General features: G+C 40.1%; 2 protein-coding genes across 8 annotated transcripts; both read left to right on the top strand.

The window, feature by feature from the left end:
- Positions 1–4,627: 4,627 nt before the first annotated feature.
- Positions 4,628–40,643, top strand: LOC135323049 (uncharacterized). Of its 7 annotated transcripts, none has more exons than XR_010384153.1 (8): positions 4,628–4,875; positions 10,910–11,039; positions 11,619–11,739; positions 12,163–12,296; positions 13,497–13,635; positions 14,669–14,856; positions 15,435–15,575; positions 40,484–40,643. XR_010384153.1 is itself a non-coding variant. In XM_064494387.1 (6 exons), exons 3-6 carry the CDS (start codon positions 12,260–12,262, stop codon positions 40,617–40,619), a joined length of 453 nt encoding a protein of 150 aa, XP_064350457.1. In that variant the 5' UTR covers positions 4,628–4,875; positions 10,910–11,039; positions 12,163–12,259; the 3' UTR covers positions 40,620–40,643. The 7 variants fall into 7 exon arrangements, 2 of the variants coding, with proteins under 2 accessions (XP_064350457.1, XP_064350458.1); XR_010384152.1 differs by lacking the exon at positions 40,484–40,643 and adding an exon at positions 17,551–18,175; XR_010384156.1 differs by lacking the exon at positions 14,669–14,856.
- A 1,244-nt stretch (positions 40,644–41,887) lies between these two features.
- LOC135318400 (actin, cytoplasmic 1-like) lies at positions 41,888–51,400 on the top strand. Its single transcript, XM_010983413.3, has 8 exons — positions 41,888–42,008; positions 42,908–42,969; positions 43,846–43,975; positions 44,407–44,468; positions 45,371–45,500; positions 45,921–45,958; positions 48,282–48,375; positions 50,127–51,400. The coding sequence occupies exons 1-8, from the start codon at positions 41,903–41,905 to the stop codon at positions 51,383–51,385; spliced, it is 1,881 nt and encodes a 626-aa protein (XP_010981715.3). The 5' UTR covers positions 41,888–41,902; the 3' UTR covers positions 51,386–51,400.
- The last annotated feature ends 70,496 nt before the right edge of the window (positions 51,401–121,896 follow it).

Here is a 121,896-nt window from a genome sequence, read left to right as displayed (position 1 = left end):
TCAATTATTGTGAAACAAATGTTGAGCTGTCCAGCTGTAATTGTGGATTTGTCTCTTCTGTTCTGTTTTTGCTTCCTGTATTTTGAAGTTCACTACTAACAGACATTTAAGGTTGTCCTGTCCTCTTGGTCCGTTGAGTCCTTTGTTAGTGTGGAATGTCTCTCTCCATCCTCAGTGTTTTTTGAGCTGATATTAGTGTAGTTATCCCAGCTTTCTTTTGAGTAGTGTTTTTGTGGGATGTCTTTTTTCCTTCCTTGTACTTTTAACCTGTCTCTCTGTTGAATCTGTGTCTGTATGTGTGTAGACAGCATGGAGTGTTTGGTCTTGTTTTTGTTGTTGTTGCTGCTGTTTGATCCAGTCTGCCCATCTCTGCCTTTTATTTGGAGATTTTTTTTTAAAAAAGACCATTTTATATAATACAATTATGATTTGTTTGGATTTCAAGCTGCCCTTAGTGTGACTAGTTTTCTGTTTGTCCTGTGTGTTCTTTGTGTCCTTTCCCCTCTTACCTTGCCCTCTTTTGAGTTAAGTTGTTGTTACTGTTTAAATGAACCCCTTTTATCTCCACTCCTGGCTTATGAGCTCTGCCTCTGTTGTTTTACAACGGTTGCTCTAGACTTTGCACATTGTTAACCGATTATAGCCGATGTTTAGATAATACACCATTTTACATAAAGTGTATGGTCCTTGAAACAATAAACTTCCATTTCTCCCTCCATATTTAGTCCGCCTTTACTTCTTCATATGTTATGATCCCCCACAATACATTATTGTTAGTGTGCTTTAAATCATCATTATCTTTTAAAAATATTAAAAGTGAGAAAAAATCTTTATATTTACTCTAGTATCGATACTGTCCAGCTCACCAATTCCTTTAAATTCACACGTCCGTCTAGGTGGTGTCATTGTCTTTTCACTTGATGAACTTTCTTTTAACATGTCTCACAGTGCAGCCCTGCTGGCAGTGAATCCTCTAAGCTTGTGTTTGTCTGGTATTACATCACCTTCACTTGTACTTGGAATGGAGTTCTAGGATGCTAGCCTTCCCCTCCTGTGTTAAGGACGCCCCTCCATTGTCTCCTGTCATACGTCGTTTCTGAAAAGCAGTTTGCTCTCATTCTGTCAGTCTGTGTTCTTTTTAGTGTCTTTTTTTTCTCTGACTTTTAAATTCATTTCTTTATCACTAATTTTGATGTGATGTACCTTCATGTGGTTTTTCTTTATATTTATTCTGTTTAGGATTTGTTAAGTTTTCTTGAATCTGTGGGATTATGGTTTTTATCATCTTGCAAAAATTTAGCCATTACTTAAACATTATTTCTCCTATCCTCTCCCTCTCTCCTATTTTTGACCCCAATGACATGTGTGTTATTCAACTGAATATTGTCCCACCAGTCGCTGATACTTTGTTAATTTATGTTTCAGTCTTTCTTGGTCTCTCTGTGCTTCATATTGGACAGTTTTTATTGTTGTTTCTTAAAATTTCCTGATCTTCTGCAATGTCTATTCTGCTATTAACCTGTGTATTTTTAATTTCTAATCTTGTACTTTCCTTTGCTGGAAGTGCAGCTGGATTTGTTTACTTTGTATCTACCATTTCTCTGCTTCCTTTTGCTTTACCTTCTTACTACATGGAATATATTTATAATAACTTCATAATAGCTTTGTTGAGACCTAATCATACAGGTATATAATTTACTCACTTAAAGTGTATAAGTCAATGTCTTTTAGTAACAGAGTTGTTCAACCACACGCACAATTTAAATTTTAGATTATTTTCATCACCCCTCAGAGAAACTCTGTCCCCATTAGCAGTCACTCCCCATTCTGTCCTCCTCTCCAGCCCAGGCAACCACTAATCTTCTTTCTGTCTCTACAGATTTGATTCCTTAGGACACCTCATATAAATGGAATCATATGTGCTCTTTTGTGACTGCTTTTTTTCCTCCACTTAGCATAGTGGTTTCAAGGTTCATCCACACTGTAGCATGCTCAGTACTTCATCCCTTTTTATTGGTGAATAATACTCCACTGTATGGATATACTACATTTTACTCATTTCATCAGTTGGTGGACATTTGGATTGTTTCTCCTTTTTGGCTGTTATGAATGATGCTGCTGTGAACACTTGTGTACAGGCCTTTGTGTGGACATAACTTTTCATTTCTCTTGGGTATGTACCTAGGAGTGGAGTTGCTGGGTCGTACGATAACCCTGTGTTTAACCTTTTAAGGAGTCGCCAAACTTTTCCCTAAGAAGCTATACCAGTATAATATTGTTTAATGCTCTTGTCTGCTAATTCCATTATCTCTTGTCTGAGTCTGTTTCTGTTGATTGCTTTTTCTGCTGGTTATGGGTCATAATTTCATAATTTCTTCTTCCTTTGCATGCCTGATGATTTTTGCTTGGATATCAGACATACATTGTTGGGTGCTAGATTTTGTTGTACTCCTTAAAATAGTGCTGGACTTTGTTCTGGCATGTGGTTAAGTTACTGGGACTTAGTTGTATCATTTTGTAGCTAGTTTTTAGGCTTTGTTAGGGTGGGTCCAGGACAGCTGTTAGTTTAGAGATGATTTAGCTCCATTATTAAGGTGGTGATCTTCTGAGGATTGTGTCTGCTGCCGTGTGTGTTAGGAATCATTTCCACTCTTGCTGGTGGAGCCATGAACTTGTCCTGGCCCTGTGTGAGCTCTGGGCTTCTTAAACCAAGTGTTCTCTGGTGCTTGTCTCCCCAGCTTTATTTTTTTAAATATATTTTTATTGAAGTACATAGTCAGTTTACAGTGTTGTGCCAATTTTTGGTGTACAGCACAATGCTTCAGTCATATAGGAACATACATGTATTTGTTTTCATATTTTTTCGCCATAAGTTACTACAAGATACTGAAGAAAGTTCTCTGCTGTATAGTATAAACTTGTTGCTTTCCCGAAATTTAGATAGTCTCCTCTTAACATGGATCAGAATTCAACCTGACTCTAGGGGACCTCTGTGCTGCCCCCTCCTCCCAGGGGCACTGCACTGCCAAATCTAGCTGTCTTGGCCTCCGTGAATGTTGATCTCTGCCCTTCAACTCTGTGACTGCTGTCCTCTGAGTTTCCACTTCTCTGTGCTGTGGCTTGGAAACTGCCTCCTGGCACTAAGTTCAGGCTGTTACCAGGTGTGCCTCTCTTGTTTCACTGTTCTCAGGAATTCAGTTCTATGCTCAGTGGTAGAGCACGTGCTTATTAGCATGCATGAGGTCCTGGGTTCAATCCCCAGTACCTCCATTAAAGTAAAATAGATAAACCTAATTACCTCCCCCTCCCAAAAAACAAAAAAACAAAAAAGATCTTTTTTTTCAGTTTTATTAGGTAGAATTGTGACAATATATTGCATGTAAATACATATATACAATATACTGCACATATTTTGTTAGTTTATGTATATGTGCTGATTGTTGTCTCTAAGAACAGATTAGAGCTTTAGCTTTTTAAACTTACATAGTTATCAAAGGAATAAAGCCAACCACAAAATGAGAATCAATAAAATGCAGTAATCTGATCATAAAGGACAGTCAAATATGCTTACACATACTCAAGAAGTCAGTCATTAAAGTTATAAATAATAAGTAGTTCATTTGTGTCTCCCCCCCCTTTTTTATTTTTTAGATTTCACATATAAGTGATATATGGCATTTTTCTTTCTCTTTCTGGCCCACTTCAGTTAGAATGATGATCTCCAGGTTCATCCATGTTGCTTCAAATGGCATTATTTTATTCTTTTTTATGGTTGAGTAGTATTCCATCGTGTGTGTGTATGTATGTATTTATATATGTGTATGTGTGTGTGTATATATATATGTATATAGTCTCACAACTTCTTTATCCAGTCATCTGTTGATGGACATTTGGGTTGTTTCCACATCTTGGCTATTGTAAATAGTGCTGCTGTGAACACTGGGGTACATATGTGTTTTTGAATTTTACTTTTCTCTGGGTATTTGCCCATGAGTGGAATTGCTGGATCACATGGAACCTCCATAGTGGCTGCACCAGTCTACACACCCACCAACAGTGTAGAGGTTTTCCTTTTTTCTACACCCTCTCCAGCATCTATCATTTGTAGACATTATAAAGATGGCCATTCTGGCTGGTGTGAGGTGATATCTCGTTGTAGTTTTGATCTACATTTCTCTGACCATTAGTGATGTTGAGCTAATTCATGTACCTATTGGTCATTTGTATGTGTTCTTTGGTGAATTGCTTGTTTAGGTCTTGTGCCTATTTTTAGATTGAGTCGCTATTTTTTTGATATTAAGAGGTCTGTGAGCTGTTTCTATATTTTGGAAATTAGTCCCTTTTTGGTCGCATCATTTGCAAGTATTTTCTCCCATTCTGTAGGTTGTCTTTTCATTTTGTTGATGGTATCCTTATCTGTGCAAAAAAGTTTTTAAGTTTAATTAGATCCCATTTATTTATTTTTGCTTTTATTTCAGTTACTCCAGGAGCTGGTTTAAAAATACATTGCCAGGATTTATGTGTGAGAGTATACTGCCTATGCCCGTGAATGCGTGTGCCAGAATAAAGGATCTGAAGCCTGGCCCCGCTCCCCAGGTGCGAGCCCCGCCCGTCTGCAGATGTCTCGTGCTGGCCTTCCCATCTGTGTGCCGTGGGTGGTGCCTCCCGGGCGCCCAGTGCGCAGGCGTCATCCATAAAGCTCGGTCGTGCAAGGCGCTCCAGCGGGTCAGAGCTGCGGCAGCGGCGAGGATCCCTCGGCTGGCTGGCTGATGTGCGGTCAGGCCATGTCCCTGGGCATCTGCTGAACTGGAGCGCCCAAGAATGTCTACACTGAAGAACGTGCGAGCCGCCGGCCCAAAGCTGCACTAGGACCCGGTGGGGGACGCGGGAGCCATTGGGGTTTTGGAGGGGGGGGCGAGGGCTGCGCGGCGAAAAGGACAGCTGGGGCGCCGCTAGGGCGGCTGGTGGCCGGGGGGGGGGGACCCGTGGCAGCCTTGCGCGGGGCCCTGGCTCACGAGGCTCCCAGGGGTGCGGGAGCGAGCACCAAGCGGGGCTTCACAAAGAGGTGACTTTCTCCGCTGGTCCCCACCAGCTGGGGGACCCGAGGAAACCCGGGATGGGGCGCTGGCTGCCGAGGGAGGGGCTGCGCAGCCTGCTCAGGCTAGGTACCGTGAGGGGATGGGGGCTGCAGCAAACTGCACCCTCTCTCCCCGCCCAGCAGGGACCGGTAGACAATCACTCTTGGGAATGGATGGAAGGCGCCGGGAGCCTGGGCTGCGCGAAAGGGGCGCGGGGCGCAGCGGGGAGGCTGGAGGAGCCACTCATGCCTTGTGCGACGTCCGCGGCGACCAGGGGGGCTGACAGACTGCCCCGGGAATGTGGCCATGGGCTCTCCAAGTGGAAGGGGAGCACGGAGGCTTTTTAGGGGCAGTTCCTGAGCGAGGCTCAGGATTCTGTAAGGAGCCTCCCCTGGCAGCAGCGGTTGTTGCTGTTCTGGGCTGGTTGGCTAAGGGTAGCTGAAAGTTGTAATTATTACAGTCTTCCCAGTGAGCGGTGGGGGCGGCAGGCATGGTGGGCCCCTGCTGGGTCAGGTGGGTGCCTGGTTCCTGGCACCCCCATCCCGTTGAACGTGCTGCATGGAGAGACGTGGAGTGGGGTGCACGTGATCCGGTGGGGGCCAGGGAAAGAGTCGAGGGTGGAGAGGGGTGGCAGGGCACAGAGCCCCGGGCCGGTGGGTTTGCAGAGGGAGAGGGGCTAGAACCAGCCCCAGGGGGCGACCTGTGTCGGAAACTTAAGAGCGGCTCCCTAGGTGCTCTCTCTCCTCCGGAAAGTGTTCTGGCCACCTGTGTGTTGCTTCCCCCATGAATGGCTACTTGGCAGGTCTCCAGATTCAGGACTTACCTGGCTCCTATGGAGTAAAAATAAAGTGATCATCAGGGATTCTTTTCTGTGATTAATGCTGCCAGTGCAGGCTGTGGGTGGTTTTGGAGCCGGAAATGTAAAGCGCACCTGCTTTTTCTGTCATCAGAGGAGGACTTCAAACAAGGCTTTCCCGAGGGGCCTCAGCCCCGGGGTTCTTGGGGCTTTGCTCACAGTAACTGTGCCTCCTGGTGGACAGTGTATCTGATTGGAACTCACAGGCCTGGTAATCTGTGACTTCAAGAAGACTCTTAGTTGCAGATGTGAAGTAATTGTATTAGTTATTAAAAAATCCCCCGGCGTCTCAGCAGGGCCTGAAGGAGCCCAAGAGCCCCGTCCAAAAAGGAGTCTTTCACTCCCTCAAAGCTAACACCACAGAATCCTTTCCCCTTTCCCACACCTTGGAAGGAACAGCATTCGGGTTTGAGGTTAATGTACATTAAATCACCATTTTCATTTTACTTCCTGTATGTTCTTTGCAGAAAGTAATAGGTAACCAAAGCAAAAAGATGGTGAAATAAGAAAAAATGGTCATTTGGGGCAGGTCAAGTTTTTGCTCTGGTGTTTAAAAAAATGTCATTAATCAGGAATTTCCAGTAGTCAAATTGGTGCAGGCAGCTGGGTGACTCAACAGATGTGACTCTGATAGTAATTCTAGACTGTGTGACTTTCTCATGGCTTGGAAGGGAACGACTTAGAATATTTTTCACCCCACATCTGGCAACATGACCAGCAGGCTGTGGGGAGTACTCTGCCCAGGCACATCTGGGCTGGGAGGTCTGTGGACCCACTGAACAGGAACAGCATGAAACACTCACATCCTGGAGCATACTGCCCCTTTCCCCCACCACCTCGGTCCGTCCCAGGTCAGGAGTTCCACAAGTGGGAGCCTGCCTTTATTCTCCCGGAGCTCCTGTCAAGGGAGGCTGCTTTGTGTCTATGAGCCCCTCCTGCCCCCTTGTGGCCTCCCCTCACTAATTTCCTCTGCTCTTGGTTAAGAAGCCCATAAGTGTTGAATAAATTATCCCAGTGATCAGGGTTAGCTTTAAGATCACAGTGAATTCTTTATCAGATCATACAAAGCGATGACATAATTGGAGGTTTCTCACCACAAAGATACTTTCTGAAATATGACGTCTAAGTCAACTTTCAATGCTGTTAATCATTTTCTCCCTTTCCTTCCAAAGAGCTTTGCACTTACAGTATAGCTGCCCTAAGTGGTGCTGCTGGAGACAGAAATAAACACGGGTTTATTTAGCAATGTTTTTGTGAGCTTTGGGTTTCCTGAGTTGTAAATGAATTAATAACAAAGTGTATTTTTATGCAGTTCAGATTACTTTGCATGATTTCTTCCCGGCGATGTAAATGTCTTCCTATGGCAATCTGTTGCTTCTCTTATTTTTGTCTACTTCATTTTCGAAGTTGGTGGAAATTTCACATGAAATATTAAAAGGAAAAAAGAACTTTGCCAAATTTGAGTCACACAGGATTCTGAACACCCAGAATCCAACCAGTTCTGAAACTAAATTCTCATATTTTAAATTTTGTTAGAGGATTTGTTTTCTGTGGTTTTGACAGAGTGTCTCTCATCCTGTGCCTGCATGATGAAATTGAAGAAATGCTGTAATCCTTTTCTATTTGAGGAAAAGCTTCACGGTTTCTTGGTTACTCAAGGAGTTGAATGATATACACGTTGATCATAGATTTTTAAAGGGAAATTAATCAAACGTGTTATTTATTGACCCTTGGAATGGATATGCCATAGTCATTCACTGGACACAATAAAAGTAACTGATTCATCATTTTGGCCAGATGGAAGTCATATTTCAACCCTTGCTACACGTCGGTTATAAAAGAATTACGGGGGCCACCAAATACGAAGTTAGCAGGCAAAGTATTCTCTGGTTAAGAATCATTCTGATCAACCACAGGTTTACATATAAGTCATTTTTATTCAATAACTATCTTTCCAGCTGATCGCCAACTTTTCAAGTAGGTGCTGTTGTCTTTGGTCACAAAGCCTGTTCTGGGTGATTTCATGTTTATTCACGACAAACGCTCTGGTTTCTGGGAGCTAAGCTGTGGGCCTCGGGGTGGATGGTGGGGGTGCAGGGCTGCAGACTCCTCTTTATCTCCTGCACCTGCTGTTAGAAGGGCTGTTGCGTTTACTGCATGTGCCCCTTCCAGGGCTTAACACCAGCTGCAAACAACAGGTTTGAGTCGGTGTTGCTTTCCCGGGAAAGGCAGTGGGAGTCCACGTGCAAAGCCAGCTCTTTTTTCTGTGTGGTCTGTGCGCTGGCCTCACCTGTGATAAGAGAGTCGGTCAGGCAGTCCCTCGAGGGGTCCCTCACTCTCAGCCTATTTCTGGCTGTTCCCACACTTCCCACGAGGGGCTTCAGTTAGGTGACTCTCAGGGAACACGTCTCCAGACTCGGTGCTGATGGTTTCCCCTGCTTGGGTGGACTGTGTATGTTCTTGAAGGCTCTGTCTTTCTTGGAGAGTCTCCAAGGAGTTGAGCTCACCAGTCTGATTAGGACAACTTCTGTGGCCTGTGCCATCTGGCCTCCCAGGACAGCTGCACAGTGATTTCTCTGGAGAGCCAGCCTGGCCCACTTATAGGATCTGGCTGTGGTGGGCCCACTCTCTGCTTGGAGGTGGGCTCTTAGTGGGCTCAGGAAGTCAGGACCCCATCCCTCTCTCAGGAGTAAGTTTCCCAGTGAGGAACATGGCATTTCTTTGGAGCCAAGAATGGTACCTGCCTTTGAGGGAAGTTTAGGAAGTAAATCTGAAGGATGTGGGGCCATTCCTGCACAGCCTCTGAGAGTGAGGCATGGTGGCCAGCCTGGAAAGGAAACTGGTACCCAGGGCAGCAGGGGTTCTGTGGCTCTTAAAAGCAACCTGACAGCACCTGTGAGTCTTCAATTCATCCACTTGCTTGTTTCTCTAGTGATACTTTATTAAGAGTCATGGCAGGCACGTAGAGTAAAAACAAAACAAAACAAAAACAAAAACAGGGATATGCTTTCTGATTTACTCCAAATACCTCTTTTGATGAGGGCTAGCATTTTGTTGATGTTTTGGGGGCTGCCGTATTTCCTGGATTAGGCTGAGAGAGAGGTGAGTTTTTCCCTTTTACTCATCTGACTTGCTGAGCTCCAGCAAGTAGGTCATACCTGTTACCATGTTCGAGGTATTAGCAGAGGTGGATGCTGGCAGTGGTTACAGGTCTCTGTACTGCACAGTAAGTGGGTTTAGCTGAATCAGACCCTCCTGTCCCCATGTGACTTGTGAGTTGCCCTGTTGCAGTTTCCAAAGAACTAAACTTAGTATGAGATGGGTTGAGAATCTGTCCTATAGCTTATCAATGATAAACTAAATAACCAGTGGTCATCAACTGTCTTGTGTATAAAAGACACATTTGATGGATTAATATTTTAATGGCAGAAACAGAACTTTTGTCTTTGTTAGGCCAGATTTAGGCAAAGCTTAGCATTTCTGTTGTTGGTGATACTGACTCTCCAACTGCTGCTCTTAGTCGCTCTTACTGTCTCTCAGCTGTTTATCATAATTAGAAGACAGCCATAAACTTATCCTGTGTAGCATGTTAGCTGATAATCCCTTGAGACTTGTTATTCTTTGGGATATTTGCATTTTAATGCTAGTCCAAGAAATAATCAAATTGATGACTCCCTGGTGCTGGAATGATTTTGGAGAGTTGGATGGGAGAAGTGGGCACACACCCTTCTACTTCCTTATGAGGCTGGTTCTACTAAGTGGATGCTCTCAGATTGTCTAACAAAAATGTCATGTTGACGCTTTGCTCTCATAACCTCACACACTGGTTTTTTCTATTTTTTTATTAAAGTATGGTCAGTTACAATGTGTCAGTTTCTGGTGTACAGCATAATGTCCCAGTCATGCTTATATATACATATTCTTTTCATTTTCATATTCTTTTCCATTAAAGGTTACTACAAGATTATTGAATATAGTTTCCTGTGCTATACAGAAAAATTTGTTTTTTATTCTATTTTTAACATTTGCAAATCTCAAACTCCCAAATTTACTAAAGTTGTCAAAATTCACTGCTGTAGCTCAACTTGCTCATCGTGAGGATGAGTCCAGTGATCCACTGAGGTTTTCTCTGAAACTCTTGACTCTTTGAGTGGATGGTGCTCAGTGGGAAACACCTGGACTGTGCTAGTGCATCCAACCCTCCGCATGTGCACCCGCTGCGGGCAGCCTGCCATTTTCTTGCGATTTTAATTGGTATGGCATAAACATCTGAATTCCGTAGACTGTTAACAAGGCATCCGAATTTTCTTTCAACAGGATAGCTAGATGGCCCTAAGCAGTGAATTAAAAAAAAAAAAAAAAAACCTTCAAACTCCGTAATTGGAGGATATTGAAAACTCTTCATACCAGCAGGCTGGAGTCAGGGAGAGGACTGGGAAGCCCTGCCTGACTGTGGCCTGGCAGGGGGTCCTGTCACGTAGTCTGCACGGGTAACACTGGCCGTGGAGAAGTTTTGGAGGGGGAAACCAAAAAGCTTTAGATCTTTTGCTGAATTTTTTTAATGTGCTTCTAAAGCAAGTAAAAACCATCTGTAAAAAGGTGAGAATAATACTGAATGGCCTCTACTATTATGCAGACCTTTGCTGTCTTTTCAAGGTCCTTTGCAGCTCACTTAGGACTAATGCCTTTTTGGAGAAGAGATCTGTGAGATGTGTTTTGGATGGAACTTTGCAGTGCTGGCCGCTTGATAGTTGAAATATCTTTTTAAGATCACTAGTTTAAGGCTTAAAATCCTGTTTATGATTTAAGGGGCCTAGTTTACATTTAAAATGATACCCTAGGGTATATTTTAAACTTTTATGGTGGAGTATGTTTCCAGATCTTGACAAAGGTCTCAAACAGAGAAAGAGCTTTTCCTAGCAGATGAGTGAGCTGGAGGGAGCAAAGCTGACACTTAATCCCTGTTTTACTCCAGACCAGAATAGGCGGACAGCAGAACAGTGTGGTCCTGCAGAAGCTGAAGCCTGACACTCCTTACACCATCACCCTGTCCTCCCTGTATCCTGATGTGGAAGGAGCTTGGATGACGGGAAGAGGCGAGACCAGTAAGTGAATCTGGACTCCTGTGGCTTTTTAAGTAAACCATCATGGGGATGGAATCACATCTTCCACTGGAAACACTGGGGTGACACAGAATTTTGCTAACCTTTTAAGATGCATGCTAATTAATACTTTTTTTTTTATTTTTGGTCTCTGTTGGGGATGGAGGGTAATTAGGTTTTATTTATTTTTTAATGGAGGTACTGGGGATTGAACCCAGGACCTTGTGCACACTAAGCATACACTCTACCCATGAGCTATACCCTCCCCCAAAGATCTAAATTGTTTTTAATATCCTTACTGGAGTTATCTGTCTCTGGTCTTGGAGAAAGGTGTTTATTACCTTCTAGGATAACACAGACAAACAAACTATGCTCTGAGGCCACAGTACCTTGTGGAGGGATGAGACATGTACCCGATAATCACAGACCTTTTTTCCTTTATTCAGTACTTCAACAGGTATTTGTGGGGTGCCTACTAAAGGGATCCTGTGTTCTAGGGTTCCCTGGACTCATCAGTAAACCTGGGCTTCGTGTGTGCTGGGTTATTAGAGTCACACGTGATGTGCTTTCTGTGCATTTCAGAACCTTTGAATACTGCGAGGAACCTCAGTGTATGACCCTTCCACCAGCACTTTGCACGTTCGCTGGGAGCACACAGAGTGAAATCCTCACCAGTTCAAGCTCTTTTATGCACCCACAGCAGGTGGTCTGTAGGAACTGGTCACTATTTCCTGTAGGGAAAAGTATGTTAGTTTCAGCTGTAGATTGCAAAGTGGAGATCAAGAGTTAATTAGCGTACCGTAGTGCTGAAGGAGTGCATGTTCCTTCTATAGAACTTCGACGGAGGGTAGTCGGTTGGGGCCTCAGAGCCTGGGTGATGGGGACTTTTAGGGGACTAGGGCTGGGGGATCAAATCATTCCAGGGGCTTTTCAAGAAGGAGCTGGCTGTGTGCAGAGAGGCCTTCATCAACTCGTAGAACAGTTCGTATGGGGGCACATCCTTAGGTCCCAATACTACGGAACCTGCTTCTTGGTCTTAAGTTAATATTTTGAGTGATTGTTCAAAGTATTATTTCTTGTACAAGGTTTTCAAATCAAGTACTTTACATTTTATTAAAATTTTTAGGTGCCAATCCCTGTGAACACCAATGATGCCGTTCATAGGAATCTGCAGCCGGATGCCCCAGACACCGTAACAGTGGTTCCCCTTTATCCTGAGGGTGATGGAGGGTATACACCAGACACTGGAAGGACATGGAAGTAAGAAGGCAGACAAATTTAGCGTTTTCATGATGCATTTTGCTTTTTAGTATAGCGTAAAGTTTAACATATAAAGAAAATTTGGGAAATTCATAATGATGGAATAAAGATGTAACAGTTTCCCAACCCCCACCAATTGTTAATATTTTAGTGTATGAAATAAGAATGACATTCTTCTGAAATGATAACTTTAGGATTTATAAATGTGTATACAGTTACCAGTATTCTCTGTCACTGACAAAAGTTCATGAGCTTTGCTTTGTGCTCGATAAATTTGTATGAAGCAGCGTTTTGTCACTGGCTTTGAGTGGCAGTTGTTGAAATCTGTTGGTCACGTTACTTGATAGCACATTTCTCTGCTGATGAAGTGCTTTTTGGCATTGAAAATCTCTGCTTTCATTTGCTATTAACATCTTGGGAAACCAGTTTATAGTGGTTTTTACAATTCTTTGTAGTATTGTTTAAAGGCTTTGGTGCGTACCTCTAAATATTTTATTTGGCTTAAAAATATATGTGCTGATGGCTAAAAGAAAGCAAGTGTGGATGACTTCTTTTGGCAAAAGATTAGTGATCTAGAAAAATGATGTTATTGGCAAAGTGGAGTTTGGGGATAATATATGGATTTAATTTGCATGTTTTTCTAAGTCCCTATTGGGGCAGTTAATTGAGAACTGAGTTATCTTTGATTTCTCCCTATGTTTGCCTTTTCTTTGACTCACAGAAGACATTCAGTGTCTGTTTGTTGAATGAGAAGAAATGAATGATTGAAACCAGCTAACCTAGCTGCCACAGTTAGATGGGTGTCCTCGGTGTTGTCAGTTCTCATTTAGAGGTGGAGATGGTAGAATCCTCTTGTCTCTCTCACCATGACCTGTGCTGGAAAACTGAAGCTTCTTTTCCAATTTCTCGGTCTTGCCCCTTGTCCCTTGTCCTTTTATGGCCAACCCAGTACTACTACTTTTACTCCCTTGTTTTTATTGGCAACAACTTAGCTTCCATAGAGACCAAGGCCCTAGTTGGCTAAGTTTGGCTAAATGTGGATTTGGAGAGTTTTCATCTGCTTTCGAATGCAGATAATTCAAAGTCTAAGGAGGTCAGTATTTTATCCTGCTACAGAGTGGAAGTTCGGGAGAAGTGATAACAAAAGCTTGACATGTATAAATAGACGTAAGAAATACATGTTGGCTTTTCTTTCCTCAGTGGTGAGAAGACTGGCCAGAGATGTCCAAGTGTACAGTCCGACCCCAAACAGCTGGGACGATCTCGACCCCGCCCCTGGCCGTTGCCGCAGCACCGTGTGGTGTGCGCTCCCCTGGCTGGCACGAGGCCCCCGGAACCTGTGAGTACTGTTGTAACCTTAGAGCTGCCAGAAGAATTTGGTAGATTTTATGGTGCCTCCTGCTGTGGTTGCTGGTGCAGGACAGTAGGTCAGTTGGTGTGGCCCTGGGTCACAGGCACACTTATTTCCTGATGAACTTAGTCTCATATTTGTGTCATGCTTGGCAGCCTGTGAGAACACAGGCCACAAACATGCCCACGTACAATGCTTATTAAGTGATTGCTTTTGATGCATTAAATTGTAACGGTATGAACTGTAGGGTTAGTAAGCAAAAACAAATTTGGGGAAAAAGCAAATTAGCTATATGAGTTAAAAAACCCCAGTAGTAGATGCAAGTCATTGATACACCTTGTCAATATGGACTTTTATTGTAACACACACGTCTTTGTTAGGACCCTACCTAAAAGTTTGCCTTCATGGGCTCTTAATAAACTGCCCAATCTGGCTTAGTACTATTCCATTCTCTAAGTAGATTAATAACAGAGAGAGCAGAAATGACTAATTTGAGTAGGGAGAGTGTCAGAACACCTGAGGGAAAGTAAATTTATGAGACTTCACAAAAAGAAGCAGGGACCATGGACAAAGATAAACACAAGTTGAGCCTGTCCGAGTTGATTTGCACCCTTGTGTGTGGCAGGACGTGTTCAGACAGCACCGCCCTTGTCCATCGCATGGAGTAGCTCCATTTTAATAGAAAAACCTCTCCCTGAGAAGTGTCTCTAACATTCGGGGTGCTTTGGGGTCACTGTCGTAAGCCCTGGATGTTGTATTTGAGAACCTTCTCCAGGAACCTAAATGGGAGGTTGTCGAGGTTGCTGAGGGTCAAGTGTGGACTCACATTTAGTGGAGAGGGAATTTCTGAGGGAAAAGTGCATGTAATGCTGTGGCCTGGGCAGATGTCACGAAGTAGCACAGAGGTTGGCGTCTGCTGAGTCTGGGCTCAGTCCTTCACTATAAACATTATTATGCTAATAAAAGAGTAATAAGCATTTGGGTTATTACCAGACAGAATTTGGCATGTCCTCCCCTCCAGGTTGTGGTGCCAGGAAACACCCCCACGGCACACTTGGAGCAGCTGGTTCCAGACACACCCTATTCCATGAACATCACTGCGCTCCACTCAGATGGAGGCGGAATCCCAGCCCCACGCGGGGCCAAACACATGAGGCTGAAATCCTTCCCACCCAGTTCCCTTGTGACTCAGTGAGGAAGGCTGGGCAGGTGGGTGCTGAGGGGGGTGCTGAGAGCCGCCGCCACCTTGCTCAGATGAGGGGAGGCCTGGCGCCCACTTCTTCCCGGGTTCCCACGTTCTCAGTCTGAGGGCCCTCTGGGCTGAGTGAGTGTCACTGGGCCGAGTGTCACTGGGCTGTTTCCTCATCTGGGACCTGGGTTAAGGAGAGGTTTTTTCCCTTCTCCTCCCTGCAGTGGGTCTTCTCACCAACTGGGCACTTTTGAAATGTGAGGGCTCAGCCTCTGTTTCATTCAGCAGGAAGTGGTCAGAGTAGTTAAAATCCTGTTCTCTCCCAGTCTGTACATTTAGGCTCCAACCCAGTCTCTGTCCCGAAAAGCTCAGCACGTAACCGTAGCTCTGAACGGAGCACTTCCTACTGTTTAGGGGTCCACATGAGAAAAGTAGGAGATGCGGATTTTATCACAGGGGAGGAAACACCCCAGAGAGTGGTGAAATCCCTGGGCGCAGTGACTCTGACCTGCTTACAGTTCTGTTATACCCCTCCCTCCACCCCCATGTCCACCTGCTCACAGACAGGCCACTGACTCCATTGCGTTGATTTATTTAGGACCATGCAGTGGACCAAGGAATCTGAGTCTTTGGAGAGACAACCATCAGCCTGTCCGTGCCCTGGGATCACGCTGATGGGACAGCTCAGCAGCAAAGGATCATTTTTTGTCCCACCGTTGGTGACCCAGTCGATGAATATGTGAGTCTGATATTCATTTGAGCATTTTGCAACCTCTTGCCTGGTTAGAGGGTGAAATTAAGCTTTCTTCTTTAGAAGTGCTGTGATGACAGTTGAGTCCTGTCTCTTGTGTGACAGTGACAGTGCCTTGTTTGACTTCTGTGTGACAACCACATTTTATATGACTTTCTCTGACCTGGCCAATCAGAATCCTCCCCAGCTTGGGGGTGGTGACGTGGGGCTGTGCCTGGCGATGCAGTGGAGGCCAAGACTGAGGCAGAAGACCTGGAGTCCCCACTGGAAGTCCTGGACCCGGACCCTCCCACAGCAGGGGGCACTGTCACCTCTTTGGTGGTCCTGCCTCCTGGCCTGCTGTCCTGGGCCCTGCTGGGATCCTCTCACCTGGACCTGCATCAGGGGAGTTAGGTTTTAGAAGGTCTGTCAGCCTTCTGGGCTTATTTTTCTTCATATTGCCTGCTCACTTTCCTGTTGGATTTTTGTGTTTTTCTTACATTGATTGTTTTTAAAATTTCTATCACCTAGAGCCCCTGGGCTCAGAGGCGCTGGACATCTGACCAGGGCCAGCGTGGTGAGAGCACCAGCTGCACAGGGAGGCCAAAGTTGGGCCCCTGCCGGCCTGCGCACAGCACCCCACAGTCCGGGCTGGACCCAGCCTGGCTGAGGAGACCTCACGGCTCCTGCGGGGTGGGCAGGCCAGGCCTCAGAAGGCCTGAAGCATTTTTTCTTAATGTTGTATAAGTTTATCTTGTATAGGTTCTTTTTCCTGTGGATACTTGTTTGCCGGTCTGGTGTTTGCAGGTTAATTTTGTTTCTTTCTTGCTCATGCAGAATAATCCAGTTGATTTTATACACTGATCCTCAATCCAGTAACCATGCCCTAATTCACTTCCTAATTGTGAATGTCTTTATATTATGGTGGATTTTCCATGCATGTAATAATGCCGTGCACACACAATGACAGTTTTCTCACTTAAAATGTGATCTTTATGCCTCCTATTTTGTTGTTGTTGTTATTACATTATTATCCTGACAGTGTCTTCAGTACAGTATTGACTAGAAGAGGTGAAAGCTGGCATCTGGTTCATTACAAAGAAAACTCTTTAAGTATTTGCTCATTAATTATATTGTTGGTTATTGTTACTGAATCCAAACTCATTCTGCTCACCACGTGACAGGCCAGTAAATCAGGAGATGAGGTGTTAGGGCAAAGAATAATGACTTTATTGAGAAAGCTGGCTGACCCAGAAGGTGGCAGACTGATGTCCTAGAGCACCATCTTCTCCAAGTTAGAATTCAGTTTCCTTTTATACTAAAAAGAGGAGGGGGAACGCTTGGTTGTTGGAAACTTCTTAATGTAGGAATTCTTTGTTCTTGGAATCCTGTGTTCTTGCAGCTGTCCACCTGGGTGAGATCATGGTGTCCCTGTAAACCTCCAACAAAACAAATGTTGTTTTCTATATTGCAACTTGTTACCTTTATATGAATGGAAAAGTGTAAATATCCTTAAAGGTCAGAGCCTTGGGAACAGGCTCTCTTACTTCAGGCTATTGGCAACATTGTTTTACAAAAGGTGCAGAACTGGCAAGTCTGAGCTTAGGAAACAGGGCACAGGGTTGAAGTCAAAGGAACAGGTCTAGTATGGAGTCAGGTTTGTTCTTTTCTATTCCATTGTCAGTTCACTTAGATAATCAGACTCAGGAAGCTGCCTTTTTTCCTTTTGTTTTCTTTCTGGTTCCTGTTGCTCTGAATGTGTTTCTTCCTGTCTGGATTCTAAATATTGTTGGACTCATCATGCTCACTCATGTTAGATTCAGTTTTCTGTTTCCTTCGTCTGCAGCTCACTTTGCATTTCTGTCTATTAAAAAGCCAGTTTTCAGTCTCTTTCCTTCCAAAGAATATGGACAATACCGTGAGTGGAATTTCTATTGGTAAAGCAATAAAGATGGCAGTCTTTATTAGAGTTCTTCTTCCACAGGGGGAGGAGTAACTACAGCGGAAGTGACCCGAGTAGTCGGAACTGTCTACAGGACCTGCCTGAACGGTTGCAGATTCTGTAAAGCAGAATGGAATTGTCACTTTTGTTTTTGGACAAAAGGCAAGAGCTTGCTGTCTTTTTATGTTCCTCTGCTGTGCTGTTTGCATTTTCTTGGACTGCTGAGTGTGTGATTCCTGTACTTGGGCACCTGTACTCTATGAAACTTAATGCCTGGTGCAGGATGCTTTCTTTTTATTCTCACATTGCTCATCCTAAAGTGCTGTGCTGACTCATCAGAATAGGGTGTTAGTGTGGACATACGTTACTGTGCAGTAGAGTAAACACATCCCTGCCACCCCCACCTTCCTCACCCATTCTGGAAATTGCAAGAATAGGACCCAAAATGTATTTTTACTACAGAACCACAGTTAGACAGCTGCTCAGAGTTTATAATAGCAGCCCTCCTCCGTGTAGCAAAACAAAACAGACACACACATCAAACCCTCAGCACTTTTAATGAGCTGATTCTGGATGTGCTGTACTGTTTTCAGCTTCATTTAGATATTTTTACTTAGCAGGAAGATCCCTAAGAACAACGGAGTGTCCAATCTGTATCTTGCGCAGAGACCAGAACTAACCTGTGCTGATGCTCTTAGCAGGCTGCTGTGGCTGGTGGTGCCACCACGCTGTGGCCACTGCCTGTCCTCCTTGTATCTATTCATCTTATCACAGGTTTCAAAGCAACATTAACCCTGTTCTTTCTTAGTACAACTTTGCAAGATAGACTGCAGGTTTTCGTATCCTAAGTTTTATATATAAATGAAAATTGAAGTTCAGAGAGTTGAAGGGGCCAGAATCAGAAGTGATTAGGTAGTAAGACGTAGTCTAGTAGGGTGAAAATCAGTCTGTGCACTTTTGTTCTGGTTCTAGGTTTTTGCTGCTTGAAAGACAGGTCTGAGTCCTGGCTCTGCCACTGGCTGTCTTGGGAAAATTGCTTAACTTTTCCAAGCCACAGCTTCATTCTTTGTAAAATTGTCTGGTACAGATCTTTTTATGATTGATTGTCTTGTAACAAGTGAGATAATGTGAGTTAAGCCCTTAGCACAATGATCACCAAAGGAAGTGCCCAGGGTTGTTACTACTACTACTACTACTACTACTACTACTACTACTACTACTACTACTTCTTACTATTATTATTATTATTATTATTATTATTATTATTATTATTATTACTAATGTTGCTAAATGTTCATATTATCCCAAGTATATCCTTTTACAAATTGCATAGCTTTATTTGTTTGTGTGCTTGTTTTTATTGAGCTGGATTAGACAAATAACTTTATCTTAGGTTCTGGCATACAGCATAATGATTTGATAGTTATATATATTGTGAAGTGATAACCACAGTAAGTTTAGTTAACTTCCATCATTGTATATGTTTACACATTTTTCTTGTGATAAGATTCTACTCCCTTAGTAATATGAAATATTTTATGTGGGATTATTACTTATGGTCACTGCACTGTATGTGTCATTTATTTTGTGAATGGAAATTTGTATGCATTGGCCCCATTCACCAATATTTCCCCTCCTCCTCCCCACACCTGGCAACCACCAGTCTGTTCTCTGTATCTATGAGCTGCTTTTTGGTTTTGTCTTATTTAGCTTCCACCTGTAAATGAAGCCATGCATGTTTATCTCTATCTGATTTATTTCATTTAGCATAATGCTCTTAAGGTCAATCCAGGTTGATGCAAATAGCAAGATTTCATTCTTTTTAATGACTTAATGGTATTTTGTTAGATATATACTCACATACCAGATTTTCTTTGTCCATTCATCCACTGATGGACACTTAAGTCGTTTCCATATCTTGATTATTGAATTAATGCTGCATTGAAGATGGGCATGCAGAGCTCCTCTCAAATTAGTGTTTTCATTTCTTTCAGATAAATAAGAGTGGAATTGCTGGATCATATAGTAGCCCTATTTTTAGTATTTTGGGAAACCTCCATGTTGTTTAACAGTGTGGCTCCACTAATTTACGTTCCCAACAGTCACAGGTTTCCCTTTTCTCCATGTCTTGCCAAACCTTGTTATGTCTTGTCTTTTTGATAACAGTCATTCTGACACATGTGAGGTGATACCTTGTTGTGGTATTGATTTCTGTTTCCCTGACGACTAATGATACTGGTCCTTTTCATGTTTTAATCAGATTGTGTTTTTTTAATGTTGTTATTATTGAGTTGTAGGAGCTTTTTTAATATACTTTATCACCCCCTTTTCAGTTATTATTTGCAGTTCCATTCAGTAAGGTACCTTTTCATGTTTTTGTTAATTTCCTTTGCTGTGCAGAAGCTTTTTAGTTTGATATAATCCCACTTGCTTATCTTTATTTTTGTTTCTTTTGCTTTTGGTGTCCAATCCAAAAGTTCACCACCAAGATCCAAGATGATGTCAGGGAGCTTACTGCCTGCAATTTCTTACAGTAGTTTTATGGTTTCAGGTCTTACATTCAAATCCTTCACACATTTTGAGTTGACTTTGATAATAAGATAGGTGTCCATTTTCATTCGTCTGCATGTACTTATACAGATTTCCCCACACTGTTTAGTAAAGAAACTGTCCTTTCCCCATTATATATTTTTGGCTCCCTTGTCATGAATTATTGTTGATATATGCACAGGTTTATTTATGAGCTTTATTCTGTTCCATTGATATATGTGTCTGTTTCCAAGCCAACACTATACTGCTTTGATTATTTTCACTTTGTAATGGAAGTTGCTTTCTTTCACAGTTTTGCTAAGAGTTATTTTCATGACTAGTCAATGAATCTTATTAGATACCTTTATACATTTATCCTACTTAATCATTATTTTATCATTGTACTTTTCTGTTAAGGGGCTAATTTAGTTATTTTTTAAATATTAAAAATACATATTTAATGAAGTCATATACTTATTGGACATTTAAATTGCTACATACTTACTGTAAAGGTATTAATAATATAATGATGACTACAGTTTTAACTAGTAAGCCACTGTAGTTTAGTTATTACCATATTTTAACTTCATAGTAGGACTACAATGTGATTAATAATAGTATTCTCAAGTTTAATATGTGGGAAATGAGATTTATATGGATTAAGTCACCTGCCTAACAAACAGAATATTGACCATATGAATTCATGATGGTCTGGCTCTCATTCCATCTCCTATGCTCTGAACCGTATGAACAAGAAAGTGACTGAAGTTATTTTGGGGATCTCAAAAAAGTTTTGCATATTTATTTAATTTAATTATTTTTATTGTTTACCTACTTTTTAAAAAATTTTATTTTATTGACTTAGTTTAATGTGTCAATTTCCAGTGTAGAGCACAGTTTTTCAGTTATACATGAACATACATATATTCATTGTCACAATCTCTTTCACCAAGAGCTACCACAAGATCTTGTATACATTTCCTTGTGCTATACAGTGTAATCTTGTTTATCTATTCTATATATACCTGTCAGTATCTAAAATTTCGAACTCCCAGTCTGTCCCTTCCCACCCCCTCCCCCCAGCAACCACAAGTTTGTATTCTATGTGTATGAGTCTGTTTCTGTTTTGTATTGATGTTCATTTGTATTTTTCTTTTTTTTTTTTAGACTGCACATATGACCAATCTCATGGTATTTTTCTTTCTCTTTCTGGCTTACTTCACTTAGAATGACATTCTTCAGGGACATCCATGTTGCTGCAAATGGTGTTATGTTGTCATTTTTATGGCTGAATAGTATTCCATTGTATAAATACACCATCTCTTCTTTATCTCCTGTCGATGGACGTTTAGGCTGTTTCCATGTCTTGGCTATTGCAAATAGTGCTGCTATGAACATTGGGGTGCAGATGTCTTTTTGAAGTAGGGTTCCTTGTGGCTATATGCCCAGGAGTGGGGATTACTGGGTCATATGGTAGGTCTGTTCCTAGTCTTTTGAGGAATCTCCATACTGTTTTCCACAGTGGCTGCACCAAACTGCATTCCCACCAGCAGTGTAGGAGGGTTCCCATTTCTCCACAGCCTCTCCAGCATTTGTCATTTGTGGACTTTTGAATGATGGCCATTCTGACTGGTGTGAGGTGATACCTCATTGTAGTTTTGATTTGCATTTCTCTGATAGTGATATTGAGCATTTTTTCATGTGTCTATTGATCATTTGTATGTCTTCCTTGGAGAATTGCTTATTTAGGTCTTCTGCCCATTTTTGGGTTAGGTTGTTTGTTTTTTTCTTATTAAGTCATATGAGCTGCTTATATATTCTGGAGATAAGCCTTTGTCAGTTTCATCTTTTGCAAAAATTTTCTCCCATTTGTAGGTTGTTTTGTTTTACTTACAGCTTCCTTTGCTGTGCAAAAGCTCGGAAGTTTCATTAGGTCCCATTTGTTTATTCTTGCTTTTATTTCTATTGCTTGGGTAGACTGCCCTAGGAGAACGTTTTTGAGATCACGTTTTTCCTGTTTTCTTCTAGGTTTATTGTATATTGTCTTATATTTAAGTCTTTGACCCATTTTGAGTTTATTTTTGTGTATGGTGTAAGGAAGTGTTCTAGCTTAATTGATTTACAAGCTGCTGTCCAGTTTTCCCAACACGATTTGCTGAAGAGACTGTCTTTATTCCATTGTATGTTCTTGCCTCCTTTGTCAAAGATTAGTTGACCAGAAGTTTGTGGGTTCATTTCTGGGCTGTCTGTTCTGTTCCAATGGTCCATATGTCTGTTTTTGTACCAATAGCATGCTGTTTTGATGACTGTAGCTCTGTAATATTGTCTGAAGTCCTGAAGAGTTAATCCTCCAGCCTTTTTTTCTTCATTAATGCTTTGGCGATTCTGAATGTTTTGTGATTTCATATATATTTTAGGATGATTTGTTCTAGTTTTCTGAAATATGTCCTGGGTAATTTGATAGGGATTGCATTAAATCTATAGATTGCTTTGGGAAGTATGAGCATTTTAACAATATTGATTCTTCCAATCCAAGAGCATGGGATATCTTTCCGTTTTTTTAAATCTTCTTTAATTTCCTTAATGTTTCCTAGTTCTCTTGTGTATAAGTCTTTCACCTCCTTGGTTAGATTTATTCCTAGGTATTTTATTACTTTTTAGGTGCTATTTTAAAGGGAATTGTTTCTTTACTTTCTTTTCCTGTTGATTCATCATTACTGTAAAGAAATGCAACTGATTTTTGAATGTTAATCTTGTAACCTGCTACCTTGCTAAATTCTTTGATTAGTTCTGGTAGTTTTTGTGTGGACCTTTTAGGGTTTTCTATATATAGTATCATGTCATCTGCATATAGTGAGAATTTTACATCTTCTTTTTCCAATTTGGATCCCTTTTATTTCTCTCTTGCCTGATTGCTGTGGCTAGGACTTCCAAGACTGTTGAATGGGAGTGGTGATACTGGACAGCCTTGTCTTGTCCCAGATTTTAGTGGGAAGCTTTTGAGTTTCTCACCGTTGAGTACTATGCTGGCTGTAGGTTTGTCATATATAGCTTTTATTATGTTGAGATATGTTCCCTCTATACCCACTTTGGTGAGAGGTTTTTTTTTTTTTTTATCATAAATGGGTGTTGAATAGTTATTTTTGAATCTTGACCAGTATTGCATTTTCAGTATAGTCTACTATTATTCTGTTAATATAATGGCTTAATTCATATAATAATATTTTGTTTGAATATGTACAGCATAGTGTGTATATGTGTATGTGTATATATATATACATATACATATATATTCCTTTCCTTACTCTTTTTCATTATGGTTTATTATAGGATATTGAAAAACGTTCCCTGTGCTATACAGAAGGACCTTGTTTTTATATTTATGTGTAGTAGTTTATATCTATTGGAGTTTGTATCTGCTCATCCCAAACATCTAACTTATCCCCCTTCCTGCTTTCCACTTGGTAATCAAAGTTTGTCTTTTAAGTTTGTGAGTCTGTTTCTGTTCTGTAAGTTCACTTGTGGCATGTTTTAAATTCCACATAAAAATTATATCATGGCATTTGTCTTTCTGTAACGAACTTAATTAGTGTAATTTGTAGATCCATGCATTTTGCTGCAAATAGTATCATTTCATTCTTTTTTATGGCTGAGTAGTAGTATTCTAGTGTGTGTGTTTATAAAATATATGTATATCTAAAACACTTCTTCTTTATCCATTTATCTCACAGGGGACATGTAGGTTGCTTACATGTCTTGGCTATTACAAATAGTGCTGTTTGAACATTGGGATGCATGTATCTTTTTAATCTAGTGTTTTCTCTGGATAAACCCAACAGTGGGATTGTTGGATGACATGGTAGCTCTACTTTTAGTTTTTTAAAGAACTTCCTTACCATTTTCCACAGTGGTTGTACCAATTTGCAGTCCCACCAACAGTGTAGGAGGGTTCCCTTTGCCCAGTGTCTCCAGCATTTGTTACTGGTAAACATTTCAATGATGGCCATTCTGACTGGTGTGAAGTGATACCTCATTGTAGTTCTGATGTGAATTTCTCTAGTTATTGGCAACGTTGAGCATCTTTTCATGTGCCTGTTGGCCATTTGTAGTTTTCTTTGGAGAAATGACTAGGTCTTCAGACTGTTTTGGGGTTTGGATCATTTGTTTTGTTGGTGTTGTTACTGAGCTTTATGTGCTATTTGTGTATTTTGGAAATTAAGCCCTTTTTGGTCACATTGTGAATATTTTCTTCAATTTTGTAGTTTGTCTTTTCATTTTCTTTATGGTTTGCTTTGCTGTGTGTGCAAAAAGTTGTAAGTTTGTTTGGGTCCCATCTGTTTATTTGTGCTTTTATTTCTTGCCTTGGGAGACTGACCTAAGAACACATTGCTACAATTCATGTCAGAATGTTTTGCCTATTTTCACTTCTAGGAGTTTTATGGTGCCATGTCTTGTATTTCAATCTTTAAGCCATTGTGAGTTTATTTTTTATGTATGGTGTGAGGGAGTGCCCTAACTTCAGTCACTTACGTGCTGCTGTCCAGTTTTCCCAACACCACTTGCTGAAGAGACTGTCTTTTCTCAATTATGTATCTTGCCACCTTTGCCAAAGATTAACTGTAGGTCTGTGTGTTTATTTCTGGGATCCCTATTCTGTTGCGTTGATCCATATGTCTGTTTTTATGCCAGTACCACACTGTTTTGATTACTGTAGCTCTGTAATATTGTCTGAAGTTTGGGAGGATCATTCCTCCAGCTCTATTCTTTTTCTTCAGTATTGCTTTGACAATTCTGTGTCTTTTATGATTCCATGTAAATTTTAGGATCATTTGTTCTAGTTCTGTGAAAAATGTCCTGGGTAACTTGGTAGGGATTGCATTAACTCTGTAGATTGCCTTGGGCAGTGTGGCCATTTTAACAATATTAATTCTCCCAATCCAAGAGTATAGGATATCTTTCTATTTCTTTAAGTCCTCTTTAATTTGTTTAATCACTGTTTCATAGTTCTTAATATGTAAGTCTTTCACCGGCTTGGCCAGATTTATTCCTAAGTATTTTATTGTTTTGGATGTGATTTTAAAGGGGATTTTTTATTTTTTTTACTTTCTTTTTCTACTATTTCATTGTTAGTGTAAAGAAATGCAACTGATTTGTGTATGTTAATGTTGTGTCCTTCTACCTTGCCAAATGTTTTTGTAGTTCTTCTCTGTCCTTCTTTCTTCATACTCTTCTCTTATGGTTGGTTGATTTTCCTTGTTGTTATGTCTGTGTTTCTCTCACTTGCCTTTGCATATCTAATGTCAGTTTTTGATTTATGGTTACCATGAGGTTCATATATTTTGCTCTGTTACAATATCTGATTGTCTTAAAGTGATTGTCATTTAAGGACATACAAGTTCTAAAAGATCTACTGTGTTATTTTTTTTTGTTTTTGATTTTGTTTTTTACATCTTCATATGCCTTGTATAAATGTTTACTGTAATTATAGTTGTTTTTACAGTTTTTGTTTTTCAGTCTTTATAGTGGCTTAAGTGGATGATTTACAGCCGTTGCTCCATTTTTGCCCTAAAAGTGGGATTTCCCCTTTCACACAAGTTCTTATTTCTTGTTCTTTTTCATATAAAGAAAACCTTTTAATACTTCCTATAAGGTCAGTTTAGGATTGATGAACTCTTAGGTTTTGCTTATCTGAGAAACTCTTTAACTGTCTTTCAATTGTGATTAATAACTTTGCTGACTATGTAGCCTAGGTTCTAGGTTTTTCCCTTTAAGTACTTTAAATATATCATGGCTGTTCCTTCTGGCCTGCAATTGCTGCTGAAAAACAGCTGATAGGCCTCCATGAGCTCTCCTGTCCTCACGACTACAGTTGAAGCCACAGCTGACTGCTAAACAAGCATCAAAAAAAAAGATGAACCTGGCAAAAAAGATCTTCAACTGGAAACATAAAGCGGGGACCACAGCAGGATGGTAGGAGAGGTGTGCTCATGATATAATCAAGCCTCATACCCCCTGGGGTGGGCTACCCACAAGCTGGAGAGTAAATCACAAAGACCCTCCCACAGGAGTTCTAAGCCCCATGTCAGGCTCCCCAGCCTGGGATTCCAGCATTGGGAGGAGGAAGAGGCCCCAGGACATCTGGTTTTGAAGGCCAAGGGTGCTTAGCTCTAGGAGCCCCATGGGGCAGGGGGAAACAGAGACTTCATTCTCTTGGGAGGCGTACACAGAATCTCATGTGTGCCAGGTTCAAGGGCAGAACTAGTGATTTCATAGGAACTTGGGCCAGGCCTGCCTGCTGCTTTTGGAAGGTCTCCTGGGGACATAGGGGAAGGCTGTGGCTCACCCAGGGGATATAAAAACTGGTGGCTGACATTCCAGGAGTGTTTATTTATGTGAGCTTTCCTGGAGGCTGACATCTTGATTGAATCACTAGCACCAAAACCTAGCCCCACCCAACAACCTGTAGGCTTAAGGGCCGGGAAGCCTCAGGCCAAAGAACATACTGGGTGGGAACACAGCCCCACCTATCAATGGACTTCCTGACCTAAAAATACATCGAGACAAGGCCCTACCCACCAGAGGTCCAGGAACAAGCTTCACCCAGCAGTGGGCAGGCACTGACTTCTCCTGCCAAGAAACCTGCATAAGCCTCTAGTCCAGCCTTATCCACCAGGGAGCTGATACCAGAAGGAAGAAAACAACAGTCCCAAAGCCTGTGGAAGGAGCCCACAAACACAGGCCAGAGTCTACACTGGGACTGGCTGGACCCTGGCCCTTGGGTGACAAGAGGAGTGTACCGCTGGGACACATAGAATGTCTCCCACAGAGGGCCACTTCTCCAAGGTTGAGAAACATAACTATTCTACCTAAAAATAGAAATAAAAAGACATCAGAATGAGGCAACAGAGGAATATCTCCTAGGCCAAGGTACAAGACAAAATCCCAGAAGAAGTAAGTGATGAGACAGGCAGTTTATCTGAAAAAGAAGTTAAAGTAATGATGGTGAAGATGTTCAGAGAACTCAAGAAGAGTATAGATGCACAGAGCAAAATTTTTAGCAGAAAGTTGGAAAATATAAAGAATACCCGGAGTTGACTAATAAAGTCACTGAAATGATTTTAATGGCCTAACACACTAGAAGGAACTAAGAATAGACTAAATGAAGCAGAACAGATCAGTGAACTAGAAGACAGATTAGTGGAAGTCACTACTGCAGAACAGAAAAAAAATTGAAGAGGAATGAGGATAGTTTAAGAGAACTCTGGGACAGCATGAAGTGCACTAATACTCACATTATAGGGGTCTCAAAAAGAGGAGAGAGAGAGAAAGGACGTGAGAAAATTTTGGGACAGATAATAACCAAAAGCTTCCCCAACTTGGGAAAGGAAACAGTCACCCAAGTCCAGGAAGTGCAGAGAGTACCACACAGGGTCAGCACAAAGAGGAACACATGAAGGCACAGAGTCATCAAACTGATAAAATTAAGAGTAAGGAGAAAATGTTAAAATCAGCAAGAGGAAAGCAGCAAAATGACATACAAGGGAGCTCCCATAAGGTTATGTTAGCTCATTTCTCAGCAGATAGTCTACAGGCCAGAGGGGAGTGGCACGACATATTTAAACTGATGAAAGTGAAAAATTTACAGCCAAGAATATTCTATCTAGCAAGGCTCTTTTTCAGATTTGATGGAGAAATCAAAATCTTCACAGATAAACAAAAGCTAAAAGAATTCACCACCACCAAGCCAGCTTTACAACAGATGTTAAAGGAGCTTCTCTAGTCATCAAACCATAAGAAAACAGAACAAAAAGAAGAAAGGGGGAAAAAAAGACATACACAAGATTGCTGTGGCTGTTCAGGGTCTTTTACGGTTCCATATAAATTTTGGAATTGTTTGTTCTAGTTTTGTGAAAAATGCCATAAGTGTTTTGACAGAGGTTGCGTTGGATCTGTAGTTTGCTTTGGGTAGATGACCATTTTGATAATGTTGATGCTTCCAGTCCAAGAGCACAAGAAATCTTTATGTTTCTTTGTATCATCTTCAGTTTCCTTCATCAGTGTTTTCCAGTTTTCAGAATATAGTAACCTCCTTGATTATTTATTTCTAAGTTTATTTCTAGGTATTTTGTTCTTTTTGATGCAGTGGAAATGTTTATGCCAGTTATAAGATTCTGGGTTTTGAAGTGAAAAAAAGTGAATGAAAAGCCACAAATTGCAAAATATCCTTCTCTCTTACGGGTGAGTTGTGTTCCATTAGGTAATGTGTATGGTGCATCTTCTTTATCCAGTCATCTGTTGATGTGCACTTGGGGTGCTTTCATGTCTTGGCAATTGCAAAAGTGCTGCTATTAATAGCAGGGTGTGTTACCTTTTTGAATTAATTCTTACTTTGTGGTTGGCTTTACTCCTTTAATAACTATGTAAGTTCAAAAAGCTACAGCTCTAAACCTTCTTAGAGACAGTGAACAGTAGATATATGTAAATTTAAAAAATACGTGCAGTAAGAAGAGCTGATGGGCTTATGAAGGATTTCCTTTAATGTGACATTTTCCTCTTTTTTTGCCTTTAGAATTCTGTTATTGTCTTTCTTTTTGACTTTTTTTTTAATTGATTTATAATCATTTTACAATGTTGTGTCAAATCCCAGTGTAGAGCATAATTTTTCAGTTATACATGAACATATAGATATTCACTGTCACATTTTTTTGTCTGTGAGCTGCCATAAGATCTTGTATATATTTCCCTGTGCTCTACAGTATAATCTTATCTATTCTACAACTTTGAAATCCCAGTCTATCCCTTCCCACCCCCTTCCCCCTTGGCAACCACAAGTTTGTATTCTATGTCTATGAGTCTATTTGTTTTGTATTTATGCTTTGTTTTTTTGTTTGTTTTTTTTTTAGAGTCCACATATGAGTGATCTCATATGGTATTTTTCTTTCTCTTTCTGGCTTACTTCACTTAGAATGACATTCTCCAGGAGCATCCATGTTGCTGCAAATGGCGTTATGTTGTCGGTTTTTATGGCTGAGTAGTATTTCATTGTATAAATATACCACATCTTCTTTATCCAGTCATCTGTTGATGGACATTTAGGCTGTCTCCATGTCTTGGCTATCGTAAATAGTGCTGCTATGAACATTGGGGTGCAGGTGTCATCCTGAAGTAGGGTTCCTTCTGGATACAAGCCCAGGAGTGGGATTCCTGGGTCATAGGGTAAGTCTATTTCTAGTCTTTTGAGGAATCTCCATACTGTTTTCCACGGTGGCTGCACCAACCTGCATTCCCACCAGCAGTGTAGGAGGGTTCCTCTTTCTCCACAGCCTCTCCAGCATTTGTCATTTGTGGATTTTTGAATGATGGCCATTCTGACTGGTGTGAGGTGATACCTCATTGTAGTTTTGGTTTTGCATTTCTCTGATAATTAGTGATACTGAACATTTTTTCATATGCCTGTTGATCACTTGTATTTCTTCCTTGGAGAATTGCTTGTTTAGGTCTTCTGCCCATTTTTGGATTGGGTTGTTTGGTTGTTTCTGTCATTGTCTTTAAATTTCACTTTTTGAATAATGATAGGTCTTGGTGTGAGTTGGTTTGAGCTGATCACATTTGGGACTCTCTGATTCCTGTGCCTGGATATCAGTTTCCTTCTTCAGATTAGGGGAGTTTCCATCCATAATTTTATCAAAGGTTTTCTCACCCTTTCTCTCTCTTCCTTCAGGGACCCCTATAATGTGAGTGTTACTGTGCTTGATACTGTCTCAGAAGTCCCTTAGCCTCGTGTAATGTGCTTTTTCTTCTTGCCTTTCTGATTGGGTGCTTTTCATTATTCTATCTTACGGATTGCTAATGGGTCATCTGTACTGCCTGATCTTCTGTGTTACCTACACTTCTGGTCTAACTGGTTCTTTCTTAGATTTTCTACTTCTTTTTGAAAATTCTCCCTGTGTTCATCTGTTCTTTTTCCCAGTGCAGTTATCATTCTTATTACTGTTGCTTTGATCTCTTTGTCAGGTAAATTATTTATTTCTTTTCATTATGGTTATTTCCTTATTCTTTCATATAATACATGTTCCTGTGTATTCTCATTTTAACTTGCTATATCTCTGTGCAATTAGATGAAACAGTTACCTGTCAGAATTAAAGGTGTGTCCTTGTGTGAGAGCACTCCTGTGCAGTCTTCTGTGCTCAGCGGGTTTGTGGGGAAGAGCTGGACCTGAAGTGATTCTGGGCTGCCCTCTTCCCTCAGGACGTGCTGGCAGCCCCTGCAGTGGGGGCGGCAGGGCTGGAGTCAGAGGGACTGGAGCCAGTACCAGGTTCAAGCAGGGGCTTCTCCTCTGCTCAGTGACTGTTCCAGCCCTATCAGGGGTGGCACGGGGTCCCGTGGAGCTGGAGCAGGATCTCTGTGGGAGTGGGGTTCTCCTGGGTGTGGTGGCAGTCTTTGCTTTGGTTTGGGATGTGGCTGAGGCCTGAGGGCTTGCAGCGGCCCTTCTGTACTGGTATAACCTTTTCTCTGGCGTGCAGCTTGGCTAGAGGGTGGGTCAGGGCCAGAGAGATTAGGGCCACAGCTCTGAGCTGGCCCCACTGCCTGTCGGGTGTGCACAGGAAAGTGAGTTCTGGGGATGGCAGGCTCTGCCCTGGTGCTAGTGCTATTCCCTGCAGAGGGTGTGCAGGGACACTCTAGCTGGCCGTGACTGCTGGCCGTCTTTTCAGAGGCAGGGCCACACCCAGCCAGCGCCACTTTCTCCCATGGTGTGCACGCTCACTGGCAGTGGAGGCCTCCGTCTGAGGGGGGAGCAGGAGCCTGGGGAAGTCCGGGGGCCCGTCTGAGCCACCCCCGCAAGCCGGCCAGAGCCCCAAGCAGTGTTCAGCCTGCTGTGTTCCTGCCGTGACAGGGAGTCACTGGGTCTCTGCACAGGCTCTTCAAGAGCAGAGGCTCAGCTTCTTACAGTGCTCCAGAAAGCCCGCTGGTTTTCACCCCAGCTGAGGGGGCTCCTTATCCCAGTGCTGAACCCCATGCCTGGGGTGCCTAATACATGGCTCAAACCATGATGTAAGGCGCGGGTGATTGTCAGGGATGGAGCAGCGTCGGGACCTCATGCTGTCTGAGCATGGATGCCCACAGCTCCTAGTGTGTGTGGCCGCTGGAGGGCCCTGCGGGGAGCAGCTGTAAATCTGTTTGGCACAGATAGATGGGGCTTGTCATGATTATTCCTCACAAAGATGGTGTAAGGTCAGGCTATGCCATCTTATTTTCCAAGGGATTGAATATTATAATGTGTAATGTGCCCCAGCTGCCTAGTGTGAGCAGCATAACTGCAGGTGCTCTGGGTCCAGGAATGCAAGCTCCAGTTATGCTCTCGGGAACAAAAGGAGTAGGTCCTAAACGGGCATGTTTACCATAAACGCTCTTATACGTGTCAGTCATGGGGAGCACCAGATTAAGAAATGGATGCTGCCTGAGTTTAGTATTGAATTATTAGAGAATGTAATGAATGTACAAGATTCAGGATCAGAATTAGGGGGGAAGGTATTGCTCAAGTGGTAGAATATGTGCTTAGCATGCGTGAGGTCCTGGGTTCAATCCCCGGTACCTCCACCATAAATAAAGTAAGTGAGTAAGCAAAAGTAAGTAAATAAATAAATAACCCCTGCCCCAGAAAAGATTCTGGATCAAACTTAGTGCAATGAAAAGTGGAAGTGATCCAAGGAGTACATACAGTAAGAAATAAAGTCCTGAATTTAATCATCTTGTTTGACTTTCCCAGTGGGTAAAAAATGATTAGGGTTTTGACTAATGTTGTTTTGATTAAACTATAGAGTGTGATCAATTGTGAAGTGTGAAAGTCTAAGGATATTTGTAGTAAGGTTAGCATTGTGATGATACCGTTTTGGGGGCTAATGATTCCTGGGATAGATGTAGTGGGCTGGCTGTGTGTGCTGGGGGAAGAAGACAAGTTGCTGATGCAAGAGGAGGCACTGATAGAGAGGAAGGCTAGTGAAAAGTGAAGGCTAGCATCACTCAGAGTTGATTCAGGAAGAATGAGCTAATAAGGCTGGTTAATAGACCACGAGATGTAGTGTTAATTCAGAGGATATAACTTTTGATAATTATGTTAATGGTATTAATATAATGTTTGGAATAATGAGTTTTATTTAGCCTTGAAGAAGGTTAAGACTGTACATAATCAGTACCGTAGGCATTGGATCCCACAGCTATTAGCGGTGCAGCCGCACAGGCAGTGAGCACTGACAGTAGGTATTATGCCAGCTAATGTAGAATGGGTGCTGAGCATGCTGACAGTTGCTGTAATGAATAATGATGATATTATGCCATCTAAGCATAGTAGTGGGGATATTAAGTGTGATTGTATATTAGTATCCATATAGGATGCTGTAAATGCAAAAATGACAGTAATGTAGACTGATGCCATTTGATAGTTATGAAGCTAATTATAATTTTATGAGTCAGAATGTTTTTGTTTAAACTAGTTATCATACATCCATTCTAATCCTTTTAAATTCATTCATAGGCTACCCTTATGGCTACTAGTAATGAGGATGGAGTGTGTGCTATGAAAACTTTAGTTTTTAAGTTACTCTTTTGAAATGTTCAGGGTAGGGGTAGGAGGAGGCCAACTTCTAGGTCAAATAATAGAAAAGTAGTGACAACTGAGAGTAAATAAATGGAGAAGGTGGGCATACTGGCCCTATAGTATCAGACCCACATTTGTGTGGGCTTGATTTTTCTGGACAGACACTTATTAGAGGAGGTCAGAGTGTGACCAGGACAAGCTGTGAGTCTGGCAGTGCACTGGTGAGTGACGTCAGTATAAGCTTTATTATTCTTTCTCCAGTTACACGAAAAGCCGTAGGTTGGAAGTCAGTTGTACTGTTTAAGTCTAAAGAATAAAATGCTCATCAATAGATAACGACCTGTAGGAACAATCACACTTCATCTGCAAAATGCAGTATCAGGCCGCGGATTGAAATCCAGAGTGATTAGATGTAAAGGGAAATTTTAGCTGGTGTAGAAAGCACAGAATGAGAAAAGTAGAGCCAATAATTTTGTGTAGTCAGTGGAAGCTTTTAGCCATGAAAACTATTAAGCCAAAAACTCCATCTGCAGTTGTGAATTTTATATTCTCCTGAGGCTTGCAGTGATGTAAAATAAGTTCCCAGAGCAACTGTAATGAATCAGACGAAGTACTGTTTATGACTTCTTTCTGTTAGATGATGGGGAGCGCAAGTGAGGGGAACTTCCGAGGCTCACAGAACTGAAGTATTAAGAAGTTATTATGGGAACTGTGTGTGTGGTCAGTGTGCTGTTGTTAGGTGGTGTGTGCACATATTTTTATCATTTTTCTGATCAGAAGGTAGATCTTCTTAGGATCTATGTGCATTTGCCTGTGTGTGTGTGTGTGTGCGTGTGTGTGTGTGTGTTGAGAATTTGGTCATGGGATGAAATACTGTGAACTTACCCACCCTGTACTGAGAGCTGTAGGATCTCCTTCTCTGCTAAAAACACCCTGCTCTTGTCACCACATTCCCATCCGTGACAGCACTACTTTCTAATGAGTGTATGTAGTGTCCTGTTTCTCATGGATCAATGCAATGCATCCATTTATAGTTCATAAAGTTACTTATTATTTTAAATTAAAAGTACTCATATGTATGATGGATTTTATGTTTTTACTCTTACTTACTTTGATGCCTGATTTAATGATGATAGAGGACCCATTTCCTGAGACAAAGCTGACTTGCTGTTAGGAGTCAGGAGCACTCGGGAACACATCCTCGCCCTGCTTGTCCTGACAGCTGCGTGACTCAATGCCATTGGAAGAGGAGTTTCCCGAGACAAAGCCAGCGGTCTCCCTCAGAGCCTCAGGGAGCAGGTCAAAGGACGGGCTCCAGGTGGGTCCCTTTCCAAGGTAGACCTTGGTTCAGGGTAAAGTTCCAGCGCTCACCACCCCTGAGACCCTTAGGTGATTCACATCCCCTCTGTCTTCTCATCCATAAAATGGGTTATTGACAGTGTTATGTAATTGGAATACTGCACTTTGAATTTGGTCAGTTGGCACATTTTATTGCTCAGTGTGAGACCTCAATACCTTTGACTTGATGTTCATTGGTAATTTATAGGGGGCGCCGACTCCTGAGGGCTGGAAGGAATTCTGGTTGACAGTAGGAGGAGACCCAGGATCCCTGAAGCCTGCTCACCCTGGATGGGGCTCAGTCCCTCCAGGCTGGGGGATCCTGGGGCCAGCACAGCACCTGAAGCCTGGCTGTGGAACCAGGAAGGCCCACGGTGTAGTTTGAAACGCAGCCCCACTGTGTCTGTGAGGATCGGCATCAGCTCCCCACAGGACAGGCTCTGGTGTTTCCTCCCTAAGGGCAGCCCATTCTCCTGGAAGTCAGCCCCTACAGGGACAGACATAGAGGCTGGAACCAGCAGTCCCAAGAAAAATGGGAGGTACCAGTGTTTGCAAGTATGGTGACCCCTGGGGAGCTCAGCTCCAGGGAGATCAGAGCCTCAGAGTGGGAAGGACTGTGATGCCAGGATTCCTGCCTTTTCTGCCCCCTCCACTCTGGGCCTTTCCCAGAGTCGGGCCACCCCGGCCCTTCGTCCCCCACCATGCACTGTGGGCTGGCTCCTTGCCTTCTTGCCTTCTCTTGTCTCTGCTTGTCCCTACCTGGTCCGCCTCTGTCACCTCCTCTTTAGGACTTGACCACCACCTGTCTCTCTCAATCACTCCCGCACTGTCTCTCTCCTTGCCTGTCTCTTTCTCTGTCTCTCCACCCAGACCCTCAGGCCCTGGCTCTGGCCCAGCCCTGTCCAGGGCCACAGGGTCCCAGCTCTCCCAGCCCTCCCACTCTCACAGCCAAGTTGTGGCCCCAGCCCTGCTCACAGTGGAGGAGCCCGGTTACAGAGGCTGCTCCTGCTGGTATTTACTGCTGCACCACTGTTCCCCCCTCTTTCTGGGCAGCACAGCCTCACCTTGACCTGTTGGTGGCCCTTGATTTGTTTGTGGCCCAGTCTGGACCCCAGAGCTGCTGCAGGGCTGGCCACCTCCCCCGGCTGGAAGGGGGGAGGGCCCTGTGGGCTTAAGGGGCTCCTGGGGGATTGGACTGAGGGACGTGTAAGGAGCAGGTATTTTCACACACCTCCTCTCTGTGAGTGGCAGAGTCCCAAACCACTGACTGTCCCCTGCCTGTTTCTTACTAAGAGCTCCTGAGCTCCTGAGACTTAGGAGGGAGCTGCTGCCCTCAGTCCTCTTCAGAGTTTGCCTGGAATTGAGGCTCCTGAGGGCAGCTGGCAGGGCAGGGCTGGGGCACAAAGCCTGTATTAGTGCGGGGCCCTGTCACTGGACTCCCGTGGCCACTCCAGGCACCTTACCCATCCCTCACTGTCAGCAGTTGGCCACTTCACGGGGACAGATACGAGGCTCTCTATGACCCTTGAGACTGGCAGGCCCCATGTGATCAGTATTTCTTGATGGAGTGAACACAACCACACCCCATATCAAGATACCAAATCTTCCCACCACCCCAGAAGGATTTCTCTGGCCCCCTCACAGCCAATACTGCCCCAAAGCATAACTTTGCTTCTGCCCTACCTGGGTAGTTTCTGCCTCCTCGGACCTGGGTGTACCTGAGTCACCCAAGTGCAGAGTGGAGGGTGTGACGATATACAATTATACTGTGTAGTTATATATATGGTAAAAATAATAGGGTTTATTCTTATGCAGGTATCATGTGTACCTAAAATTAATGTGTCACATATAGGTGTACTACAGATAAGGACGGCCATATGGGTGTGGTGGTGTGATTAGGATGGTTTGCTGTTTAGATCTTCTCCATCTTGTGGACATTCTATCTGCCTTTTGTAGGAAGTGCTGAGTGAGGGGGAGTGAAGACCTCCTACCCTGCTTGTGCAGGTGATTCCTCTTGGTTCTGTCATTCTTTACCTTACGTCTTTTTCAGCCACTGCCTGTGGGAAACTCTGGGAATCTGGAGAAGGGGGAGGGTGCACCCAGAATTGGAGGGCAGGGAACATGAATTGGGCAGGACCAGAAAGCATAAGGTCAGAAAAGTTTGCAGAGAGGACCCAGGGTTGGATGGCAGTTGGTGGTGGGGGATCAGGTGGGCGGGGCGCATTCTAAAAGTGAGGTCACCCGGAATGTCCACTGTGAGGACAAGGGGCAAAGGTAGGTGATTGGTCGAGAGAGGGCATGAAGCATCAGCGTTGCTAAGGCAGCATTCAGACAGGAGAAGTCTTGGAGGAAGGAATCTTATTCTCTCCAACTGCTCCTGAGAGTCTGCTTGACCTGCTATTTGTTTTCCTGACCTGCTGACCTTCTCCCCTGACTGAACCCTCCTTCCTCCCCTCAAGAGCTTGATTGACCCTCGCCCTTTCTGTGACCCCCTTCTCCTCCCAAGTGCCCAACCCTTCTTCCTGTCACACTCCCTCCCCAATCCTATCCCCAACCCCCCCTCCTCTCCCCTCCCCTCCCCTCCCCCCCACCTCCTGCCTGGGGACCTCAGGGCCCTGAGAGGACCTGGACATGGAGATAATGGGGATGCTTTTCTGCCCCTACGTGCTGGGGTGTACTGGATATGAAAATACAACTGTGAGTAAATGTTGGGCATCGGGTTTCCTCCTTTTTCCTGGGCTCTTCCACACTATGGTTAAATATCTGCTTTCTCACGGGGTCCTTGATGGGAACACATCGTTGGTGCAGACCAAGGCCCTCTGGGCAGGTTTCTTGACCAGCCTGCAGCGGCCCTGGCCACCAGCATTCTCATCAAGATCTGGGTCCTGTCAGGACCTCTTGGACCAAACACAGCAGGTTGACAGGATGAAACCTGAAATAGTTACTTTATTGCATCAAAGAAAGAAATGTGAATGTACTAAAAGCCATTGAGTTGTATGCCTAAAATGGGGAAATGTGTGAATTATATTTAAATAAAGCTGTTTTTTAAAAAGTGAGAAACTGTTATTTACTAGAAGTCATAGTTAGACTGGCTTCTGGAAAGCTTGTCAAGATCCTGCTTCAAGCTGTGCACGTTTGGGTGCCGTCGCTGTGAAGCGCGCTCTCCTGTGAGTACACTCTTCCCAGTGGTGACATGTGGCAGCCCTGGGAGCAGTGGTGTCTCAGCGCTGGGTTGGTGCTAGTCTGTTAAACAGTGAAGTGTCATTTGTGCTCTGTGCTTTCTGGTTTGTTAACTTCTAGCAACAGTTTTTTTTCTTTGAAGTGTATTCTTTTCAGAAATGTTAATGTAACAAAAGTATTCAGTAGCCCTGTAATTTTTAAAATATTTTTACTGACATATAGTCAGTTTGCAATGCTGTGTCAGTTTCTGGTGTACAACAGAATGCTTCAGTCATACAGGAACATACGTATGTTCACTTCCATATTCTTTTTTACCATAAATTACTACTAGACATTAAATATAGTTCCCTGTGCTGTACAGTATAAGCTAGTTGTTGTCTACTTTATGTAGATAGTATTTGTGAATCTCAAACTCCCAACTTTTCCCTTCCCCCCGGTAATCATAAATTTGTTTTCTATGTCTGTGAGTCTGTTTTTGTTTTGTGAATAAGTTTGTCTTTTTTTTTTAGAGTCCACATATAAGTGATATGGCATTTTTCTTTTGCTTTATGACTACTTCACTTAGAATGACATTCTCCAGGTCCATCCTGGAGAATGGCATCATTTTATCATTTTTATGGCTGAGTAGTATTCTATTGTATAAATATGCCACAGATTCTTTATCCTGTCAGTGGACATTTAGGTTGTTTCCATGTCTTGGCTATTGTACATAGTGCTGCTATGAACATTGGGGTGCATGTACCTTTTTGAATTAAGGTTCCCTCTGGATATATGCCCAGGAATGGGATTGTTGGATCATATGGCAAGTCTGTTTTGAGGAATCTCCATAGTGTTTTCCATAATGGCTGCACCAAACTACATTCCTACCAGTAGTGCAGGAGGGTTCCCTTTTCTCCTCAGCTTCTCCAGCATTTATTGTTGGTTGACTTTTGAATGATGGCCCTTCTGACTGGTGTGGGGTGATACGTCATTGTAGTTTTGATTTGCATTTCTCTGATAATTAGCGATATTGAGCAGTTTTTCATGTGCCTTTTGGCCATTTGTATGTCTTCATTGGAGAATTGCTTGTTTAGGTCTTCTGCCTGTTTTGGGATTGGGTTGCTTGTTTTTTTCTTAAGTCATATGAGATGCTTATATATTCCAGAAATTAAGCCCTTGTCAGTCTCATTTTTGCAAATATTTTCTCCCATTCCGTAGGTTGCCTTTTTGTTTTATTTATGGTTTCCTTTGCTGTGCAAAAGCTTCCAAATTTAATCAGGTCCCATTTGTTTACTTTTGCTTTTATTTCTATTGGACTTCTAGCAAATTCTGAGTCATCTCTTTCCTTCTCATCTTGGTGGCTGCCCCCAGGGACTCTGTGTTTGACTAGGTTGACAGGAGCCCTGAGAGCCCAGTCAATGTGAAAATGAGTGGCTGCAGCCTGCTGGGATGTTTATAATGGGGAAATGCCTAGGAGCGACATGACCAGGAGGGGGATGAGTTGTCATCTTTTCTTTAGTGAAGTGTCCAGGTGCAGAGTGTTGGTTTTCCCGAAGCAGAAAAGGTCCTTCATGTCCTTAGAATTGTCCAAATATAAAGAAAATTCAGATACATGCTGTGAAATTTTCACTCTATCAGGAAAAAGCACCTCCACACCCCAAAAAAGAAAGACTGAGAACACCTCATGGATCTAAGTGGGTTTGTTCTGATGGGCTTTCAGCAGATTCTCATGGACCTGGAAAAATTGAGTGTCAGGAACAGTCTGCATGGAGGCAGAATCACGCCACGTGAACACTCCACCCAAAGAAGAGTCTGTTCTTTTTCTTTCGAGCCTACTGAGGAGGACGTTTCTAGGTCGTATTTGTTGGCATTTTTTCCCTCAAAGGGAATGAGGTTGAGTTCTCATAGGTTAGTTAAGCCCTCTTTCCCTAGCACGTCTTTGAGCATTTGGATAAACTAACTTGTCCTCCTCCTCCGTTGCTCATGGCCGCTGACAGAACCTGAGTCCATCAGCCTGGTGGGTAGGCTCTAGGTAGGAGTCAGCTACTGACGTCAGCGCTCAGACAGGACCGTGCGTGACAAGCATGCCCGTGACAGAAGGGGTTTTACCAGTTGGTGCCTAGATGGGGTTTGTCTTTTTGTCCCTTGGTCTGCATGTCTCCCCTTTGTGCTGAGACCCACTGCTCTCTCAGACAGCGGCTACGCAAAGACAGTGTGTGTTTCCCACAGCACACATTTTACTGACCTCAACTGTGAAAGCAGCTGACAATGACAATGTTACCGATTTCAGAGGCTGCTTTCTAGAGGTTTTATTTGCACAAGACTGAAACTTGGTGTCTAGATTAGTACAAATTACATTGCACATTTATTCCCTCCTATAATACTTATAAATCTAGTTTTTAACAAAACTCTGTGTTTGCCTTTTGTTTTGGTGACCGTACACTCCAGAAATACAAATCAATTTTCATTGCGGCTGTTGACGTAGGTGCAATACTATGAAATATGCATGTGAATTATTTGTACTGATTATTTTGAGTTCTCTTTTTATGTAACTTCATTCTTAGGGTTTTAACCATATTATACAAGATAACTCAATTATACAAATCCGTATTTATTTCAGAAGTCTGACATTACATGCTCTGGTTCAGAATCAGAGTGAACATTGAAAAAACCTCCATGGTTTTTAGAAAGTTGGGCTAAAATAAATCATTAATTTTTGTTGGAATAGTAATTTTGACATTATTATAAGAGCTGGTCTGCTTTCTCACTCATGTCCAATTTATAAACGTACAAATACATCTCTGTACATATCTCTGTATTTTAACACATTTTCATTGTGATTTTTCCATACATTTTGGGTGCATTTCTGGAGATATTTCATAGAAGTTTGTCCAGATACTTCATGAACATACAATAGAAGGTGTAGGCTTCCCATCACCTGTAGGTTTGCGTTTCCTCATTTTCAATTTCAAGTTGGCTTCTACATTCATAAGTTAAGTTCTGTTAACTATTTTAAAAATATTTGCAATGTGTCGGCAAAGTCAAATCTCTAACATTTTGTGTGTCATATTTTTCTGCAGCTTTAGTCTGGTGTGTTTACATGTAATATCAGCACCTTTCCAATGATACAGTTTATTGATATTTGACATATGTGAGCAGTAGTGAAACTATCACTAAATGAAGGCAGTAAACATGCCCACACTCCCAACAGCTTGCTCCTGCTCCTTTTGAACTCAAGTGTCCCTTCTTGCCTCTCTGAGGAGCTGTGGTTTAGGGTTTCTAAAGATGATTCTCTGTGACAGATATGCTGTAAATGTCTTTGAGGTTCCTCATTATCTCCAATATCTTTTCAGATCCTCGAGACTCTGGTTCTCCTTTTCCATCCTGGGTCTGGTGTTTATGAACTTCTGTGGAAGCTTACTCTTCTTGCTGCCTCCTGGGGAGTTTCTAGTTTTCTCTTGTTCGTTTGGAGGACCGTCCGCACTGTGAGTATTACGAAAGTACCTTATAGTGTCCTTTTAATCACATCTAACAGGAATTTTTATAGTCACTGGACATTTTATTTGCCTGCCTGGGCCAGAATCCAGGAGTCTTTTCTTTGTTTCCTTTTAGATAACTAACTTGAACAGAAATTAGTTTTGAAATGGAAATTTGTTGCAAAATGCTATCTTTATAGTAAGAATTCAATGAGCAAGACAACAGTATATTCTCAATGAGACAATGGCAATTTATAAACTCTTCTCTTCAGTAGCGAAACAGGAAGGTTAAGTGTTTGGTGAGCCCATCTCTCTCCCCACCTGCCCCTGTCTGTGTGTTGGGTGACAGGAGACAGGGACGCTCAGTGTTCCCTGAGCTAGTGTGAAGTGAAGGGAACATCTGTGGTTTTCTGTTCTCTGTTTGCCCTCCGTGCATGCATTCTTCTATAGCCACATTATTGCCACTGGAGCTTCGACCCTGTGATGATACTCCAATATCTTGGCAAGGTTAGGGCTGGCCTCAGTCTCTGATCATCAGTTAAAGTTTCGAATGAAGAAATATGTGTTAAGGGTCAGGGAAGTGTGTCTTTACATTGTGTTACAGTGGAGTCCTGCCTGGGTTTTATTGAGCTGTTATTCCTCAGATGATGACTCGTGTCTGAGTCAGGAAGCACGTTCGCTTCTTGAAAATGGTCGCTGTCTGTCCTGCTGCTGTGTGTGCTTGTATTACAGCCATTGCTCACTTTCATTCTCATCTCATGTCTCATTTGATGTCCGTTTGTTTTTAGTGGTCTTGACAAATCTTACGACTTCATATGATACAGTTGCTTGTCAATTCAACAGTCAACTCTATACGATTTCAGAAAAGCTTTCACTGAATGAAAGGGGTGCATGTTAGTATAAAAATTTTGCCTTTTAGTTTCTCCTCTCTCTCTCTCTCTCTCTCTCAAAGGTTACACAGCAATCCAGGTTCTGGACTTACGTGTGGATGTTTGGTTTGACCAAAAAAAAATCGGATAAATGATGCATTACAACAACATATTATGAAAATAATACAGTTCAGTGTTATTAAACATGAATATGCATTATGAAAATTAAAATAGATTGGTGTTTGTTTAATAGAATTGTCTGGGCACCCGATGGAGGGGAGGGTGCCCGGTGCTGACAGCTGCTGCGTTGGGTTCCAGCTTTTGTCCGTTTTGATCCTTTTGTCTGTCATCCAACCCAGCTCTCCCTTGTGTTCTGCAGGTGACCTTGGGGGCTGGAGGGCCCCATCCTTTCACAGAACCAGCCTGCATGGCCTGCCTCATGAGCAGCCCATCATCACCCAGTGGGCCGCCTGCACCTGGGCCACCCTTGTGCCCTGTGCAGCCTTGCCCACCAGCACCACCTGCTCCACTTGGTAAGATTAAAACATATTCCTCTGTTTCTTCCTTGAGTCACTGCAAAAGAAGGGCAGATCACTCTCCAGGGCTTCCCAGCGCATGGGCAACCCTGACTGGGGCCACTGGCATGTTCCTCTAGTCCCTTAGCAGACACACTTGATGGACCACGTCTTCCCCACCCAGACCTGGGGAAGAGGTGTCTCTTGTAGAGTGAAAAAGAGTCCTCTGATGGAAGGAAGATATGCTTGTGTTTCACACGGGCTTTCAACATCGACCACGTTCCGGGCTCCCTGAAGGAGAAGCCCGCCCATATCATTTTCTCCAGCGTGTGGAGCCTGGACCTTCCACAGTTGATGATTAGCTATGGAAACACCTGAACCCGTGGCCTGTGGTATCTTCCTCAAGGGTCATGAGACCTGTCTAAGCTCAGTGTGATGTGAGAAAGTTTGTAATATGTCAGGGAAGGCTCAAAGGTTGTTATGCTTCAGCAAACTAACATGTTTTGTAAGATAGTGAACACTGAAAGATATTTTCTTTATGTATTTTATCAATGCTGAGCAGCTAGTTTACAGTGTGGAAGGATATACGTGAGTTGTAAATAGAATACATGCTTACTTAGCATGCAGGTTTTCCTGGGTTGAATCCCAGGTACCTTTGTATAAAAAGGCTTGAAATGTTACAAAACTAAAGTGTGGAAATCTACGTTTCATACCCTTTCTTTATACATGAATTTTTAGCGTGCATTTTCAAATATACTTTAACCGTGATTAAATATTTTCTCCAGAAAATGCTGTCTTTCAAGTTCTTTTCTGCCAGATTTCTATTGAAGTACCTATAAAACAGTATACACGCTTACTGGTGTTTCAGTTTATACTAAAGATACTCTCATTAATGTATGTCTGACTGCGTTCTACAGATGCTATATCAATGTGCCCATCTGAAGAAGAGAAAGAAAAACCTTCTTCTTCCAATCTGGAGGTACTTTCTCTTGTTACTATTTTTCCCATTATTTTAACGTTTAAGTATTACACGTTAATAAAAAAAACAGGTGTTTGTTTTCACTTGGCAATTTCTCATTTCCATTTGCAGATTAAAAGTTTTGACTACAATCTTTAATTTATTACTGAGAAAGTTATTCTTTCCTTAATGTCACAGGACAACATGATGTAATTCTGTTAATATTCCACTCTGCTCTAATCAAACCACTGACTGTATCTGAAAACATTCTTTAGGGGGCGTCAAAAAATATTTTATTAAAGAATATTGAAATTTGGTACTTACATGTGGAGGTTAGGTTTCCTTGGAATTATTTCTCCTTTTCGTAGCCATAGTCATTTGAAAGTTATCAAGGGATGTCTGACCTTGAATGTAGGGTATTTGCTCTTTTCCATTGCATCGCCAATAACAGTGTTGTAGTCTCCCTTGTGACTTCTTATGCTGCTTGACGCCTCAGCCTTGGACTCAGGCTGACCTTCCCTACAGTCGCCATCGCTTCCTCTTGTGTGCACTGGGTGTGTCTTTGAAGAGACACTGCGGTCTTCCCAGCACTCCGTGAACAATCGACCTGCAACAGACTCTCCTGTCTTTGTGCCGTTACTGTATGCGTTCACCTGGGTTGGAGAGCGGTCAGACTTTTGTGTGCTGAGTCATTATCCTGGCTCTGTACCTCTGGCAGAGTGGAGAGAAGAGTCTCTGTTTTATGTGTATTGCCAGCTCCTCCCAGGAGAGGGCTTATGATTGGAGAGAAGGAGTAAATACTTGTTTTTCCCATGACTAATTGAGTGAAAGACCATGTGTGTGAATATGATGGTTTCCGACGTTCGGCTCTTGTTTAATTGTCTTCTGTGTTCCAAGGAGTCGGTGACTGAGCCAGAGATTGGCAAACCAGAAAATGTTAGTGAGACGTTTGGAATTGCTCCAGGGGAAGTAACAGAGCATGACCCGTTGATCTGTGTCGATGGAGCTGACACAACTACCACGTTCGGTAAGTTAGTTTACTGGTATGGAGTTTTTCCTTTCTTTTTTGTCTTAGTCAGGTGTCTGTGCAGAAACTCATTTTCGGAGGGGAGGAGTACAGCTCTGCGGTAGAGTGAATGCCGTGCTTAGCATGCAGGAGTTCCGGCGTTCAGTGCCCATTGCCTCCCTCAAAAAGAATGCCTACCGTGAAACATCTGAAAGGTGTAGATCCTGACACAATAACCGTTCCTTTTTCTGCGGTTGGCTTTGGCCACCTGTCTTGACAAAGATCCCAGCACGACGTTGCTTCTCTTTCCAGAAGGTGCTTTAGCCCTCTGAAATTCTTTTGTGCCCCCTTGATTGGACTGAAATACGCATGAGTGGAGATAGATGAGGGTGGGTGTTTGAAGTGTACATGGTATGTGTTCTCATCAGTGTACGTGTGACTCCATTTTACAGGCCACTTGACGATGCCCGAAAGCGGAGAATCGGACGAGGCCGAGGTTTTCTCTGATAAAGAGGTACTGTCTCCCTTTGTTACTGTTCTTCTCCTTCGTTTGACAGATAAGCCTCAGGGGATGCCACAACAGAAACGCACGGGTGCTTTGAGTGTGCGTTCTCAAGTTTGCATTTGCCCGTGAACATGTCGGGCTTACGGTTTATCAGCGTACCCTTAACGCAGTTACTGTGTGCTTCGTGTCATGGGACTGCCTGACGCACCTGTATTGGTTTTGGAGACTCACCTCATCAAACCGGTGTCTGTATCTAAACGTTGGGGTCAAGTTCTCTTCCGTTAAGGGTTTATCACGGGACACTGAATGTGGACAGAGTTCTGTGAAAGTCAGGTGGTTTCCTGTCGTGCTTTGATTGATAGTGTCTCTTCTTTGTAGCCATCCGGATTTGAAAGTTATCAAGGGCTGTCTGGCCTCGAACGTAGGGTATTTGCTCTTCTCCCGTCCGTCGCCAGTAACAGTGTTGTAGTCTCCCTTGTGACTTCTTCCGCTGCTTGACGCCTCAGCCTTTGACTCAGGCTGCCCTTCCCTGGAATCGCCTTCGCTTCCCCCTGTGTGCACTGGGTGTGTCTTTGAAGACACGGTGCGGTCTTCCCAGCACTCCGTGACCTATCGACCTGCAGCAGACTCTCCTGTCCTTTGTGCCCTTACTGCATGCATTCACCTGGGTTGGAGAGCGGTCAGACTTCTGTGTGCTGAGTCGTTTTCCTGGCTCTCTACCTGTGGCAGGATCGAGAGAAGAGTCTCTCTTTTATGTGTATTGCCAGCTCCTCCCAGGAGAGGGCCTACGATGTGAGAGAAGGAGTCCACATTTGGTTGTCCCCACGACTAAGTGAGTGAAAGACCACGTGTGTGAACATGATGGTTTCTGACGTTTGGTCCTTGTTTTATTTTTTTGTGTGTGTTCCTAGGAAGGGTTGAGTGAGCCTGAGATTGACAGATCAGTATATGTTTCTGAGATGATTGACATTGCTTCAGAGGAACGAACAGATGATGGCCATTTGACGTATGTTATTGGAGAACAAAAAAGCTGTACATTAAGTAAGTTAATGAACATGTATGTCAGTTTTTTCTCTATGGTAGTACCTAGTTTGCCCTCGGTGAATATTTTAGCTCAGTAAGAGATTGAATGTATGCATTGCAGGTAGTAATATTTGGTTCAGTATTGAGTATCTCAAAAAAAAATGTTATCAAATTCTACTGTGTGTAAACATATATGTTATGACCATTTCTTGTTGTGTTTTCCATTTAACGTCTATCTTCGTAACTATCCCATGTATGACGAAGTTTGTTGTCCAGAAAATGGTAGAACTTTTGAAAATGTCTTTTGCTACTTTATTATATAGTAATATCTGTGAGTGGCAGTTGATGAAAATGTGTTTTCAAAATTTAATTTGTTAGTATTCTGATTTATGTATCTTTGACTTATTTTTATATGTGATGTTTCAACTTTTTATTTAGGAATCCAAGAAGAAACAGAATCATCTTCTCATTTGGAGGTAGTATTCTATTTTTATTATTATTGGTATCATTTTAAAATATTAACTGAGTTATGTTAATACATAAGTGAAGGGGTGGTCTGAGATTAATTTCTCTTTTTGCATTTTCCAATCCATATTTTTCTTGTTTTTCAATCTGCCATTATGAAATTCATTGAGTACTTAAAGTCATACAAGTACCTGTTATCCTCTTGTTAATTTTGCAGACCTGCTTAATGAAACCAGTGGTTATAGCCCGAAAAGCAATGCTTAGTTGTCCTATGGAATCGATTTGACTTCTTGAGTTGTTTTCTCTAAAAAGTAAAGAGTTACTCTTTTTCAGCCTGTGACCAGTTGTGTGTGTTTCTTATAAATGGATTTGTCCAACTCTCAAGGCACATTCAGAGAAAAATATTTGGGTCAAAAAGAAGACTGTTTTCATGTTGTTGTGTTTTATGTTTTTGTCAATTTGACCTTGAAAAGCAAATGCCTGTGAAATGGAATTATTACAGTTTTCTTGTCAAGTAGATCTGCAGGGATAATTTCATGTAAATCAAAAGCATGGTGAAGATTAGTAAATATGTGGGGTTAGTATACCAACAGTTTGGGTTAGTGACATCGTAACGAGGACAGCCCGTTTTGGATAGTTAGTGTGGCCTGCATGTTGTATTTTGATCGTGACCCTAGTTGAAGTATTGTAAGTAACAATGATGAAGTGTTCTAAGCTGCCAGCTGTGAAGAGAGGTAAATTGACCCTGAACTCTTGGATCTAGACAGCTGCAGCCTAGTGGCACAGCACTGTATTTCAAGTCCACAGATACGTTGGCATCTTTGTTCTGTCATGCATAAGCTGTGGGGTCTTGGAAAAACTTGTTGGAGCTGTTTGAATGTCAGTGACCTTGTTGGTAAAATGGCACTGACACTTAACTCTGAGGTTTGTGCAGTGAACAAATGTGGTAACAAATGTGAAAACATGTCATGTGTAAATGGTGCTATAGAGTGTAAGACAGGATGATCACAGTGACAATGAATGACTTACTAAGTGTTGAGGACACTTTCTGACACCTGAAGGACAATAAAATGGCAGTGGATAGTTAAGAGTGGGAAAGTTAGAGTGGGCATGTGGATTTCTCATTTGGGGTGTGTCGTGTTTCAGTAGAGTATTAGTGGAGATCTCTGATAGGTATAGAGTGGTTTGGTACTTGAGGCCATCTTGAGATTTTCAGTGTTTTGACCTTAAAGAAATTCCTGCTCCTGAACACCAGCTGCGTGCTGGGCAGTTAGACACTGAACTGAGGGGTTGAGGGGTTAGGCTGTAGTGGTAGGAACAGAAGAACAAGTAAACAGGACTCCTCTGTCAGTCACAGTAAGTCCTTCAGGTAAAGAAAATGGAGAACGTTAGTTTTGACAGAAGTGGAGTGTCTGTAGTTAGGATGGGTGTGGAGTAAGAGTGGAATTCACTGAGTTGGCGCAGATCAGGATGTGACCGAAGCTGCCAGGGGAAGGACGGGAAGGAGCCAGTCGCGTGAGGGCCCAGGGAAGGAATGTTCTGCACAGAGAGAAATCCTTGTAGTTTTTTGAAGAATTGCATAACTATACTTAAAAATTCTGCTGTTATTAAGACATCAGTGTTTTTCTTACTACTTTGCTACTTTATTCAGCTAGTTTTCCTAACTATAAAAGTTTTATCAAATAATAGATTATGCTAAGCCATTGTTTACTGAAATGAAGCAACTTCTACAGTGTTCTGTCAGTACTCAGTGTGACAGACTCCAAGGTTTGTTTTCATGTCAAGGATCTCAATTTAGTACTAAATCCGTATCTGTCCTTAGAAATATTTTAAATTTATAGCAAGTATATTTATTAAAGTACTTGTTTTAAAATAGGTGCATTTTAAATTTTACTTTTTTATTGAAGTGTAGTCAATTTACAATGTTAGTTTCACATGTACTACAAAGCAATTCAATTTTACCTACAAAAATACGCATTTTTAAATATATCTTCATTTTTGTGGGGGAATGTAGAATGGAGTTGTTTTGAAGTTAATTCTTTGTTGAAATGTGAATATAAGTCAATATTTTGCCTGTGAAAATACTTGCTCTGGCTTTCCATGTTCAGCTTACTGAATCAAAAGCCAAATGAAAATAAAAGATAGGCTTGATCTAGAGAATGTATATAAAGTTTTCTACTTAAATGTTTGGTTTCCCAAGACACTCTTCTCTTGTTTTTAAGTCTAATTGCTTTTAAAATAGGAAGGTTTTTTTTTTTAAGTTATGAGATGCAGGAGTTTTCTTAGGGATTAGGAATTCTTTATGTGACTCATTATTAATATTGATTTTAACAGAGTATCTCTGAGAGTCTCCCACAAATGTATGTGGATATTTCACCTGGAGCTGCAGGTCAAACAGGAAAAAATATATTAAGTGGACAAATAGAAGGTAAGATCTGTATTTTATTAAAAAGTCATTTGACAGAATGTTGATTTCCATGAATTCTGATATATTCTAAAAGCCAAAGAAAATCACCTCGTGAAGGTATAGTGAGGAAAAAATGAGAAAAGGGAGGTAAATTGTATAACTTAGGTGTCAGCGACAGATTAAATTGAGAGTGCCATTTAAGGAGCTAAATTATTTCATTTCAGGATGCTCTGTGACCTAAGGACAGTCAGGAAATTAGGCGGGAAAGAGGGGATGAAGAATGAGAGCGGCAGAGGGGACAGGCAGTAAATGAAGGGAAAGGAGGTAGGGGCCTGTGGGAGAGGGTGGGAAGGTAGATCAGTTCTTTGGAAAAAGAAAGAGTGAAATGTGAGATGGACCTGAAGTGAGCTTCCAGCACTGTAGCTTGTCCGAGAAGCACGAATGTTCCCACTGTCCCCGTCCTCCTCATTGTTAGGCAGGCAGTGAGGGCTGAGGTGCCTGATCACGCAGAGCTGGGTTCTACCTGCCGTGGGTGAACACAGGCAGATGTGGGCAGCTGTAAATGGACCTTCATGTCATGTAGTGTGTTGCTGCCTTACAGGATGGTGTCACCTAGGCCAAAAGAGAATAAGGAAGAGGAAGAGAGCAGGGTGTGTTGTGGGGGGGGGGGGCAGGGAAGCTGTTTCCTGGTAAATAGTCCATTAGAAAGTTTGCAACTTCTAATGCAGTTTCAATTTGGGGAAGTGTTATAGTGGGCACTTGAGGCTAGATTTTTCAGAAGGATCAATTAAGTCAAATAGACTCGGTATAGACCAGACTGTCTCAAATTTTAACTAGTCACCTGGGGACCCAGTGAAAAGTGCACATTCTGAACAGTAGGCCTGAGAGTCTGCATTTCTAACGAGTTCTAAGCTGACACTCTTGTTGCTTGTCTTGAGACCATGCTCAGAGTAGCAAGAGGGTAGATTTGTGTTTAGAGAAATCTGGGAGAAGAGACACTAGAGAGTTCAAGACATAAAGCATCAAGGAAAAGCTTAATTTTGTTTTTCTTTCTGAGCACGTTTATAGCCAGAGGGAGGCAAAGAGTTGAATCAGAAATTACCGATGTAAGATCCTCCCATTAAGCAGAGAGAAAAAAGAAGTGGTGGGGATAATCCATCAAAAGAATATAAAAGGGGGGAAGAATTAAGACCACAGATCTAGAGCTACCTTTGAAAAGGAAAGGATACAGTGAAAGGAAAGAGGAAGAAAAGGTGATAGGTAGGTGATCTGGGAATTGATGAGGAAACTTGAGAGAACTCCTTTCAGATGGCTTCATATGTTTGCACTAAAGCAAGATTAGATCATTTCCACTGCAGAGAATTCCTGAAGCAGAAAGGGGCTAGAACTGGGGTAAAACACAGCCACTCCTCACAACTATCAGGCATCAAGGCTATATGTTGCATTGGCATTTGTTACTCAAATGAGATTAATTTCAGTATGGAAGCACTAGCTTTTTTTTTTTTTTAAGGATAGCTAATTTTTTGATGATTTTTTCATAGAAAGGCTTTTAAACATTAGCATGAGGTACCAAACCAAACTAATTTTGGAAACAAAAGAAATTAATAGCATTCATTCCCTAAATGCTAAAAATACTGTTTTCAGTGAATACTACAGTGATCTTGAAATATAAAAGACTTAATATCTAATAATTCTGTGGCAATTAAATTAATTTTTTTCATTTTCAATAATCTTACGTCAATATTGAAAACCTAATATACATTATTTCTTAGGTGTGTCTTACATATCTTCTTGCACGAGTGGGTCAAGAAACTTCAAGATGACAGCTGAGACCACATCCACTCCAACAGCACAGGCCTCTCACCGCTCTGCCTTTGCCACTGGTCTACACCACCACCAGTTTGCCATGGATAACAATACTGCTGCAATCGTGGTCGACAACGGCTCCGGCATGTGCAAGGCCGGCTTCGCGGGCAACGATGCCCCCCAGGCCATCTTCCCCTCTGTCGTGGGACGCCCGAGGTACCAGGGTGTCATGGTAGGCATGGGCCAGAAGGACTCCTACGTAGGTAATGAGGCTCAAAGCAAGAGAGGCATCCTGACCCTCAAGTACCCCATCGAACATGGCATTGTCACCAACTGGGATGACATGGAGAAGATCTGGCACCACACCTTCTATGAGCTGCGCGTGGCCCCCGAGGAGCACCCCGTGCTGCTGACTGAGGCCCCACTGAACCCCAAGGCCAACCGTGAGAAGATGACTCAGATCATGTTCGAGACCTTCAACACCCCAGCCATGTACATGGCCATCCAGGCTGTGCTGTCCCTGTACACCTCTGGCCGCACCACTGGCATTGTGATGGACTCTGGTGATGGGGTCACTCACACTGTGCCCACCTACGAGGGGTATGCCCTCCCCCATGCCATCCTGCGTCTGGACCTGGCTGGCCGGGACCTGACGGACTACCTCATGAAGATCCTCATGGAACGTGGCTACAGGTTCACCACCACGGCCGAGCGGGAAATCATGCGTGACATCAAGGAGAAGCTCTGCTACGTCGCCCTGGACTTGGAGCAGGAGATAGCCACTGCCGCCTCCAGCTCCTCCCTGGAGAAGAGCTACGAGCTGCCCGATGGTCAGGTCATCACCATCGGCAGCGAGCGCTTCCGCTGCCCCGAGGCTCTCTTCCAGCCCGCCTTCCTGGGCCTGGAAGCCTGTGGCATCCACGAGACTACCTTCAACTCCATCATGAAGTGTGACGTGGACATCCGCAAGGACCTCTATGCCAACACGGTGCTGTCTGGTGGGACCACCATGTACCCTGGCATCACCGGCAGGATGCAGAAGGAGCTCACCGCCCTGGCCCCCAGCATGGTGAAGGTCAAGATCATTGCGCCCTCTGAGCGCAAGTACTCCGTGTGGATGGGCGGCTCCATCCTGGCCTCGCTGCCCACCTTCCAGCAGATGTGGATCAGCAACCAGGAGTATGATGAGTCTGGTCCCTCCATCATCCACCGCAAGTGCTTCTAGGCGGACTGAGTTACCTTCCACCCTTTTCATGACAAAACCTAACTTGCACAGAAAAGGTGATGAGATTGTCATAGCTTTATTTAGTTTTTTTTTTTCTTTTGAATTTTTTTTTTTATTTTTTTGGTACTGACTCAGGATTTAAAAACTGGAACATTGAAAGTGACAGCAGGCAGTTGGGTCAAGCATCCCTGAAGTTCTACCTTGTGGCTAAGGACTTCGTACATTTTTTAAAATAGTCATTTCAAATATAAGATGCATTGTTATAGGAAGTCCCTTGCCTTCCTGAAAGCTGCCCCACTTCTCTAAGGAGAAGGGCCAGTCCTTGCCTAAATCCACACAGGGGAGGGTGATGGCATTGCTTTTGTGTAAGTGATGGTCTCCAAAAAAAAAACAAACATTACCTTAAATCTTGTTTTTATTTGTTTTATTTTGAATGATCAGCCCCCCTGTTTTGTCCCCAAACTTGAGATATATGAAGGCTTTTGGTCCCCTTGAGAGTAGGCTGAGGCATGGGGGCAGCCAGGGCTTACCTGTACACTGACTTGAGACCAGTTCAATAAAGTGTACACCTTTAAAAAAAAAAGGGGGGGGGGGATCAGCCAAGATGGTGGAGTAGGAGAATCCTCATAGCTCACCCTCTCCCACAAATACACCAAAACCCACATCCATGGACCCACTCAGCCAAGCAGAGCACCTGCTGAACTCTGGCAGAACATTGCCTTCTTCAAGACGGAGACACCACAAATCTGGAGGGAAAAAAGAAAAAGTAAAATAATTTGGGACTAGTCCTGCAGGGAGGAAGCTGCAAAGGAGAAACAGTGTTCACTTGCTGGGTCTACCCCTCTCCAAGGGAGAGGTCATTGGGACTGAGGGGGATCCTCCAAGGCTCGGATCTGTGTGGAATAGCTCTTGACAAACAGAACCAAGTTAAATGGGCACAGAGGCTCTCTGCAACCCCTAGCCCTAGAGGGAAAGCGGCAGGTGGAGAACAGGACAGGCTGCCTGAGCCGGGTGGAGGACAGGCAGGCTGCACAGAGGCAACCCCAGGGAACTATAGGGTACTTCACACTGTGGATTAGTGGGTACACGGGGCAGAAAAACCTGGGCCCTCCATAAAATACGAAAAAAAAAGCAACATGGCTGATGTGCCCTGAGGGGAAGGGTGCAATATCTCCTACCTCCGAAAATCTGCCGAACCAAGAGGCGGTGCTCAGACACAGCTTCCATATCCTCCAGTGCTTAGCACCCAGGTGTGGCGTGGTCGAAACCTGATTCCATACCTAAGGGCTTAGCAGCCTCAAAGGCCAGACTGAGACTTGTTCATAGTGCAAGGCAGATAGGATAGTTCTGCCCTGGGAACTCGTGAGAACTTAAGCCTCCAAGACAAACAAGGAGCTGAGTTTGGGCACAGATCATGAGTGGCACCGTTCCACTGTCTCCTGGAGCGCAGACCTGAGGTGTAGCGGGCAGCTGCACAGAGCAGGGGAGCGACCTGCATTGGGAGAGGGCGGGTGGCTACCTGCATTCTTGGCAGGAGTGCAGTACCTGACCGTGGCATAAGGAGGGGTGTAACCCACCCGCCCACTTTGTAAGAGCGCAGCACCTGACTGCAGTGTTGGGAGGGGATGTGATCTGCTTGCCGACCTGCACTGGGAGCAGCGTAGACCAGGGGCTTGGCCAACAGAGGGGTTCTGAATGCAGCGAGCTCAGTTCACGCAGCAGGGAGAGGACAGAAAGACCTCTCGATAAAACCATTAAGAGCACACGGTCTCCACGAGAACACATCCACTATATTTCTTTTTCTCTTTTTCATCTGTTCTATTTTCTATTACCTTTTAAATTTTTAAACAACTGTATGTGTTTCCCATTTTAATCCCTTTAAATATTTTTTATTTTTATTATTACTAGTTTTCAAAATCCACTGCAATTTCAGTTTTATTTATCTTGGTTTTGATCTCCTGTTATTGATTATACTCAAGTTTCAAAATTTTGGGGGGGGTCTTTTCTCCTTTTTTTGAGGTTTTTCAAAGACACCTCAACTCAAATTGTTATGTTGCTTCAACTTGTTGATTTGTTGTTGATTATACACTGTTTTCAAACTTTTTATCTTCCTTCTTTAAAAATTCTCCTCTTTTTAAATTTTATTCCTGCATAGACTTTAGATAGATTAATAAATAAACTCCTTGATGACCACAATAGATAACTGATACTCCGTAAGAAACAATGCCAGAGAGAGAAGCACGATGAAGCAGAGGGACCACTCCCAATTACACAAGAGAAATTCCCTGATGATCAGTGAAATAGACACTGATGGCCTACTAGATAAAGATTTCAAAAAAGTGATACCGAGTACTGAAGGAACTAAAAGAGAGAGTGTGTAGAGATATAAAATATGTCAAAAATGAAATTGAAGCTATAAAGAAGAGCCAAGTAACATTGGAAAACCCACTTGCTAAGATGAGAGCTGATCTAAAGGTTGTACAAAGCAGGATGGATAATGCAGAGGAACGAATAAGTGACCTAGAAGACAGGACAATAGAAAGCACCCAATCAGAACAGCTTAGAGAGAAACAAAAACCAATGAAAACAATATAAGGGACCTATGGGATAATACAAAGCTTGCCAATCTACACATAATAGGGGTTCCAAAAGAGGAAGAAAGAACAAAGGGTATTGAAAAGGTATTTGAAGAAATCATGACTGAAAACTTCCCAAACCTAAAGAAGGAATCAGAATATCCAAGTACAGGAAGTTCAGAGGGTCTCAAACAGAAAAACCCAAGCAAACCCACACCAAGACATACTATAATCAAGATGGCCAGGGTTAAAAGGATAAAGAAATGATCCTAAAGGCAGCAAGAGAGAAACAGTGAGTTACAAGGGAACCCCCATAAGGCTCTCAGCTGATTTCTCTACACAAACACTACAGGCCAGAAGGGAGTGGTAAGATACATTCAAAGTCTTGAATGAAAAAATAGATGCAGCCTAGGACACTATCCAGCAAGGTTATCCTTTAGAGCAGAAGGAGAGATGAACTTCATGGACAAGCGAAAACTAGAAGAGTTTAGCATCATTAAGCCTATGCTAAAAGAAATACTGACAGGTCTACTCTAAATAGAAAAGCAGAATGCTACAGAAGTGAGAAAATCATGACTGGAAAGGTGATAACTACCAAGAATTACAAATAGAATAAACATAAAATTGTAAAAGAAGATATCTAAATCATAAAGAGTGGGAAAGGAAAGCAAGAAAATACAGAGTATTTTTTTTTTCTTTTTAAAATTTTGTGTTCTTGGTAGGATGGGTTTGAGCTTATAGTACTATCTGTTTAATACAGTTATTGTAATGGGTTAATAGACTTACAAAAAAAGGGTAACCGCAAGCCAAAAACTTACAAGTGAGTCACAAAAACTAAATAAGATCCAAGATAATACAAAGGAAAATTATCAAACCACAAAAGGAAGAAGAAAGGAACTAAGAGGAAATACCAAATCAACTGCAAAAATAAGTTCAAAATGGCAATAAACACACATCTATCATTAATTACTGTAAATGTTAATGGACTAAGTGCTCCAGTCGAAAGACGTAGAGTGGCAGACTGGATAATAAAAGAAGAATCGTCAATATGCTGCATACAAGAGACCCTCTGTAGGGTGAAGGATACATATAGATTGAGAAAGGATGGAAAAGGATATTCCATGCAAATGGAAAAGCCAAGAAAGCAGGTGTAGCAGTACTGACTTCAGACAAAATAGACTTTAATACAAAGGCCATAAAGAAGGACATTTTATCTTGATTATATAGTAATACAAGATGAGGATATTACACTCATTAATATATGTGCGCCCAATATAGTAGCACCTAAGTACATAAAAAATTACTAACAGATAAAGGGGGAAATTGATGGGAATACAGTCATTATCGGAAATTTTAACACCACATTAACATCACTAGACAGATCTCCTGGACAGAAAATAAATAAGGCAACAGAGAAATTAAATGATACAATAGAAAAATTAGATTTGGTGGGTATTTTCAGAGCATTACACTCCCCAAAATAGGATACACATTCTTTTCAAGTACACATGGAGCATTTTCTAGGATTGACCATGTACTTGGGCACAAAAGAATCCTCAACAATTTTTAGAAATTATCTCAAGCATCTTTATTGACCACAATGCCATGAAACTAGAAATCAACAATAGAGAAACAAAGGAGAAAAAAAGGAAAGCATGGAGATTAAACAACATGCTACTAAAAAACAATGGTTCAATGAAGAAATCAAAGTTGAAATTTTAACAGTACCTTGAGAGAAATGAAAATGAAAACACAACCACACAAAACTTATGGGACACAGCAAAGGCAGTGCAAAGAGGGAAGTTTATAGCGATACAGGCCCTCCTCAAAAAAAAAAAAAAAAAAAAAAAGCAAAAAAACCAAAAAACTGTCTCAGATAAATAACCTAACCCACCAACTAAAAGAATTAGAAAAAGAAGAGCAAAAAATCCCGAAGTCAGCAGAAGGAAGGAAATAATAAAAGACGAGGGAGAAAATAAATAAGAGATTTTAAAAAATTAGAAAAAAGTCAATCAAACCAAAAGCTGTTTTTTTGGAAGAATAAATAAAATCGACAAAACTATGGCCAAACTCACAAAGAAGAAAAAAGAGCACAGATAAGCAAAATAAGAAAGGAAAATGTAGAAACAACAACAAATAACATAGAAATACAGAATATCATATGAGAATATTATGAAAAAATATATGAAACCAAAATGGATAACCTAGAGGAGATGGACAAGTTTCTGGAAACATAGAGTCCACCAAGACTGAATCAAGAAGAAACTGACTGTATGAACAAACCAATCACTAGAAATGAAGTCGAATTAGCAATAAAAAACTTCCCTACAAATAAAAGTCCAGGACCAGACGGCTTCACAGGGGAATTCTACCAAACATACAAAGAACTCATACCAGTCCTTCTCAAACTCGTCCAGAAGACTGAAAAGGAGGGAATACTCCCAAACTCATTCTATGAAGCCACCATCACCCTGATACCAAACCCTGGCAAAGACACCACCAAAAAGAATTACAGACCAATATCACTGATGAACATAGATGCAAAAATCCTAACCACAATATTAGCAAACAGAATCCAACAGCACATAAGAAAGATCATACATCACGATCAAGTGGGATTCATCTCAGGGACACAAGGGTGATTCAACATACACAAATCAATCAATGCAATACAACACATCAACAAGAGAAAGGACAAAACCACATGATCATCTCAATAGATGCAGAAAAAGCATTTGATAGAATTCAACACCCATTTATGATAACTCTCACCAAAGTGGGAATAGAGGGAACATAACTCAACATAATAAAAGCCATATATGACAAACCTGCAGCCAGCATAGTAGTCTACAGTGAGAAACCCAAAAGCTTCCCACTAAAATCTGGGACAAGACAAGGCTGCCCACTATCACCACTCCTATTCAACATAGTCTTGGAAGTCCTAGCCACAGCAATCAGGCAAGAGAGAAATAAAAGGGATCCAAATTGGAAAAGAAGAGGTAAAAGTGTCACTATATCCAGATGACATGATACTATATATAGAAAACCCTAAAAGTTCCACACGAAAACTACTAGAAATAACCAGAGAATTCAGCAATGTAGCAGGTTACAAGATTAACGTTCAAAAATCAATTGCATTTCTCTACACTAATGATGAATCAACAGAAAAAGAAAGTAAAGAAACAATCCCCTTTAAAATAGCACCCAAAGTAATAGAATGCCTAGGAATAAATCTAACCAAGGAGGTGAAAGACTTATACATGGAAAACTATAAAACACTGAGTAAGGAAATGAATGAAGACTTAAAAAAAAGGAAAGATATCCCATGCTCCTGGATTGGAAGAATCAATATTAAAATGGTCATACTGCCCAAGGCAATCTATAGATTTAATGCAATCCCTATCAAATTGCCCAGGACATATCTCACAGAACTCAAACAAATCATGGTGAAATTTATATGGAACCACAAAAGACCTAGAATTGCTGAAGAGAAGAAAGAGGCTGGAGGAATAACTCTCCCAGACTTCAGACAATACTACAAAGCTACAGTAATCAAAAGAGCTGGTATTGGTACAAAAACTGACATACGGACCAATGGAACAGAATAGAGAGCCCAGAAATGAACCCACAAACTTTTTGTCAACTAATACTTGACAAAGGAGGCAAGAATATACAATGGAATAAAGACAGTCTTTTCAGCAAATGGTGTTGGGAAAACTGGACAGCAGCATGTAAATCAGTGAAGCTAGAACACTCCCTTACACCGTACACAAAAATAAACTCAAAATGGATCAAAGACTTAAACATAAGACAAGATACAACAAACCTCCTAGAAGAAAATATAGACAAAACATTATCTGACATACATCTCAAAAATGTTCTCCTAGGGCAGTCTACCCAAGCAATAGAAATAAAAGCAAGAATAAACAAATGGGACCTAATGAAACTTACAAGCTTCTGCACAGCAAAGAAAACCATAAGTAAAACAAAACAACAACCTATGGAATGGGAGAAAATTTTTGCAAGTGGAACCAACAAAGCTTGATCTCCAGAATATATAAGCAGCTCATACGACATAATAAGAAAAGTAAAAGAATAACCCAATCCCATAATGGGCAGTAGACCTAAACAAGCAATTCTCCAAGGAAGAAATACAAATGATCAATAGGCACATGAAAAAAAATGCTCAGTATCACTAATTATCAGAGAAATGCAAATCAAAACTACAATGAGGTATCACCTCACACCAGTCAGAGTGGCCATCATTCAAAAGTCCACAAGTGAGAAATGCTGGAGAGGCTGTGGAGAAAAGGGAACCCTCCTACACTGCTAGTGGGAATGCAGTTTGGTGCAGCTACTGTGGAAAACAGTATGGAGATTCCTCAAAAAACTAGGAATAGACTTACCATATGACCCAGGAATCCAGCTCCTGGGCATATATCGAGAAGGAGCCCTACTTCAAAAAGAAAACCTGCACCCCAATGTTCATAGCAGCACTATTTACAATAGCCAAGACATGGAAACAGCCTAAATGTCCATCAACAGATGACTGGATAAAGAAGAGGTGGTATATTTATTCAATGGAATACTATTCAGCTATAAAAACTGACAACATAACACCATTTGCAGCAACATGGATGTTCCTGGAGAATGTCGTTCTAAGTGAAGTAAGCCAGAAAGAGAAAGAAAAATACCATATGAGATCACTCATATGTGGAATAAAAAGAAAAAAAGACATAAATACAAAACAGAAATAGACTCAAAGACACAGAATATAAACTTGTGGTTGCCAAGTGGGTGGTTGGTGGGAAGGTACAGACTGGGATTTCAAAATTTGTAGATGCTGACAGACATGTGCAGAATACAAAAAAAAAAAGTTTATGGTGTATAGTACAGAGAAATATATACAAGATCTTGTGGTAGCTCACAGCAAAAAAAAAAAAAAAGACTGAATACATGTATGTTCATGCATAACTGAAAAATTTTGCTCTATACTGGAATTTGACACATTGTAAAATGACTATAATTCAATAAAAAATGTTTTTAAAAAAAGTGAAGTGACTTACACAGTAGAGAAATCAGGATTGGAACCCAGTTTTGTTTGATGCCCAAACTCATTCATTCATTCATTTATTAATTTACAGACTGGGACTTGTGTTGTGGTGTTGAATAGGGGCTAAGTCCCATGTCTGAAACAAGAAGCTAAACAACACTTACCGAAGATTTGAGCAAGACCCTCAGTGGCAGGTTTATGAAACAGCAGCAGGGTGGGACCTGTCATCACCCACTGCTCTCCCTCTAGCCCCTCCCCAGGCTATTTGGGAAGAGGACTGGGAGGCAAGGGTAGGGGTGGTCTTTCTGGCACTCAGGCCATATGTGTGCTGGTATCTCACCATGAGGAAAGGAAAGTTTTCACTTCTTCAATGCCATGTGCGAAGGCTGGGTGACCCATTAGAAAGGAAACCAGCTGCTGGAGGATGGCTGAGATGCAGAACCCACAGGCTCACCCTGTGTTCTTACCAAAATTCAGCATGATGAAGGAAAGGCAACCTGGGCCCCTGAAGGAGAGAAAATGTGGACATAAAACTTGTCCAATGGTCTAGAGAGTTCTGAAGACAGAAGGCCCACTAGAGTTGCTGGTACCAGTAAGACATGGATTATAGGGCAGTGTCCTTGGGAAGAGGAGGGAGCAGCTCTCACCATATCTTGTTCTCTACAGTCCTTAGAGAATAGTAAAAGTACCCCTAAAGCTTGTCCTCTTCTTTGTTCATTCTTAACAAAGTTCCCTGGTGTTAAAAAGAAAAACCATAGGATCAAAATGACATAAGTTGAACCAAAGCCCATGATACCAAATCTATACTTAATTGTAGTTTTGACCTTCCCCACAAATGTAATCTTTTCAAAATTTGAAGTATAGTTGATTTACAATATTGTGTTAGTTTTAGGTGTACAGCATAGTAATTTTTTTCCTGCAGATTATATTCCATTATACGTTATTACAAAATATTGGGCATAATTCCCTGTGCGATATAGTAAATCCTTGTTGCTTATCTAGTTTATGCTTAGTAGTTTGTATCTGTTAATCTCATATTCCTAATTTGTCCCTCCCCCATTTCCTCTCCCCTTTGTTAACCATAAATTTGTTTTCTATGTCTGTGAATCTTTCTGTTTTGTATATAGTTTCATTTGTATTATTTTTTAGATCCCACATGTGAGTGATATCATATAATATTTATTTTTGTGTGTCTCAGCTATTGTAAATAGTATTGCTATGAACATTGGAATGCATGTATCTTTTCTTGGTGGGGGAAGGATAGAAAAGAACTGCTTTATTGCTCTGCCAGGCAAAGGGAGTCACAGCAGGCTAATGCCTTAAAGACTGTGCGTCCCTATCTTTTCAAATTAGAGTTTTCATCTTTTCTGGATATATGCCCAGGAGAGGGATGGTTGGGTCATATGGTAGCTCTATTTTTAGTTTTCTAAAGAACCTCCATACTGTATTCCATTGGGATTGCACCAATTTACATTCCCACCAACAGTGTACAAGGGTTCCTTTTTCTCTACATCCTCTCCAGCATTTATTATTTGTAGACTTTTTGATGATGGCCATTCTGACCTGTGTGAGGTGATACCTTATTGTGATTTTGATTTGCATTTGTCTACTAATTAGTAATATTGAGCATCTTTTCAGGTGCCTGTTGGCCCTCTGTATGGAAGAATGTCTATTTAGGTCTTCTGCACATTTTTTGATTGTTGTGTGTGTGTGTGTGTGTGTGTGTGTGTGTGTGTGTGTGTGTTTTGATACTGAGTTGTATGAGCTGTTTGTATATTTTGGATATTAACCCCTTGTTGGTTGCCTCATTCACAAATATTTTCTCCCATTCCATAGGTTGTTGTTTTCTTTTGTTAATGGTTTCCTTTGCTGTGCAGAAGTGTTTAAGTTAGATCAGGTCCTATCAGAAATGTAATCTTAATCAACCATTCTCGAATTTTCTCTTGAGGCAGTCTGTTACATGAGCACTCTCTGTCCAGTATCCCAACACTTCCCAGGAAGAGGCAATCTGCGTGGTAAAACCCTTGTCATTCCCTTCTTCCCCGGAAGAGGATGTCCTGGCCTGAAAAAAATAAATTCTTTTCTTTTGCTAATACCTCCCTTGCTCCATCCTTCTTCCTATAAAAACTTGCCATTTTTTAACAATTTCCATTTTTGTCCACCCTTCTGTTTACTAGATGGGATGCTGTGCCATTCATGAATCTAACAAAGTCAATTAGATCTTCAAATTTACTGAGTTGAATTTAGTTTTAGTTTAGTTTTTTTTAACATTGGACAGATAAAAATAAAAGCCAAAAAACTCTCTAACTTAGAGACTTTGAGCAAGGTGCTGAAGTCCACTGAAGCCCTCAGTTTTGCCATCTCTAAAATGGGCCCAAGACTCCCCCAACCCCCACCCCCATCCACTAAGATTTTGTAAGACTTCACTGAAATCAGCCTCAGGTGTGTCTCACAGGCCGGCTCACACAGAACACTGAAAACATGATGCGAAATCTGTTTCCTGTGATTACTCTTTCATCATTTTTCCTGCTTCTTTCCTCTGAGTCTATTCTAGGAATCCCTAAATATCCTGCTTTTATGGATTGCAGCCCTCTTTCTTTATGTCTATGGATTAGAATATTCTAGAGAATTAGAAAAAAACACAGATTCCCACTCAAGGTGCTTCTGATTGAGTGTCTAGAGTAGAGAGTAGGAATCACAAGTTTTAAAAGCCCCTCAGGTGGTTCTGATTCATAGCCAGGTGTGAGCCCTTCTGCCTCAGTCTACACTTGAAAATTCTGGTCTTTGTTGCCTTTTGTATGGCTTGAACTGGGTGCCACCTACTCCTTGCTCATATATCACTCCTCTGGTTCTACAGGATGTGTGAGGTTCTCGTGAGGTTCTCATCTTCACCTGAAAGGCACAGTTATTTCAAGAGGTGCTTGCAAAGAACCTTAATTACTGCTAACACTGCAGCTCAGATTGGTTTATCAGATGTTCTCACCAATCTCATAGGTCCCTGAAGGAAGGGGATTCAGCATACATAGATTAATTTCGTGATCAAGAGGGTGAGGATGTCCTTTCTTAATGGGACCATCTATTCAAAACAGCTCAAAAAATATGTGCTGAGTGTCAGTTAGGTGCTGTTTTTTGCAAAGGATGCTAACCTAGTAAGAGACAACATAGTGATGTTTTCAGGAGCTTTGATGTCAGACCACTTGGGTTAGGATCCCAGCTCCCTCTGACTGTGAGACCTCAGGCAAATTACTTAATTTCTCTGAGGTTCTATTTTCTCATATGTAAAATATATCACACGTTTGTTACGTGGATTAAATGATTTACTACATGTAAAGGACTTTAAAAAAAAAAAGAAAATGAGGGTGGCCCCATGACAGGTAGCCCTGAGAAGCCAGGACAGCCAGGGAGAGGGGACACCTTGAAGAAGGAAGAAGAGGGGATGGAGAAGGAAGAAAGTCATCCTCACTTAACAAATATTTCTATCATTAATATTTTTAATATCTCATTTTGAAGTAATGTCGGACTTAACAAAGAAGTTGCAAAAGTCTTGTAAATTTTCCTACACCATTCACTCAGCTTCTTCAAATATTAACCTCTTAGAAACCATAGCCCAATGATCAAAACCAGGAAATTAACGTTGATATTAAACTATTAATTAGTCTATAGATGAATTCTGTAGAATTTAATTCAAGTTTAATTTAAAATCAAATCATTTGACTTTGATCAAGTGCCTCACCTTCTGGCCCAGGAGCCCAGCCAGGATCCCAGAGCACGTTCAGGTGTCGCGCTTCCCCAGCCCCCTTGGGCCAGGAACAGGGCCTCTTCTTTGTCTTGCAGGCTGAAGAGCGCTAACTAGTTACTTTGTAGAATGTCTATGAGTTTGAGTTTGTCTGATGTCTCCTCCTGATCAAACTCAGGTTATTCCTTTTTTAGCAAGAATCCTACAGGAGGTGATCTTCTTGGTGCATTAAAGGAAGTGGTGCAAGATTAGAAGTTTGCATTATTATCACCCCAAGAAGCATCATAGAAGAACCTGAATGAACAAGATGGCTGTTCTGTGCATCCCCTGCTCAACCAGTCCTCACCCCCACCCTACTCACCTGCCTGACTTTCCCTCTAAAGGCTCACATACTTGCCCTCAGCCCCTGGTAGTGGTTGTTCTAATCTTTAAATAAGAACTATCTCCACTATGATGGTTTATCCAAGGAGTGGTAAGGAGCATGCTGTGCTCCCCTGCCGGCTTTTCTGGCAGCTGAGAAGTGAACTGGACAGCAATTCCTCCTATAACTGGTAACCCACTGTCTCCACCCCGCACCCCAGGAGGGAAGACTGCCGCCGTGTCCTGTCCACCGTCTGCTGCACACGGTGGGGAGTCGCTCCAGGACCTTGCTTCAGACAAGTAACCCCCCATCTATTAAACCACTGGTGTCTCTGTTGCTGACTCTGGGCTCTTTCTTCAGTCTTCAGGCTGGGAAAGTACAAGGCTTACAAACCTGCAGAGCGCAGGCCAGCAATACCCATTGTTAACAATGAGCAAGCAATTTTTAAAAATAACGAAGAATAACTGAGCCCCCCCCCCCCCCCCCCCCCGCGGACCGGCGCTGCGTGGGGCGCCGCGCGGCCGCCTCGCACGGCCTCTCGCTCGCGGACTCGGCGGCTCCTTCCCCGCGCTTCCTTCCTCACGCTCGGCCGTCGGGTGTGCGAGGCCTTCTCTCAGCGCGGGGAGGTGCTTCAGGAAAGGTGCACACGCTCTCTCATGAAAACAGGTCCAGTGAGTGGTAGACACGCGGCCACCGCCTCTAGAGAAGCAGGGTTTTCCTTGGAGAGAAAATTGGGCGTAACAAGATGAACTGAGTGTGGCTGAAGAAAAACATGTACTTGTTCCAGAATGTGTGATGCAGGATGTGCAAGCCCCCGCTCCCGGCAAGTGCTCATGGTTTCAGTCTGATACACAGTCTATTTAGTTTCCCCTATATCATCTTGGAACTTAATGTTTTCACTTAATGTGTCTTGGACCCAACAGCTTTCTACCTGATGTTGGTGAGGCCCCCTGACCTTTTTGGTATTCAGTCTCTTCTCTCTGAGTGTGGTGGCGACCACCTGTATTGCAAGGGTTTTTCTCATTTCTCACCCTGCTTGATATTTTAGGAGTGTCTGTCTCCATTGACTACCCCAACCCTCTTCAAAATTCTCCTCTTTTGAGTTCATGGCACTGCCCTCCCCGCCACCACCCAGTCCAGGCTTCTCCCCTCCATCCCTGTACACGTTCTCCTCTCTTCAAACCAAAAGCTCCTTCCCTTTTCCTGACCCCTCGTTCCCCTCTGGCTTCTTGGCTTGCTTATCGCATGTGGCTCTTCGCTCTCACTCAGGTTTGGATCTTCCCTCCCCTCTCCGAGCCTTCTTGAAAGATGACTGCACACCGCCTACAGCTTCAGCCCTCACACTGATCCCTAGCTGGGAACCTTGTCTGCGTTAGTTTCCTGGGGCTGCTGTTACAAAGCACCACAAACTGCGTGGCCTAAACCAGCAGAAGCTTGTTCTCTAACGGTTCTGGGGGCTAGAAGCCAAAATCAAGTTGTTGGCAGGCCCTCCTGTCTCTGAAGTCTCTGGGGGAGAAATCCTTCCAGACCTTATTCTGGTTTCGAGTGGTTGCTGACAACCCTTGGAGCTTCTTGGTTTGTACACACATCACTCAAACCTCGGCCTCTGTCTTCCCATGGCCTCCTCTCTGTGTGTCTGGGTCTAAATCTCCCTCTCTTTGCAGGGAAACCGGTCATTGGATTAGGGCCCAGTGTGATCTCACCTTCACATGACTAATTACACCTGCAAAAGCCCTGTTTCCAAACGAGGTCACGTTCAAAGGTTTCAGGTGAATGTGAAATTTGGGGGGACACTATTTGGCCCAGGGCACTGCTCTAGATCCCTGTTACCACTTTCCTTTCAACTCTTCCTTGTAGATACACAACTGGTGTCTCTAACTCAACATGTCAAAAAAAAGAGGTCATGATCTTACCTGTCCAGCCCTGCTTTTTACTGTTCACAGTCATTGCCTTAGTTCAGAATTTGGACTCAAATGCCTGGAAGGACCAAGAAGATAATATAAATCATTGAAGTGCGGGCTGTGACACAATAGGGTGGACTGGGAAACACAGGTCTTCTAAAAGTATTCAGTTTCAATTCTATTCCCTCCCGCAACATGATAGGGAGCTCTCCTTCCTGTTTGCAATTTTGATTCAGCCCCTCATTGTCTCCATTCTGGATTAAAATGAGAGCTTCCTAAATGTTCTACCTGTGGCAGCCCCCATCCCATCCACTACAGAGACCACTTCCTAGAATACAGATTAAAATCTGCTATTCCCGCCTCCAAAATGTGCAACGGCTTCCATTATCTACACTGCTGGCTGCTCCCCAATGTGGAAGCACGATCTGTAGACAGTGTGCAAGAGGGAGGCAGGAGGGGAATTCTGGAACTTCTGTTTCTGTGTATTTATGAACCTTGTTTATGTGGATTGACACCAGCACCCTGCTTGGGTCTCAAGTAATTGTGAGAAGGAGCTGGAGTCTCAGCTCACTGGAAGTGTGAGTGGAGTTCATCCTCAGGCCACATCTTACGGGAGACCAGGGACAGATGTTAGCACCTAGTGTTGGCTAAACAAACCTTTATAAAGTGTACAAGAGGCTTCAACATTGTTGCAAGGCTGAAGGGGATGCTAGTGGTAAAGTACAAACAAAGAAGCAGCTAGCTGGGCCTCACTGCTGCGCCTGCGTGAGCCCCCTGCCCGCTGCTTCACGAGGAAATAGCAGCGACAATCCAAGGAGCCCTGGCAAGAAGCTGGCTGCACAAGTTCAAAGTTATCAAGAAGATGCTTTGAAATATAAATGTTAATTACAAGATTTGTCGAAGTAAATGTACATTGTGCTTTGAGGATGTGCTTCTGCCAGTAGGAAACCCACGATAAGCACGACATTTAAATATTATAATCTGATTCTTTTTAGGTTATATTTTCCTATATCTTTCATAATATATATAGATAGCACATAACACATTAATATAGTAGTAAGTCAGGTATATAATTTAATAAGTAAATAAATGCATAGACCTGTATTAGGGTGTGTGCTCAGAGAGACTTTTAAACGAGTGGAGTGTGTGATCAAAAGTTTGGCGAGCAGTGGTTTACAGAGTCAGTTTCACATTCCTTAGCACTGCATGCAAGGCCTTTAGTTACAGCCCCCAATCTTTTTTTTTTTCTTTTTTTTAAGATTTTTACTTGTTTACATTATTTTTAGGTTTGCAGCAAAATTGAGAGGAAAGTACAGAGGTTTTTCCTGTCTCCCCTGCCCCATGCATGCACAGACTGCCCCTCTATCCACATCTCCCATCAGAGTGGTACATTGGTTACCAGGGCTAAACCTGCGTTAACACATCATAATCACCCAAAGCCCAGAGCTGACCTTGGAGTTCTCTCTCGGTGTTGTCCATTCTGTGGATTTGGACAAATGTGTAACGGCACGTGTCCACCACTACAGTATCACACGGAGTAACTTCCCTGCTCTCAAAACCCTCTGCGCTCCACTTATCCACCCCTCTGCCCCCAGCCCCTGGCAACCACTGAATTTTTACTGTCTCCATAATTTTGCTGTTTCCAGAATGTTGTGTAGTTGGAGTCATACCGTGTGTAGCCTCCAACCTTCTTTTTAACCTGGTCCCCACTGTATCTCTCCATGCCAGCTGGACCTGGTGCCACGTGCATCTGTGTACACACTCAGGGCCTGGGCTGCGGCTGCGCTCTCCTTCCGTCAGAGCTTCTGTTCATGGTTCCCCGTCCGACGTCTGCAACCCTCTTCTTCTCTCTAAGGTGGGGTCAAACCCACGTCCTCCCTTGTCCTCAGACCCCCTCTGCTCTTGCTCGCATGGTTTCTGTTGTCAGCTGTGTGTGTGTGTGTGTGCGCGCGTGTGGCGTGTGCGTGCGCCCTGTACTAGGTGGAAGGCTCTCTGAGGACCGTTCCTTATTCTTGGTCACCCTCATCTCCCCTTCTCTATTCCAACAAGGCACTTAATATTCACTCAATACGGTTTTGCAGAATTGCTTAGTTATTTAAATCTTATTAAATTAATAATCTTTTATCCTTGAGCATGGTCACATTGCCTATGAAATAATGAGGCTCATTAGGAAATGAGAAAAGGGTAAAAACCAGCAGTTCTGACACTGTTTCTTGCCCAGATCATCCCCATTTTTCTCCCTAGAACTGCTTATTGAGTAAGTTTTTATGGGGATTAAACACAGCAAAAGAGCAGAGGGCACAATCTCAGGTGAGACAAAGAGATAAAAATGGAATACTTTCCATTCTGTTTTTATTTTTTGTTGTTGTTACAAGAGACTGTTTTTAAAAACAGTGTTTTCGTACTAGCCAAAAGCAGTAGTCATTCTGACTAACTAGAAAAAGCGTTTCCTTTCCTTTTTTCAGTTCTCTAAGACATACATTTCATCCACTTTTAGCATTCCCTTTTTTGGCAAAACAAGAAATTTTTTTTTTTACTGGATATGAATGAGTTGCAAACATTACGTACAAAAGAAATGAGCTGTTGCCATCAGTACAAGCTACGCGGGCGCTCAGCCCAGGAAGGGCCACTGAGGTGAGCGGCGTGCGGCAAGGAGCCGCTGGCTGCGTCGCTTTCTTGCTTGCCGCCTGCGGTGGCTCTGAGGGCTCCTAGCGTGACACCCATTGTTTATACTTGGGCTGCACATAAGAAACAGACAAAAGGAAATTTTCAGCCATATCTGTCTTATAGTGTGTTCAGGCAATTGCAAGGACAGGCATATGTATCATGTTGTAAAAATCATAAAATGATAACATACAGGTTTGGCTCAGCGATGGGGTGAAGTGCACTCAGCTCCTCTTGGCAGGAGTTTGAATTGTATAACTCAAGTGGAATTTTCTGGAAAGCCACATGAGATAATACATCAAAAACTCGTAAATGTGCATATCCTTTGATCTAAAACTTTCATTTTTAACAATGTATTCTAAAAATATCATTATATTTTTGGACAGAGATTAGTACAAGGGTTGTTTATAGTGGTGGCGGAAACCTCAAAATGACCTACATGTGAAATAATAGGAAATTGCTGAAATAAAATATGATTTTCCCATAGGACGGAATACTTACTGGCTAGTACAAATCCCATGGTAAAACAATTTTTACAATACAATATATTGCTAAGTGAATTAAGCAAGCTAACTATATGTATATATAAACCCTTGAGGTGACATGACCTAAAATATAAACATCAGTGAACTCTGGGTTACAGTTTATTAGTTATCGATTGCTCTGTAACCACTTACCTTAAAATTTAGCAGCTTAAAGCAATAAGCATTTATTATTTCACAGTTTCTGTGGATCAGTTTCTGAACTCTAGATGCAGCTTGGTTGGGTGTCCTCTGGCTCAGGGTCCCTCACAAGGATGCAGTCAAGGTTGTGGCTGGGCCTTAGTCATCTCAGGGCTCAATGAGGGAAAGATGTGTGTGTGTGTGTATGACAGAGGGAGAGAGGAAGACAGAGAGAGAAAGTGAGAGATGGAGAGAGAGAGAGAGATTTTAGTCTTTTGGTGGCCTAACGTGGGAAAGTTTCATCCTGAAATCCGAGCTCCAGGATGCTGGCCAAAGGGCCAACTGTGAGAGCAGGCCTTTCTGAGGATAACCGTCTCAGGTCTGCTCTGGTAACTCTTTTTGGCACACCTAAGCTTGGGAGCGACAGCCATGACTTTTCTGTATTCTGTTCATTAGAAGTGATCCATGAGGTCCAGCCCACGGGCATGAAGAGGATTGCACAAGGATGTGAATAAACACCAGGTGGAAGGCTCCCTGGGGACTGTCTTAGAGACCAGCCGCTACAGGCGTGGGGGGGGTTGCTTTTCTCATCTGTATTTTCTATTTTCTCCCTAATGACTCAAAGCACTTTTATAATAAGAAAGAGCCATTTGAAAACCATGATTAATTATACAGCCATACATACTGTGGTGGAAAAAGCACTGTATTTCTTGGTGGAAGAAAACAGATTTTTTTTACTCCACTCTTAGGTGTGTATTCTTATGGCTTAATAACTCTTGTCGGTATTTGAGATGGTGAAGTTACCTGGGAGGAGAAGCTGGAATGTTTCTAATTATAAGAATAAACACTGGCTTTTAAAGTGTTTTAAAAGATAAAAGATGTAGTGTTTTAGAGACAGCATCGGTAGTGGCAGGAGAGCTGAAGTAGGTAATTATTTGTGAAATGGCAGGTTGTGGAGGCTTGGGGAAACCTCATCAGCCTCTAGAAAACTTCAGACCAAGGCAAATGTTATGCCTTGAAATATTTGGCAAGAATGCTTGCAGGACACCGATATATGCATGTAAGCGTAGGGGCAGGTGAGGGCGCCGGTGCGGGATGGTGCTGAGGTGATGGCATTTCCAGGGCTGCTCTGCTGGGAAGAGATGAGGGGGAAAGATCATTTTCCCCCTCTCCTTCTGAGCTCAGAATTCCAGAGAGGAAGGGAGCCTAGCCTGGGGGAAGATGGGCATGGCACAGAATGAGTGAAAGTTGCTGCCTGCTGGCCCATTGCCCACGGTGGGAAGGACGCCCACTAACCTTCAGAAATGGGCAGTGGCCTGGGGGTCGGCGTACTCCTGCTGTCAGGCATCTGGAGACACAGAGGGCGTTAGGACAGCACCTGGGCCACAGCTGGGCATTTGATGAGGAAGGGATGGGGGAGAGAGAGAGAAATGAGACATGAAGAAATTTGTAATGTATTCAGAAGGCCTCCTCCAGCAGCCATGATCCTCTAAATCTGCTCTTTTCCACACACAGTAATTAAAATAGTCTAACATGCTATTCTTATTTTGTTTGTTTATTTATTTGTTTTTGGTCCTTTTCTCCCCACCACAATGTAAGCTCTATGAGGGCAGGAATTTTGTCTGCTTGGTGCCTGGTGTTTAATAGGGAGACAATAAATGCTGTAGAATTGAATTAAAACACATGTTGATGCCGGCTTTCACATTCACTGCCTTGCTTCTGTCCTTATGGGTATTTAAATAAAAACTGCATGTGTTTGCCTTTCAACTTAGTGGATTTCATCTATAGCCTCCATGAACTTTAAAACAGATCTGTCAATATTATGCCAAGTGAAGGAAGCCGGACACTAAAGTCCACATGTGGTGTGATTCTATTTATGTGAATGTCCAGAATAGGCAGATCCACAGAGACAGAAAGTAGATGAGTGATCACCAGGGGCTGCAGGGAACAGAGCAGAGGGAGTGACTGCTACTGGGCAATGGGTTTCCTTTTGAGGGGCAATGAAAATGTTCTCAAATTAGTTAGTGGTAACACTTGTACAACTCTGTGAATATCTTAAAGACCACTGAATTGTACACTTTAAAAGGGTGAATTTTATAGTATGGGAATTGTACCTCAACAAAGCTGTTATTTAAAAATATAGGTTTGCCATTAATCTCCTGTAAGTCGGGATGATTGCTTCTTTCCCTGCAGTTCCACAGAACACGTGGCTTGTTCGCATGTGTGTGACGCAAATAGCCAGGACACTGGAGACAGACACACCCAGATCTATACCCAGACGCTTTACCACCATGTGCCCTTAGGCAGGTAACTGTTCTGACCTCCTGGTTCCACATTTCCCTGCTTTGAAAAGTGAGTATTCTAACGCTAAGACAAAACCTATGTGAGGGTCAACTTCGTAAGCCAGTGTGAAATGCCCGGCGTCGGGTTGGCATTCTGACAATGAGCTCAGTCCTTTCACATTTCTCCTCCTGCATCAGTGGATCTGCAGGGTGCCAAGGTGAGTGGCAGAGCAAGTAATCAGGGTACAATTACTGACATAGGATCCATTTTGTGGTATCCAAAATGACGAATCTGCCTCTTGAAGCCAACGAAAAGCCTTGCTTTTCAGATGTCTAAAGCAGGTGTCCTTTGACAGGCCATGGGGTGGGTGGGGGTGGCGAGCGAAGTTTCTCCGCGGAACACTAGGTGGCGCGCGCGCGCCAGCAGAGCTCCAGAGCCCGGGCGGCGCCAGGCTTTCCGCCGGGACCAGCACCGCCTTGGCTCTCCGGAGACCCAGGCGCCCGGGACGGCGACCGCGGCAGAGGCTGCTGAGGCTGCCGAGGCGTCTGCGTCCCCTCGCTCTGCCGGGGTGCCTGGCCTCTGGGAGCCAGCAGGCACGCAGCGCGCTGCGCGAGCCACCCAGAGCCCCGCGGGCCGGCCCCGCTACCGTGGCCGCCGCCCGGCCTCCGGGGCGCAGCCGGGCCTCCCGGCGCCCTCCTCCTCGCGTCCCCCGTTGTCCCCCTCGCGGAGGGCGCGGGCTGCGGTCCCCCCACCGAGAGCCTGGCCGGCCCCCCTGGAGCGGCGGCCGCTGCCGGCGCCTGGTTCAGGAGCGTGGCCGGCACTGGGCCTCCCAGTTCCCATGGTTTCACTTCCAACTTTGTTGTTGTTGTTGTTGAGGTTTGCTGAAAATCTTTTAGCTTAGAATTTCTTAGTTGAGGATTGTTACTTATCCATCATTTTATTTTTTTTTAAATAAGCATTCTATCAACTAGGAATTGCGAATCTCAAATTTTACACTATTAGGAAACTATAGAAAAGAGTACAGTTTTATTATGGAAAATACAGTAAATGTGTAGTGTGTGTGTGTGTGTGTGTGAGAGAGAGAGAGAGAGAGAATTACCATATTCTGACCCCATGGTCTGAAAAGAAACATTAAGAGACGTGGATGTGCCAAAAAGTTTTTTTCAATGTAGATAACGAGATTCATATGAACATTCTTTTGCTTAGACAGACTGCACGCCTAAATATTTATGTTTTACCAGATTTAGATCAACATAGTGATTCAGCAATATCGTAGAAAGCTCAAATAAAATCGCCATACCTTCCTTACTGTCTTTATTAAGATGAGGCATTAAAATAATGACTGGGTTCAGAAATACAGCTGATTTTGCAGTCAGCCAAGATTGTCAAAGTTAACACAATCATTAGTCCCAGAATTTTTCAAACATTTCAACTCAGAATTTAAATTTCTTTGGATACAACTGATCAATTTCTATATGAATATCACACATATTACCTATACATTTACACATTTCTATAAGTAACTCTAAGTCTTGGCTGATACTGGCTGAGTAAATTGATTTTCTAGGGTAAAAATTACTTTCAGAGGAGAAAGGGATTGCATTTTTTAAAAATTACTTGAAGGAGATGCAAATATTAAAATGATCATGTTTTAAAATTATGCATTCATTTAGTTGTATGAGACTCATTTTATATAAATCATTTCTATTTAGCAAGACTGTAGGATAGAACTGATTATCCTTCTGGATGTGATTGCTAGGTTATTATACAGAAAGGTGGTAAAATTTGGAAATATGTGGCCACTGAAAGTGTAGAAATTAACATCATCTTTTTAGTGTCACCAGTGCTCTTGGTTTCACCCAATATTACCTCTTTGGGCTTTCAAAATTTTATTAAAATAGTACTTATGACATCTAGAGGTGTGGATTTAGTCAAAATTCTATCATGGAGAACTCGGGTGTTAAATCATGTGAAGAGCATCTGCTGAGCCAGCTGTTGTCGCCATTTAAGTTCAAGCTGTTTCCAGGAAGCTTTTCCCCCCAATGGTTTTATTTGTTCTCTTGTGGAGTGTGATCTGGGACTGAGTGCCACGGCTAGATATGATTATTACGGCATAGAATGACTTAGTGAGCCGTCACATCTTTGCAGATCAAGTGGTCTGGATTGCCGCCAGGACATGTTCGAGTGTACTTGATAGATACACTGCGTGGCACTGTTAACAGTGACGGTGCACTATGCTGCTTTAGTGAAGGCGAGTGTGAACTCTGCACAGGGACCTGCTATGAGTGTAGTCATTTCACCAGGACGAAGTACCTGCTACGCGCTGGACTCGGGTAACGGAGCCAGGAGTCTGACCCATGTGGTGAAAATGACTTGCGGGTTGAGGGTGAAACTCAGTTACTTTTGGCAGACTACAGAAACACCCGCATTATCTAGGTCAGCAGTCTACATTTTCTTTGTTCTGGATGATTGCTAAACTCTTTACTTTTTGTAAATAGAAGAAAAGATTTGAAATATGATGGTCATTTGATTTAGTTGTAAAGATTAAATAGATGTTCAAATATCATTGAGAATTGCCTCCGATTATTAGCAAGAGAATGAGGTGAGAAACATAAAATTACTTCTTTGGTACTTTGTCTCACAGATATATTTTTAATTAGAAGAAAGCAGTGATTTGTAGGTATTTTCTGTACATTTGCCTCAGGCAATCACAGACCCCTGAACTGACCTGTCCACGAGAGAAAAGAGAGCTGAACTTGATGGTAAATTTTGTAAATTGTGAGACAAGCAAGATTCCACCAAGGAGAAGAAAAACAAACAAACAAAAAATGCTTTTTACAAATGTTTTTACGTTGTACCAGGGAGGAAAGGAGTTATCTGGTAAAATGACATGCATGTCAGTGATTTTGCAGAAATAATCATTTACAGAAGCTTGCATGGATGCATCATGTCCATAAATGCCTTGCTGTTTAAGGTGAAGGAAATACATTTCACAGTTCAGAGGCTTATGTCTCTAAGACATCCCAGGAGCACAGGTTTACTTCTCTCTGGCATTAGGTCAGCTTCTCTGGAAAATTTAGCTGCTCTGCCAATCGCTGTTACTCACACGTTGTAGAAGAAAACAAATTTACTTACGCTGGATTTTAGTAGGTGCAGAGAGCGACTTTGCTTAACATTGGTATTAAATTATTCAATAATTAGAAGATGATAAAAATCTTTGCAAATTATTTGTATTTATTTTTTGGTGGGGGGGTTAGGTTTATTTATTTTAATGGAGGTACCGGGGGTCAAATCCAGGACCTTGTGTTGCTAATCACGTGCTCTGCCACTGAGCTACACCCTTCGCCCCAAAGGCAATGAACATCTTGATGTGAATTGATAAGTTGCAGGGTTTTTTATCCTCAAAGAGGAAAACTCCTGTTGTCAAGGAGACGGGACCCGATTCCTTGGGAAACTGGAAGAGCTCTTTGCTCGTCCCCATTTGTAAGAAATCATCCCTTTACCATGAGCTGCTTTTCAAGATATCGCTTCTGTTCGTCCGCTCTTCTAACGGCAACGTCTCCTCCCCGCTTCCCTCTTTACGCCTTTAAATCATCAAATGGCCTTCCCTCCGCGTCAGCACGTGACAGCTTCACGCCTTCACCTTGGCTGAGAGCAAAGTTAGCAAGTTTTAAGATGTCACACTCAGGAATTTGGAATACTTTTGGACCAAGTAGGGAAATTACATCCTCAGATTTAATTATATCATTGATTAAAAAAACAAAACAAAACAAAAAGTGTGTATTCCTACTTTTCTGCAGCAAAATCTGCCACAGAAAATTCAGCACAGTTTCAAACTGGCTTTTAGAACTTTGGTAAAGTGTGTAAAAGATGGGTTTTGTGAGGGCTGGAAGACTGCCCAGTGAGAACCAGTTATTTTGGCAAATGATGGGGAGGAGAGATAAAAAGAGGATGCAGCGAAGTGTCAGCAAACTGTGCCTTGTCATTGCTTCAACTTGTCAAGGGAGTTTTTTTGACCTGGTGAAATGAGAAACCACAGGAGGCGGGATGGGGCTGAAATGCTTCTGTGATTAACCGTATCTGCATCTTTGGTCGAGCACAGAGGTTGACTTCTTCAAGTAAAGAGGCCTGGGCATCCAGGAAAGATCTGTCCTCAGTCTGTGAGAAGCAGGAGTTTGAGGGCTACAGTGCTATTTCAAGTCACGCTGACACAGCCAACTCTTGCGGCTCTCGGCCTGTTGCAAGCCAAGGATGCCGAGGGGCTCAGGACAGGAGGGCAGGCAGCCGGGACTAATAAGCCTGCTGCATCAGCAGCAGGATGCATGGATGCTTTGAGATGGACCTGGGCAGTTTTTTAGACAATGTTAATGCAGTCATGCAAAAAGTAGTGTCAATCACAGAATTTTCCTATATCTCAAGAATTTCCTCTATTTTTTTGAACCAAAGCAAAAGAATATGGGAGGGCAGGGTACAGAATTCCTTTTGTCTGTTAATCAACACCCTGCGTATCCTACCCTAAACTGATGTATTGGGGAAGTATCTCTTATACCTATGTTTTAAATTTCCTAATATGAGCCAAAACACAGATTTAAAAAACACAAGGCATCTGTTTTGAACAAGGTATTTTTATTGGGTTGATTTTCATGAGAGCTTCTCTCTCTTTTTTTTTAAGGCTTGAGAGGCAGAAGCAGAGACATGGAAGCAAAATGACACATGTCCATCCATCAAGTAAGGCACTACAGACAGAATTTAAAGATACTTTCACATAAAGATGTCTGCGAGATCGTCAGTAAAAGCAGGGCGTCCGTGCCATTTCCCCACAGAGCCCAGTTGCGTAGGTGTGCAGGTATGTAGAAAGCCAAGTCAGCAAGATGTGGTGATAGGCTGGATATTAGGGATAAAAAAGAAGTGATTGGCAAGAATTCTTTCTTATTTTTTTCCCTTGTACAATGAGATAAATTGTGCAGTGAGGTACAGTCTTTGGTAAAGATCACAGAGAGATAGTCAACTTGGGGGTAGGGAGAGTGCGAACATTATTAGTTCAGATGTGGGCCTGCTGAGTTTGTATGATCTGTAAGGTTATCCAATAAATGACATCCAAAAGGCATTGGACCTGTGGACCTGAGGCTTAAAGGGGTGCCCTGAGACATGGAGTTAGGGGGCCAAATGCCACACAGCATTGGTTGTGCCATGAATGAAACACGGAGACATGAATACGAGTACAATGGAGACAGCTTTTCAAGAGCACGGGCTCCAAAGAGCGGTGCTGGGAAACAGGCGTGTTCTAATCATCACGACCTAGTGTTTGACTCCTCAGTCTGCAGAAACCTGGAGGAACGTAGGGAAATTTCATTTTTAGAGATGATTTTTGTTTTTATTTTCTATTGTTTATTTCCCGGAGTTTAGATACTGGATTTATGGAAGCATATTGGTAGAGTGGAAAGACCATTTAACCCATATAGTTGCTTTCAAACGCCAACACTGCAGCTTAGTTAGTGACATGGTCTCTGGTATGTTACCCAATCTTTCTAAGTCCCAGTTTTCTCATCTTAAACTTAAGATACTTGCATCACTTTAGAGACTTAAGTGAAATAATGGAATACGAAACACCCAGTGGTCTGTTTTGCACATTGTTTGCACTTGATCTTAGTTCCTTTCTCAGTTTAGTTTGATGAAAGGTGAAAGCTTTAGTTTCAAGGTTGAAGTTAGAACAGAATATTTTCCCCCTAATCATAGACTGAGTGATTGGTTTGTGTCTTGTCATGACAGCCATGAAGTTGACTCATGCAGATTTCTTCTTCATTTTGTCAAAAGAGGAACCACAGTTTTGGCAACAGCATCTTAGGTACTTACATTGGCAACTACGGGTCTATAGAATGGCCAACTCTGTGGATCTCTGTCTCTGATAATGAATGACCAAGCAAGCAATGGTAGACCGATTGGAAAGTGGTGGATTTCACTCTGCTTCTCAAGTAGCTGTTTTCTCAGTGCAGAGCTCACCCAGTAGGGCCTTTGCTCTGGCTTCCAAGACCGTAATATTTAATGTTCAGAACTCAGGTAACCACGCATGTTATATATTCTCTACCGTTCACAGAACTCACTACACTCTTATAATCCATGTCTCAATTATAGTAATTTAGTTGGGTTTTAGAATCAGACTGCCTGCATCAAATTGTAGCTTCAATAAGTGATTTCAAGTGCCCTAAACTATTTATATTTCAGTTTCCTCATTGGTAGACTGGGTATAATAGCACAGTATTATTTTGATGATTAAATGAGATAATGTGTTGAAATCTGTTAGAGCGTTCTCTGCCTCTGGTAAATGCTCATTAAGCATAAGCTACCCATTTCCTTGGTATTCCGTGACTGTTCTAACAGCAGCAGTTTTCATCCCTTTTCCTTTTAAAAACTCACTTCATTCAGGAAACTAAGCTCTTCAAGCAAAGGTTTGGGTTGAGAAGCACAGCACGTTGCTAACAGCCCCAGTCCCGATGACCATTTCAGCACCAGGAGCTGATAGCTCACAGGATAAACTTGAAGGTCCCTAAACTAGGGTGGAAGTGGGGTGAGACTCCCTTCTCCTTTGCTGGTGGGTGGACAGAAAAAAAGAAAGAAAATAAAAAATAAGAAGACAATTTAATTGTTTGATGCCTTACTCTTTTATTATTCATATTTTATAAGAAGAACTTTAATAATTTAATATCATTTCCATTTATCTTGGGAAAAACTTGAGTATACATAGTACCTTGCGAAGAAGAGAAAATTTTTAAGCATCTTTAAGCGTGTTTAGAAATGAAAGTTATGCTTGGTTATTGGATTTGTTTTAGGAAGTGCATGTTTATTTGGAATAAAAAGCAATACTTGTACACAGTCCTTGAGAGGACACTGCAGGGAAAAAAAAAGATGTCATTTTGAAAAAAGGGAAATACATTTTTTAAAAAAAGATGTGATTTCTTCACAAGAATTAATGTTTGATCTTTGGGGAAAGAAATAATGAAACCTAACCTCACTTAAGTTCCTGATGAACAAAGCACTAGTGTTTTTATTTTCTGAAAAATTGAAGAAGCTGTTCCTTCAATTTTCCACAAAAGAAAATGTCTGAAAATTAACGACAACGCAAAAGCAGGAAAGCACAAACCTTTCAAGTAAACAGGAGCATCTGGAAGAAACAGAGCTGAGCAACATGCACTACAGCAGTTCTGGGTTTTTTTAGGTCCTGAAATGAATCAGCGTTGGAACATAAAATGGTACAAGTGAGGCATGCAGAATTTTGGATTTTTTTCTAGACAAATATTCAGGAAGAATAATAAAGAATAATTAATCTTTACTCTTTCCTGCAGCACCCCTGTGAGCCAAGCTAAATTAAATAAGAAGCGTATAGTTCATACTTTACTGCTCTTCTCTCTTCAGGGTTTAGTTTTCTATTCCCTACTCATTTTTTTATTCCATCTAGTGCCCTTTATATGAATGATCAGTTTGATGATTGTTCTATATTAATTTCCTTGTACAATGTCAGCTAAGGGAATCAAGATGTCTGTCTGTCCATCCATCCATCCATTCATCCATCCAGCCATCCACCTAGCCATTGTATCTATCATCTCAAATGATGTCTGTGATTTAAATACAAACTTATGTAATTATTAATAATTATTTTACTATAAACAAAGATACTATTACCCAATTCTTAATAACTTCTTAGCCATTGTTTATTTCTTGATCAACCTACACTAAAATTACATAAGATTATTGAATAAAGAAAATGCCTTCATATTTGAAAGATGCATAATTATCTCTGTGGATCAGCATTTCTGAATAGATTTTAATAAATGAATAGAAGAAAGTAAGAGTACATCGACAAATAATTTCTGGAAATGCTCAGTAACATGAAGAAAAGTTGAATTCTTAACTGTAAAATTTTACTGAGCTCTTGGACTACTTTTGTGCATGAAATATTCCACAAGCCTGTATGACCAAAGGATCTTTCTACACAAAGCCTCTTGTAGGACTGGTTTTGGAAGAAAATGGTTGTCAAATGTGGAAACGTATCTCTTCGTGACATCATATTTTAAAGTATGCAGCGTCATAGTACTGCTGTGTGTGTAGATATTACTGAGTTTTGGACACAGTATCCTCATTTGCAAAATTAGGGGCTTGAGGAGATGAATTCTAAGAATTCTATGTCCCTTGTGTCACAGATATGTTTTGATTATGTGATTTTATATTACACATCACCATGATAAATTCATGCTGCAATGCTAAGGATGAATACTTTATTTTTCACTGGCAAACTCCATTTTACAAGAAAAATCATGTAGGTAGCAATTTTTAATTCAGGTAAAACGTAAACTTTTGACTCTCCTGAAAGACGAGCACAACCATCCTTTCTGTCAAGCTGTGTCCTTCAGCAAGGCTCTGTATCACAATATTGGGAGCCGGGCAAGCCGCGCTGCTGTCAGGAATGCCACACACGGTCTTTGCAGTCCACATTCAACTTACTGAGTCTGGAGCAGAGCTGGAGAGGCTTTTACTACTTTACAGTTGATACTGGGTGTATTATTGTGCCCTAACACCTCCAACTAAGAGACTTATGCAACCATAAGCAGAAAGTTATGTTAGAAAGAGCACTGACTGGGTCAAAGTGTCGCTAAAGATAATTAACAACTTTGAGTCTAGTATTTCATCCCTGTAAACTGGGAGGAAAGTCTCTCTCTTTTCCATCCGACAGTAGGATGACTACACAGCGTATCTTACAAATCAGGACAGTTTTTAAAATGAAACGGGACACTATGAATGTATAAACCTAGTTAGCAAGTATAATCAGGTCTGTTCTAGACAAACTGGGGTGTATGGCTACCTTTCCTAACAAGCAGGATCAAATAAAATGACCTATGCCAGGGGGTCAGTAGTTGTATGGATTCAGGGTATTGTGAACCCTTTTTACTACAAATGTGCTTTTGATGAAGAGATGTGGAAATAGGCTACTTCCAATGTATAAAAGGAGAAATGAGGCTGTGGCAGTAACTCATCACCCAGATTTATACCAGGAGGCGGCTGGGAGACTAGAAATTTGCAGGACTGCTGATTAATAGATTAATGAGAGCTTTAGCGGCCGGCTAATTACTAGGGGGAACTCCCTGCTTAGCGGAGGGAATACAGATGTTATCCTAAATATGAGGAAATGTGTCTCTGGCTTTTGTACCATAGTTGAGCAAATTATGTATTCAGAACTTTTCAGATCCTTTTCTCAGATTAAGCTATATTTGAAAATTTATGGATAGGTACCCATGTCTAGAACTATTGAGGATACTTGTTTTTCTGTCTTTCATTGTTTTAACAGAAAATATTTTGTCCAATATTAGCTTCTGTTGGCCTGTGAAAACATGTGTACAGTAGAAATAGCTGTATTGAAACATTCAAGAATCACATTGCGGGCTTTCTAATTAAACCCCAGGCAGTCTTTATTGAACTATGAGGAAGGAGGGAGATCTGGTCTGAATTCTTATGCAAGTGGAAGTGTTAAATGTTTGATCTCCTGCATTATATCCATAACATTCCAAAAATAAGATCTGTAAAGTCGATCTCACGTAAACCTCTCTGAGCCATTTGACAGTATTTAAACGGCGCTCTGGACACATGCATTTTTTGGTCCTCACTTTCGCTTAAACTTGTCATCCAAACAGGGACTGTTTATTGCATGGGGGTGAGACTAATACGGAAACACAGGCCAGTGCTGAGATCATGAAACCCATTTCATTATTATTTACTCTAGCAATCTAACCAGAATAATTCTTTGACAAATCTTATTAGTCTAGATATGAGCCTCAGCCCCTGCAGGAAGCTATCTGTGATTCATTTATGTAGCTATTCAGTTCCATTTCCTATTAATAATGTGTTTATCATTTAACTGTATTCAAGGGCTTAGCATTTTATCTGATTTATAAGCACATTTAATACAGTTTGCTGATGCAAGTTGCAATGTATTTAATGAAATGATAACTTTGTTATCAACGTGTACATTTCATAGATAACTGAGACTGTATCTTCTATCTAGGTCATATACTAAACAATTTATAGCAATTTTTAATGTTTTATTTAGATGCCTTTGGAATGTGGAATGAAGGGTTTGAAATAAGCCTGAGGCTGCTTACGTGGCATACTTATTTCAAGGCGTGGTTTTGCAATTCTAATAGAAATTCCATGCACATAGAACCTCCTTTGAAGCCTATTTTTAATGTAGATCTGCATATACTATGGGCCATTTTTTTCCCTCTGAAATAAAAACCATGAACAGGAAATAATTTATCTGGTTCAAATTTTTTTTCCCTACAGCCTCTAAGTTACAATGAATTTCTACTCCTACGCTTTGAACTTTTCTTGCTTTTATAGAAAATGTACTTTCCTAGTACCTATTCTAGATGCAAGGAAGACACTTTTAAACAATAGAAAATGCTTCCCTTTATGCTGTCTTTAAATCAGTGCACAAAGGTAAATGACCAGCAGATGAGACAGTCTCTTCAGACTATGTGAAGGATCTAGAAAAGAATGACACAGAGAGGGAAATGCCGTGGACAGGGAGGGAAGACCATGGAACTTTACATACCGTGGATGGAGTAGGCTTTCACAGAAATGAAGATAATTAAGGTGGTAATGAAAACATACACAAAAGTTCAGTGGCCTTGTAGCACCTAGGAAAACAAGAGTTGGGGGAAGATACAGCTCAAGTGGTAGAACATATGCTCAGCACGCACAAGGTCCTGGGTTCAATCCCCAGCGCCTCCGTTAAAAAAATAAAGAACTTAAAAAAAAAAAAAAAACAACACTAGAAAATTAAATGTTAAAGCATTTTGGTGAAGATATCACCCACATTCTCTTTCTAAACTTAGTAAAGTCACTGTCCCTTTAGACAGCCTAAGAGATGCCTACCTCGACTGCCTTTGATTGTTGAAAATATTGCAGGAGACAAATCAGCTTTATATTCTGATTTCATGTGTCTCAGAAAAATATTTTCTCTTCATTTGTTTTCTCAAAAGTTGGGTCATGTAAGAAAATTTTCCCAGGTTTCCTCCTATTTATATTTCTCACTGTACATCACCGAACTGGATTTCTTTTTCTTTTTTTTTAATTGAAATATAGTTGACTTAACAATATATTATTTTCAGGTGTACACATAGTGATTCAGAACTTTTAGAGATTATGTACCATACAAACTTATTATAATATTATGAACTATATTCTTTGTGCTTACATCGCTTCCTGTGTCTTATTTATTTTATAATTTGTAGTTTATAACTCTTAATCCCCTTTACCTATTTCAACCAAACCCTTCCACCCCTGTCAACAACTACTTCATTCTCTATATGTGTGAGTCTGTTTCTGTTCTGTTCTATTTGTTCATTTTGTGTGTGTGGCTTAGTTTCCACATACAGGTGAAAACATCCAGTATTTGTCTTTGTCTGACTTATGTCACTAATACCCTCCAGTTCCACCCATATTGTTGCAAACATCAACGTTTCATTCATTCTTATGGTAGAGGAATAGTCCATCGTACATGTACCACGTCTTCTTTGTCCATTCGTCTGGTGATGGATACTTAGGTTGCTTGCAACTTTGGCTATTGTAAGTAGTGCTTCAATGAACACTGGGGTCCATATATCCCTTTTGAATTAGCATTTTCATTTTCTTCAGATAAATACCCAGGAGCTGAATTGCTGGGTTGCATGATAGTTCTATTTTTAATGTTTTGAGGAAACTCCATACTGTTTGACGTAATGGCTCTCCCAATTTACATTCCCACCAGCAGCGCATAAGGCTCCTTTTCACCACATCCTCACAAGCAATTGTTATTTGTTGTCTTTTTGATGATAGCCATTCTAACAAGTGCAAAGTGATGTCTTATTGTGGTTTTGATTCTTTTTTGTACAGAGTCATCTTGTATAAGCTTAGACATCCTACACTCCTTTTCTCAGTTCAGATACTCATTGGAAAATGTCATTTCTAAGGTGTCAGACCAGCTCAGGGAAACAAATTCTAAACTAGTAACACCATGTGACACATAGCTTGGTGTTATCAGCCCTTAGTCCCATCAAAAGCACGCATTAGGGAAGATGCTAGCATTCTTTATATTATATGTATGCGTGCTTCTGAGGCTGTTTTCCTAGCCCTTATTAGAACATGTAGCAACATATAATCATGTTATCTTGAACAGTATGAATAGAAAATTTAAGAAATAAATACCAGTGCAAGTGTAGAAGTTAATGTGCATGCTAAGTGATTGCATTCCTAGGCTTTGTGCCTAGAAAAGAGGATGAATTATGAAAGCAAAGGATGGAAGTATTATAGAGAAAAAATACTTTAAAATGGCTTTGGCAAAGCTTCTGGTACAGAAGATGAACAGAATTTATTTTATATCCTATTTCTAAACTGCAATACAAACTTCCTCTTTGAGCTGACTCAGTCATGACTGATTAAATCTGAACTGGAGATTAAATAATCAGTATTAAGTAGGTTATGAAAAGGTTGCTAAGGAAATGGAGCTACTATTCGGTTGAGCATCTATAATACGCCAAATGTTTTTAAAATTACTTTATGACATCTGGGGGGGAGCAATTATAATCATCTTCACTCTTTAGACAAGAACAACTTCCCAGTTTAGACTTAATAAGTTGACAGCAGTGAGACTGATTTGAACCCATAAGATTCTGACTCAACACAATACGTTAGCATTTCTATAATAAATTGAAAATAAAATAAATATTACCCAATTTCTCTTCAACATACTATAGGGGCATAAAAGACATTAAAGCAAAAGGAAAACTCCCATATTTCCATATCAGAGGGCAGAGGGAAGTGGGTGGCCTTAGCTCAGACCACAGGACAGGGCAGGAGAGAATAAAAGAGGGTCCTCACTCAGCCCCTTGCCTCCTTCTGAGGCTTGTTATCTCGGTGAAGATTTCTGATTTCTTTGGGGAGATTACAGGAAAGTTAGAAAGAGCTGGAAATAAAGTCTAAGTGAGGAGGTGGAGAAGCATTTAGCATGTAGAAATATAGTTATATTTATTACTCAACACTTTTTAATGATCTTTTAATTTCAAAAGTAGAATTAATAATTGTTCACTTTACATCATGAAACAATGCAAATATTTTAGAGAAAAATGTAAGCTAGCTCCTCTCAACCCTGTTTCATATTAATAGCTTCATGATATCTCCCCAGACTCTTTCGTACACACATAGAGGGGGGTTATTGATTTTTTTTAAATAATAGCTTTGACTCATAATTTTCTTATTTAAAATGTATCATGATAATCTTTCCAAATTAATATATATTTCTAAGTAGTTTTTGTTTTAATAACTGCCTTAACAACCTCAATAATATCACAACCATAATGTATATAACTGTTCCCCTATTAAAGGCATTCTGATTATTTCCAGTTATTTTGCTTTTACAGTTAATGCTGTAATATTCTTTAAGTACTGGTGCTTTTGTTTTAATAGGCTAGATTTTCAAGAGTTGCTGGTGGAAGATTACATATATTTTTAGCTTTAATGTACAGTCAGATTGCTTTTTGTATCATTTAGGCTCCCAGCATGAAACATTGACAGACTAAAGTCATCAGATTTGAGAAGAGTTTAATAGAAGGACCAATTATAAAGGATTGGGCAGGATTTAAAGAGAATACAAAGGATGGTTCAATTCCCTAGTGCTCATAACACTGAGGGATTACCCCTTTCAGATCAGAAAGCCCTTGAGGCAGACAGAATGTGTGCAGGGGCCGCCTTAGAGGGGTTGCAGCCATCCTTGAGGGCTGCAGTCGGCCAGTGGACAACCTGACAGTAGGGAGTTGATGAGATACATACTCTGACCTCAATCTTCCTTCTCTTCCTCATCTTCTGCTGGAGCCTCCTCATTGGCTGAATACAACCAAGAAATTCAAGGGATGGGGATCCTGTTAATGTAATTTTTCTACAGGTAAGTTTCCCAAAATCTCAGCGGAGGATGGGAAAAGGTGGAGAATGGAGCAAGCGGAAGGGATGGAAAATAGCCTTGCCAGCACTTATCTCCGTGCCCTTAGCACTGGTCCTCCCTCTGTCCCAGTGAAATACTTGTGCTCCCCCTACAGAGATCGCAAAAATCCCCTCAATTACCATGTCAAGGTGGGGTGAAATCAGTTAATGGACGGAAGCTAGCCAGCATCTCATCCAACTATGTTAGAGAAATTCATACCTCCTCAGCCTCTGCTCTTGTATATTTTTAAAATATGCTAATCTGATGGAAAAACTGAAATCTCATTCTTAAAAATTTTACAATTACTTTTACTGTGTTGAGTTGATATTTTCATATTTTCAAATGTTTATTTGGCTGTTTAGATTTCCTTATGAATTGCCTGTTCATAGCCTTTGCCAACTTTTTTTTTTTACTATATTGCTTTAAAAAGTTATTTGAATATTAAATGTTCACTCATTTCATTCGTTTATTTATTCATTCAATAAATACGCATCAAATACCCACTATGTAACAGGTTTTGTCCCAGGCAGTGGGATCCAGAGAACAAAATAGGCAAAAATGCCTGCCTTCATGAAAAAAACCACATTCTAGAGATTAGAGATGTGAATGAAAAATATTGCAAGCCATGTCAGTAAACAAGGATGCTGCGGCCATCAAGTCATCAGCTGCTGCCGCCAGCCCCCTGACAGAGAGGCGAGGGAACTCAGGATGCAGACAAGCAGGCAGTCTGGCCTCTGCAGCCACCCCCAATGGTGTCCCCCACCCCCTGAGGGAATTCAGGATGGGAAAGAGCAGGACACTGGCCCTAGATAGCGAGGTGCATCTCAAAGGAATGATTTCAATGCACCCAGACTTTGTACCTTCCCATATATAGAAGAGCACTGAATTCCTTAACTTGAGGTTTCTGGTTTTCTTTAATTAGCAATAATCTTTTGATGTTCTGACTACCTGGTCTTTGCTGCAAAAACTCATATATCCTGGCTTCTACCTTGCCACTTTGGAGCAGTCCTCAGGGAGATCTGAGAGGCAGTCATCCTGGGCCTAAGTACTCAGAAATATCTGCCAAATAAAACATCAGTCTCAATTTTTAGGTTGTGCATTTTTTTTTCAGTCTACAGAGGTAATTAATGTATTAGTAGAACACATGGTATATTAGATGGTAGAACCTAAAGCAGGAGGGAGGAGGCAAAACGAAGTATATTTTTTGGAATTGCTATTTTAAATGGAGCAGTCAGAAAATGCTCTCAGAGAAGGTGATAGCTAAGCAAAGATACAAGGATCTAAGCTAGGAAATAAGTGATGTCTGTACCTTGTGAGGAACATTCCAAACAGAGGGAAGAATAAGCACAAATTCCCTTTGGTGAGCATCTCTGACTGGTGCTTGAACTGCCGGAAAGCCTGTGTGGCTGGAAAACAGAGGGTGAGAAAAGTGGTCCATGAGTTCAGTGAGTCCATGGTGGTAGAAGCTTATAGATCATGTAGGACCCAGGGGGACATCATAAGAATTTTAATTTTCATTCTGAGTGAAATGGAATGTTGTTAGAAAGATCTGAGGAGTGACAAGATCTAACTCATTTTAAAGAATCACCCTAGCTGCCAAATTGATAGTGTTAAGTTTGGCCAGATAGTGGGGAGGTTTGTTAAAGGCAGAACCCAAAAGATAACTTTGGAGACTACTTCAATAATCCGGAAAAGAGATGATGGTGACTTGAACCTAGATGGCAGTGGAGGATAAGAAAATTGTTGAATTTGGGGTGTAATTTGAAGGTATAGCAGATAAGTGTTAAGATTTTTGATGTTGCATTCAAACTTGTTTGTTTGAGGACCAGAGGCAGGATGAGTTTGAGACGCTGACTGCACGTCCCCGGTGAAGTCATGGTTGGATGCAGAAAGTCTGGGGTACCTTGGAGAGATACCAGCAGGAGATATCTTCACTTTGCATATGAAATGCATTGCAATTACATTTTCCACATTCTTGTGTTTTTGCCATTCTTTTTGCTGTTGTCATTATTTTTGTGTCTCTGTTATTTTGTTCACTTTGAGTTTCCTGTTTGCTTAGCAAAATCTCCAACCATACTAGTTTATAAATATAGTTATTTAATTTGTATGATTAGAAAAAAGCCATATCATATTTCTGTATTTTATAAACTTTCAAATTTTTTTATAATTTTAATTCACCTGTAACATTCTAAATTATAGAATAAAGGGGATATTCTAACTTTGTTGCCAGGTGAAAGCCAATAATAAACAATAATTAATATGTATTTTTCAAAATTGCAAAATAAATATTCTCCAGTTTTTTAAAGGTGAATAATGTGGAGGAACATCAAAAAGGAAAAAAGTCAGAGTAAGTTCTTAAGGCCCTATATATTTGTATATTCTGTAAAAATTACCCTAATAAAGAAAATGTTGATTTTTCATCAATATGTACACAAGTAATTGGGAAGCTTTTGGATAATATTCTTTACTAGTGCCTTCTTTTTTCTTTACAAAAAATCAAGAGCCCACTTTTTTTCAATTTTAATAGTGATAAATACCCACCAAGCTCCTCCATACATGTCTTTTTGTATCTGAATATAGAGCACCTTTACAAAGCCCTGTGTTTTACTACTGTTTAGTATATGTGCTGCCAAAGTGAGCACAAAGCCCCATGTTTTACAAAGACTGTTACCAGTTATAAAAAAAAAAGGTTATTTTATATCATGGATGTTTTTAATGATTTTGTCTGCAAAATGATTTTGACTTACATCATGTTTGTATCTAAAGGTTTAAAAAAATATTCATCTAATAGCCATTAATGAATTACTTATATCCAAGCAGACTTAAGACTTGTTTTTTTTTTTAAATTAATTTGTTTTTTAACTTTAAATGAATTGAATTAAAAAAATTACTTGAGGGGGGAAAAAAACACTAACATAATTTAGCATCCTCAACAAACTTAAAAGTTCTTTTATATCCTCAGAAACCTATTACAAAAGCTAAAAGACCAGTAACAGTTATAGCAAGGGATCATATTTTTATATTTATATTTTCATTTATTTTAAAATTATGACATTTGTCTTGATTTTTTTGCTTCAGTACTTTCTTCAGTTTGAAGATGTCAAGTCAGCGCCCATGAGATTTGGCCATGAGCTAACTTTTGGAGAGTAATATAAAAATAGTTTGATGATAATCCTGAAGGAAACCTGAATTTAGAAGAACAACAACAAAACTCCAAGAGATTATGGGAAGGGTGGGAAATGAAACAAAAGAGTATGTGCATTTCTGAGGTTTGGTGATGATTTTGAAAGAGAGGAAAATATTAATTATATGGTAATTGTTCAATATTTAAGCCATTTTCTTTTTTAAGCCATAATCTGTGGAGGTTCTATTTCCACATCCCAGTTAAAGAATGGATTTGGAAGGCTCACAACAGAACTAAATGCATTTACAATCAAAATATTTTACAGCTTAATGGAAACTCACAAAAATATACCTTATTTTATGACACAAGCCCAAAGAGATTTCTAAGAAACTTGACCACAGATTTGACTTTAGTTTTGTTTGAAACGGTCTTCAGATATTAATGAGTAAAACAGCAAGTGGACAAAAATAAAATGCCAGAAGGAATAAGAAGTTAATCAAATATTTTGCATGATCTATTTTTTTCCTCATGGACCAGCCATGAAGGGTCACGATGCTCAGGGCCTGAGTGAGCGGGAACGACCTGGCCCGACTTCCTTCCTCTTTATCTTCTCCTGCAAGATGCAGTTAAGGCCACTGAGCATACGGAGACAGCTTGTTTGGAAAAACATTTGAGATACATTTTACTTTGTAAATTCAAACACAATCATAAAGTCAGCTCACTTTGTTTCTGGCTATATCACTTCTGCCAAGAGCTGCTCTGTGTGCTATCAAATAAATAAACACGTCTCACTTGGGGCAGAGCTCTGAAGCCAGATTAGACTGAGCCCAAGTGCTTTTGAATGATAATTAAAGAGTAAACAAGACTAGCATACTTTGTCTTTTCAACTTGAACAGTTTAAAATATAATATTCAAACAGGGACAATATCATAAATGTATCTAAGAGATTCTCAAACTCCACCAACACACTCAGACAGTGAGGAGAAGACAGCAAGGCATCACCCTCTGGCTCTGATATTTTTATCCAGGTGAGCCAGAGAGTGTTTATCCAGCTGCTTGGGTGCCCCAGTTCTGGTCTGATCTGAATGACTAACTTCCAAGGTATTTTAAAGAGGTGACTGATATATTCTTACCTCACAAGCATGACTAATCAACAGCACAAGAACATCAGAAAACTCATTATGACTGATTTCTTTACTTTTTAACCAAGTTTATGATGATATCAAAGAAACGTATTGAGTCAGAAGTATAGATTTCAACCCAAAAGAGTGAAGTGTAACTGCAGAATGATCCTATCTGGACGCTACTAGTCACAGGTGACAAGGTAAATTTTAATTAAGTTTTTACAATTAAAAATTCTGCTCCTCAGTCAAACAAGCTACAATTCAAGCTTTCAGTAGCTGTTTATGACTAGCAGCCACCGTATTGAATATTTCAGACATGGACTATGTCCGTCCAATTGTGAAATCCCCCCTGGGCAGTATTGCTAGAATCTGGTTCAGGGCGACTGGATCGCGTGGTAGTCTGGCCCTACAGAGCACGTCAAAGTCATGTTCTGGTACCAGGAGTGAAGTCTCTATTCGCTCTCATCCTCCAAATGACTACTTTCATACCATTTCCTAACTAAGAAATTAGTGCAGTGCATACTTACAGATAGTTGATTTTTTTATTCCATTAATTTAACTACGTGCTTTGTGTTATATTTTCATCAAGTCTGAAATGTAGGATTTAGCTTTTCTCTACATATAGTCATTTTAAGCTCTAGAAATTTTAAAGAAGGGTGGTCTTGCCAGATATTGCCAATTACTGATTGTTTGGTTGTAGGAAATTTATCAGTGCATCCTTCTACATCTGATCGGCTCTACGTCAGTCTGTAATATGTTACAGAGAAATTGATTAATTTAGAGGCATCACTGCTCATAGCTGGCTGAGTTCACAAGTGTGGACATAGTTTTTCTCATTTTAAAAATTATATCCAAGGCCAAGTTTGGTTTTCTCGTGAAATACAAAAAACATATTTTCTTCCACTAGTTGAACGTATGGGAATAAAATGTTTTAATGTTCTGGCTCAAGTCTAAAAGGTAAACCGTATGTTTGACATCAAACGTGAAGCAACACCATGCAGGCAGCACGTAGAGCTCACTCCTACCATGAGAGAGATGCACGGTTGAGTCTCAAGTTTAGGGAAATAAAGCTGTGCAATTAGTTATTATAATATAATACTTGAATTTAAAATACTTTGGACTATTCATTTCTTTTCATTTTTTAAAATTCTTTCAATCTCTTTAAAATAAATTATGTTTTAAACATTATATAAGCATCAATGACAATATCTAGTCAAAAAAACCTGACAGGCTGGAGTGAGTCGATTTTTCAAATTAAGATACAATTTTATGCATTCAGAATATATATCACCATATATATGTGTGTGAGAAACTGTAAAAGCATTATATATGCATGAGGAAACTTAGAAATTCCACAAATGAACAATTTAAAAATCACCTTTTATCAACTACTGTTACTTTTCTTGATATATGACATTATAGACACCTATCACATATTTATACACATGTGTAAATATATATTCTTATATAGAAAATAGTCATATAATCCAATTTTAAAGTGTAATGAGACCAGACTTTGTATATTTCATTTGATGTTACTTGGTCTACTTGTAAGCATTAATTTTCATGTAATATGTAAAAATTTTGATGCTTTTATGTATCTTCTACAATAGCACATCTCTGCTATGATGTATCTTCTAATTAATATAGATACATGTTCTTTCATTTAATAACATGGAAGGAGGAAAAACAACCAAGGACATTATCTCCTGACTTTATTAAAATGTGCCAATTTGAGAACAGCTACAGATGTGTATTCTGGAGAAATGAGAATTTCAAAGATTTTTACAAGACACCCTGGCGAAGGTCAAACTAAGTGAACTTTATTTTCAGTCACTGAGCTCTGAGGCAGTTGGCAAAGCTGATCTCATTTTGTAGTTGGGAGACAAAGTCAAAGTAACTGAATATGATGCTCTGAGGACCAGTTCATTTTAGCGATTTAACACTGAGCTTGAACTCTGCGGATCTCAACTGAACAAACACACTTTGGCAAAAGAGCAAACTTTCTTTTACAAAACAGAAAAAAACAAATCCCCTCATTTAGGCGAGTAGACACTGAGGACACGTCTGAAATCTTTATTGCATGTTGGTAATTGCCTCCTCCCCCAAATTCAAACACTCTTGTTCTGAAACATATAAATGACTTTTTTGAGTCACTGCTGAACTTTTGCCAATATTTTGTTGTTCATTAATTCCGTAGATTCTATAACTCCCCACCCTGCTTTGTTGGACAGACAGACACACACACACAAACACACACACATTGTCTAGGCTAACCAAAGCCAATTTCTATTTTCTGTAACCAACTAAATTAGTATCCTGACCTTATAAAATACTTTTCACCTACATGAAACTATCAATGGATTAGACAGACTGACTCGTTCTTGGAAGCAAAAAGCAATCTACAAATTGAATGAAATATTTCATTCAAAAACTATTTGTTCAATATTAAATAGGAATTTATTTCTGATATAAACACCAGAATTGATATCATGGATTTGTTCTTCCTTTTTTTGGTATAGCGATGTCCTTCAAGCTGCTTACTGGGCACAATGTAAAATCAGAGTAATTGTATGTCCCATATACTTTTTTTGGCATTTTAGGGACTGCTTCTAATCTAACTCTGAATATGCTGAACCGATTCAAGAAGAGCTCTCTCGGTGAGCTCTGTGGGATATAGAGCAAATAGAAAACTGGAGTTATTGTTCTTTACCTCAGGTAAGTGTTCTTGTAGCATCAGCTGAAAACTATCTTAAGAACAGTTGAATGTATTCAACAGTAAGGCCTCCCTGCCTAGTGAATCTGTCTAATTACTGTGCCAGTTTGACTCTGAAAATGGAAGGAAAAACCTTACTCTGTCCGTGCAGCCAATGTAATGTAATTAGGGTGATGTGGAGTCATTTACTTATGAATGTGGAAACACGACAGCGCCCCTGCAGAACCACATTCCATCCTAGGTAAATCCATCCCTGTAAGGTCCTAAAAGCCCTCAGCAATTCCGTGCCCTGGCCAAAGCAAACGTTTCAGGACATAATATCCTCTCTTGATAGGTAACTAATTTTTATATACTCTATGAGAATGTGAAAGAAAATAAATGTCAGTTGCTTTATTTATAGACCAAAAAAAAAAAAAAAGCAAGATTAAATGCTACTCAAGACAAATTCAATCTTAAAACCTTTTTCTGGATACAACACTAGTGATTTTAATGTAAAATCATATTTTTATAGGTGTATAATCTCAGGAAAGCAAAGGAATAGTTATCTTATATACTAAATAACAGTGTTACTTAGCAGAAATGACCTTTTCAAGAGTGGAAATGTCTAGTTACCTTGACATAAAATTTGAAAATGAGGGAGATTTTATTTTTGTCATTTTCATATGTGGAAGAAGTATTTACTTAAGTGATAATATTTGAAGAGGAAATAGAAAAAAATACTCACTTCTCATGACAGAATGTAAACATTTACTCCATCTGGCTAGTTAGTACATAAGTGACTATCAGTCTTGTGCTTTTGTTTGCTTGAAGTTTCATAATAACATTAAAATATTTTTATAATATAACATAATAACACACTGTGATAAATATGTATAACTTTTGCACATTTATTGTTATATTTTGTATTATTATTATTATTATTATTATTATTACTCTTTGGTTTATATTAGTAAAATAAACATAAGTGCACATTTTAGAAAATGTAATTTAGTATTGCAATTTCTAAATTGGGGTCACAAGCAAAGTTTTTAAAAACTAGTAATACAAATGCAGAGAAATTATGTTTTTTTTTAAACTGGGGTACAACTGACACACAACATTATAACATATTAGCTCTAGTATCTAACATAATAATTCAATATTCGTATATACTGAAAAACAATCACCACTATAAATGTCTAGTTAACATCCGTCACCATTGACAGTTACAAAATTTTTTTCTCTTGTGATGAGAAATTTTAAGACACTGTGTATAATTTGCAGTTTTCCTATTGAATGATACGTTGAGGAAAATGAAAGAAAAGAGTGGTGAACAAAGTGTTGGGCACACCCACTTTAAGAAATGAGTCTGAGCATTTATTTAGAAAACTGGAGTTTATTGTAGATCCTTTAGTCAGTAATGTGATTTCTCTTCCATCAAGCTGTATAAAGCCATCATTTACTAATTAATCCACATGGAGATTAATTAGAGAAGGCAGGAGGTTATTCATTCCCCCATTTTGCAGATGAGGGAGCAAAGATACAAGAGAGGTTAAGATACATGCCACGGGCCCCGGTTAATGATGGCACATTTTACTTCTGAGGGCCGCTCTCTGAGGACCTCGAAGCACTAGACTGAATCATTAATCCTCTTAACTTTACTGTGCGGTTGCTAGGGGGTAGGGACAACTATCCTTGTTTTACCTTTAAGGAGAATGACCCGCTCTAACATCGATGGTTTGCCCAGGGTATTTGTCAGAGTTTATAATTAGTCTCGACTTTTTAATCCATGAAATACATCCTTTGTCTTGTGTCAGCATTATATTCATTTGCTAACTGAAGTCTTAGGGCTTAGAAGCAAATAGAAGTGTTTTTGATATTTTGTCCTGATCCTTGACCATTACATAACAGTTTCTTCCAGTATTTTCAAAAGATGAGTTAATTTTTAAAATCAGATTGCCTCAAGCCAGTGATACCTACAGGAGAAGGGTAACCCGATGGCTTAGTCTCTTCCAGCTGCTGTAACAGAAAACCATAATCTGGGTGGTTTATAAAGAAGAGAATTTGATTCCTCACAGTTCTGGAGGTTGGGAAGTCCAAGATCTAGGTCAAGCTACTTGTTCAAGACTGTCTTCTAGCTGTGTCCTCATATGGTGGAAGGTGAAGGAGCTGCATGGAGTCTCTTATAAGGTCACTAACTTCATTCATGACCTAATCACCTCCCCAAACTGCCACCTCCTGGCACCATCACACTGGGGATTAGATTTTAACGTATGAATTTGGGGCAGATACAAACATTCAGTCTCTAGTGCCAGAGGAAATGAGTATTGGTTTAAATATATGATGAATGCCATGAGCAGCCTGTGTGAAGCATTCGAGTACAACACTGATCTTGATTAGACATCTTAACTCTACTACTGACTGCCCATGATGAAAGGTTATTATCTCTTAATCAAAATACATTTAAAAATATACAAAATGGCTATGAATTGCCACATGAATTTCTCTTCCTTGGTCATTAATTCTAATTTTTATTTCTGTGTTTGTGGGCATGGTTGAGAGTATTTAATCACTAAGGATGGAGAATAAATACATGATTTTAGGAAAGGCAATTAATTTATACTTAAAGAACATTAAAGAGAAAAACTTCTCATAAATTAACTAAAGTATCAAAATAATCACAAAATCATACATTTTTAGAGCTGGAATAAACCAAGATTTATTGTTCATCCTTCCCTTTTTAATTAGAATATTGAATATCTGAAAAATGACTTGCTTTTTACATGGTACAAATTGAAATAATCGAGTGAGTACTTTAGCGCTGTAGTTCACTGTCTCTGAGTGACAATATTAATAAGCATCTTAGCCAGAAAAAGTGAAGTAAGTGCTTGGAACACGTATAATGTAGGGAATGGTGCTGATAATAAGTTAGGCGCTACTCAAGAGTTGGAAAGGTCTAAATGTAAAAATAAAGACAGAGGTATCAATTTACTGACTTCATTTCCTGCACCACTCAAAATGCCTGACAGAAGATGCCAGTAACCAGAGAATGACAATGACACAAAATGGTAATCATGTCAACCAAGCTGAAGAGTCCTATCAAATTTCAAATAGGCAAGGGCCATATCTGCAAGTGTATTCAGCAACGTCCACGCACCGTTGCCAGGTGGCTGTTACAAACAAAAGGGAGCGAGTGTGTGAAAAAGCGACTGAGCAATTCCTGGGCCGCTTGTTTGGGGTCCTACAGGGCGGTGTTCAGGAGAAGTGATTTCCTCCTTTCTCTTTCTTTTTCACACCAAACCAACTGAAGTAGATGTTCCAAAGTGATCGCTTGGTGGTGCACAATCTTACAGGAAGGATTTGCTAACTTGTATTTGCCTGTAGATAAAAAGGAAAAATACCAAACGTGAATGGTGTGTTTCTTGTGTGTCAAGCTCTAAGCATACTGAGGAATGTATAAATAAAAACAAACAAACTCAATGTCTTTCAGTTCACAGACCTGAAAATAGGAGGGAGATTAAAAGACAGAAAAGTAAACCAAGAATGATGTTTATGATGTGAAAAAGTGGGTGAGCATCTCACAGACAGAAGGTCAGGGTGTCAGAGGCTCACGTGAATGGCCTATTTAAGGAATGACCGACAGCTGGCGGCAGTTAAAGGTAGCTGGAGGGGGCGGGTGAGCGGCTCTGCGGGCGGCGCGGAGCGAACTGGGCTCCACGTCGGACGCCTCTTGGGTGGCGCTGAAAGGTACTGAAGTCGGGCAGCTGCATTCTGACACTGCGTTTTACACTTTACTCATAAATTACGGGAGAAAACCAATTAGGCGGCTATCGTGTTATATGAGGTGGGGAGAACAAGACATACAGCAGAGACGCCAGTCTGAAAGTTCATTCAGAATTGGACTTCAGTGGATGTAGAGAGGAGATACATAAATATATATATTTAGTATTTAGAAATTCTTATCATATGTTGGAGATATTTGGCTAGAAATTTTGTTGACCTCAAGCCATTTAGCACCTTGGGAAGTATTTTATTTACATATATTCCAATTTGCATATATATATATACATACATATATATATATATATATATATATATATATATATATATATATATCTCCCAATTTTATGCAATGAGAAAACTTTTGACTAATATTTGGTGAACACAATTCAATTGATACTGCATTTTGACAAAGATTTTCTTCCCCACTCACAAGACATAATCGTAGATGAAAATATGCAAAGAAGAGAGGAGTCGTGGCAAGTGTACTAAACACAGTGTTTAGGGTTGGATGCACACATTCACTTTTCAGACCGCTAGGGCACCATTTAGTGTGATGCAGTAAGTTAGAAAAACTCAGCTTAATACCAAGGAATGTCATAGAAACTGGAAATTACGAATCTCCAAAGGACCATAAAACCCTCAGCTAGAAGGAATGTTAAAATGTAATATAGTCTATTCTCAACTTCTACTGAGATTGACTGAACATAAAACTTCTCTAAGAGATGAGTATAATCCACACGTGTTCTAAACCTAAGAGGCTCTGAACTCCGGAAGAATCCTTCCAGACTGAGCGGGAACAGATTCAGTGACAAGGCCCCCTGACCCCTCGTTGGGAGAAGATCTTCAGCAATCGAGTTGACTCTGGGTTAATGTGCCTGACGCACTCTTACTCTGTGGTTGTCAAATGAGATCGGAGCTCTCAAATTTTGTCTCACCTTCCTTCTTCCATGTCTTTTTTTTCTCCCCAGTACTATGATTATTTAACTTTATTTTAGCAAAAACAGAATATTCTTTTGCTTTGCTCACCTATCCATAAAAACATCTTTAAAAGGAAGAAAACAGAGAAAGAAAATTGACCACCATGCTATGGTACAGCCTGGAGCTAAAGCCCCGGCATTTTCTGCGCAGTGCTTGTAAGAAACCACTCTTTGCTAGCATGATTGGAATCATTACAGGCAAGGAGGAAGCAGTGCAGGATAACAGAGAGAGAGAAGACTGCTTTTGGATAACAAATCTGTCACTTCTCTGAAACTCACCACTCGTAATCCCCAATAAAATGCATTTAAATATTCATCACTTTGTAGGGTGGTACCAAGTGTCAAACAAAACACTCACGTAAAAGAGCTCTGGGAACTGAGAAGTAACACGGCACACACGCAGACTCTGCTCAAGGAGGAGGCCCTCCTTATGGAATGACCGCCGCTTACCTGGTTTGCCCACAGGGACACGGCGTCCCCTTGCCTGCAGTTTTCACCTGGATTCACAGGTATTTGTTAACGATGCACACATAATTATTGTGCATATTATTTATAAGTCTAGCAGAAACAAATAGTTCGTGGAAAATAACTGAATCCATACCATTAATAGTAGCAAATACATTGTAAAACAGCAAACAGTAAATTTAACGTGAAAACATGCCATAGATTAAAATCCCTGTTTAAGAATCTATCAGTTCACTCTGATTAAGTTCCACGACCAACAAAATCAAGCTCTGACCAAAGAAACCAGAGTGGTGGCTACCTCTGGAAGATACGGACCAGAAGATCATTAAAGCTTCTGATGTAAAGAAAATATTTTATACCTTAAGCTGGACGGGTAGTGTCCAAGCTGGTATATACAAAGGTAAACATTCACTGAGCAGCACCTCTAAGAAGTGTGCCTTCTACTGCATATAAATAATATCTCAAGGACATCTTTGTCCTGGTTCTCTCCTTACCACCTACCCCTTGACAACACATCGCTGTCTCCTGGACACCTGTGTCTGTGCCTCATGCTAGCTGGCCTCCTGCTGGTCACTGTCATGTAGAAGAACTGACTGTTCCTTTGAAAAATACCCTGACTTTTGTCAGTGTTCTTAGTATAGAGCCCTTACGTTCAATTCTATGTCAAATAATACTATTTCCATGTTGCTGTTAACAAGAATGTGACTTGTTGCTGCTTGCGGAAGTCAGTTCTGCTCCAGCAGGCTTTTAGAAAGGGATTGCTGAACCTACTTCTTGTCGCTTTGGACTTGCAAATTGTCTCTGTCTCTGCTTTGAGTTGTGAAAGTAAGACAAGTTATATAAACGATATCGGCTGTCTGAGGGTAGAGAAAAACTTAAAAGCTGACTTCTAGTTGAAGGTCTTCTCCAGCGTGCTGGAACACAAGTTACGTTACTTTTCTGGTGTCGTTTTACCAGGTTCTGTGCCTGACTGGAAACAACCTGGGTTTTGCTTTGAACTCTTTAATGGCCTCAGGCATGATTTCCGTATCACTGTGTAATGTCAGCTACTGTTACCAAATTACAAAAGTGCTTGGTGTTTAGAATGATATAAGTACACATCATAGACGTGGTTCTTGCCCTGTTTTGGGCAGAATACCAGTTGATATTTCTAATAAACGACATGCAGGAGGGTAACATTTATTAATGTAACCATCCCGATTACCCGTGCTTGGATTCTGTGGTCAGTGGGTTAGCTGTTGGCTTGCTTTTTACCTGCCGGCTGCAAGGCAGTGGGGGAGGAGGGTCAAGGCTGGATGATGAGGCCACCAGGCTGCTTGTATGCACTGAATAATGGTGACAGAAGCATTGACAAGTTTACTACTGCAAACTTGTCATTTGTGTTCCTTGCATATTTACTTTGTTCAGAGACTCTTCTGGGAGACGTACATCTCGTTGAACAACACAAATTTAAAAAACAACAAAAACCACTGTGAGATAAGTTTAATATCTTATAAAGCAAGATACTAAGTTTGCTTTATAGATGAGAAAATTGAGACTAGATGTTATTCTAAGTTTTTCTAAGGACACACACAAAATGTGGGAGCCAAAACACCGTCTTATTCTGTTACTGCATCTTCAAGAGCCTAGCATGTTATACTCCCTCTGAGTGCACTGCTGACTGATATGTGCACAAGACTCAGTGCTGTTTAAATTTAAGCAATGTTTCCGATCACCTATCTCCTCTCCATAAAAAAATAGAATTCAATATATATGAAAAGCTGTGGACTGTACTTTGAAATATATGAAATGTGAAAACATGCCATACGTTATAGAATGGATATATAATATCTAATAATTCTAATTCCATAATTAGGATGGGTAATTCTAATAATAATACACAGAAGACTTTATCTTGGTGGTAATGGATTTTAAATGGTGACTCTAGTTCTGTGATCGATAATCTACACTGAATTCCTTTTCTATAGTAGTAATTAAGCATTTGGGATATGAAGCTTCCACCCATGTTATTTCAGATTATATCTCTAATATCCTTGTGAGGAAGATAATATTTTCATCTAGAATTCACTGATAAGGAAAATTCAGAGAGGCAATATGGCTTGACCAACATCAGAGGACTAGTCAATAAAAGATGTGGGGCTCTCACCCAGGGCCTCTGGTGTTGAGAATACAAACTCTTTCCACACAGCCTTCTGGCTATGTTTGTTTCACCCCGACTCCCAGCTTCATTAAGTTCTATGCATCTGTTAAGATGCTCTCAGAATAATTGTGCTCACCTTTGAGCTTTACTGCCTAGCACGGTATTTGGTATAAAATATACTCAATGAATAGTTGATAAATGAAAAGTCAGAAAGATGACTTACTTGCTAGATCTCCATATAGTTGTTCTATATGCTTGCTATTCACAACTGCCATCCAAGATCTCTGTAGACACATATTAGTCACTTGCTTTTGTTAAAGTTACAGTTTTAATGAAATGTGATCATTTATGCCACTCAAAGACACAGAGGCATTTTTCATGACACAAATGCTTTCCAGGGCTCTTTCTTCAAATCTTGGCCCAAAACAAAAGGGAAGATTTAGAGTGACTATACTTTTACTGACTTTATTCATTACCATGAGAAAGAATTTTCCTCCCAGGTTCTCATATAAACACTATTTAATCTGAAAATCAATTAGGCAGTGACTTCCTCAATAACATCTCCAATTAAAAATAACATGTTTTCAGTTCATTCTAAGTGATAAGTAACTTCAACACACTTTTAAAACAAAAACAGAAATAAGATTTATAGTTGACCCTTAAACAACGTGGGGGGTATAGAGGCACTGACCCTCACCCAGTAGAAAACCAGTGTAGAATTTCTGGCTCCCTAAAACTTAACTGCCACGTTGACTGGAAGCCTTACTGATAGCACGAACAGTAGGTTAGCATATATTTTGTATGTTTTATGCATCACACACTGTATTCTTGCAGTAAAATAAGCTAGAGAAAATGTTATGCCGAGAATCACAAGGAAGAGGAAATGCACTTACAGTGTGATGCTGTATTTACCGCTATGGTAAGTTTCCGGGGTCTGTTCACGAGAGGAAGAGCCTTTCTCAGTATCTACATCAATATCGTCTGATATTATAGAAAACACTGTAGACGCTATACATATTATTAATATCAGACATCAAAAAGAAAAGGTAATGTAAAAAAGTCATTCATATTTATTTACAGATGTATCAATTCACACACTGATAATGAAGAAACAGCACTGTGATTGCTTTATAGTAGCCAAATATAATTGATATGATTGCTTCATGGTAGCCTAGCATATACACTAATGAATAAATCATTATAAAATTTTTATGGAATTCATTTCAGCAGTCATATTCATAATATAATACTGGGTTCACTAAAAAAACTCTGTGATGATAGACTGAATATGCTGTTTCTTCAATTATGAGAGAGTTAAGTGGTTTGTCTGTGAGTTTTTCCAAATTATCTCAAATCTCCAAGAATTATTCCAATATATTTATTGAAAAAAATCTGTGTATGAGTGGACCTGCTCAGTTTAAACTTGTGTTGTTCAAGGGTCAACTCTATAACCAAGAATGCAGAAATGACTCCATCTGTACCACTGTAAATCACATAATTCCCCTTTTTTTGTTCTAAGTTCTTTAATAATAATAATAAGAATTATTGTATTTAAATATAGGTTCTCCAAAATTATACAGGTGCAAATTATTTATAAAATATATTAAATATGAAAATCATAGTTTTATTTAAAATACAAGTAAGGTTTAAACACTTTGCTTTCCATTGCTAATGACTTACATGTTCTCTTATATACGTGCCATCATCTATACAGTGAAGTTTTTACAACCACATGCTTTCCTTTAACTCTTTTTCATTTTATACTTAAGAAACCAATGAGAGAAAAAGTAAAGTGGGAGCAGAGTCTATGTAAACTGTTCCTAAATTTAAGCAAGAAGCAACAGATTGTAAAAGCACAGCACGGTGTGAAAATCTTTTGAATTTCTAGTAGTGTAATATTCCTATTGGCTCTGGAACTTGTAATTTACATTACATTACATAAATTTCATTTATCTTTCCTTCAAGGAGGAAAGGATTTACAAGGGGGTGACAGACAAGTTAACAGATAATTACCAGACGTTGTGATAAGTGCTTTCATAGAGAGAAGCAATTGGAAGTGCTATTTGGTTTAGCAAATTGCTCTTGGACATATCGTGCATCTGATGCTCAAAGTAGCTCTCCGAGTAGATAGAGTACAAATTACCCACAGTGTCCCCATGTACAGTTGAAAGAAGTTGAGATTCAATGAGTTTGAAATCATATAGCAAAAAAAAAGGTTGGAGTTGGGGCTTAAAACAGGTCTTCTGATTTTCAACACTGTGGCCAATCCAGTGGCTATACCTGTATGGTTAAAACTCCTTAATTATCTTGGGCTTAAAATTTCTATCCAAGTGTCTCCAAAATGAGGGCAAACTATATTTAGTACTGGGAGGAATAATATTCTAGAAATATTTGGATTGAAATTCTCAATTTTGATGGCATTTCTCAGATTTTTTCTATATCCAGTCCAAACCCATTAAAATCACAAAAGTATGATATTTTAAATTTATAAAGTTTTTCTGAAATGAATCAAATTTATGAAAATTTTCTAAAATGAAAAAGTTTTATGAAAAATTTAGAATTCTAAATTGTTTTCAAAATGATTTAGAAAAAAAAATGGAGACCGACACAACCACAGTTTGACGTCTGTCACATAGCTATAGTACCTGATTCTGTGATAATAGTGGAAAACAACATTAACAACACTGCTAAGACTAGACCAATTGACCAGATGAGGAAATCCTGATGGACCTAAAACACGTATGTTCAGTTGATTTTCAGACAATGCTCCAAAGCAATTTCAATGGGGAATGAAAGCTTTTCTAACAATTGGAGCTGGATATTGAAAAGCATGAAAAGCAGGATCTACCTAAAAACATTCACAAATACAGATTTGATGTGGGTCATAAACCTAAATCTAACATGTATAGCTTTCCAAAGAAAATATGGAAGAAGAAGGTCAGTATCTTTGTGACCTTGGTGTAGACAAATAATTCTCACACAGAACCCTGAGAGCATTTGCTGTAAAGTAAAAAGTAATACATTTGACTTCACTTTAAAAACCTTTGTTCTTCAAAATGTATCATTAATAAAATAAATAGTCAAGCCACAGGCTAAAGAAAGTATTTATAATATATAGACCTAGAAAATGACATATCCAGACTATATAATAAGATATTACAACTCAATAATAAATCTCCACAAAAGCAAAATAACAATGGGCAGAAGTCACTCAACAAAAAAGATATGAGTGGTCAGTAAGTACATTAAAGAGTGCAGAACATTATTAGACGTTAGGGAAATAGGAGTTACAATCATAATTATATACCTCTATTTATCTACTGTGTAGGAAAAATAATGAAAAGCTTCGCATCACCAGGTGTCGGTGAGGAGGTGGTGGAGTTGGACACGTCACTGGTGAGAATGAAAGACGTGTGACTTTAGAGATTAGTCAGCAGATTTTTCATAAAACTAAATATACACCTACCCTGTAACCCCAAATTTCACTCATAAGTATATTTCCAGGAGAACATCTACATATATCCATGAAAGATGATAAGAGCAGCTTTATTCATAACATCTTCAAACTAGAAACAAGCCCATTTCCATCAGCGTAAGGAGTAACCATCTTTTAGTACACTTACACAATGAACATTACCCTGAAGTAAAAATGACTCAGTCGCTTCTTGATGCTCTCCCTTGGGCAGAGGCACCAGCCGCTGGTGGGCAGTTCTGGGCCATGAAGCGGCTGAATGCAGAGCGCCAGGAGTCCCAGGGCTAGTGTTGGCCCACTGGTGGCTGGATCCGGGTTCCAGGGTGGGTGATTGTGGGCCTGGGGTTACCAGGTCCAGTGTCAGCCTACCAGTTCCCGATGGGGCTGGCTGTGAGATCCTGGGAGGTCCAAAGCTGGCATCAGGTCACTGTTTAATGGGCGTGGATTCTGGAGCAGCTGGATCAGGGGTCCAAGGTGTCTTGGAGCTGGCATCGGCCTGCTGGTGGGCCAGGCTATGGCCTGGCAGGGGTGTCCTGAAGCTGGTGCCAGCCTGCTGGTGGGCAGAGCTGGGTTCCAGAAGATCTGGCTACAGAGCCTTGGGGGCCCCGTGCTGATGTTGGTCCACTGGTGGGTGGCACCAGCTACAGACACAGCTGGATTCAGGGTCTAAGACACCCCAAGGTTGGTGCTGATCTGCTGGTGGATGGGGCTGGGTGCTTGGTGGGGTGACTGAGAGGCCCAAGGCATCCTAGCGCTGGTGGTGGCCTGCTGGCAGTGTAGACTGGATCCTGACATGGAAGGCTGTGGGGCTGTGGTTGTCCTGAGGATAGTTCTGGCCCACTGGTGGGTAGACTGGGTTCTGAGGTCTCTGGCTGCAGGGCCCAGGGGTCCTGGAGGTGGTCTTGGCCTGTTGGTGGATGGGCCAGGTCCTGATGGCTGGCTGCAGGGCTCAAGGCCTCCCAGGGCAACTTACAGTGCACTGGCGGGCCCTCTCAGGGATGGGGCAGGGTCCCAGGGTGCCCAGGGAGTCCCGGGCAGCTGGCCTGGTGGTGGGCAGAGCTGTATCCCTGCCTGGCTAGCTGCTTGACTCGAGCCATCCCAGTACTGGTACGGAAAGGCCGGTGGCTAGGTCTGGGTCCTGGGGCTAATAAGCCAGAAGGAGGATTCTAAGCCAGTGCCAGTGCCCTCATGGTAGAGCGTGCTCCTCAAAATGGGTCTCACTGGAGTCTGTGTCCCCAGGGAGAACTCCAGCTACCTCCGGCCTCTCCAGGAAGCTCACTCTTCAAGATCAGCAGATGAGTCTGACCCAGTCTCCTTTCAAACTACTGCTTCTGCCTTGGGCCTCAGGGTGTTAGATTTTGAGTGTGCCCTTTAAGAGTGGGGTCTCTATTCCCTACAACCCTCTGTCTCTCCCAAAAGTAAGCTCCCTGGCCTTCACCCCCAGCGTCCTGGGGGGCGGGCTTCCTGGTGCAGGCTGAAGGTGGAGAGACCTTGTCTAGAAACTTCAGTTTAAACTGTCATTCTAAAACATGTATTTTTAGCAGGAACCTTTGCTTTTTGCTATGTTTAGAGTTCTTAATTAATATTTTAAATATATTTGAAAATAAAGATGCTTTCCACATACTTGGACTCTGTTGCTTAGACTAAATAGTTGTTAATTAACATAGACTAGGTTCTGCCTATTTACTGACTTACTTAAGCAGCAAAAATTAAATATTGGCTTTTCTAAAAACGGAACTACTGAGATTGGGATATGAGGAATGTGAAGTGTAAGACTAATAGTTCATGGTGAACAGTAGAACAAAACTGCAGCTTCTGTCAATAACTCTATTTATCAAACTTTATATTCTTTTAGCTGCATGTTCTTTGATGACGGTGAAGTGACCAATGCATTATTTTTCAAAAACATTTAAGCCTGGTTAATAATTGTGTCAGCATGAAGTAGGACACCGTGCATTTGATCTCCTTAGCTTGTTATAAACTACCATAATTAAAATGCTTTTTACATGTATCTACTGACACTGGGCAATGCTATGAAGGCTGTTACGAGAAAAAGATACCCTGCTTCACTATGCATTGTGAGAATTCCTCCAAGTTTTTATTTGTATCTATCTTTTGAAATTTGCAAGGAACATGGTCAATACAGAGCAAAGAAATTTTATACTTTTGCTGATGCTAACGCAATCAAGCATACACATAGTTTTAAAAGTCTTAATCTCAATGTCAATAATTTTTAAAAATTATTTTTTATTTATTCAGTTATTTATGTTAAACACTTGTATGTTCATAGAATATAAATAAAGCCACAATTTCCTTAACAGAAAGTGAGATGAAGTGACACTGGATCGACTGGACTAGACGAACTTATGTTTTATATCATTAATGCTATGAAGTCAATGGACCAGACCAGTAATGCTAACTTGTTACGGCTTTTGCTTTTTTCTTTAGATTTGTTTTGTGTAGACAGTAGCATACCTACAGAGCCATCTTGGGAGAATCCAGGGCATTCCATTTTGCAAAGTTCCTGGAGAAATTTATTAATGATCTGGAAACATTGTCCCTAGTGACTCTGAAGAGAAGGGAGAGGAGATACAATAGATGTCCTCGTGTGTGCTGACAAGGGAGGGCATCTGGGAAAGGTGAAGGGAGCAGGTGAGAAGACGTAATCTCATTTATCATGATTCCAGACACAGCAAACATCACTATGACATGAGTGAGAGACAATGGGGCAACAGGGACAGTGAGGAGGATTTATTTATATGGGCTACAAGGACAGATCCATGATTAAAACAAGAGCTCTCAGTTCTGGGACCTGGAACAGGTATGGTGGTCACTACGAATAACCAGGGGACTTAGGTGGGGTGTTAAAAGGAGAAAGTTAATTTTGAGTATAAATTGAATAATTCTGGCATCCAGTGACAGAGAAGGTAATAGTCCAGAAATTTTGCTAGAAGGACTAGAGTCAATTTGAAGATAAAATCTAGGTAATAAGGTATAGATAAGATAGATAAAACAAAGATAATTTTGAAGTAAATTTTGAACTGTGTATGTTTAAAAAAAATTTCCCCTCAAATTGTTACGGCCCAGAGAAATGTGTTTCTCTTTTCCTTTGTTCTAAGAAATAATTTAATGCAGGCTACTTCAGGCAATTTCCATATAGCTTGTCATTGAATATGGTAAACAGATACTTTAGGATAATTTACCCGTCTTACATCTTTGGTCAAAATAGTAATTGAATAGCAATTCTGTGATAAGCACCTTAATAAGTACAGGGGGGGCCTGTAAAGTACCTAACAAGTGGCTATTCCTGTTTCTAAGGAGGTACTGAATTGGGTGCGCTAACAACCAACTATGGAAAATTAAGACAACAAAATACAACAAAATTCCGTAACTGTTTAATGGGTACGACAAGTGAAAGATGCTGTAGGCATTCCACCAGAGAAAGTCACCGTATCTGAATTGCCAGATCAACTTCATGAAGTTCAGTATCGAGCTGGCCCTGAATCAGCCAGGCGGTGAAGCGCGGTGCCAGTATTCCTACCAGGTGGAGAATACAAAGTGAACCTGTGAAGAGCAGTGGGGACAGCAAACTTAATTAATTAAGGAATTTAAGGGTGGGTTTAGTGGATGATGAGATTGGAAAGAATTGTTAAAAAGGAGTGGAAGCCAGGCTAAATAGTCAGGCGAGGCTGCATAGCACGTGGGGACCCGGGCTAAACGGAAGTGGGGAGCACATGGAGTCCTTTGTTTAAAAATATTAAAAATTTCAAGATCGTGCCAGCAGATCTCTAAACCAAACGTGGAGCCTTTCTAAGTGTGACGCCCTGTGACTTCACAGCTCACACACCCACACAGTGGCTTGGTAAGAAGCTGGATCTTCATTTTAAAAAAAAAATTATTGAACTGTAGTTGATTTAGAGTGTTAGTTTCAGGTGTACACCAAAGTGATTCAGCTATACATATACATACATATACAGCTTTTTTTTTTTTTCAGATTCTTGCACCTTATATGTTATTACAAGAAACTGAACATAGTTCCCTGCGCCCTACGGCAGGTCTTTATTGTTCACCTATTTCATATATATTAATAGGCATCTGTTAATCCCCAACCCCTAACTTACCCCTCCCTGCCCTTTTCCCTTTGGTAACCATAGTTTGTTTTCTATGTCCATCAGTCTGTTTTTGGTTTGTAAATAGAATTTGTATCATTTTTTAAAAATTCCACATATAAGTGATAACATATGAAAATCTGTTGACACTGAAGCCTACAGCCAGGAAAGGCTTCAAGGCAGGCTGAGGATAAGTCACTTTCAAAGGTGCAAGGATCGGTGGATGGTAACAAAATGCTTCATCTCCCCCATCATCATGAACCTCCCGTTAAGCACGCAGTGAGGAAATACTATGGCTCTGGCCAGCCAGGACCGATCAGAGTGCTGCTTCACAGCAACTCACGCAGTAATTAGGTTTGCTGCAACACTGAAGGCATCCACCAGCTACTTTCTAAGAGGAAATGCATTAAAATATTCTTTTGAATTTCTTTTGACTCAAAAATAAAGTGCCCCGTTTCCCATAACACAATGAAAGTATTTATTTTCCACATTTCCAGAATTTTCATGGAGCAGATATACTATAAACGAGTCTCATGCCTTCTGTGCATTCCCTTCAATGTGTAGCAGAAGGCAGCTCACAGAAGGCTCCCTTAGCCTGGGACTGATTCAGCTTCTTCCGCCATGCTGGTAACTCTCAAAATTAATTCAATACATGTCTATTGAGTTTTTTAAGTGCCACATTCAATGCTGGGCACTGGGAATACAATGGTGAATAGAACTGATTACTTTTTCTGTTTTCATGGAGCCTCGCTGTCAGGGAAAATCCATAGCCAAACTAATTTTTCTATTCACATTAAATTCTTACCTACTCCTTGCCTACTTTGATTTCTCAAGTGGCCTATTGATTTGCTCACTCAGGTCCTAAGACTGCATATACAAACATATTCAAGGGTATTGCAAACGAACCAGCAAGTTCAACATGGCGAGTATAAATAGAAATGAGTAATGGTGTGAAAGATAGGGAGTTAATCTTGTTCTTGCAAACATCCAAAGATAAACCAGAATCTATTTAAAATAGGGTGTCAACTTCTCATTTCATTTTACTTGGATAAAAATGCAGAGAAAAAGAGCATTCACTGGCATGGCTGTTTATAGTGCTGGGGTGAGACTCGGCGGGACCAAGGGAATCTATCGCCTTACATTTTAGTGCCTGTGATCACCGCATTTTTAATGATTCTCTTCTTTCATGCACATTGATTTCTCTCATGCTGCCACTCGGGAACTGTAATAGTATTCACAATTAAGCCACGAAAGCAACATAGTCTTATAAGAATATGAAGATATATTATAAAGCAAGTCCCAAGTAACGTAGTTGTAGAAGTTCATTCTTCAGTTCTCTTCTGTGACAATAATACAAAGGCCTCATATTGACCTAATTCTAGGTCTGTTCTTACCAAAATCACCATTTCCAATGGTTCTTGAATGTGATTGTTCCCTTTTATTCCTGGCATCTGCTTATCAAAGATTTTGAATTATTTAATAATGTCTTATAAATGCAAACCAGATGTATGCTTAATTTCAAAACCTTAAAGATAGCATTTCCTAATACTTTATAAGTACTTTAAAATATTTTGTGAACCTCATCATACAATTAATTTGAGAAAGAAAGGGAAAAACTGTTGTTTTGTTGATTTCATTCCCACTGTGTGTCCTGTCCATGAATTTTCACTTTTCCAGCAGGTATGATCTGGTATCACACCCATAAAGCACCCACTGATTAAGTGATTCAGAAATTTTTTATAAGCATCCACTACGAGCTAATGAATGTTCTGATTTCTGAGGATTGAAATGAAATATCATGATTTCATTCTGAGTAGGACATAAAACAAACAGTAAGGATACAGTGTGACAGAGGAAAGACTAAAGCTGTGGGAGTGGGTATGAGAGCTGTTTAACTCACTCTGCATATTCCTTTATTTTATACCACCCCATTGCAAGCATCAACCCATAGTAAATCTGACTTGTGCAAAATTTATCCTAGGCTCGGAGGAGAAAGTGGCAACCACTTGGCTTACAGAACTAAGAGAAGCTGCACAGAGAGCCCCTGCGATCCCCAGCCCTAGACACGAGCCTGCAGGGACAAGCAGAGACTGGCTGCAGGAAATCAGTCACGAGCACAGGGAGAAGGCTGGAACCCAATGCACAGAGGCAGCCTCAGGGGCTGGAGGGTGTGTGAGCTCTGGCTGGAGGTGTGTGCCAAGCAGAACAGCCTGGGACCTCCATGAAACAGCACCACTGCTAGTGTGCATGAGGGGGAGGGGTGCAGTGCAGCCTCACCATAGCCACTGTCTCCATGGGCTCCATTGTTAGTGTGTCCTCCCAACAAAAGAGGTGGGGCTCGGTCATAGCCATCACTGCTGTGTGTGTGTGGTGGGGGGCTGAAAGCTGAATCCATACCCAGGGGCCCTGCAGCTTCACTGGCGAGACTCAGATTTGTTCACAGCCCCAGGGAGAGAGGGTGGATTTGCTCCACTGGTGCTATTGTGAACCTGTGCCTCTGGGACAAACAGGCAGTGAGTGGAGTTCAGGCACACAGCAGGGGTGAGTAGAGATATTTAAAAGAGAACAGCTACCTTACCACATGCAGAGGCAGGGTTGGGATCTGTGCTGACTTTGTGATGCACCACAGATTCAGACAGCAATACTCCAATGAAGACATACAAATGGCCAATAGGCACATGAAAAAATGCTCAATGTAGATAATTATCAGAGAAATGAAAATCAAGACTATAATGAAATATCACCACACACCAGTTAGAATCGTCATCATTCAAAAGTCCACAAATCACAAATGTTGGAGAGGGTGTGGAGAAAATGTACTCTTCCTACACTGTTGGTGGAATGTAGTTTGATGCATTCATTACGGGAAACAGCATGGAGATTCCTCAAAAGACTAAAACTAGACTTACAATATAATCCAGCAATCCCATTCCTGGACATATATCCAGAACAAAAAGACACCTGTACCCCAATGTTCATAGCAGCACTATTTACAGTAGCCGAGACATGGAAACAGCCTAAATGTCTATTGACAGATGACTGGACAAAGATGTTGTGGTATATTTATACAGTGGAATACTAGTCAGCCATAAAAATAATAAAATAAAATAATTTAAAATAATGCCATTTGCAGCAATGTGGATGGAGCTGGAGATTGTCATTCTAAGTGAAGTAAGTCAGAGAGAGAAGGAAAAATGCCATATGACATCACTTATATGTGGAATCTGAAAAAAAAAAAGGCAAATGAACTTATTTACAAAACAGAAGCAGACTCACAGACATAGAAAATAAACATTGTTACTGGTGAGGGAAGGCTGTGGGAAAGGATAAATTGGGAGTTTGAGATTTGCAGATCTAGTGACTAATATATATATATATATAATAGATAAACAACAAGTTCATATTTTATAGCACAGGAAACTATATTCAGCATCTTATAATAACTAATGATGAAAAGAATATGAAAATGAATATATGGATGTTCATGTATGACTGAAGCACTGTGTTGTACACCAGAAATTAACACAACATTGTAATCTGACTCTACTTCAGTAAAAATATACAAAAATACTATTTTCCTTGTGTATTTTAGTTCTGCACTGAAGGGGGGACATTTGAATTATTTTCTAATTTAAAAAGGAGCTGTAATAACAATGAGAGGAGACGGCACCTTGGTGTGGTGAAACTACTCTAGCATAAATGACGCTGTAAAGAGTGAAGAACGAAGAGTGGGGGAGAGATCCCAGGATCAGGTTTATTTTGACTTTCTAGACTCTCATGGCAATTGAATTATAAAATGGACATTCAGTATTACCTATTGCAACCCAACCAATTCGTAAGTTAGGAGGCTGAAGGTATAGAAACGGCATTCTTTTCTGAGCATCCGCATATGGCATATATAATTGTAGATTTGATACTACTAACAAATTGTCCCCAACCTGTAAATATCCTTTATCATATATTTTCAAAGGATTATTTCTTAAAACTTCAACCCCCAAATCATCTCAATTATATGAATAAGTGAGGAGACACATACATTTCTCATATGGTATGTTTTATATTTGGATATCTGATATAAATAAAAGCTTTAAATATAAATTTTATAGTGTTGTTATTTTATAATCTAAGTACTCTAAAAGAAATAACATCTGATATTTAAGGACTGGTTCAAGAAAGAAAGTATAATTCTGCTGGTGAAAAGTCAGTAAGGAAGAGCAGAAACTTTAGAAGGAAAGATTGAATTTAATTTTTAACATATTTTGATATTTATATCAGATGAGAAAACCCATAAACTATGTGTTAAATTAAACTTTTTGTTGAACAATATAACATATGAAATTGCTGTGATCTTTGGCAGGATTTTATATGACAAGCATCATATTACCTTGCTCTTAACAGTTCAAAAACAGCATGATTTTCAGGCTTCTACCATCAAAGGAGACATATTAACTGTAGCACAAACATTGATTTCATGATTACAGAAACCATAAATAACTTCAAAAATTCAATGGCATAAAAAATGTTTTTATTTAGAAAAGTAAAATCCTTGTTTCAATGTCATTTGGCAAGAAACTTCAAAGTCTCGTTGGTGTCTGTAACTTTAAAATAATCCTTATCGAACTGGCTGGTGTCTGGTGGCTGTATTAGAGTCATCAGGTTGATAAAGACAAACAGCAGCTTTCCCTGCAGTGAAAAGATGAACTGAAGTCGCATCCTACATACGCACCCTTGATTCAAGGTGGTAGTAAATACCTTCTGTCAAATGGATAATTATTTAAATCTCCAAGCGTCTTTTGCTATTTGAAGATACACAACAACAGTGTCATTGTAAGGACTGGCATATACATGTTTCTCATAGCTGGGATGTTTAAAATATTATTTAGACTTACTGCATTTTTCAAAACACTTTTAAACTGGTGATTGTTTTTCATTGCCTATTTTAGATTCTGATCCATATATCTTAATCTTGAGTAAAATAGCTCTTTGATAACTTTATGTATATACTTTCCCTCAAATGCAAACAAAATTTTTGTTCTTACGATCCTTCTTATGTATCTTCTTTGGTGCACTTAGGGCAATAGAACAAGCTGTGATAGAAATGATGAAGATATCATATACTGTAGTGGAACACTGTTACGCCATTTAATTCAATTTGGAAAAAGTTTAAAAAGCACAGGGTGCTAATGGATATGTGGGTATATAAGATAATTGAATTACGTTTTAATTAAGGGGTGCATTCTAGAGCTGATACTTAGGTTGAAAAAGTGTAAAGTCAAAAATCACCACTGAAAAAAAATCTCTTAAACCATTCACAAAATACTTTATACCTGGCCTGGTAAATTCTGCTGTATGCAGAAATATGTGAAACCCTTGGGACGGAATAAAGGAAGGAACATGAGGGCTATCTTGTAGCAGATCTGGACATTAGAACCATTCTCACTCTTAACCAACTATGGAGCCCCCAGAGATAAATAAGAAGATGGGTGGAGATTCTAAACTTCTAGCTGGCCTTTAGCGTTTACAACATTAGATTTTAATGTGAAGCCGTATTAAACTTAACATAACCACATTTCTTTTTGATTGTTTTTACAAGGACTGAACAAGTTAATAAGGTTGGCTTTTAAGGCAGGTTCAAAAGTCTTGAGGAAATTTGAACTGAGTGTAGTTAATCCATATCTATGTCTATGTCGATCATTATATCTACATCTCTATCTGTGTCTGTGTCTATGTCTATATCTGTATCTTATCTAAGCTGCAGGCAAGTGGGAGCCATCCCTAGTTAACACTTGCACGGAGCTCTGAGAGGCCAGTAGGAGTGGCCAGGCAGGAAATGAAGGGACGCACTCCCTAGGCAGCGCGTGCCGGGGCACCAGGCGTGGGGAAGCGCTGCGTTGCCAGGGCGCAGCAAGTTTCTCAGTGTGCCTGGAACACACGTGTGAGGGGAAGCTGCCAAATGGGGAGGGTAGGGAACTAATCGCAAGAGAGATTAAAAGGGGTCTAGGAAGCCAAGCTAAGGGGTTTGGATTTGGTCCTCAAGGTAACAGAGAACCATTCATCATGTAAAACTCAACTCATGAAATTCAAAACAGGAGCAAAGAAAGAAAAAAGAAAAATTCACTGTTATTATTTTTCCTTTAAACACTTAATTGTCTTTTACATATATAAACAATAAAAAGAATACATTTTAAAATATTTACTCAAATATTTTTCTTTTTCATTGTTTTTTTTTCTAAGTTGACCCTCCCCCTACAGACCCCTGAAGCTTTCGCTTGCCCCCAAGCCTAAGCAAGCACTAAAATGGGCAACATGCCCTGGTCAGGGGGCAGACTTCTGTGAGACCACGACGGTGCTCCCTTTTGATTACCCAACCTGCCCTTAAAATTCCTGCCAAGTATTTCTTAGCCCTTTCTTATACAGTAAAAGATAAAAACTTCTCTTTTTTTCTGTTTGATTTTGTGATGCTTGCGGATTTCTGAGATTGGAACATTCTGTGGTAATACATTCTTTTGGAATAAAGTCTCCATTTATTTAACTCTGTATTTGTCTTCATTGGACAATTGTCTTTAAATATAATTCCATATGACATCTTTATGTACATATAAGATAGTGAAAAGTACTACTGTGGTGCTATACTGAACCATTACAGGTGGCAAACACCTAAAATGGGACAGACAGTGAACGCTTTTGCACTGTGACCATGGAACATTATTGTAACCACCTCTAAATTCTGTGAACTTGCCCATAAAAACCCTCTCACTACTCAGATTTATCAGCTAATTCATGCCTTTTGGAAAAAAGTTTTTGGCACAATATAGATTATTTTCTTGTAGATTATTTGAAGGTAAATGATTCATTTTTGAAATTATATTTTACAATGTATTTATTTTTTCTACTAATTTGTTTTTACTGCAATATTTTTAAGAATTTTAATAAAGATTATTTGGGGTCTTGCCAGAGATGAGTATCATGTAATATTAATTATGCTATTAAACATCCAATAAATCATTAAAGATAACTCCGGTTGAGATAAAATGAGTAAAATTACATGTTTTTAAAAATCCTTATTATGGAATATAAAACACCCATAAAATTATAGGCTTTTATGCAAAAGGTTGATGACAGTGCTCCAGGGTCAACTCCCTAACTATATTCTGGTAAGATTAATATTAAAATCAGTTTACATTCCAAGAGAATTTACCAGCTAGTAGTGGGGAGGAGAGTCCTTGAAGCAGAGTCGTGCCTAAGGAAAATCAAAACGGAACAGTAATTCGCTGAAGATAATGAATAAAAGACCAGGAGTTGAGGGCGTCTCGCAAATTAATAGAAGAAGTCAAGCTCCCTGCTGTGATTTCTGGGAAGCTTATATATTAAGTTAATTAACTTATTTAAATTATTGCATTTACTATTTTTTGAAAACATGAAATCATTCTTTAAGTTTCATTAGTATTAATTTTTATTTTTGTTAAATTATGACATGCAGGCTGTTCAAACTGCTCTAACGTGCTAAAAGCATTATGTCACCCAGTCACGACTGTAACAATAAAAGTTGCCCTTTCATCCTCTCTCCAAGCCTTCTGCTTCCCCAGAGTAAGCCACTCTCAGTGCTGAGGTGTGTGCCTGTGTGTGTGTGTGTGTTGAGATTTAGTGACACATATCGAAAACAATGGTATTTTTATATCTCCTAGTTCTTTGCTTTAAAACTTTTAGTGACTTCCTTTATTGGAGATGAAGATTTTAGCTCACTTTAAAATCCACACTTTTCCTTTATTCAGTTTCCCCATTCATTTCTGGTTAAATTCACACTTAGTATTTTGATAATTGTAAATACTTGACTATAATTTAATACAGATCCAAATAGTTTTATCTGGTTACATTTTCTTTCTTGAACTTTTACTTCTACTGTTGGTTGTTTACTGTTAGCCATTATTTCTTTTCCTTTTGTTTCTTCTATTTTGTATGCTCCTCTTGATATTCATTATCAAACTCCATGAGATATTTATGAATTGATATTCTAGCAAAGTATAAAGATATTTTTATTTTTTATAGCCCCTTCTTGAACCTTTCTATGTCTTGATCCATTTCACAATTTTCACTTTTTGAACCCGCTGTTCTGCTGTTCTCTAAACATTTCTACCTGTCAAGATTCTAGGAATTTCCTTTGCCTATTATTTAAGTTTCTCTTTCTCCCTTTCTCTCTCTCTCTCATTTAGTTATTCATATTTGGAGGAACACACTCTCAGAGTATTTCCTGAGGTCTCGTGGAGGGTAAGTGCAACATTACACCTGAAGATATCATTTTGGTAACATTACATTGATAATCTTGCCAGCAATATACATCTTACTTGAAATCATTTTTACTCAGAATGATGCGTACATTTCTCCACTGTTTTCTGGATTCCATGGATACATTGAGAACTCTGCTGTCTTCGTTTTTCAGTTCTAGTAATGTAGCTTGTTTCTAAAACCTATGCACTATTGTGGACTATGCAACATTCATTAGTGAAACATTGTAAAATCAGATAATGATGTGCCTTGGGACTATCTTTTTAAATTCCTTGTGTAAAGTACATGGATGGCATTTCTATGTGGAGATTCATAAATATCTGACCTAGAGAACATTTCTGATAATTTCATGATTTGTTTTCTTCCTTCTTTCTAGAATGCCTATGTCAGATTTTACACCTAGTAAATTAATATTCTAGTTTTCTTAATGTTCTCTTTTTATTAGCTTCCATTTCTTTTCCTTTATTTTATTTTTTTTAAGGAGAATACCTCAACTTCATCTTACTCTTTATGAACTTCCACATTAGGACAAAATATTTTAATTTCCAATATCTGTTTTCTATTTTTGACTCTTAATTTTTAATAGTATTTGGTATTTGTATCATGAAATACCACACTTCATCTCTCCAAAAATTAATTAGAACTTATTTAACTTGTCTTCTTACCTCCTTGTTGATTTTGTTGCTTCTGGGCTCCTTATCACTATTAATTTGCATCCATCTCTGGCCTCTATTTTGGAAGTTTTCCTTGAATATCTGGTAATCTTTGGCTGCCCGTTCTTATTTAAGAGTAATAGCACTAGAGCACAGGGAAATATATACAAGATCTTGTAGTAGCTCACAGCGAAAAAAAAGTGACAATTAATATATGTATGTTCACGTAGAACTGAAAAATTGTGCTCTACTCTGGAATTTGACACAACATTGTAAAATGACTATAATTCATTAAAAAAAATTAAAAAAAAAAAGAGTAATAGCACTAGTTTATTTCTGAGCTGTCTAGTGTGTTCCATTGATCTATGTGTCTGTTTTTATGCAAATACTATACTATTTTGATTACTACGGCTTTTTAACATAGTGTGAAATCAGACAGTGTGATGCCTTCAGCTTTGTGCTTCGTTCTTAAGATCACTTTGGCTATTTGTGGTCTTTTGTAGTTCCATGAGGATTATGGATTTGTTTCCTATTTCTGTAAAAAATTCCATTGGGATTTTGCTAAGAACTGCATTGAATCTACAGATTGCTTTAGGTAGTATGGACATTTTAACAATATTAATTTGTCTCATCCATGAACACAGAATACTTTCCATCTATTTGTTTACCCTTCAATTTCTTTCATCAATGGCATGTAGTTTTCAGTGTATAGATCTTTCACCTCCTTGATTAAACTTATTCCTGATATTTTGTTCTTATTTAATGCAATTGAAAATGGGTTTGCCTTCTTAATTTCTCTAATAGTTCATTATTAGTATATAGAAATACAACTGATTTTTATGTGTTGGTTTCATATCCTGCAACTTTACTGTGAACTGAACTTTGCTGAGAGGAAAATGTAAATGTTATTACCAAAAAGAAAATTAAATGAATGAATGAATAAATAAATACATACATAAATATGTGGATTGATGAATGTGTTAGTTAACTAGAGGAGAGCAATTATTTTTGAATATATGGGTATAATAAGTGACCATGACATAGTCTATACATATCTTAAAATTTTATTTGTCAATTTATAACAAAATAAAGCTGAAATTTTTAAAAAAGCAAAAAATAAAATAAAATAAATAAATGATGGACTAAAAGATCGGAAGTGTTTAGTGTGATGGAAATGAAGGTGACTATAGGTCATTGAGATCTGCTACTAAAAAGCAATTAAGTAACCAGTCAGATTTTTCACTAGGAAATCCAAAATAGGAATCCTTCCTTCAGTTTCTACAGAAAAAGAAGCAACTTCAATCTCCTGCCTTGTGATATAAGCACCACGGTTGTCATTTGGAAGTTGGAAAGGTGTATGGGATGAGGGTCTCACCATTCATTATGCAGATTAGTATTTAACATCTGTGATTTCAGAATATCTATCTCATGCTTCTTGTACTTAGAACCTTTAATTTTTATGTCTTTCTTGATTTACTTTAGATAAGAAATGGGGGATAGTAATCTTGGGATTTCTTGGATTATTTTAGTTTTAGTATGCTGTTTTAAAATCTGTGTGATGTTAATGGAAATCATTCAACAGATAATCATTGACATATGAAACATTTTTTGAAAAATTGTTTTACTTAATATGAGAAATGCAAAGATTAATGAAGGTAAGCATTTATTTTTAATTTTCACTTTACATAGCTGAAATTTTTGTTTTAATTCTTTTTCAAATTTTGTCATAAATGGATGATTTTTGTTAAGGTTTGTCTGAAATTAATTTTCTCATTTTTGTATGTTTTCAGTGCAACACACACACCCACAACCTTTCAGTGCCCTTATCGTAGCACCAGTTGTGGTAGCATTATATAAACCTCAAGACATTATTGGCAGAAAGAAATTGGAAGATTTATTTCTGATTTTCAGTCTTTATTTACCATATGCTGTGCAACCATGATGTCTACTTCTAGAATTAACACATACAGTATGTTTAATATATCAAAATGATATTTCAATATTTTAGTCAAATTTCTGAAACATTATAATAAAAATATTTGTTAAAATTTTAAAAATGTTCTTTTTCCAAATTTAGATTTTTTTTATAAAACTCACATTTTATTTTATTATACTATACTAATTGACCTTCAATTACTCTTTAGTAAAACAAAGAAGAATAAACATAACATACATAAGGTAAGAAAAAGCAATATTAACTTAATTCTAACACTTTCTTCAAAGTAAAAAATGGGATAAAAGTAAAATGGTAAAAAGGTAGGCATAAAATGACTTCATAATATTTTATTGCATCCTAGATATGCAAACTTTCTATCCATAGTGATCTTGATTTTATTTCAGAATTTTGGTAACATAGTTATGCTTAGGGAAATTTAAAATAATTTTAGATTTAACAAAAATGCATGAAACTTAACTTTTTTCAAGAAGATTAATTAACACCTGAATATCATTGTTCTTTCCTATATATGGCCATTAAAGACCTTAACTATCTTGAATAATGCATTGCTAAACATATTTTATAGTGGTACCATTTAAACAGTGAAACTAAATTTAGTCAGAAAAATATTTTACTAGAAGAAGCTGTGCAAGAAAATGGAATATTTCTTGTCATAAATGGAAAAGTTATTTCTGTGTAGTGAGATGCTAGATTCACATTAATTGATAATTATTATTTTAATTCACAGCTAACCTTGAGTAATTCATAAGTTCATCTAAGAATTGTCTCCATTCTAACATAGTAGGTAACAGAGAGGGGAAAAATTGAAGAAATAGAAAAAGTCAACATTCGATAACTTACATAAAAGGTTCAGAGACTTTTTGGGAGAAAATAATCCAAACTTCTAGTAATTCCATGCCAACTGGACTATTTTGAATAAGAAAAGGAAATGTAGCAGAAATCACAACACAGAAGAATATGGAAATAGTCATAATGTAAATTATTAAGATCTAAGTCATTTAAATATTAGTAGAGAATATAAAATGTCAGCAGTAAGTGTTGGCATGAGAGGTCAAGTTTAAAAATGAATACAAACATCTAAATATTAAAATCTACCATACAACATTCATTGTGTAAGGCACTGATTTACGCTGAAATTTGAATGCATTATTTTACTAAGGAAAATTATAGAACATAGAATTCTTCCTAGCAGTCAGCCTGATTCATCTGATTAATTATCTAAAATTTCAGGGAAAGATCTGTTGCTACCAGACTGTTTACAGCTTGCAGTAAGTGGTAAGCCTCAGTCGCTACCAACCTATTGATTCTGATTAATCCTGTAGTGATTAAAATGCATTAAATGATCCTAATGCACTCAGTTCTTGAATTTCTAATGTAGATTGAAATTCAAAAACTTGAAACAGAATGATATGTTGAGGAGGGTATATAGCTCAGTGGTAGAGTGCATGCCTACAATGTATGAAGTCCGGGGTTCAGTCCCCGGTACCTCCATTAAAAAAAGAAACAAGTAAATCAACCCAATTACCTCACCTGCAAAAAAAAAAACAAAAAAACAAAAAAACAAAAAAACAAAAAACAAAACCCAGAAAAAAAAAAAAAGACCTATCAGAACAGAATGATATGTGAACTCATTACAGATATTCTGAAAAGGGTTTTATTATTTTCTGCTTTTGTATTTCTTGGTGAACACTAATCTATGAATGTAATGTTAAATTTCAAAAGACTAAATGTAAATCTTTTATAAAAGGATTTGTCATTTTATATGTGTACTTAGGAGATATTTAAATAGTATAGCTAAGAGTTTACATTTATTAAGACACAAGACTGTCTGTTTAAGACTTTTTTTAGAGCGGTTTTAAGTTCCCAGCAAAATTGATGGAACTTAGAGATTTCCTATATATTCCTTGCCCCTACATGTGCACTGCCTCCCCCATTATCAACATCCCACCAGAGTGGTATATTAGTTACAACTGATGAATCTACATGGACACATCTGGATCACCCAAAGTCCACATCTGGATCACCCAAAGTCCATAGTTTACATTGCAGTTCACTCTTGGTGTTGTACATTCTGTGGACTTGGAAAACTGTCTAATGACATGCATCCAGCATTACGGTATCACATATTCTGACTTCCCTAAGAATCCTCTGTCCTTTTATCCGCACCCCTCCACAACCCCCAGCAACCACTATGCATTCACTATCTCCTTTTCCAGAATGCCATAGAGCTGGCATCTCGCAGTATGTAGCGTTTGCAGTCTGGCTCCTTTTCTCAGTGGTATGCATTTAAGTTTTCACCACGCTTTCCCACAGCTTGATAGCTAATCAGTTTATCTCTTTTCTGCATCAGATTCTATTGTCTGTAGGTACCTCTGCTTATTAATCTATTCACCTACTGAAGGACGTCTTGGTTGCTTCCAAGTTTTGGCAAATAAGAATTAAAGCTACGTGAATGAACACTTCTGTGCAGGTTTTTATGTGGACCTAAATTTTCAACTGCTTTGAGTAAATACCAAGGAGAGCAATTGCTGGATCGCACGGTAAGAATATATTTACTTTCGTGAGAAAACACCAAACCATCTTCCAAAGTATCTGTACCATTACTGCATTCCCACCAGTAATGAATGAGAGTTCCCATGCTCCACATCCTCACCAGCATTCGGTGTTATCAGTGTTCTGGGTCCTGGCTCTAATAGGTGTGTAACGGCATCTTGTTATTGTTTTAATTTACATTTCCCTGATGATGAATGATGTGGAGCACCTTTTTATTTGCTTACTTTTCATCTGTATAGCTTTTCTCCTAAGGTGCCTGTTAAGGTTTTGGCCCATTTAATAATAGGCTTGTTTGTTTTCTCATTCTTGAGTTTTAACAGTTGTTTGTATATTTTGAAGAATAGTCCTTTATCAGATGTATCTTTTGCAAGCATTTTCTCCAAGTCTGTGGCTGGTCTTCTCATTCTCTTGACAATGTATTTCAGGGGGCAGAACTTTTTAAAGTTAATGAAGCTCAGATCATCCAGTATTTCTTTCATAGATCATACCTTTGGTGCTGTATCTAAAGTCATTGTCATTCCCAAGGTTATCTAAGCTTTCTTCTATGTTATCTTCCAGAAGTTGTATAGTTTTGCATTTTATGCGACACCCTCTTTTCTAGACACTTTCTCATTATTAATGTCAATGGTGCATATGAAGGTGTTTGCAAACATGAATAAAACATGTTTCTATGAACATAAACAGAATGTAATGTTTTGATTTGTTCACTACCTCAGCACATGTATTTGTAAATATAGGTTAGCATTTGTATCAGGGAAAATCTATTGTAAATATGTTTGTAGAAAATGAATTTATTTAAATCTTAAATGTTCTTAAACATAAAAAATAATGCAATACTTATAATTCTCATAAGATACACTCAACATGCATATTTTAATTGAGACAAAAGAGCTAATTTAAATCATAATTTAAACTTTTTACTTAGGCATTTTCTTTGATCTTTTCTGCAAAATTATACCATGTATGGTTTTCAGATCTCAAGAATGCCCAGAGCTCCACATCAAAACTAATTAAAGTTAGGTTATAAAGCCCCAATTGAGATTGTTAAGTTAATTGGTTATTTGGGAATTAAATCTTTTACAAAAATAATTTCTGAAATTTTAATTTTTCCTGTTTTAATACATAATTGATGCTTTAGTAGTTTATTTCATTAAAAGAGAAACTGCATTTTAATGTGTAAATGTTGATATATATAAATGAGTCTACAGTAGATTATTTTATAAATGCAATAATTCCCCTATACAGAAAAGAGGTCTTGAAAGTAATAAATTGTGATAACATTAGAATTAGAATCAATGTGAAATATGGAAGCAAACAGTAGCAAATGTAGGGAGAGAAATATCTTGTAGGTCCCAGATAACACAGCCTATTTTAGAAATACTAATGTACGTATGAAAATAAGATACCATTTTTTCCAAAACAGTCAAATTAGAACTAATTTTAGATTTAAAGAAAATTGTATAAATAATAGATATAGTTTCCATATATTTTTCATCATCTTCCCCTAATAGAAATTAGTTTTTTAATGAATTTATAATTATCAAGAACAAGAAATAAATATTGGTGCAGCATTATTGACTAAACTGTATACTTCATTTTAATTTCACTGTTTTTCCTACCAATGTTATTTTTCTGCTTCAGGGTCCTGCAGAGGATCTCACATTGCATTTCATTGTGATTTCTCCTTAGTCTCTTGCAGATCACACTATTTCTTCAGACTTGCTTGCTTGTCACGATCCTGAAACTTGGGAAGAGTACTGATCAGTTATTTTTAAATGTCCTTAACTTGGATTTGTCTGGTATTTTTCTATGATTGGAGTAAGGCTATGCATTTTAAGCAAGAATACCACCAAAAAATATTGTGCCCTTCTCAGTATATCATAGCTTGGAGTTCATAATGCCTACGTATCTTGTTACTGAAGATATTTTATTGATTAT

Source organism: Camelus dromedarius, chromosome 15 (assembly GCF_036321535.1).
Source record: "Camelus dromedarius isolate mCamDro1 chromosome 15, mCamDro1.pat, whole genome shotgun sequence".
Taxonomy (NCBI): domain Eukaryota; kingdom Metazoa; phylum Chordata; class Mammalia; order Artiodactyla; family Camelidae; genus Camelus; species Camelus dromedarius.
Note: the sequence above shows the minus strand (reverse complement) of the source record. Positions and strands in the feature narration are given on the sequence as shown.

Excerpts from the sequence above, each read along its gene's own strand:
- LOC135318400 (XM_010983413.3), top strand. The coding sequence starts at position 41,903 with ATGGCCTGCCTCATGAGCAGCCCATCATCACCCAGTGGGCCGCCTGCA. Across the intron at positions 45,501-45,920 it reads ACAAAAAAGCTGTACATTAA|GAATCCAAGAAGAAACAGAA; the intron begins GTAAGTTAATGA and ends CTTTTTATTTAG. Across the intron at positions 48,376-50,126 it reads ATTAAGTGGACAAATAGAAG|GTGTGTCTTACATATCTTCT; the intron begins GTAAGATCTGTA and ends ATTATTTCTTAG.
- LOC135323049 (XM_064494387.1), top strand. The coding sequence starts at position 12,260 with ATGGAGGGTATACACCAGACACTGGAAGGACATGGAA. Across the intron at positions 13,636-15,434 it reads GCACGAGGCCCCCGGAACCT|GACCATGCAGTGGACCAAGG; the intron begins GTGAGTACTGTT and ends TGATTTATTTAG. Across the intron at positions 15,576-40,483 it reads GTGACCCAGTCGATGAATAT|ATCCTCGAGACTCTGGTTCT; the intron begins GTGAGTCTGATA and ends ATATCTTTTCAG.